We start from the raw sequence: 121,896 nt of genomic DNA, 5'->3' as shown, positions 1-121,896 counted from the left end.
AGAAGAAAGGAAACCAGCAAAAAAAAAGGGTTTGAGAAGGAGCCATCTGATACTGCGAATCCTAAAAATGTCCTTCGGTGAATCTTTTTGAGAAGTCCCTAGTCCAGGTGTCTGGCGCTCAGTAAAGGACTTCTGGGGTCAGAAGCAGCATTCTGTCATGGTTGGGCCTTTGTACCTAATTCCTTCAGTTCCTTAAGGACCAAACGACGACCTGAAACCTACACGGAGACTTCACTACCTGGGTAGGTAAAAATTAGCAAATCCTCCTTAAAGCAGATCAAGAACTTTTTCCTCTAGTGTCACCAAAGGAGCTGTGGATGTGAACGATCAGAGGTTACTGCAGAAACAACCAACAGGTATTAGGCAAGGATCCAAGCAGCTGGCGGACTGCGACTGGGTCCGAGGAAAGGAGAGCTTGCCCTGACAGGCAGGCACGCGCACGCCTAATAGGAAGGCCGGGAGCGCCTGGCGCTCCCCGCGCTCACCGCGCGTCACCCGACTCTACACCTCATTGCAGTCCCCTCCTTCTCCGGTGCCCGCATACTCTCTGGTCTTTCTGCCCTCCCAAACGCTCCCCTCAGCATCCCAGCCCTCCCTACGCGGTCACTACCCCTCTATTTACCCGCTCAGCCGGCGGGGCTGTGCGTCACAGGGGCGGGGCCAAAATGTAGCTCACGCCAGGCCCCGCCCCGCGCGCCTAAGGCCCCGCCCCCTCTGGCTGAAACGGAAAGGGCACTGCTTGTGCGGGGTCCGGAGTTTTCTCACTCAGCGGCATCATCCCACCGTCTCCGAGTCCTTGCCTTTTTCTGAGGCCATCTACTGCCACCTGAACGAACGCTGGGAGTCAAGGCCAGGCGTGCGGGGCGCCATGAACGGCCGCCGCCTGATGGGCGCGGCGGCGGCGGCGGCGGCGGCGGAGGGACTGGTCGGCTGAGGGCCTGTTCGGGGCCGAGGCATGTGGAGCCCCGGCGGGAGCTTGCTTCAGACTCTGCCCCGACTTCTGCAGCACGACACCCTTCCGGGCCACGCAGAACTGCCGCCCTGCTGGGCCCTGCCGCGGGCGGCGGGCGGGGACGACTCAGCGGACCGCCTTCCCCGCGGGGGCGGGGCGAGCGCGGCGGAGGCAGCGGCGGCAGCGGCCTCCAGAGCCTTGCTCGGAGCCTATCTGGGGCACCACGGTCAGCCTGCGGCCTCTGAGCTGCCGGCGCCGGGCGCGGCCTTGGCGGGCAGCCCCGGGAGCGGCAGCGGCGGCGGCGTGGTGGTCGGCGTGGCCGAGGTGAGAAACTGGCGCTGCTGCTGCCTCGGCAGCACCTGTTGGTGCCGGAGCCTGGTGCTGGTCTGCGTGCTGGCCGCGGTGTGCTTCGCTTCCCTGGCCCTGGTCCGCCGCTACCTGCAGCACCTCCTGCTCTGGGTGGAGAGCCTTGACTCCCTGCTGGGGGTCCTGCTCTTCGTGGTGGGCTTCATCGTGGTCTCGTTCCCCTGCGGCTGGGGGTACATCGTGCTCAACGTGGCTGCCGGCTACCTGTACGGCTTCGTGCTGGGCATGGGACTGATGGTGGTGGGCGTCCTCATCGGCACCTTTATCGCCCATGTGGTCTGCAAGCGGCTGCTCACCGCCTGGGTGACCGCCAGGATCCAAAGCAGCGAGAAGCTGAGCGCCGTTATTCGCGTCGTGGAGGGAGGAAGTGGCCTGAAAGTGGTAGCACTGGCCAGACTGACCCCCATACCTTTTGGGCTTCAGAATGCAGTGTTCTCGGTAAGTGGTGTCCCGCTGGTCCATCTCTCTCCAAGTCTGTTTTTGAGCGATCTTGTGACAGCCCTGGGAGGACGCTCCAACAGATAAATGCCAGCAGAGAAGTGACATTAACAACAGGAATTAAAATTACTTTCCGTCGTACCCTGAGAAATCTCAAACAAATAAAGCAAGTCTAAGTCCGGCCCTCAGTAGGAGATTTGGTAGAGAAAGAGCTACTCCTTTTTTGGCATATGAGTTTGATTAAAAATGAAGAGCCCTAGAGAGTGTGGGAGGGAGGCTCAAGAGGGAGGGAATATGGGGATATACGTATACATATAGCTGATTCACTTTGTTGTACAGCAGAAACTAACACAACATTGTAAAGCAATTATACTCCAATAAAGATATAAAAAGAAATGAAGAGCCCTTTTAACTATGAGGGGAGATGAGTGGAAATATCCATTTTAAACATTTGTCATCTGATTTCTGTAACAGCTTTGGCAACAGTCAGGGAGTAAAGGCTTCACATGCCTAGCTTTCTCTCTAACCTGCGTAAATGCATCCAGTGTTTTGACTCAAGTTTTTAACAACGTGGGGCTAAAGGAAGTGTTTGGGTGAACAGTGTAGAGGGTGGTTACAGACTCCATATTTTGGAGTTTCCTAAAATTTTTAATAGGCTTTTTTTTTTTTCATCAAGTAATTTGCTTTTACAGTGTAATGGGGGGAAGCCTCCTTTTTATCTTTTTTTGGAGGAACTTCATTTTGAAATCACTAGGTCGTAAGATAAAACAAAATAGGACAGATAACCTTTTTCCTAGTGAGAATATATTTGTCTTTTTACACACCTTCTATGCTCTTTTTGCCTTGTATTCATATGTTCTGCTTATTCAGTTTAGGTATTTCTAGTTAATGTACATCGCATTGTAACTGACTGAGGAATAGAAACACTGCGAAGTGAGGAAACCATCCCATTGGAAGAAAGGAATGCAGTATTTACAAACTTAGTGTCTTTGGAACAAATTATTAACACTATCTGCCCGTGCTTTCCACTTTTCTAAGGTGAAGGGGTTGAACTGGTTACTGAGTTCCTCAAATTCAATGATTCTAAAGTTCAAAGAGTTCATATAGAGATTCCCAGGAACTCAATCCTTCAGCTAGACCTAAAGAAAACTCTGTGTGAAGAAAGAGATTTAGCACTCAAATCCATAGGAATCAATGTATTTTATGTTATTCTGACACATTGTTTTGTCTCAAAAATAAATTGTTAGTCTCTAGAAACTTTCTCATTTTGTTTTATGTTAAGAATAATTCTAACCAACCTACCTCTCTGTGATGAAGTTAAGATTTTTCCTTTTTTCTTCTTTTCTTTTTAAATGCCTTTTGCAAATCTCATGTTGATTCTAACCAACAGCAGTAATGACTGTAGATTGAAGCTTGTGGAGGCATGGAAAGAGATAAGGAGTTTTCTGTACAGATAAAGTTTGGTGTTTACAGGCAGTTTGGTATGTTCTCTTCCTTAAATTTTTACCTTTTCACAACCTCCTATAAACATGAACTTTGACCCAACCTTGGATAATAATAGATCATGTATCCTAAGACTTTGAGAGTGGGAACTAAGGAACCTGAATAGTTTCATACCTTTAGTTTGCTTCCTCTCTAGTATAGTTTATTTCCATGTGCATTTTCTTGTCCACCTACCATGTGCCTACTATCCTAGGCTCTTTCCCACATATTATTTCTAATCTAAACTAACCCTGCAGAAGGTGATTATACATATTTTATAGACTATTGTCTAATAGTCTGAAACACAGGGCTGGTGCTCTGGAATTCTACTGTCCCCATAGAATCTGTTGACCTTGGTCAAGTTACTTATCCTCTCTGTGGTTCATTTTCTTATTTGCAAAATGGGGAAAGTAACGGTACCTACTTCATAGGATTATTGAGACAATTAGTAAAATAAATACATGCTACTGACCTTGGATTAACAAACATTCACATGTTGGCTTTTGTCATCATTACTGTTGTTATTACCCAGGGTCACCTAGGTAGAGTCAAACTTTGCACTATGGTTTGAAGATAGGGTCTCAACCCATGACTCTGTTTCTTCATTGTATATTTAATACCTAGTATAGTCCCAGGTATATAATGTGGACTCTATATATTTATTAATTAAAAATAAGTTAGGTTTTTTTAAAAGTAATCTCTTAAACATATTAAACACGTGATTAAGAAGTTATACTCCGTACTTGGAAATAATTTAAGGTAATTATGTAATTGAAACCAAACTTGACAAGGGGCAATTCTCAGTTGGCCTTGTGGGGTCAAGAGAAAAGAAGGAAAAAAAGAAAACTGGCCTCTTGAAATAGGTATTATTGGCACAGTTTTACTGAGGAAGAAATGGAGGCTCAAGCATCCAGGAACTTGTTCAGGATCACCCACCTACCAAGTGGTGGAGCTGAGTTATAAACCCCAGATCAGCTGAAAAAGTGCATGGTACTGTGTGAAATTCTCACTCTTGGCCATAAGCAGGGGGGTTGTGGAGCCATTGGATATAGTCTATTATATCTTGTTCATTTCTGTTATTAACTGTCTGCTTAGTAGCTCTTTCAACCAAAACTGTTTACTGAATTCACCCAGGGTATGTGAGTGAAAAGAAAACTTAGTTTAGGCTCATTTTTGTTTTAGCCTGACTTTCCCTTCTGCCTTCTAGAACTTCATTCTGCCTCTACCCTCTCTGCCTTCCTACCCCTCAGGCTACCCACAGCTGCCCCCTTTCCAGGCATATTTCTTTTGTTTTCTTCTTCCCTACCTATCTTTTAAATTATCCCTTTTCCCCGCTATTTCAGTTAAAACTCATCTTCAGTGTCCATGATTGATTGATCTTCAATCAATGCCCATGATTAAAGAAATTTATCTGGGCCTGCTTCAAAGAGGAAGTGAAGTATAGTGGTCATGAGGGGCACAGGCTTTGGAAATAAACAGTCCTTGATTAGTCTGTGCTGAGTTATGAGGCTTCAATAAGCTAATGCAGTGAAGGCATTGAGTATTTGCCTGGCACATACTCAATTCTCAAAAATTATTAACAATTATTATTCTTAGTGGTGGTGGTGTAGTGGTTTTTATATTTTAGAGCCAGGAGCTGATTGTAAAAGGTGAATGTATGGAAGAAGGAAAGGTGCTCTCTCTTGCTTCCTATCTATTCTTAACTTTATTTCTTTCCTTCTCCCACGTGTGCTAGAAAGGGATAAGCAAACTGACACTCCACTTTTGAAAAGCTTGAAATGGAAAATAAGTACATAACACTTCATTGTATCAATTCTTAGATTATAAGAAATATAATTTCCCAAGGACATATTTAAATTTTTTCCACTTTTAAAAATGCACTTATTGTTTCTGTTGGGAAATAGTTAACCCCTCCCCCCCGACCAGTGTTTTTTGATGTAATCTTGTATCTGTAGGTATTATTGTACATTAAGACAGATTTCTAGATGCGTAGTCTGTGTGTGTTTCTAGGTACTGTTCTTATCTGAGCACGTATCTAGGATGACTGTTTCTTACTGCTTCAGTCAGGATAGGCTAAATTATGCTACAGTAACAACCCCCAAACCTCAGTGGATTAAAAAGCAAAGGTTTATAAAAAATGCAACTTGAATTATTGTTTATGATGAAAGGGAGATAAATTTAATATATATTTTGAATTCATCTTTTATGATTTGGGCGACTATAATATATGCTTCCAGCATTTATAATACAATTAAGTTTTTTTATTAAATAGACTCTATATTGCATATGATGCCATATTTTTCTCATGACTTCTCATAAATATACGTTCTTTAAGTATAAAAAAAAAACAAAGGTTTGTTTACTTACTTGACACAGATCCAGGTTCAACTTGGTTTGGGGAAGGGGTGGGGAGTCTCTGCTTTATGTCGTTTTTACTTTGGGATCCAGGATGACAGAGCCACCATTTTTCACTTGGTTTATGTGACATGGTGAATTGCACACTGGTTTTTAAAGCTTTCACCTGGAAGTAATCTCACTTTTTACTGGCCTGAACAAGTTACATGGCTACAGCTAACTTCAAAGGGGCAGTGTGTGTGCCAGGAAGGAGAGAACTGGAGTGTTTGGTAGCAGTCTTCATGACTCTGGCACTTGACTTACAGATTCTGCCTCCCAGGCCCTTCAGTTCAGTCCACTGCCACTACCCTGGTTCAGGCATCTCAGCCTCCCATCTGGTCTCCTTGCTTCTTAAACAAAGATTTCTAATTTTTTCTCTCTCCAGAAAGATCTTTCTAGAATGCATATCCGATCTTGGTACTCCCTGCAGGGAAACTCTCAAGTGAGTTTTCTTCTCTCCTCAGGATAAACTCCCAACCCTCATCTTACTTCTATAGCCTCTCTCTTATCATTCCACAATTACTAAGTGCCCTTTGATGTGTTAACTTTTTTCATCCTCATTCTAAGAGATATACATGATCATTTCTGATTCAGACATAGCAAATCTTGTCTGTAGCCTCAGAATTTCAGGATTTCCTTTTTGTTGATAAAGTTGAAAACTGTAAACATTCATAAGAATAACATCCCATTCTGTATTGAGTAAGCATTAAAGCATTCTTGTAAAGTCTCCTATAAGATGCCCCCTTGGAGACATCTGAACTTCTACAGTTTAAAGTTACCACCAGTGAAATGTCAACTTTAATCCAAATATATTACACGATAATTGGTTGTTATGGGTAACACTATTCATATTGGTGCTTGCAACTTCCAAAGGGGTTTGATTTTGTTGTCGCTGTTGTTCCATAGGAGATCCTAAAAATAATTCTCTGTTTTCATTTCGGTCATAGAAAAACTTCTCAAACAGTTCCACATGGGAAATTTTCTTTCCATCATGGTTAAATCTTTGAAACCTCAAACAAAAACATAAAACATAGCATGGAAGATCCTCTTATTCATATGTTGTATACCACTTTACAGTATGCAGAGCAAATTTACATACATGATATTGCTTAATCATCACAACAGTCCTCTGAGGAGTTATTAGTGACTTATAGGCAGTTATATAGAGGACAAAATATCACACACTTGAAATTAGATTTAGTTCTAACATTTACTCTGACATCTTGAGCTACTCTTTTGAGCCATACTTTCTGTTGTAAAATGTGTTTACTAATACCTGCTACAAAGCTGCGGTAAAATATATAGCTTGCTCATTACTTACTATTTCCTTCTGTCTATCCTCTGCGTTCCAAAAAAAGGACATTGATACTCAAAGTTTTTTGTTTGTTTGTAATTTAACCGTTATTTATATTGTACTTAATAACTGCCAGGCACTGTTCTTCTAACATGTACACATTACTTATTTAAGACTCATATAAACCCTAATCCTCATCTTAAGCTAAGGTAGTTGAGGCAGAGTGATGAAATAACTATCCCAGGAACACACAGTTAGTAGTAGAGTCATGAACTTACCTAAGATTCTGTTGTTGATCTGAGAAGAGCTGGGTTGCTCAGAGATCTCCTTATTCCACTGATAGTTGCAGAGCACTTGCCCTAGGACCTCCCATGTGTCAGGCACTGGGCAAGGTTCTACACAGTTGAATTAGACATCATCCCATGAAAATGATTTGAAAAAATATCAGAAGAATAATGTTTTGTGCATGTGAGAATTACATGAAATTGGAATTTTAACATCCATAAATAGTGTTATTGGAATACAGCCATGCTCATTCATGTATGTTCAATTTGTGGCTCTTTTTAAGCTAAAACAGCAGGGTTAAGTAGTTGTGACAAAGACCCTATGGCCTGCAAAACCTAAGATATTTCCTACCTGGCACTTTGCAGAAAAAGTTTTCCTTAGAGCTACAGCAGTCACAGCCACCAGGCCTGAGCCCCTGCAACTGTAGGAAGAGGCCCTTAAGCGCTCATATATATCTTTTTACCTTTGTATTTAGCAAAACCCTTTTTTAAAAAAAAGACCATATGTGGATAAAAAGAAAAAAAAAAGAAAAAGAAAAGAAATGAGTAAATTTAAAAGTGCAAGGCCTGACCCATCATCCTGGCTCACTTCTCAGTGGAACCACTTTAGAGAATTTTATGTTACCTAACTGTTAGTTACTTTGGCTATTTTTATTAGCCCACAGTAGGTTAGAAGCAGCAACAGAAAGGTTCTTTATTTGTTTTGGGAGGGGCAGGGAGCTGTGAAACTGGTGTACTGACTAAAATAATGACAGCAAAATAAGATTAAAGACAAAGTTGAAGCAAATGTAACTAATGTATTTTCCTAGAGTTTGCCTTGAGTAATCAAGAAAAATATACATTACTTCTAGTAATTTAGTTCACAATCGAACTGAAATTTATTATAATTAAATAAAAGTATTTTATTGGCTAGTGACTGAAAGACCAGAAAAATGGTAAAATCTTAGCCTCATGGATTCTTTGGGGACCTTAGGTTCTGTCTCAGCTCCTGTGTGACTTTGTGAAGTCATTTAATGATCTGGCCTCCAGGTTTTGTTATTTGTAAAATGAGATAGGTTAGACAGGGTCTCAGAGTTTGCTCTTAAAAAGACAAATGTTCTGAGTAACTAGCATTACTTTTTATTTAACAGTTTTGTGATAGTATGTTTTATTAAAATGTTTTCTCATCTTCTTACATTCTTATTCTGTGTTATTATAGATATAATCATTCATTCATACACAGATGATGGGTCATGATACTTGTCACTGTACCAGTATATCTAATGATTATTTCTTCTTACTATTAAAGTATACTGATTCATTGCCAGTGGTACAGTTCAGATGGAATAGAAAGACAGAGGCACAGTCTGTGTTTTGAAGGAGCTTGGAGTCGTCAAGTCTTGAAGGTTGAGACATGATGACCAAGTTGAAAAATGTCATGCCACCTTAGCCCACATCCTTAGACCTCATAGTACCACTGAGTATAGCTGGCTATTACTTCCTCAAAACTGTGTTCTCCTGTTTGTGCCTCTTCAGTTATCTCACCAGCTTCTGTGATTTTCATGTGTCATATATGGGGTTAGAATTCACAAATCTGTATCTCTAGCCTGTTGTATCATAGTAACGAATACAGTATGTCTTATTACCCCTTCCTAGATAAAAAATTTTCTTTAGAGGCAGAGAGTCTTATTAAAACTTATTTTAACAGTATTTGCTTTTTCTGTCTATGAAATAAGTATTCATTGTAAAAACTTTGAAAAGTATAGTAAGTACAAAGAAGAAAAATCAGTGACATTTCAGTGTTTATTTTTCTAGTCTTTGCATTTGTTAATGCATGTGTTTTCATTATATAACATTGTGAGTGAATGTTATAAATGATTTTTGTGACTTTTTACTGAATGTAATGAACATTTTGGTCATTAAGTATACTACAAAATGACTTAAAATGACCACACAGTCAGCTGTGGTTTTCAATCTTTGTATCTTTATCCCTGCTTAGACCTGGGCCTTATGTGTAGAAGGCATTTGATAAATTTTTGTTGAATGAGTAGAAGTAATAAACCAATAGTTTGTCATAACTCTATATAAAGAAGATCTTTTTAACTTATGTTCCAGAAATTATATGCAGTAAGATATATATATATATTTCACCCCCCCGCCCCTGGGGAGGAGGTTCAATGTGTGTATTAATCAGATTCTCAAATGGATCAGTGACCCCTAAAATATTTAGGAACCGTTAAAAGCAGTTCCTAATTTAGGGATAGTGAACTAATGAAAAAATCTGTATATATGAAGATGGTTTCTGCATTGTAGACAGATTTATTGTCCTATCTCTGTCAGTAGAAGCCTCTACACTGATGCTCTCTCCACCTGTTAGAGTGGGGTTTCTCAGAGCCCTTGCCTTGGGTTTTTTTTTTTTTCCGGTAGCAAGACTTTTCTCAGTACATTCAGGGTTGCTGCCTGAACAGAGGGTCTTAACCTTGATATCACATTGACCTCAGAGGTTACTGGAAATGCTTTTAGTGTTCATTCAGTATTCACTCAACAAGTAACTGATAGGTACTACTCTGTGCCCACTGCTGTTCTAGATGCTAGAGATACAATAGCAATGAATAAAGCCATCCCAGATCCTTCAAGGTGCTTGCAGTCTAGTGGAGAAAACATTCTGGATATATCAAGGCTAATATTTTGCTGATAATGAATTAATTTCCATTTAATACATTATTTCTCTGAGGGGAAGGGGGAAAGCATGTTTAGTTTCTGAACAGCCAATTACAAGTGGATTTTGCATCCTGGCCTGTTTATAAACTGGTAACTATTATAAGTCTCCACATTTATAAACAAAATAATTTTAATGTTGATACAGTCTACATCCAATCAACATATATTTAGTATCTGATATATAGTAGGCATCATACTAAAGACTAGAGACACAATGAGGAACAAGACAGATGGGTCCCTTCCTTTACAAACTCATAGTCTGAGGAAGGGGTAAAGGGCAAACAGATGGTGAAACCTTCCGTTACTCTCTAGTGTGAAGGGACTTGGTGAGTAATAGTGTTCTGTCAGAGAACTTGAGAGCAGTTCTTAATGCAGACTTGGGAGCTTGGGATAGGTGTCCTAGAGAAATTGATGACTGAGTAGTGAAAGACAGTTTGGGACTTTGCCCAAGTAAAAGGAGTGGGAGGAAGGATATAAGTGTTCTTGCCAGAAGGAGCAATGTACAAAGGCCCAAAAAGAAAAGAGCAAGGAATGTTCCAAGAACAAGAGAATTTTAATGTGTCTGGAACATAGTGTGATGTGAAGCATGAGACATTCAGAGCCCAGGTCATGAAGCAGTTTGCATGTTGAAGAACCTGACCTTCATTCTGATGGCAGTAGGAAGGAGTTTAAGCAGGACTGGATTTGCCTTTTTAAAAGATTTCTGCAAAAGTTAGCATAGGTTGTGAGTGGAGGGTAGGTCTAGAGTATCAAGACTAGAGAGGGGGAGACTGAATAGGAATAGGGACGGACAATGGGTAGATTTCTAACATATGTAAAAGGTAGAATCCATAAGAGAGGGTAGATGATTGGATGTGAGAATGAGGGACGAATGAGTGTGTGACTGACTTCTGAAGTGTCTAGCTAGGGCAACTGAGATTGGGAACACTGAAAGAGGTATTTTGGGGAGGGAAGGGAATGGGCAGTTAATGTTTTTCCTTTAACCAGTTTTTAAAATTTCATGTTTCTGGAAGTGAAAACTAGTTGCCATTTGTTGACTATTTCTCCCTCTCTGTTTCTGAAATATTGATAGTAAGTATCAATATTTAGGATATATATTATAAAATATATAATTTATCAATAATATTTAGATGAAAAGAGCAAGTGTAGTCATTTTAACTTCTTTTGACCATTCCTTAAAAATTATTATAGGGATTCATGATTTTTTTCTGTATAATATTACTAAATATATATTTTAATTGGAATTTACTTTAATAGTAACTTTGTCAATAAGCAGCATTGCTTTTATATAAACTAAGAAACACACCTATACAGGAAGGTGTAATTTGCCAAAACTAATAGAGATTCACAAAGCTTTGGATAAAACTTGAGTTCTTCCATACACAGATCACCTTTATATTCTTCACTCGATCTGTGTCAAGATATTCTTTGTAAAAATGATAAACTTTCTTAGTGTGTTAAATTAAAGCCCGTAAAGCCGTTGTGTAAACAGCCGTAAATAGAGAAAGCAGAGGAGCTGGAGGCAGGGTTGCCAGGGGAGCTGTGCTTTGTGCCGTGCCTGAGAGGACAGCAGGCCTCAGGTTCAGTGAGCATCTGAGTGATCCATCTAAAGACAGAGGTTCTCTTATTGTCAGCTTCAAAAATATGTGTTCAGAGAAGAATCAGCTCTTGCTCTTCAGAATTAAGGGTTTCTTTCTCTTTTTTTTCCTTCAGATGGGCACGTCTTTGTTTTCAGGATCTATCTGGTATATGGTAAAGTAATATTCTACAGTAACCCCTACTGACCCAGACAAGTGAGTTACATCTCTAAGTAAATCACAGTACCTCTGAGAATAAGAATATGTATACTTTCATGGTGCTTCTAGAGGTTTAAAAGCATGGGAAGATGGCAATCAGGTAGCATTCACCATCCCTGGAACTCTCACTGGAGTATTTCAGATCACAGAATCTAACCAACAGGATAACACTGACATCCTAGGCTGAGATTTCTAGGAGTCTTTGAAGTAGGAAAACAGTCCTGAGCCAAGATCCCAGGGTATTGTAGTCAGGAATTCCAGTGGGAATATTCTAGGCTCACATTTAATGTCTTTTTGGAAAGTAGGACAAGGAGACATTTCTTTTTTTTTAAACAACTTTATTGGAGTATAATTGCTTTACAATGGTGTGTTAGTTTCTACTTTACAACAAAGTGAATCAGTTATACATATACATATGTTCCCATATCTCTTCCCTCTTCCATCTCCCTCCCTCCCACCCTCCCTAACCCACCCCTCTATGTGGTCACAAAGCACCGAGGTGATCTCCCTGTGCTATGCGGCTGCTTCCCACTAGCTATCCACCCTACGTTTAGTAGTGTATATATGTCCATACCTCTCTCTCGCTTTGTCACAGCTTACCCTTCCCCCTCCCCATATCCTCAAGTCCATGCTCTAGTAGGTCTCTGTCTTTATTCCCATCCTACCCCGAGGCTCTTCATGACTTTTTTTTTTTCCTTAGATTCCATATATATGTGTTAGCATACGGTATTTGTTTTTCTCCTGATTTACTTCACTCTGTATGACAGGCTCCATGTCCATCCACCTCACTACAAATAACTCAATTTCATTTCTTTTTATGGCTGAGTAATATTCCATTGTATATATGTGCCACATTTTCTTTATCCATTCATCCAATGATGGACACTTAGGTTGCTTCCATGTCCTGGCTATTGTAAATAGAGCTGCAATTAACATTTTGGTACATGTATCTTTTTGAATTGTGGTTTTCTCAGGGTATATGCCCAGTAGTGGGATTGCTGGGTCGTATGGTAGTTCTATTTGTAGTTTTTTAAGGAACCTCCATACTGTTCTCCATAGTGGCTGTATCAACTTACATTCCCACCAACAGTGCAAGAGTGTTCCCTTTTCTCCACACTCTCTCCAGCATTTATTGTTTCTAGATTTTTTGATGATGGCCATTCTGACCAGTGTGAGATGATATCTCATTGTAGTTTTGCTTGTTTGTTTGTTTGTTTTTTGCGGCACACAGGCCTCTCACTGTTGCGGCCTCTCCCGCTGTGGAGCACAGGCTCCGGACGCGCAGGCTTAGCGGCCATGGCTCACGGGCCCAGCCACTCCTCGGCATGTGGGATCTTCCCGGACCGGGGCACGAACCCATGTCCCCTGCATCGGCAGGCGGACTCTCAACCACTGCACCACCAGGGAAGCCCTGATTTGCATTTCTCTAATGATTAATGATGTTGAACATTCTTTCATGTGTTTGTTGGCAATCTGTATATCTTCTTTGGAGAAATGCCTGTTTAGGTCTTCTGCCCATTTTTGGATTGGGAGACATGTTTTTTAAAAAGTCGGTGGGTAAAGGCTTACCGGGGAAAGAAGGTTGGATGGGTCTCTTTGTGGGAAGAGGTATTCTAAATTAGTGTTGTTTGTCAAAGACTGGAACTAGATGCAGATTCTGAATAGGATCATGGCTCATAGGAAATGCCAGATTAGAATAATTTAGAACCTGTTTATCTTTAATACACTTAGTAATAGTTGAAAAACTGTATGTGTGTGTATTATTGTTTTGTTCTATTGGTTAAATTATTTGACACACCAGCAATACAGTTTACAATGATTACCTGAAATTAGTTTCTTTGCTTTATTTAGCTATGCAGCTTTTCAGAAAAGAACTGTATGTAAATAATAACACTTGATTTTTCTGTAGAATGAGGTTCGGTCATGAAATGTTTGATAAACTTTGATTTATGCTTTGGACAAGGGTCTTGTTAAAGAGTTAAGTGGCAGGGTTGTTTCAGATTTATGATATCTGTTCTTAAAGTAGCCGCTTGGATATTATTGATGTCATCCATAAATGTCAATTATGTGTTCTCTTTGGAGAAACTTCATTACATTTAAAGATTATGAACTGAAGCTTTGCATTCTGATATTTTGGAACTTAAATATTTATTTTAAAAATAACTTCCATAACATATAATGTCATTATTAACTGCAGTGTAATAATTTTTATGATTCATTTTTGTCATATTTATTTATTTTATACATTTGACATGTTTAGTTCTAAAGAAAGTTTTCCATTCCTGTAAGTGCTCCAGACTGATAGAGGAACCTTCCTAATACTTAGCCCCATTTATGTCATTCTTTGATTAGACTCCCCAGAGCTTTTCTACTGAATACAAACTCATTCTCCTTTAACCCAAGGCCTGTAACAAGTATCACCCTGAATACTTGCCCTGTCTTTATTTGACAGGATTCCCTTGCCCTATAAATAATCCAAACTGTACTGCTAACTTTACTAATACATCCTATATGTTACCTACCACATTGTCCTTATTCATTCTCTTCTTGGAACACCTTAACTTCCTCATCCCACCTATCTTTGCCTGCCAAACCCATATTAGCTTGTGGAGTTCATTTCAAATTCCTCTTATTCTACAATATTGACCTTTGGTCCCCCACTCCTACAGAGATTTTAATCCCTGTTTATTCTTTAATACTTTCTGTGTAGTTCTTCTCAAGGCTCCCTTTCTGCCTGTTTCTGAAGTAGTGTGTGTACTTGTCAGTGTGTAAATTCTTCAAGGTAAAAATTGTGTCGTACTGCCTCTTGCAGGCACCTACCAGAGCATCTTGCATAGAGCAGTCTTTGAGCCAGTAATTCTTTAGGTGAATCTTGAACAACCAGTCACTGCAGTATTCTTTCTAAACCAGCAGTGGTATATCTCCAATTAATCATCTATGAGTAGAGATAAATGTATCTTTATTGAAAACATGATTTACATAATTATTAGGTTAGATTGTAGTTATAGAGTAACCTGTAGCTGATTAAAATACCAGATCTTAAAATTAATAAAAATGAAATTTAATAAAATAGCCACTAGCTTTCTTATATAACAGTAATACCCAGATAAGGATGTGGAAAAGTTATTCTCAAAATTAATGGCAGTAGCAGCAACAACTATAACACAAAATGCTTAGAAATAAACTAATAAGAAATAACTGATACATGTGAATAAACCCACCAAACTTTAGTAAGAAATATGGAGGATTTTTAAGTAATTATAAAAACATTTCTTGATAAGAGGACTGAATATTCTGGAGATTGCATCTCTGTCCAGATTAACTTATAAATTTACCTTAATCCTAGTATAATATTTACTAAGTTTTTTGAGTGACAGAGTGATCCTAAAATGTATCTGTAAAAATGAATAGGTAAGAAGGTTATGCAAATTTTAAAAGAAGAGTAATAATAGGGGTTTGAAGGATGGGAAATTCCTCATATTAAACTGATAGGCTTTACAATAATTTGGTTTCAACACAAGGTTTAAGATATCAGTGGACAGTATTAGAGCCCCAAATAGACCCCTTTATATATAGTAACTTCATTTATAATAAAGTAAACATCATAAGTTGCTGGAGAAGTTATTGATTATTCAATAAATAATGCTAGGAAAATTGGCTACTGGGGAAAGGGAGGAATAAGGAATCCTCACCTTTAATTCAAATAAATTACAGAAGGAATAAGTGGTAAATATTAAAAAGGAAAATATAATAAGAAAAGAAAGATAGGCAGAAATTAACAATGGGCTCTGAAAAGATGTTCTAAAGCTAAAAGCAATGGGAAATCAGAGGAAACAATTAATAATATATATAAATAACATATGTATAAATTTAGAAACATTTGAATGTCAAAACATAAAATTAAAGAGACACTTTAAAGGAAAATATTTACCACATATAATGGACAAAAAGTTGCCCTTGCTATAAAAAGAATAAATCTCATGAATAAATAAGAAAACACTTAACATTTCAATGAACATTAGCAAATGTGAACAAATAAAGCCCTAAAGAAGTGCAAATAGAAAAATGTATATTTAAAACTAATGTAAATATAAATTAAAATAGTACAGATTAAACAATGATCAAACATTATTTTTACCCCTATCAAACTAAGAAAGATTGAAATTTAAAACTTAAATTTGGTAAGAGTATGATGAAATGGACACACATATACATTACTTACTGATAGGTATGTAAAACTGTGAACCTTTTGGGAAAACAGTTTTTACTGTTTGATCCAGTAATTCCATTCCGAATGATCTTTCCTAAAATAATGGAGTTGCATATTAGTCATTTCTTGCTGTGCAACAATCACTCCAAAACTGAATGGCTTAATAAACATTTATTATCTCACAGTTTCTGTGGGTTGGGAATTCCTGTACAGCATAGCTAGGTGCCTCTAATTCAGGTTCTCTCTCAGTACTACAATCAAGATGCCGACCAGAGGTGCAGCCATCTTACGGCTCCACTGGGGGAGAATCTGCTTCCAGGCTTACTCTGGTGGCTGTTGGCAGGTCTCAGGTATTTGCTAGCTGTTGGCTGAAGACATCAATTCCTTGGTACAGCAAGGACCTCTCCATAGAGCTGCTTACAACATGGTAACTTAACTTCTTGAGGGAGAGATGGAAATCCTGTTTTTTTTGTAACCTAATCTTGGAACTAATATCTCATCGCTTATGCTGTGCAGTCTGTTTGCTAGAAGAAAGCACTAGGTCCAGCCCACACTCCAGGGGAGAGGATCACACAAGGGCATGAATACTACGAGATGGATTTATTGGGAATATTTTAGACACTGTTCTACCACAGAGGTTAATATACAAAGGTTTTCACATAGGTTTAAAAAATTTATAATAGCAAAAAAAATACATAATCACATATACACAAAGAAAGAAAGAAACAATTTTAGATGTTCTGCAGCAAAAGAATGGTTAAATTGTGCTACATCCACACAGTGTTATTGGGTTGGCCAAAAAGTTCCTTTGGTTTTTAAGTAACAATAAAATATACATTTTTAATTTTCACTGAGAACTTTATTGAACAGCGTATTCACTGTTTTGTTCCACTACCTTCTGCCATTTTCAGGCAACTTCATAATTCCATCTTTCCAAAACTTTTTCTGAGCAAAGAACTGTTCCAGGTGCCTTTTACATTCTTCCAGGAAATTGAACTTTTTTCCATTAAGAGAATTTTTTAAAGACCTAAATAAATGGAAATCCGAAGGTACAGTGTCTGGTGAATATGGTGGGTGAATCAGAACTTCCCAGCCAAGCTGTAACAGTTTTTGCCTGGTCATCAAAGAAACATGCAGTCTTGTGTTATCCTGATGGAAGATTATGCGTTTTTTTGTTGACCAATTCTGGACGCTTTTCATCGAGTGCTGCTTTCAGTTGGTCTACTTGGGAGCAGTACTCGTTGGAATTAATCGTTTGGTTTTCCAGGAGCTTATAATAGAGGACTCCCTTCCAATCCCAACATATGCACAGCATGACCTTCTTTGGATGAAGACCAGCTTTTGGTGTGGTTGGTGTGGTTTTGCTTGCCTCACGATCGCTTCCATTCCATATTATTGTACAGTACCCACTTTTCATTGCCCATCACAATTTGTTTTAAAAGCAGAATGTTTTTGTTACGTTTAAGTAGAGAATCGCATGTGAAAATACCATCAAGAAGGGTTTTTTTTTCTGCTTAACTTACAAGGAACCCAAACATCAATGCGATTAACATAACCAAACTGGTGCAAATGATTTTCAACGCTTGATTTGTATATTTTGAGTATGCTGGCTATCTCCCTTGTGGTTTAACGTTGCTTGTTCTTAATTAATGTCTCGATTTGATCGCTATCAACTTACCTGGTCTACCTGACCGTGGAGCATCGTTCAGCAAGAAATCTCCAGCACGAAACTTTACAAACCACTGTTCAGTCACAGCACCTTCTCCATACACTGCATAAATTTTTTTTGCGTTTCAGTTGCGTTTTTACCTTTCCTGAAATAATAAAGCATAATATGCCGAAAGTGTTGCTTTTTTTCCTTCCATCTTTAATAATAAAATGGCTACACAAAAATTCAATTTTGATAAGTTATTTTTTAAATGCACACCGATATGACAGCTGTCACAATACAATCTAACAAAATTGTTTCGAATGAAGTTAAAGACACCTAAGTGCTACTAGAGCCATCTTATGGGAAAAAAAACGAATGAACCTTTTCGCCAACCCAATAGTGTAATTGTATAATAATAATAATTTCTACCTTTTTGAGTGTCAGTCATGTGCTAGGCATTTGTTAAGATATTTACAAATATTTCTGATCCTAACAACAACCATGTAAGGTAGTGGTTATTATCCTCATTTTACAAATGAAAAAAAAACTGATATTCAAAGACTCAGCCTTTAAGTGTCATTCTAGCGTTACCTGGCTTCAAAGCCCAGTGACCACATTGCCATTTAAGTATGCTTATGAAGAATATTTAAATGACATGAGGAAGACTTAAAACACTGTTTTGACAGAGTGATCTGTGTGTGCGCACATTTTATTTACGTGTAAGGCAAAAACAATAGTCACAAATGTTAGCTTTCAATGGCAGAATAATAGAATATTAAAATTTTTCTTTAAACTTTTATTTCATTATAACTCTTTTACATTCTGTATGTATTCCCTTTATAATCATTTTTAAAAACCAGAATGCTTTGAAAAGTAGTTCAGCTTCCTCTACTCCAAGGGAAAACTGCTAGCAAGACTTGTACCACAGTTTTATGTGAAGTTGAAATTTTATGTTGTAATGAATCATTCCATTTAATCTGCTCTTCTAGATTACCGATCTCTCCTTACCCAACTATCTGATGGCATCTTCGGTTGGACTGCTTCCTACCCAGCTCCTGAATTCTTATTTGGGTACCACCCTGAGGACCATGGAAGATGTCATTGCAGAACAAAGTGTTAGTGGATATTTTGTTTTTTGTTTACAGGTGAGTTTAAGGCCAAGGCTTGTCTTTTTTTGTTTGTTTCCTTTTTGTATGACATTACTGATTTAAATCTAAGAAATTTCACTGAAAATAATTTAAGAAGATTTTTTTTCCTTTTTACACCTTTTCTTGTTCTTTCAATACTACTTCATATTTTGACAACATTTACATTTTTAATTGTGTGGATATATGGAAATATATAGAACTGAATTGACACTTATTGAAAATTCTCTTAAACACAAAAAAAGGAATGACAAAAATAAGGTTCTTTTTGCAGTGATTATTTTCAAAGTCATGACTAAATCAAATATTCTATTTTGAGTTTGTATGAAGTGTTAATACTACATTTCTAAAGATAGTGAGATTTGGTGGGGTTGGGTTTTTATCTTAGTTACTTTACCTTCAAATTTTGAAGGTATTGAACTCTTCTACTGGTATTTTTTAGATTATTATACTGGCAATGTAAATTTCTTTCTAGTACAATTTGATGTGAACAAAAATTTTTTTAGAAAGTATTGCTTTATAAAAGGTATAGAAGTATTCCATTACAAGTTCAAATAATATTTGTATAATAGATTATTACTACCATGCAGATTATAGCATAGTTTGGGGTACATACAATTCAATATAAGAGGTTAATAAAACAGGAAAATCCTGCTATGTAGGCAGACTTATTCAGTGCCTTAAATTACATGCAGGAAGAGTTAAAAATTCATTTGCTTGTGATACATTTCATTCCTGAGATTTACCAAAATATAAAATCACCATAATTTTTGATGATTTAGTAAGATGGTGCTGATGATGGTCACTAACATTTATTGAATGCTTTATATGCCATATATTTAAGCTCATTTAATGCCTACCAAAACCTTAGTAGGCATATAATTTTATTATCTATTATCTCGAGCCAATTGTACATTCAGTGATGTCACACTGGTAGCTTGAAATTGGTCATGACGGAGGTATCTACAGTTATGGAAAATGGCAAGTGCTCTAAGTCAAGCTTCCCACCTCTGATCCCTAAGAGCTAGTTTACTAGCACACCACTGAATAATAATTTGTCTAATGTCAGAGCTGCAAGGGGTAGAATCAGAATTTGAACAAAGGCAGTTGGTTCTAGAGACCATGCTCATAACCAGCGGTCTACTGAGCAGATAATACTAGTGAGATAGCTGACTTAACTTACTGGTCCCTTGACTTGTAAGTTTTAATTTATACTGTTATTGAATATATGGTGTCACATTGCAAATTTACTGTTAGTGGTATTCTCAATTTATTGAGGTACTATATTGTATTAAAAATACTACGATAAATAAAGCCAGAGTTAATTTTCTTTGTGCTTATGCAGTACAAGTTTAGTAAACAAAGTAAGCCCAGGAATATTTACATTAAACTATAAATAAAGCTTGTCAGTGAAAGGGCTTGCTTTAACAAAAATTTTGTAATATTTTTGATACTCAGGAAGTCAGTTTTTATTTTTCTTTACTATTTTTTCTTCAGAGCTACATTTTTTTAAGATAACCTGCTATAGGTTTAGAGTTTTCATTACAGTTGGTTTATTTTTATTAATGTAGCCTGCCAATCACATACTAACTTTCTATGTGTTACGTAGTATCTATGTTAATAATTTATGTTTATAATCATCCCAAGGTACTCTAAGATTCTGATGTACACTACATTCTCAGATTGATTTTTTTAGTATATTTAAGCATATTTTATGTTTTTCAAGTTTCCTGAAAACAATTTGAAACATCTTTTTTTCTTGACATTGTAATTAGAATTCCTCATTATTAGTAGTTTTCAGAAGATATTCACTATTTGATACTTTATATTTCTATGCATCTTAGTAAATTACTCAACTATAATCAATGGAATGTAATAGAGCAAACTAGTTCATGCATTTGTCAGTGGTGTTTCTTAAAATATAGGATGTTCTTTTTTTCTAAGAGATTTCTTACCCCTTTGCTTGAATTGGCAAATTATTAAAGCTTAGGATACAAAACGGGGAAAAAGGTAAATGTTTCTTAGCCCAGACATTTACAAAAAACAACAACAAAAAAGTGAAGGCATGTTTATGCCTTGATTGGATATATTGATGATGTTACTTGTAATTTGTTTCAGGGAGGATTTAATGTAGCTTACAAAAGATATACAGGAGAATAAATAGAGAGGAGAAAGAAGTCATCTTGAAGGAGAAGATTAGCATAGGAAAAAAGGATGAAGCTTAGGTTAAAGTTAGCAGAGTAAATAACATGAGGTTCCTCATATTCACTAGAAATGAGCCACAAATTTGCCTCCCACTGTAGCCACCTAAATAGAGTCCTCAGTGTCTGTAAAATCAAAGAAATACCAAACAGATGTTCAGAGGAAGACACAACTATTTACTGTACTGAAATCCAACTTAGATTCCATGGTTTGTCAGTTCAGTTAATCTTTCCCATATATTTTTGTGTGTACTCATCAGCCAAAACCCCAATCCTAGATAAATGCAGGTTTTGATCTGCTTTGCACTTGCTCTTTTGGGGAGGTCATACAACCAAGCAAATTGGTGATATTTAATTCATGGTTGCAAATCTTCAGCTAGTTTCTCAACACTGCCCTATATTCTGTTTCCTTTGTCTTCCCGTTCCCCCATTTTCCTCAATGACTATTTCAGTCTTACCCTCACCCTCCTCACAGTTTTTTCCTCCTCTCCTGGCTTCCTTCTTCATTCTCAACAGATTACCTCTCTTGCTTAACAGAAAAATCAAAAGCCTTTAAATAGGAAACCCCTCAATTTCCAACTAAAAAACGTACTAACCATCTTATGTTCTGCTCATACCCTTGGCCTGCTTTTCAGTTGACAGTGGAAGAAATCACTTTCTGTATGCTTTCCTCTTTAAAGCTTGTCTTTCTACTTGTGTTTGATTCCTTTGTTTTTATTTTTGTTTTTTTTTTTATTCTTTTGTTTTAATAGGGAAACTTTTAAAAAAGTTTTTTGTTTTTTTGTTTTGTTTACTTCACTGGGCTGTTGGGAAGAGTCAGTACACATTGCCAGGCCCTGGGCTGCAGAATGCCATCTGGGGGAAAATCCCATGTAAAGATGTAGCCCATTCACCCTTTTTGGGATTAGAAAGACTTTTTCAGTGGTTCTAAACTTATTTTCTGTGGGCTCACCAAATTCTTCCCTCAAGCTGTCATCACTAACCTTCTCTAAATCAGATACACTTTCCAGTTCTCATCTTAGCAACCGAAGATTCTGTTGACTATGCCTTTTATTTATTTTTTTTTTACTTTTGTTTTTGAGTTTCTTTTTTTTTTTTTTACAACTTTATTGGAGTATAATTGCTTCACAATGGTGTGTTAGTTTCTGCTTTATAACAAACTGAATCAGTTATACATATACATCTGTTCCCATTTCCCTTCCCTCTTGCATCTCCCTCCCTCCCACCATCCCCATCCCACCCCTCCAGGCCGTCACAAAGCGCCAAGCTGATCTCCCTGTGCTCTGCGGCTGCTTCCCACTAGCTATCTACCTTACGTTTGGTACTGTATATATGTCCATGCCTCTCTCTCGCTTTGTCACAGCTTACTCTTCCCCCTCCCCGTATCCTCAAGTCCATTCTCAAGTAGGTCTGTGTCTTTATTCCTGTTTTACCCCTAGGTTCTTCATGACATTTTTTTTCTTAAATTCCATATATATGTGTTAGCATATGGTATTTGTCTTTCTCTTTCTGACTTACTTCACTCTGTATGACAGACTCTAGGTCTATCCACCTCATTACAAATAGCTCAGTTTCGTTTCTTTTTATGGCTGAGTAATATTCCATTCTATATATGTGCCACATCTTCTTTATCCATTCATCCGATGATGGACACTTAGGTTGTTTTCATCTCTGGGCTATTGCAAATAGAGCTGCAATGAACATTTTGGTACATGACTCTTTTTGAATTATAGTTTTCTCAGGGTATATGCCCAGTAGTGTGATTGCTGGGTCATATGGTAGTTCTATTTGTAGTTTTTTAAGGAACCTCCATACTGTTCTCCATAGTGGCTGTACCAAATCACATTCCCACCAGAAGTGCAAGAGTGTTACCTTTTCTCCACACCCTCTCCAGCATTTATTGTTTCTAGATTTTTTGATGATGGCCATTCTGACTGGTGTGAGATGATATCTCATTGTAGTTTTGATTTGCATTTCTCTAATGATTAATGATGTTGAGCATTATTTCATGTGTTTGTTGACAGTCTGTATATCTTCTTTGGAGAAATGCCTATTTAAGTCTTCTGCCCATTTTTGGATTGGGTTGTTTGTTTTTTTCATTATTGAGCTGCATGTGCTGCTTATAAATTTTGGAGATTAATCCTTTGTCAGTTGCTTCATTTGCAAATATTTTCTCCCATTCTGAGGGTTGTCTTTTGGTCTTGTTTATGGTTTCCTTTGCTGTGCAAAAGCTTTGAAGTTTCATTAGGTCCCATTTGTTTATCTTTGTTTTTATTTCCATTTCTCTAGGAGGCGGGTCCAAAAGGCTCTTGCTGTGACTTATGTCATAGAGTGTTCTACCTATGTTTTCCTCTAAGAGTTTGATAGTTTCTGGCCTTACATTTAGGTCTTTAATCCACTTTGAGCTTATGTTTGTGTATGGTGTTAGGGAATGATCTAATCTCATACTTTTACATGTCCCTGTCCAGTTTTCCCAGCACCACTTATTGAAGAGGCTGTCCTTTCTCCACTGTACATTCCTGCCTCCTTTATCAAAGATAAGTTGACCATATGTGCGTGGGTTTATCTCTGGGCTTTCTATCCTGTTCCATTGATCTATCTTTCTGTTTTTGTGCCAGTACCATACTGTCTTGATTACTGTAGCTTTGTAGTATAGTCTGAAGTCAGGGAGCCTGATTCCTCCAGCTCCATTTTTCGTTCTCAAGATTGCTTTGGCTATTCGGGGTCTTTTGTTTTTCTAAACAAATTTTGAAATTTTTTGTTCTAGTTCTGTGAAAACTGCCAGTGGTAGTTTGATAGGGATTGCATTGAATCTGTAGATTGCTTTGGGTAGTAGAGTCATTTTCACAATTTTGATTCTTCCAATCCAGGAGCATGGTATATCTCTCCATCTATTTGTATCATCTTTAATTTCTTTCATCAGTGTCTTATAATTTTCTGCATACAGGTCTTTTGTCTCCTTAGGTAGGTTTATTCCTAGATATTTTATTCTTTTTGTTGCAATGGTAAATGGGAGTGTTTTCTTGATTTCATTTTCAGATTTTTCATCATTAGTGTACAGGAATGCCAGAGATTTCTGTGCATTAATTTTGTATCCTGCTACTTTACCAAATTCATTGATTAGCTCTAGTAGTTTTCTGGTAGCATCTTTAGGATTCTCTATGTATAGTATCATGTCATCTGCAAACAGTGACAGCTTTACTTCTTCTTTTCCCATTTGGATTCCTTTTATTTCCTTTTCTTCTCTGATTGCTGTGGCTAAAACTTCCAAAACTAAGTTGAATAAGAGTGGTGAGCGTGGGCAGCCTTGTCTTGTTCCTGATCTTAGTGGAAATGGTTTCAGTTTTTCACCATTGAGGACGATGTTGGCTGTGGGTTTGTCATATATGGCCTTTATTATGTTGAGGAAAGTTCCCTCTATGCCTACTTTCTGCAGGGTTTTTATCATAAATGGATGTTGAATTTTTTCGAAAGCTTTCTCTGCATCTATTGAGATGATCATATGGTTTTTCTTCTTCAATTTGTTAATATGGTGTATCACATTGATTGATTTGTGTATATTGAAGAATCCTTGCATTCCTGGAATAAACCCCACTTGATCATGGTGTATGATCCTTTTAATGTGCTGTTGGATTCTGTTTGCTAGTATTTTGTTGAGGATTTTTGCATCTATGTTCATCAGTGATATTGGCCTGTAGTTTTCTTTCTTTGTGACATCCTTGCCTGGTTTTGGTATCAAGGTGATGGTGGCCTAGTAGAATGAGTTTGGGAGTGCTCCTCCCTCTGCTATATTTTGGAAGAGTTTGAGAAGGATAGGTGTTAGCTCTTCTCTAAATGTTTGATAGAATTCGCCTGTGAAGCCATCTGGTCCTGGGCTTTTGTTTGTTGGAAGATTTTTAATCACAGTTTCAATTTCAGTGCTTGTGATTGATCTCTTCATATTTTCTATTTCTTCCTGATTCAGTCTTGGCAGGTTGTGTATTTGTAAGAATTTGTCCATTTCTTCCAGGTTGTCCATTTTATTGGCATAGAGTTGCTTGTAGTAATCTCTCATGATCTTTTGTATTTCTGCAGTGTCAGTTGTTACTTCTCCTTTTTCATTTCTAATTCTATTGATTTGAGTCTTCTCCCTTTTTTTCTTGATGAGTCTGGCTAAGGGTTTATCAATTTTGTTTATCTTCTCAAAGAACCAGCTTTTAGTTTTATTGATCTTTGCTATCGTTTCCTTCATTTCTTTTTCATTTATTTCTGATCTGATCTTTATGGTTTCTTTCCTTCTGCTAACTTTGGGGATTTTTTGTTCTTCTTTCTCTAATTGCTTTAGGTGCCGGGTCAGATTGTTTACTCGAGATGTTTCCTGTTTCTTAAGGTGGGATTGTATTGCTGTAAACTTCCCCCTTAGAACTGCTTTTGCTGCGTCCCATAGGTTTTGGGTCGTCATGTCTCCATTGTCATTTGTTTCTAGATATTTTTTTATTTCCTCTTTGATTTCTTCAGTGATCACTTCGTTATCACAGGCCTCTTGGCATCGGCAGCAGCAGCCCCAGTGCCCCACGCCCGTCTCTGGGGTCTGCCCTTTTAGCCGCGACTCGCGGCCGTCTCTGGAGCTCTTTTAAGTAGCGCTCTTAATCCCCTCTCCTCGCGCACCAGGAAACAAAGCGACTATGCCTGTTAAAAACACCTTCTTCTCTTAGCTTCTTTGATACCACTCTCCTGATCTTTTTCGCTGTTTGCCTGGCTCATTTATCAGCACCTCCTTCTCTTTTCACCCCTAATTTGGTCTTCCTCAAGATTCTAGCCAGAGCTTTTTAGTCTCACTCTGAAAACTTCTTCTTGGTAAATCCAGTTACTGTGGTTGCTGCTGTTATGTTTATTGCAAGGACTCCCTAATACACATCTTCAGTTTAGCCTTCTTTCCATACCTTTAGACCCATTCACTCAATTGCTTTGGATATCTAATAGGCACCTCAAATTCAGCATGTCCTAAGCAGAACTTAGCATCTCATCCACACCCTCCCCCAATCAGTTAACATTTTTTTCATCTCTTTACGTTGTATCGCCATCCACATAGTATCAAACTTAGGGTGTTCAATAAGTATATCTTGTGTTTTTAAGAGAGCTCACATGTTAGAGAACAAAGACAAGATTGAAAGGCCTACGTTTAAAATAACTAATTTGGGGCTTCCCTGGTGGTGCAGTGGTTGGGAGTCCGCCTGCCGATGTGGGGGGCACTGGTTTGTGCCCCTGTCTGGGCGGATCCCGCGTGCTGCGGGGCAGCTGGGCCCGTGAGCTGTGGCCGCTGGGGCTCCGTGTCCAGAGCCTGTGCTCCACAGTGGGAGGGGCCACAGCAGTGAGAGGCCCGCGTACCACAAAAAAAATAATAACTAATTTGAAGGGAACCCTTTTACAGTGTTGGTGGGAATGTAAATTGGTAGAACCACTATGAAGAACAGTATGGAGTTTTCTTAAAAAACTTAAAATAGAACTACCATATTCTCTAGCAATCCCACTCCTGGGCATATATCCAGAGAAAACTGTAATCCAAAATGATACATGCACCCCAATGTTCATTGCAGTACTATTTACAATAGCCAAGACATCGAAGCAACCCAAATGTCCATCAACAGAGGGATGGATAAAAAAGATGTGGTACATATATACAATGAAATAACTACTCAGCCATAAAAAAGAATGAAATAATGCCATTTGCAGCAACATGGATGGACCTAGAGATTATCATACTAAGTGAGGTAAGTCAGACAGAGAAAGACAAATATCATATGATATCACTCATACGTGGAATCTGATTTTTAAAAAAGATACAAATGAACTTATTTACAAAACAGAAACAGACTTACAGACATCAAAAACAAATTTATGGTTACAAAAGGGAAAATGGCAAGGGAGGGATAAATCAGGAGCTTGGGGTGAACATACGTGCACTACTATATATAAGATAGATAACCAACAAGGACCTACTGTATAGCACAGGAAACTCTACTCAATATTCTGTGGTAGCCTATATCACCTATATGTGGTAGCCTATATGTGGTAGCCTGAATCACTTTGGTATACATCTAAAACTAACACAACATTGTAAATCAACTATATTCCAATAAAATTAAAATATTAAAAAAAGAAAATGTTTTAAATAAGGATGAATAAAATGAATATCTTTGTTTCCTATAACATAAAAAATAAAATAAAATAACTAATTTGCTTAGAATTGTATTAAGTAATGGGTATTCACTTAATGTACAGATTCCCTTGTGCAAGTTCCATATTCCCCCATCTACTCAACCTACCTTACTCCCAGTATCCTGCCCTTCCCCCTACCTCCCTCAACACTTGTATCTAGAATATTTCTCCCATAAAATTATAGGTAGGCTTAATTGAAACAGTGTTATATTTAAGGATCACTATCCTTAGAGCAGCCTTTGAAAGCTTGCTGGGACATTAAACAATATCTACTGAGAGTATTTGCTATGAACTCTAAAGAACCACTTTAAAATGAACTTTGGAATAAATACCATTTAAAAGATGTAGACTGCTTAGACATTCATTGTGCTGAATTGTATGTAGAATGTTTAAGCACAGAGGGACCACAACTTTTGGACAGTGGGAGAAGCCCATCTGGCTTAAAGGGACTTACCTGAAATCACAGCACTAGTGAGTGGCTAAAAGAAGACTAGAACCTGATTTTCAGTTTAATGCTTTTTCTAGTTATCCCTTTGACTGGTATTTTCCCCTCACCATGTTTCTTTGTTTTTGTTTTGAAAAGTATAGACAGTTTCATGTTCACAATCTCTAGTTAATTTCTTTTGAAGCTTCTTGGCATTTCAATTTTTTTAATTGTTTAAATTAATTAATTTATTTTTGGCTGCGTTGGGTCTTCATTGCTGTGCGCGGGCTTTCTCTAGTTGTGGCAAGCAGGGGCTACTCTTTGTTGCAGTGTGTGGGCTTCTCATATGGTGGCTTTTCTTGTTGTGGAGCATGCGCTCTAGGCACACAGGCTTCAGTAGTTGTGGCACGCGGACTCAGTAGCTGTGGCTCACAGGCTCTAGAGCACAGGCTCAGTAGTTGTGGCACACAGGCTTAGTTGCGCCATGGCAAGTAGGATCTTCCCAGACCAGGGCTTGAACCTGTGTCCCCTGCATTGGCAGGTGGATTCTTAACCACTGCGCCACCAGGGAAGTCCGGCATTTCATTTTTTAAAGTGTTTCTTAATATTTTTAATTTTGGCTGCACCAGGTAGGTCATTTGCAAATGGTAGTGCTTCTCTCTAAGTGGGCTTAAAAATACCTACGGACATTTATAATTCTGCACAGAAATAATACTACATTAATAAAGTTTAGCCAGCTTTACCTCTATTGTAGAAATTTTTTTTATTCCTTGAAGGAAGCTTTTTGGTACAAAGAGAGAAGCTTGACTTGTATCAAACAAACATCATTTAATATGGACTAAAAGGGATGTATAGTTGCCTTGTGTTAACTGGAAACCATATAATTGTTACCCTGTAGATTTTGGCCCTCCACACCCAGCAGCCAAAGGAAGAATAAATGACAACTGTGTGTAAACTATTTAAAACTTTTACCTAACGGTATTTGACAAGCATCCTGTTTGTAACATTTCTAAGACAAATATTTATTGGATATATTTCTCCCCTTTTTCCATGTAAAATATTGTTAACTGTAATATTTTATTTTTATTCACAGATTATTATAAGTATAGGCCTCATGTTTTATGTAGTTCATCGAGCTCAAGTGGAATTGAATGCAGCTATTGTAGCTTGCGAAATGGAACTGAAAACCTCTCTGGTTAAAGGCAATCAACCAAATATCAGTGGCTCTTCATTCTACAACAAGAGGACCCTAACATTTTCTGGAGGTGGAATCAATATTGTATGATTCTAATGAAATGTATGATTGTCAGAGCCTAGTGTGCGGTCCAAGGTCTAGCAGTCCCCTCGCTAGTGGGCAGATGCAAGTTCTAATTGTATTACAGCACAAAAAAAAAAAACAGAAACTGACTAGTTTTTAAATTGCACATTTTTTAAAAAGCAAGAATAATTTTCTGGATAGGTAAGTGTAAATGTAGATGCAATTTTGGCTGCAACTCTTTATCATGTATTATACCCAGAATGGCCTATAGGTCTGCACTTTAGTTTTTCTTCATTGTTTTCTTTATGGGTACTTATGAACAGAGAAATAATCAAATATTTTTTTGCTTAGTGTCTTTATTTATAAAGTCTATGAATAGTTGTAAGCATCTTTCCTACTTATAAAGATGAGTAAAAGTATGCAATTTTAAATGTATAATATTATTGGACATTCTTTGCTTTGGTAGTCTTTCAGAAAGGATAAACGGTGTTGTTGTTGTTTTTTTCTAATTGTTTTAGGTGGGACCACTTTGCTTTCCTTTTCCTTGCTAGTTAGAAAATAGACATGAACTTTTGTTTGAATGTATTTTTGTAAGAATCAATTATACCGATACACACAAGCTTAAATCCTACATTGTGGGACTGAAGTGCTCTTAAGATACCTTTTTTAGTTTCACTGTGTAATATGCAAAGCAAAAGGGAAATTATTTAAATGGGTGGTGGCTCAAATTAGAACTTGAGTTCTAATTTCATTACATTGGTTTTACCCTCCTTAGGTCTTCCATCAAAGGGCTGTCCTATTGCAGTCTTACTAAAACATTTTATTAAAATAAACTTCTTTTTCTTTTTATATTCATAATTAGGCTTTGAAATAAAGATGTTATTCCTTTAAAGTGGTGGGCTTACCATCATTAAAGATGTCACTCAGGTGGCCTTGTTTGATCAAAATGCCTTTCTAAAAAACCAAGCTTTAAAATCATATTTATAATTCCACTGAAGTACATATATATTTTTCCCATAGTCTTCATCTTTAAAACTATAAGTAATGTTAACTTAATGCCCAGATTTGTATTATTTGCCGTACTGTAGAGTAGGCTTATTTTGTTTGGTTTTTGGTACGTAATTTTCTCTAAGACTCAGGAATTCTGAAATGTGAAATTAAGTCTTGCAATTCTTTCTCTTGTAGAATGAATTGAGTGTATATATTCATAGCACTTATGTGTATAGAATATAATGATTTGGCAGTATGATTCATGTGACATATTATTCATCTATCACCTTACATTTTTAAAATAGCTTAATTGTGAACTTAATGATTCGTTTTTTTACAATGGAGATTATAGATATGAATGCAAATTTTCTAATAGGTATCTCTTTTTTAGCTATGAAGATGTCACCTTATCAGAGACCTCCCATTTGCCTTTTCATTAGGGTAAAATCTTTGCCCTGATTTACTAAAGTGCAAAAGAATTATTTGTAAGCAGATTATTTTAGTTTTATTCTAAAGATGCATTTGACCACTTTAATGTGTAATTTTTTTGCCCTGTTGCAGGTATAGTTGTTTTCCTCTCCTTCATAATGCCTAAGTTTGCTCACCTTTGAGTAACAGTGAAGTTCATATGTACATACCAAGAAGAACTCAGTGCAAATGATCTTATAGGCACCTGGGTCTATAGCATTCAATTGGCCTACAAATCCTTCCTTCTTTTATTGGTAGAAAAAAATATATAGTATTGGAATATCATTATTCTTTTTTGAATCCTAATTACTTATTTGGTTATCTTTAAAAATTATTTAGTTTAATTATCCCAATAAACAATATGTTTGATTTATTCTTTTCTGTCTAACTTGACAGTATTTCTCTTGTGCTTCTTGTTTGTGTTTAGTTTTTGGTAAAGAAATCAATAATTTAAGATCACTACTTTCATACACTTGTATTACACTTCATGTATTTTGAAGTGCATTTATTTAATTAGCATCTTGTAACTTGAATAATTTTGCCAAATGAATACCTTTTGGTAGTTTGTCATGAGTTCTTCCAACTGTTGCATTTTGCTTAGTACTTAAAATAAATATGTAACGGTAAAAGAGAAGTAATTTTTCTGTATTCTGCCAACATAATTTTATATAATAAAATCATCCATTTTTACTTAAAATAGTATGGATTTACTATTTCTAAAATACTAATCTAAAGCTGCTGTTTTCCTTTTGTTCATCATCTCTAGCCTCCACATAAACTACTGTCCCTTATAGTCATGCTATTTGATAGCTGTTTTTTTATATGAGCTGTCTATAAATTGTACAAAGCATTACCATGCCTTATTCACTCCATCTTTAACCCTGTATCCCAGATTTCTGGCAGCAACAAATTTCTACAGGATCCTTTTATGTTGCCCAAATATTGCATCCAGTTGTAGAGTATATATTTATAAGAGAAAATGTTTTGGATTTCTCAAATCATTTAAGTGCAGTATAAAGTTGCTTTATGCATATTTTTAAAAGCACACAATATACCTTATCTCAAATCTGATGAAAGATATGTTCTATTTTTCTATTTTTAATTTGTTGGGCCTTTTTCTTAGTTTTCCACATTTTCTGGTTTATTACTAATGATTTTGTTTACTCTTTGCCAAGTTCTGTCATGTAAATTATTTTTAAATAGCAGCACCTCTTTTAAAAAACACATAATAATTTACTTAGTGTTTTCATGTCCATTTTCATTTGATCATCTGATTTGTGAAATAACTTGAAATCTGTACTTTGGTTTGTGAAAATAATAGAACCAAATCTCTCTCATTAGAATGTGTATTTTGAGTTTATGTTCAGAAGTGACTTTGTGGGTTTGTTCAGAACCAACCATACTCTCCTTTTATGTACTTTGTAACCAACTGCAGACCTTTTAAGAAGACTTTCCCCTGATAGGATCAAGCCTATGACTATAAAACATTTCCCTCCCTGAGAAGCTATTAAGTTCAGTATCTACTCTTATTTACCATTGCTCTCAGGCTTCCCTGGTGGCACAGTGGTTGAGAGTCCGCTTGCCAATGCAGGGGACACGGGTTCATGCCCCGGTCCGGGAGGATCCCACATGCTGGGGAGCGACTAGGCCCGTGAGCCATGGCCGCTGAGCCTGCGCATCCGGAGCCTGTGCTCTGCAGCGGGAGAGGCCACAACAGTGAGGCTCGCGTACCGCAAAAAAAAAAAAAAAAAAAAAAAAAAAAAAAATCCATGCTTTGCCCTTACTCACCTATTTATTCATGATCTCTGCAGGTAGGGCCTAGGCACTGACTATTTTTTAAGAGCTCCAGGTACCTTGATACCCACTGAAGGTTGAAACCACTGAGAAAAGATTTTTCTCTTACGATGGAAGTGACTGAAGACTGTTTAAATACTGAGGAAAATGAACAATCTATAATTTATATAGCTTATTGATTATATGTTATAATTTATTGATATGAGATACCATTAGCTTATATCAGAAGATACTGATATTAGAGAATTAAATAGATCATTGACCTGGGGGTTAAGAGACATATGCACTTTATTTCTGACTGTCACCAATTTGCTATATAATTTTGTGCAAGTCAAAAAATATCTACACATGTATACAGTGTGGAGGCTATGATTCTGTACCTAAGGACCATTTCCTTCTCAATTTCATTTTATTTTTCATCTACTTCTTGAGCAGAATCATGGCTCTCTAGAGTAAGTATCTAATTTGTATCTACAGTTAAATATAGTTCCAATTCCAATTAATCTTAGGATGTTTCCTTAACTTTCCTTTTCTTCCATCTCTGAAATAAAAATTGCAAAATGTTCACAGGATGAAGCACATCCTAAGAACTGCATGGCTTAGAGGAAACTCATACTTCGTTTACTGCATTATCTTCTACTCTCAACATTCATACTCCAGGGAAATTTATTTTTAAATTAGTTTGTTCAATTTTGGAAAAACGTGTTTTAAAGCTGAAAGGAATTAAGATTCATCTAGTTTTGCATTCTCATGTTGAAAGAGAAGGACACAGGATCAGAGAAAGTTAGCAACGGAGCATCTTATTCCCCCATTCTGTGCCTGCTATACTAGTCTACTCTTTGGCAGATGGGAAGCCTACATAAGCAGTGACAGAAAAGCATCCAGCCTGTGTTGCCTTGGTGACATGGGAAGCTTCAGAAGCACCACAAAGCCCAGGGACCATCACCCTGATTAAGTGAAAGTTTTATTACATATCCACTTAAACTTGATATAATTTGATTAAGGCTGAATTTAAAACTCACTTTGAAAATATCAAGCCCTAGAAAATTGCATCTATAATAATAACAAATAATTATCAAAATAGTTTGAGGCAAATGGAAAAATATGTATTCCAGTCTCTTAGTTTTAAATATTTGTCATTGAGATCAAGAAAAAATGGATTTTAGGGCACTTAGGTTAGACAGTGTCACTCAGAAAAAATTTGTTATATGTAAAAATAGTTATAATTCCCATGAAGCAAAAGAAGCAAAATCTTTTCTCAAAATACATAGAAATTTACAAAAAGTAATTAAAAGGAAAAGGAAGGTAGCAGTTCTTAGGTAGCAGTTGCAAGCGTTATCGTATCTCCTGGATGTAGAAGTAGGGCATCAGTTGAGTTATAAGATCATTTCAGCTCCAGCATTAGTCTCAAGCTTAAGAAATGATAGTGAAAGTTCTAAGTATGCATATGGTTATAAAATGCTTTCAAGGTTAAATATGTGCACTAAACACTCAGGAGTAGATGTCAACTGAGCTTATAATCAGACTTAGCTTATGGACTTTTTGTACTTATTGATTTGATAGACAAAATTAGAACTAAAATAGGATTTATTCAAACTGAAAGAAACAATTTTAGTTGTAATACTACAGAAAAGTTGAAATTTTATAGAAACTACTTTGACAAATCATTTAACTTAAAGTTCTGATTTATTTAAATGAGTTAACTCTGCAGAGAGGAAAGTGAACAGTAGTTGGCTTCTGATTCAATTTTTGTACTGTATCCCCCCCCCCCCCCAAATAAGTTAAATGCAAAGCACTTATCCCATAACAGACATTTAAGAAAGGTAAATTCCTTCCCTCACTGCTCCCCATTTTTTCAGTGACAGACTTAATTACCATTTCTGCAGGGGACACTGTATAGAGGCTCCATGGGCAAAAGGGAGGCCCTAATAGTCTCACTGAGATATGAGACCAAATAATTTAAAATTATGTCTCTGTTGGGTATCAGAGTTACTCTTGGCTCATCAGTTAAGAATAAGCCTATTTAGGTGCAGCTTTTAGTACCATTTAGTATCACATAAGTACACTAAATTTCTTGCCTTGTTACTCCTGACAGATGAGCTGAAAACTCTTCATGTTGATTTAACTCAAAGTAAAAGTCAAAATTGATAAAGCATTTTAAAATTTTATAATCAAATTAGAAACACCTCTCTCATTTTGACTTACCCTTTCATATCATCATTCAAAATTAAAAAAAAAATAAATAGAATGGTGTACTATTTTTCTTACAGGGATTATAATATATTTAAACTTTTAGCTGTTCTGTTAGCTGGGAATGAGTGAGCGGGACTGTACTATTCTTGTAACATGAAAGAGGCAGTTCATCCCATTGTTAAATCACACATTGAATTCTCTCAAATTATCATGTCAAGTTAGTCTTCTTACAATAATTATTCCAAAGCATTGTTCTTGATTTTTATTTTAATAAACTGATGCATGGATCATCTGCAATAATAAAAGTGTGAAAATGTCCAGGAAAGTTAAAAAAAAAAAAAAGTAACAAAAGAAGACTTTCTGTGCAAAAATTTCATATGTAAAGTCATTGAAATCAGAAGAAATAGTTAGATTAATGGAACAGAAGAGAAAGTGTAGAATCAGACCCATGTATACATAAGAATATATTATGTAAAGAAGGTGATATCAATAAATAGCATTGTGAAAACAAGCTATCTTTTGAAAAAATTAAGGTGAATTAAAGATTTAAAGTGGAAAAAAAAAGAATTACAAGGTGCTACCCTCAGAATTAATGAACAAGGATAAATTTTAAATTTCTAAAAATAATTCAAGCCTAATTCCACCTCCATAAAATTTAATTTTTTCAACTATTATCCTACACATATTGTTTAATGCAGAAATGTATGTTCATTATGTTTTACATTCCATTTTATTTAATGTTGCATGATTTGTCTTAAATCTATTTAGTATTTTTAGTTATTTTAATGAAATCTTATCTTTTTAACAGGTATATATAATTCACAACTAACAATTTAGTGTAAAGATTTTTGGATTTTTTCTCTATAAATATGTATCTAAATATGTTTGTATGCATTTATCTCACTGACAAAAATGGAGACATACTATACATACTATCGCAATCCTTAATTTTTTTTCTCTATTCAATATGTTTTAGAAATGACATAAACTTTAGAATCAAATTCTCTCATTTTGAAGTTCAAAACAAAAAGACCTTCTGTGGTTTTATTTGGAAACCAAATTGTAAAGAAATCATTCTTTTCTAAATTAATTTCTAGGCTGCATTTAAATTTTTTTCTACTTTATCTATTTTAAAGAATATACTATTCCAAATTATTTTTATTTTTATCTGAGATTCTACTTATTTTGATTGATTAATTTTTGCCACTTTTATGTTTTGTTATTTTACTTTATAATTTAAAAATTTATACTTCTCCCTTTTCCTTTTTCCATTATGGTGTTACTTGTATGATGTGCACTCTATTTACATTAATATTTTAATAATGTTTGAAAGTAAATATCCTACTTTTAACACTTTATAAATGAGTTAAAGCAATTCACAGTCATAATACTGCAATTATCAATTTATAACTATCTAATCAAGCATCCTATATTTTTGTTTCTTTTTAAGGAGAGAAAAATAATTTTACGCTCTTTAATGATGTTTTCTGTTCCCTCATTCTTCATCATTAATTAAATGGGAAAGTCTTTTTGTTAGTTTTAACTAATGTTTCAGTATTCATAATAAGTAGTAATATCACATCCCTTACCTTTCTAGAGTATTCATAATTACTCTTGTTCTGTCAGTAATTACACCAATTTTTAGTTATAGTAAAGTTTTTTACTCATCTCTAAACTACATAATACTTATTCTAAATACTGAACTGCCTCTGTTGGGACCTCTTTATCCCTGTCCACAGGTTGTCTTGAGTTTTCTAGAGATCTTTACAGGAAACATATACTTGGGTAATAAATATTGCAGGTCTAAAAATGTTTTTAGGTACTTTTATACACAGATGATAGCTAGATTAAACAGACTAATCTTTGACTACATACTTTTAGTTTTTAATTCAACTTTTTTTTATTTTGAGATAATTGTAAATTCAATTCACATGCAGTTGTAAGAAATAAGAGATCTTGTGTACTCTTTACCAATTTCCCCAATGGTAACATCTTGTGAAACTAAAGCTCAATATCACAACCAAGATTTTGACACTGATATAGTCAAGAAACAACATTTCCATCACAAGAAAGGAAATTTCTTTCCTTTTATAGCCACAGCATGCTGTTCTTTTATAGCCACATTCATTTCCCTCCTCCCACCTCCTCCTTTATCCCTGGTAACGAATAATCTGTTCTTCATTTCTATAATTTTGTCATTTCAAGAATGTTATGAAAATGGAATCATACAGGATGTAAACTTTGGGGACTGGCTTTTTTCACCAGTATAATTCTCTGGAGATAAATCCAGGATGTTGGATGTATCAATCATTTCTTCTATGTTATTTTTTCTAAAAGTTTTATAGGTTTATAGTTAAAGTCAGTGATTCATCCTTGACACTGAAAATTTTCCCAGGACATGTTTGATCTTGGTTTCTGTTTGTTGGTTTTCTTCTTTACTTCCTCCCCGACTCAAATCATATTTCTTAATATATTGAAAGGCATCTTCAGTTTACAGTTATACCCCTTATTAGTGATTCTGGGTTTTTTTTTGTGTGTGAATTCTTTACTTAGCACTTCTGTTATTCAAAAATTTGTGTCTGTATCTTTTCTTTTCACTGGTGCATATCCTGCTCTTAAAACAGCACCTGCCACATGGTAGGTGCTATATAATTAACTGTTAAAGGATTAAATAAATATCTTTAATGTTTCTCAGCTTATCTGTCATTTTCTTTCTCTGTTATTTTCCCCTCATATTTTGTATTTCTTCCTTAAGTTTATATACTATTTCACTAAATTCAATTTTGGATTGTTTGTTTGTTTATTTTTGGTTTTGTTTTGTTTTGTTTTTAAAGGTACAGATTTTTTTTTAACATCTTTATTGGAGTATAATTGCTTTACAATGGTGTGTTCATTTCTGCTTTATAACAAAGTGAATCAGCTATACATATACATGTATCCCCATATCTCCTCCCTCTTGTGTCTCCCTCCCACCCTCCCTAGCGCATCCCTCTAGGTGGTCACAAAGCACTGAGCTGATCTCCCTGTGCTGTGCAGCTGTTTCCCACTAGCTATCTATTTTACATCGGTAGTATATATAAGTCCATGCCACTCTTTCACTTCTTGATTGGACTATTCCAATGATGATAATAACTTGTTTCAAAGACCTGGTGTTTATAAAATATTTTGAGATGGAGTGCAACAGTGTCCCAGAGGAAAGCCTGGGGTTGCTCAAGGAAGGAGCACAAAGTCTAGTGGTGACCTAATGAGGTCATGAGATTGGTTTTATACATGAGGAATAAATAAACACACTGTGTATAATGGAAGTCATGTTTCTCACTGTGATAGGAAGGAGCTACAAATATGGAAAGCAGGAATGTTAGAATGAACTTTTTGGCATTGGATTAGAATTTCAGTCTTGATTTTCTAAACAGAAATAGAGATATATAAATATATATTTATATATAAGTATGTATGTGTACACATATGTTATATATGCATATAGATTTTTTTTTCTATCTCTGTTCACTGAGATGGTCTGGGAGCAGTGGCACTCCAATAATAATGAGAACACCTAGTACCCAGATCTTGGTTTCAAAATGCCATTCTCTGCTAAAAGGAACCAGTGCTCCTTGGACAAATGGTTAATCCTAGCTGGGACAAATGGCTAATCCTAGGTTTGTTTGTTTTTTTTTGTTGTTGTTGTTGTTTTCACCAGGCAAGGGCAGCTGTGTTCTTCCTTCTCAGACACTTTCTCACCCAGCCTGACCATGACCCAGCCTCGTTCCCACCCCCCTTTTTCCCTCCTTTGGTCTCGCTCTTTTTGTGAACAGAGCAGAACAATGTGGTCCTGGAGCTGTTTTTTTGTGGTGAAGAGAAGGAAGTGCTCGAAGAATGATAGGACACCTCAAAACAAGCAAACAAACAAAACAAAAGAATCAGGAGCCAGCCTGAAAGGACCCCTGGTGGCCAAATCTGGAACAATTTGAGCACCAGTGTAAATAAAGATAAAAACAAGTCATAGCCCATTAATGAAATAAGAGTATATGAGTCAATACTGAAAAAAAATTAGTAAAGAAATGGGAAAAATTTTTTAGAGAAAGTAGAGAAAAGCTCTACTTTATAGCAGAATGCCAACTAATAAATCTAGAAGTTATTGTGGAAATAAAAAATCACCATTCAGCAACTACCATACTTGTGGTGGAGAAATCTGGCTGGTACCACCTTTAACCAAGTGCATATCACCAGAAATCGTATCATCAAAATTGTATACTACCTATATGGTGGCCATGGAAGTGCCCTGCTGAGAAAACATACCTTGGAGAGAAAAGCTGCTGACACTTCCAGCCACTATCCCTATGAATGCTGAGGTCCGCTTCTCTTAGTCTACTGCCAGCCAATCACTGAGCATGGTGGGGATACTTAAGCCTGTCCATTCCTGCCTGATGTGGGATTCCTCTAACAAGAAACATTTTCTTGGGGACACCCCATCAGTCTGTCTTGAGATTTTCTCAGAAATGCACTAGAGTGTGAGTTCTCACCTCCTTCTCACCTTTCTCAGGTGTTTGTCCCAAATATTGGTCTAAAGACCCTCTCTCTGCCAATTTCTGCTTCTCCTTTATTCTTCACAGGCATTTCTCCCAATAAGTCTCTTTTGTGTTTAATTCAACTTGGCATCTTTTTCTTGGAAGACAATCCAATATGAGGCAATGAGGGGAAAAAAAGCATCACTTCTGTTATATTTATGCCAAACAATGCATAATCTGAATCTCTTTATGAGACAAACCCACACTGAGGCATCTTGTACAAAATAATTGACCTGTAATCCTCAAAAGTATTAAGAGTATGAAAATAAAAGACTGAAAAACTTTTCCAGGTTAAAAAAGTCTAAAGACACAATACAACTAAAATGTAACATGTGATCCTGGATTGAATCTCTTAGTCACAAAGTCATTATCAAGATAATCGGGGCTTCCCTGGTGGCGCAGTGGTTGAGAGTCCACCTGCCGATGCAGGGGACGCGGGTTCATGCCCCGGCCTAGGAGGATCCCACATGCCGCAGAGCGGCTGGGCCCATGGGCCATGGCCGCTGAGCCTTCGTGTCTGGAGCCTGTGCTCCGCAACGGGAGAGGCCACAGCAGTGAGAGGCCCGCGTACCACAAAAAAAAAGATAATCGGAAAACTTGAACTGGTTCTTTGTATTAGATGGTAAAAACGTCTTGATGGCAGGAGAAGAGATACTCACTGAAGAATTTAGGGGCTATGAATGCATCATCATATCTGAAACTGAGTTCAGGAAGACCTTTGTCTTTGCCCTATACCTGAAAATTTCCTGTAAATTTGGAATTCTCATTTTTCAAAAAGTAAATCTGGTGGTATGTGGAGTATGGATTAGAAGAGGCCAAGAAGTAAAGTCTCCAGACTTTCACAGGTACCCAGATGAGAAAGAGTGGGCCAGCAGATTTGGCAAGCAACAATATATTCAAGGTAGATTTAAGTGATAGAATTAATGACTCATTAATAAATTGGATATGGGGGCGGTTAAAAAAAGGGGTTTTTTTCTTTGTTTCTTTGTTTGTTTTTGGCTGCACCAGACAGCTTGTGAGATCTTAGTTCCCCAACCAGGGACTGAACCCAGTCCCACGGCAGTGAAAGCATCGAGTCCTAACCACTGGACCACCAGGGAATTCCAAAAGAGGTTATTAAAAATAAATTTTTGTTTCTGGCTTTAGCAACTGAGTGGAGGCTAGCCATTCAATGTAGCAAGGAAGATGGAGGGGTTAACAGGCTTGGGAAGAAATTCATGAGTTCTGTTTTAGACATGTTATAATTAAGAATCCTATAATTATTAGGCAATTGGTTATATGGGTCTAGAACTTAGAGTAGAAGTTTGGGGCAGAGATGTAAATTTAGGAGTTATTAGCATATAAAAGCCATTGAGATGAATGAGATCACCTGCAGAGAAAGAGTAGACATTGAAGAAAGAAAGTCCATAAATTAAACCTGGATGATCTCCAACATTTACATATCAGTTAAAGGAGGAAAGCAGCTAAGTAGACCAATTCTGATGGAACCTATTTAAATAATTGCTCATCTGTCCCATACTTCTAAAATGCAAAGTAGATAGGATCTGCATATTTATCCAAGAAGAAGGCATGCCAGATTGCTAGGTTTTTCAGCTCCTCTCTCTCTATGGTAATTTTCCCTTAGGCTATGTGGACTGACCATTCCTTCCTTCCAGCATTATCCTCCATTGCAATAGTAGCTGAAAACAGATGAGCTCTAAATCTGGTTTTAACTTTGCACATGCAATAATAGGCTCATTCCTTATAAGAACTTGGGAATTATTGTTTCTCCTGGGGCTCATTTATAAGCTTCCTAGCGTTAACAAACAGGTAACTATTTGCCTTATTACATATATAAGAGAGAGAAAACTACTCTCACTTTCAATTCACTAGCAGTATAATCATCAAAGGGGATCGTAAATGAAAGTTTTCTTAAGAAATACAATTAGCTTGAGACTACTTAATTATTCTTTCACAAAATTTTAACTCTGTCTCTGAAAGATACAAAACATATGTGGATTGATTTTATATATTTTACATTTGCTATTACACAAATTCAATAAAAATAGCTGGCATTTTTATTTTTAAAGATAGGTCATGGGCTTTTTGGGTACCCCAGTAACTGGTGAATGGGAAAGAAAAACAAAATTAAGTAGCCATTAAAACAGTTCTTCCTAGGAGCAGGATAAAATGGATGATCCTGATGACATTTTGGCAGGGGGATTTCTCAGAAGATGTCACAGATATTCATAGTGACTCCAAGGAAGATATCTGGTCCAGTGTTCATAGGACATGTACTTTGTACACCCTTACAAAATTGTATCAAGAGAGATATTTAGAAAGCTGATGTTGAAAGACTTGAAGAATCTTACTTGATCTGTAAATTTAATAGAAAGAGTTCTATCTCAGCTCTTCCATTCACCTGTGAAAGACTTCACTAAATGGAGTTTGGCCCTGACATTTCCCTCAGTTCGTGTTTTCTGTCCTTCTCATGTTTATGAACAAGCATAGCTAGAGTTCTTGGCTCTAACCCTCCAAAATTTTAATAGTAAAATCAGTAGTAGTAGCGTACTGAGTTACTTGAATGGTATTTGCCATTGCACCGAGTAAACGAAGGGGCCAGCTGGAGAAAATCTCTCTTCCTTGTCACTAGCCTGTACACAACTGCTTTTCTTCCCTTTCCTAGAATAGACCAGGGACCCTGATTAGGGCTCAGCTGAAGCAGAAATACAGAAACCAGATGTTTCATGGAGTCTTAGTCATAGGTACTAATGTATATTTAATTAGTTTACTTCAACATGCGCATTCTCTCAGAGGCACTTGTCTTATTCCCTGTTTTGTTCATCACTGTATTGCCAACACCTAGAATAGTGCTTGGCATCAAGTAGATACATTACAAACATTTGTTGGCTTACTGAATACTAAAATGAATATGACGTTGTGTAGATGGAATATGACTTGCTTACTTCACTGTATTTAATAAATATACAAAAATGTTGACTCTAGGGAATTCCCTGGTGGTCCAGTGGTTAGGACTCTGCACTTTTACTGCTGAGGGCCTGTGTTCAATCCCTGGTCAGGGAACTAAGATCCCGCAAGCCGCGCGATGTGGCCCCCAAAAATTGTTGACTGCAAATAATTTTTCAATTTTCATATTTGATATAAATGCTAGGGAATATAACTTAATACTCAAAATTATACTATACCAGGGCTCGTTCCTTTTCTGCATTATTGAAAACAGGAACATTTAATTTTTTTGTGAATTTAATAGAAACTTTCTGAATACTTTTATAAATTCACTGAGGGATATTGTAGAGCTCAGTGTAATAAGTACAGTCATTAAGGTTTAGAAATTCGTTTCTTTCTTTACTTTCAGTAATTCAATGTTTATTTTCTTAAATCTTTTATCAATACCTTAGAAATTTTCATAAAAATGAGGTAATTTATTGATTAATTGATTAACCCTTTGATATTTGTATAGGAAGTATTTTTCCCAATTTATTTTCATTTTATTTTTCTTAGAGTTTTATAGATATCTATAATAGCCTGATATAGATATAAGTTGTTATATGTAAGCCTCATGGTAACCACAAAGTAAAAACCTACAGAAAGTACACAAAAGGTAAAGACACAGGAATATAAGCATACCACTACAAAAAGTCATCAAATCACAAAGGAAGAGAGCAAGAGAGGAAGAAAGGAACAGAGAAGAACTACAAAAACAGCAAGAAAACAATTAACAAAATGGCAATAAGCACATACCTAGGAATAATTACTTTAAATATAAATGGACTAAATTCTCCAATCAGAAGACATAGGGTGGCTGAATAGATTAAAAAAACAAGACCTATCTACATGCTGCCTACAAGAGACACACTTTAGCTGTAAGGATATACACAAACTGAAAGTGAAGGGATGGAAAAAGATATTCATTGCAAATGGATACCAAAAGAAAGCTGGAGTATTTATACTTATATCAGACAAAATAGACTTTAGAACAAAGACTAAGAGACAAAAATAATAATAGACAAAAAGGGATATGATAAAGGGGCTAATCCAAAGAGAGGATATAACATTTAAAATATTTATGCACCCAACATAGGAGCATCTCAATATATAAATATTAACACACCCAAAGGGAGAAATAGACAGCAATACAATAATAGTAGGAGAGTTTAATACCCCACTATGCCAATTGATAGATCATTGAGACAAAAAAAAAATCAATAAGGAAACATCTGCCTTAAATGACATGTTAGACCAGTTGGGCTTAACAGATATTTACAAAAGGTACCATCCAAAAGCAATGGATACACCTTCTTCTCAAGTGTACACAGAACATTTTCTAAGATACATCATGTGTTAGGCCACAAAACAAGTCTTAATAAATGTAATGGGATTGAAATCGTATCAAGCATTGTTTCTAACCAACAGTAGAAATGAGAAATTAATTACACAAAGAAAACTGGAGAATAAACATGCTATGGAATAACAAATAGGTCAAAGAAGAAGTCAAAAGAGAAATCAAAAAATACTTTGAGACAAATAAAAGTGGAAGTGTAACATACAAAAATTTATGGGATGCAGTAAAAGCAGATTGAAGAGGGATGTTCATAGAGATAAACACCTACCTCAAGAAACAAGAAAAATCTTAAATAAACAACTTAACTTTACAGCTTAAGTAAGTAGAAAAAGAAGAACAAACAAAGCCCAAAGTTAGAAGGAAGAAAATAACAGCGATTAGTGCAGAAATAAATGAAAGAGACTAAAAAGACAATAGTAAAGACCAATAAAACTAAGAGCTGGTTCTTGGAAAAAAGTTAACAAAATTGACAAACATTTAGCTAGAGTCAACAACAGCAAAAAAAAGATTCAAATAAAAAAAAGATTCAAATAAATAAAAATCAAAAGTGAAAAAGGAGATATTATAACTGATACCACAGAAGTACAGAGGATAATGAGACCAATATGAACAAATATATGCCAAAAAACTGGACAACCTAGAAAAAATTGATAAATCCCTAGAAACATACAACCCACCAAAACCAAATTATGATGAAATAGAAAATCTAAACAGACCAATAACTAACAAGGAGATTGAATCAGTAATTTAAAACTTCCCAAAAAACAAAAGTCAAGAACCATATGGCTTCCTGGTGAAATTTCACCAATATTCAAAGAAGAATTAATACCAATTCTCCTCAAACTCTTCCAAAAAATAGAATAGTGGGGAACTCTTCCAAATACATTTTACAAGGCCAGTACAACCTGATACCAAAACCAGATGAGTTTGCCATACACACACACACACAAAGAGAAAATTACAAGCCATTCCTAATGAATATATATGCAAAAATTCTCAGCAAAATATCAGCAAATCAAATTTAACAACACATTAAATGGATCATACACCATGATCAAATGGGATTATTCCCCAGATGCAAGAATGGTTCAACATCTGCAAATCAGTGTGATACACCACTTTACACCATTAATAAAGTGAAGGATAAAAATGATATGATAATCTCAATAGATGCAGAAAAATAATTTGACAAAATTCAACACACATGTATGATTAAAAACTCTCAACAAAACATGTATAGAAGAAACATACCTCAGTATAATAAAAGCTGAAAGCTTTTCCTCTAAGATTAGGAACAAGACAAGATGTCCACTCCCACTACTTTTATTTAACATAGCATTGAAAGCCCTAGCCAGAGGAATTAGGCAAGAAAAAGAAGTAAAATGAATTCAAATTGGAAAGGAAGAAGAAACTTTCAGATGACATATTATATACAGAAAACCCTAAAGAGTCCATCAAAACGCTATTAGAACTAATAAAGAAATTCAGTAAAGTTGCAGGATACAAAATCAATATACAAAAATATGCTGTGTATGCTTATTAGTGTATGAGCCATCATAATGAGAAATTAATAATCCCATTTACAATTGCATCAAAAAGAACAAAATACCTAGGAGTAAAGTTAATCAAGGAGGTGAAATACCTGTATATTAAAAACTAAAAGACATTATTGAAAGAAATTGAAGAAGACACAAATAAATACAAAGATATTCCATGTTCATAGGCTAGAGAAATTAGTTTTGTTAAAATATCCATACTATCCAAAGAAATATACAGATTCAGTATAATTCTTATCAAAATTCCAATGGTATTTTTCATAGAAAGAGAACAAACAATCCTAAAATTATATGGAACCACAAAAAACCTAAAGAGCCAAAGCAGTCTTGAGAAAGAATAAAGCTGAAAGCATCACACTTCCAGATTTCAAACTATATTATGAAACTATAGTAATTAAAACAATATAATTTTTGGAATAAAAACAGACACATAGATCAAAGGAACAGACTATAGAGCCTTTACAACAAAGGAACCAAGAATACACATTGGGCAAGGAGCAGTCTCTTCAAAAGATAGTGTTGGGAAAATTGGACAGCCACATGAAAAAGAATGAAACTGGACAACTATCTTACACCATACACAAAAATTAACTCAAAATGGATTAAAGGCTTGAACATAAGACCTGAAACAATAAAACTCCTAGAAGAAAACATAGTCAGTAAGCTCCTTGACATGGGTCTTGGCAATGATTCTTTTGTATCTGACGCCAAAAGTAAAGCAAAAAAGCAAAAATAAACAATTGGGAATACACCAAATTAAAAAGTTTCTGCACAGCAAAGGAAAATATCAACAAAATGAAAAGTAAACCTACTGAATGGGAGAAAATAATTGTAAATCATATATCTGATAAGGGGCTAATATCCAAAATATACAAAGAACTCACACAACTCAACAGCAAAAAACAATCCAATTTAAAAAATGGGAAGAACACCTGAATAGACATTTTTCCAAAAAAGACATACAGATGGCCAAAAGGTACATGAAAGATACTCGTCATCATTAATCATCAAGAAACTGCAAATCAAAACTACAAAGAGGGCTTCCCTGGTGGCACAGTGGTTGAGAGTCCGCCTGCCGATGCAGGGGACACGGGTTCGTGCTCCAGTCCGGGGAGAACCCACATGCCGGGGACCGGCTAGGCCCGTGAGCCGTGGCTGCTGAGCCTGCACGTCCGGAGCTTGTGCTCTGCAACGGGAAGGCCACAACAGTGAGAGGCCCACGTACCACAAAAAAAAAAAAAAAAAAAAAACAATGAGATGCCACCTCGCACATTTCAGAATGGCTATTATCAGAAAAAATAAGAAATAACAATTGTTGGCAAGGATGTGAAGAAAAGGGAACTCTTATGTACAGTGGTGGGAATGTAAACTGGTGAAACCACTATGAGAAATGGTATGGAGGTCCCTCAAGTAATTAAAAACAGAACTAGCATATGATCTTGCAATTCCACTTCTGGGTATTTATCCAAAGGGGACGAAAACACTACCTTAAAAAGATATATACATGTCCATGTTCACTGCAGCATTATTTACAATAGCCAAGATATGGAAACAGCCTAAGTGTCCATCGATGGTGAGTAGGTGAAGAAATTGTGGTATATATCTACAATGGAATATTATTCAGCCATAAAAATAATGCAACGTTGCCATTTGCAACAACATGGATGGATCTTGACAGCATTATGCTAAGTGAAATAAGTCAGGCAGGGAAACACAAATACCACATGATCTCTCTTAGATGTGGAATCTTAAAAAAAAAAAATGCTCATAGATACAGAGAACAGACTGGTGGTTGCAAGAGGCCATGGGTGGATGAATTGTTTTTGTTTTGTTATTTTAGTTTAAATAAATCTAATTTAAATTTTTTAAAGAATTACAAACAGTATTAATTAGCAATAATAATTTTTAAAAGAAAATGAAAATAGGCAAATCAGAACAGATTTGTTTACAACTAAAGACATGTCTCAAGGAAAAAAAATGGTGACGTTTGCCAGTGAAGCCATCTGGTCCTGGGGTTTTCTGTGTAGGGAGTTTTGGGGCTTTTTTTTTTTTTTATGTAAGAAAATAATAGATACCACAGAAATTTTACCCAGTATCTCCCAGTGGTAGCATCTTGCATAAGTATAGTACAGTATCAAAACTAGGGATATCACAACTATTGCTACAGTCAAAATATACTACAGTTCTATCAACACAAGGATCCCTCATTTTCCTTTTTCATAGCAACACCCACTTCTCTCTGGTCCCCACCCCCTACTTAATCCTGGCAACTATTAATCTGGTCTTCATTACTATAATTTTGTCATTTCTTTTTTTTTTTTTTTTTTTTTTTTGCCGTGCCACACGCCACGTGAGATCATTTTTCCCTGACCAGGGATCAAACACACGCCCCCTGCAGTGTTTCAAAAATGTTATATAACTCATGGCATTCTGCATGGCACCCAACTTCAGGAAAGCCTGAGATGCCATCCTTGTGGGGAAACACAAGTAAGGCCGGATCCAGGGCTCAAACCAAAGCCTCAGGCAGGGGGTCCACAGCCCTCTTTCTGAACCCCCCAAAACTCTTATGCCCTAGACTCTCAGGAGGCCTGCCATGCAGAATGCCATGAGTTAGAAGCTGGGGGAAGGAGGGCTTAGAGATGCTTGAGGGACGTCCTTAACCTACGTGAAATGTTGGAAGTTGAGGTAAAAAATATGGCTTTAATATCTTCATGGAAAACTGCATTATTTCAATCCTGAATGTGGTTCAGTTCCCTTACTGACTTATTATTATATTAAACAAGTTTATTTAGCAGTGATTGTAAAATGAAAGTAATTAACATGCAATGTTTTTTTGTGGTGAGACTAAGGGGAAACAGGTGTTCAGCCTAGAAAAACATTTCTCTTTGGATTTCCTGTGAAGTCAGTGTGTCTTGGGTTTAACTTTGAAACAAATTAAAAATTTTAAAAAGTTAAAAAAAAAGTTATATAAATGAAGCCATACAATATGTAATCTTTTGGCAATGGCTCTATTTCACTCAGAATAATTCTCCAGAGATTCACGCAGACTGTAAATAATTTGAAAAGAATTCAATCTAGTAATGAAGAAAGTGTAAATGAAGATGATTATGATACTATTTTGTTAAACTGCCAAAGCTTAAAAAACAAACACACAAACATCCAACATATGTAACACTGCAGGGAAATATATACTTTCATGAAAAACAACTAAGATAGCTAACATTGATTGAATGCCTATTACTCAGGCAAGGTTCTAAGTATTTTTCTGTTTTAATTTACTAATTCTTACACAACGCTATGAAGTAAGTGCTACTATTATCTCCATTGTATATATGAGCAAACCAAACACTGAGAGGTTAATTTGCCCAAGGTCATAGAACTAGTAAAGGTCAGAGCCATGACTCAACATTTATTTCCTAGTTATTTTCAAAAAACAGATAAGCATTATTGTAACATCAAAAATTCATCTGCTCACAATTAAAAATCATTTGCTCTCCTAAGGTAGTGACCAAGTGTTCTGGCATCATAATTATTTCAATGCTTCACTTTATCTCCTATGTCCTACAGTGCTAAGCACCAGAGCAACAAATAAAAATTGGTATTATTATCTCTAATACAAATAATAACCAAGTTATTTCTATATTTATAATTTTTAAAATTTTTTTCTTTTTGATTGTGTCCAAAAGCTCTGAAATCATGATTATCAATACTTAATTTAATAAAATGCTATAACAGTAAAGTGTATTAACATTTTACTCGGTGTTATTTCCCAAGTTCTAAAATATCTGAGGCATCTACAAAAAAATGAAATTTATTTCTTAAAAGGGGGAATTTATTTTAGACATACAGACACAGATATTTAGAAATGAAGGGGAAAGAAATCAATTACCCTGAAAATATCATCACCTAAAATAGTGTTTTAAAACTGTAAGCATTCTTTGTGGAATCAGAAATCCACATTAACTCAATGGGTTGCAAACAATCAAAACTATTGTGTTTATCTAAATGATTTCTGAGTGTATATAAGTGAAACATAGTAATAATTTATATAGATTATGTTAATCATTTAAATAGTGTACGCGGGCCTCTCACTGCCGTGGCCTCTCCCGTTGTGGAGCACAGGCTCCAGACGCGCAGGCCCAGCAGCCATGGCCCACGGGCCCAGCCGCTCCACAGCATGTGGGATCCTCCCAGACCGGGGCACGAACCCGTGTCCCCTGCATCGGCAGGTGGACTCTCAACCACTGCTCCACCAGGGAAGCCCTGTCTGTCTACCTTTGTAATAAAAAGCTATTTACCATTTTTTCCTCTGATATTTGTTCCACTCTAAAAGTGCTGTTACCGTTTTTCAATTTTAAAGCTATACTTTATAAATATATGTACATATATAATCATCGGAAAAAGAATATTACATAATTATCTTAACATTACTCAGTTAAAAATAAACTATTTTTCTAAACTTTAAACTACCATTTTATGATTACTGTGGCTCGTTGCCTTTAAGTTGTGATTAAAATTACAGCAAAGCACTTATGCTTTCAGGCAAAAGTGTTGTATATATGATCAGCTTATCATTATACATGTAACTGCGAAGGTATATAGACAATCTACCCAATATTAACACACCAAAACCAAAACAATACAAATAAAAAGTAGTCACTGAAATGTCTGTGAGCCAGAGCACATTTGCATGTGAAATCCCTTACTTCAGATACACAGACTTATTCTTGTCACTAGAAATAATAACAATAAATGTATCTTTCTTTTGACCCCTGTGCCATTATAAATCAAGGTTGAAAATGTGTTCATCTTGGATTTTCTTCTTTTTTATGCTTCTTGAGAGTATAAAATACTATCCCATACAAAATTATTGTGTAATTTTGTAAAGAGATTCCTTTGTAGCAAATTCTCCATAGGTGAAAATGTAGAGAACTCAAAATAACTCTCAACAGATTTCAGATATTAATTATATGTTCTAGCGGGAAAAAAGTACCCATTAAATTTGCCTTCCTGCCATGGAACATATGAATTGGCTAAATGAGATGCTAATGACATGAATGAGATAGAATCTCTGAGAATTAAATTCTATTTAATATTTAAGTATTAACTCTCCTTTCATATTAACAACTATTCGGTTTGATTCACATATTTTGGCTCTTTTCAAGGTAAGTAAAATTACTTCTTGACTTCATGAAATTCACATTCAATTTTATAAAGTTTTCAGGTAATAATACTTATGCAAAACCCATATTATCTTAGGTTCTTAATGGTCAAAATAAGTAATTTAAATGATATTTTCTTTAATGTAGAAAATAGTTTCATTTCTGAAATGGTACTCTGTGTTTAAAATACTGTAAATTACATCATGTTTGCCCACTGAATTCTATTGTATATCTAGAATTATTCTTTGGGAAAATGTAAGCCACAATCTGGTTTAGATGTGATATGGCTCTTAAGGGCAGAGCATGAAGATTTTGATGGTTATAATGTAGCACTAGCTCTAGTGACCCATTCATCTCATGGGAAGTTTGTGTACCTCTTTACTCCATATGATCTGGCTTACTCATATTTGGATAGTACCAAAGTTTGAGTACAAGGTAACAGCTAACTTTTTTTGAGCTCCTACTGTGTATTAGACATAATTCCAAGCACTTTCAGGGATGATCTAACTCTGTTGGGTAGAATTGATTAGCCCCCTTTACAAGCGAGGAAACTGAAAGTCAGAGAGCTCTCATGGCTAAGAAGGGCTTGAGAACACAGTTTGATTTCAGAGATGAGTTTAGGACCACTATGCTATGCTGCCTTCCCATTTTCAAGACTAGAGCTTCTTAATCATGAATGGGTGACAAATATGTTCAGATATGGGCCCTCTCAGCCCTTGGGGTTGACGGACAGGACCTGGAGCCCAGAACCCTGGTCTGTTCCCACGTCTGTGAGCAGCTTCATTTAGTTACACCAGTGCGGTACACAAAGATGATTTTCTACGTGTGCCATAGTGTGAAAAAGTTTGACAAGCATGCTGCCTTAGAGCAAGGAAAACATTTAGAGATAAATATATTAACTGTGTTCCTAATTTGTAACTGACATTAAATTTTCAGAGTCAGCAATCTTCTGACAAGGGATAATTTATATACCTTATATAATTCTACTTTATGTTGCTTTGCTAATAATTTCCTCCACTGATATTTTGTTATGCTCCATATTAATTCTTAACTGGCAACATTTATCCTGACTAGAATTACCATGAATTCTTTTTTTTTTCAATTCCAGAAATTATCACTTTATTATACAAAAAAACTAAACATTTACAAAGGAAAATCAAAAAAAGTTGCATTTTTAGACCTCATTGGGAAAGTTACACAAGAGTCTGATGAACAAACAATATCATAAAACGTCTCCGTACCATGTCAGTACCATCCAGAGAAATCCAATCAACCATTATACCATAGGTTAAAGTGTTCAGTACCTGAAAGTCAACCCAGTGCCCTCTTGGTTTATCATTTGTCTATAACAGTGTAAAACTCTAGCATCTTTGCAAAACATGGAATTGTTGTCTATGAACTTTATAGGAATAAAATTTTGTTAAAGGAAATAAAATAGTACAAAGATGACATGGTTCTGCTCCCAATCAATACTAACATGCATTAAGTTATAACAGTCAGTCCAAGCAACATTTTAATAATTTTAGAAATGTGACTATAGTGTGCTGATATTTCAAGCAGTCTTGCTCTGGCATAGTTTTATTTTACATATATCCAAGTCATGTTATTGCATATACACATCAAGAAACTACTCCAGTTATCACATCTCAAAGGTAGTGCCTATTTTTTAGGCCGAAATTTTCCTTTGGCTTCTTGCTCACAACAAGGGGCATAGGCAGCCATTCTTTCCAAGAGTTTACTACATTCAAGGAAGTCTGGACTCCTAGCTTGTTGTTTTCCTCATGGAATGATGAGCAGTATTGAGGATTTGAACTGATAAATAGTATCTCTGAACATTTCAGACACTAGCTACACTTTTGATTTCTGTGCTTCTACAAGACTGTATGACCCTTTCATGTTAGCTTTTCTAGCAAAGTAAATAATCATTCCAATGGCAGGTATTATTAAGGAGGATGCACAATAGAGCACAAGAAGTTCAGGAGAATAATAGTCCTTGTTACTTTCTCTTCTTTTAACATCAAGTGTTATGCTTGTTAATTGCAAACCAACTTCATTTTTAGATTCACATTCATATACTCCCGCATCCTCTAACTGGGCCCTGTGGATGGTATATGGACCATCTGTAGACTTAGGCTTAGACTCTGCTTTTTTCTTCAGGATTATCCAAGATTGGGGAACATTTCCACACGTACAGGAGATAATGACAGTGTCTCCTTCCTTGACATTCTCAGAAGGAAAAGCTGTTAAGTTGTATATCTTTTGGAACAACTTGGATAATTAATTTGACTTCTTTTCTGCTTATTCCAACCTGGTTAATGCCTTCACAGACATAAATACCAGAATCTCCCATTTTTGTAGACATTAAGGTGAGAGTGATATTCTCAGAAAGAGGCTGTAGATCCCCATTACTTATCAGCCTGCTCCACAGGATTTTCGAAGCTGGAAGGCCATCGCTAGAGCATGTCATATTCACAGATCTACCTTCCTCCAGGATGGAGGAGGGGCTGACCAAGAGGGTTGTATTGCCGAGAGCAACATTAACATATAGTACCTGTGGTGGGAAGCAGCCGCAGAGCACAGGGAGATCAGCTCGGTGCTTTGTGACCGCCGGGAGGGGTGGGATGGGGAGGGTGGGAGGGAGGGAGATGCATGAGGGAAGGGATGTGGGAACAGATGTATATGTATGACTGATTCACTTTGTTATAAAGCAGAAACTAATAAAAAAAAATTCAACCCAAAAAAAAAAAAAAAAACCAAACAAAAAAAACATATAGTACCTGTGTACTCTGCCTTTGTTTAGGTTCAAATTCCATTTCATCAATAGGTAACTTAGCCAGACAAACAAGAACTTTTCCAGTATCTTCAGTGGTGGGGATGAAGATCATTTCCAATCTCTTGGTCTCTAGGGATTTCTTACTTACATCTTCCAAAAAGATTTTATTTTTCATAATACTCTCCCCTTTAAGTAATTCAATCTCCAGCCGGTCAAAAGGATACACATCAGGAACCTTGCAGCTTACAGTGACCAGGTTTCCACTCACTAACAGACGACTCATCTCAATTTCTGGATCTCTAGGGAAGGAGTAGAGCTCCACCTAGATTCCCTTTTCCAGTTTCTTATGCCCACATGTCATGGTGCACAGGTAAAAATGTTCGTTCTCAAATCTCACAGGGCTCAGGGTCAACGTGGATTTGGACCCCTTGCTCCTCACCTTCCCATTCAGAGGGCTGTCCATCTGGGTGCTCCAAGAGAAAGTTGGGGACTCGCAACCCATGGCATCACAGGTCAATACAACTGAGTCGCCAATCTGAGCAGCAATCTGGGATCCAAGTGAGATCTCTACAGTAAACATTTTCTCTTGAACAATTAATTTTTCCTCTTTTCTGTCTTTCCCAACCAGGTTAACTCCTTCACACACATAAATTCCAGAATCTTCCATCCTCATAGCAATTAAAGTGAGAGTTGCATTCTCAGAAAGGAGCTGTAGATTCCCATTGTCTAATTTCTTGCTCCAGAAAAATCTGTGGAGCTGGTAGACCTTCACTGGTACATGTCATCGTCACAGAGTCACCTTCTTGCAGGCTTGTGAAGGGATTCACAGATATAACTGTGTCCTTGGGTGAGACATAGACTTGCAGTTTTTTGTAGTCCCCCTGTACTTGGGGTTGAGAATCAATTTCATAATATGTACTGTAGCTTGACAAACAAGAGCTTTCCCAATATCCTCATCAACAGGAGTGAAGGTTACTTCCAAACTCTTCATTTCCTGGGACCTCATTTCTGAAGGCCCCAGAAAGTTCTGTGTCTTCACAGAACGGTTGCCCTTCAGTAATTCTATCTCCAGCTTTTCAAATGAGTAAACAGCAGGGACCAAACATGTGACTGTGACTGGCTTCCCAACTTCCAGGGAGCCACTCAAATGAATCTCTGGGTCCTTAAGGAAAGAGTAGATCTCCACTGGGATTCCTTCTTTCAGTTTCTGAGACTCACAAATCACTGTGCACAAGTAATAGTGTTCATTCCCCAGACTAACAGGATCCATGGTCAGCATGGATTCTGCCCCCTCATTTCTCACCTTCCCATTCAGCGGACTGTCTATCTGAGTTCTCCAGGAGAACAATGGGGATTCGTAGCCTGTTGTGCTTTAAGTCACTGAGATGGAGTCACCAATCTGAGCAATAATTTTGGATTCAGGGAAGATGTTGATTTTAAAAGCTTGAGCTGCTAGTATTGGAGGGTCTCCTGCTGAGGTGGGGGGTGGCTGTGGCTTACCACGGGGACAAGGACACTGGCAGCAGAAGCTCTGGGAACTACTCCTTGGTGTGAGCCCTCCCAGAGTTCGCCATTAGCCCCACCAAAGAGCCGGGGAGGCTCCAGTGCTGGGTTGCATCAGGCCAAACAACCACCATGAATTCTTGAAATCATTAAAATGGGATTTTAATTATTCTTGATAAATTATTTTTTACTGTTCATATGGACTGCCTACTTCTCAATCAGAATTGGCAAATATTTTGGCTTGAATGCTGGAGTACCACAAAGCACATGAGGGTGAATACAGTATTGATAAATAAGGGAATGCTTTCTTCTTTTCTTTTTTTTTTTTTTTTCTTTAAAGATGAGGGGGCAGGCTCCCCAAATCCAAGGAGAAGAGTTGCTCAGGGACTTCGAGGTCCAGCCTTTTTTTCTTGCCCCTGAAGATTTCTACTGTGGTCCCCCCACGCTTCCGCAGCCCCAGGCTCGGCTCCATGCCACTTCCTACACCTCAGCCACAGTTCACCTTGGCCCGCCACTGACGTGGGCCCAGCTCCTGGGAATGCTTTCTAAAGAAGTGATGCTTGAAAGTTAAGAAAAAAAAAATATGGAGAGTCTGCTTCTGTTTTGTAAATAAGTTCATTTGTATCATTTCTTTTTAGATTCTGCATATAAGTGGTATCATATGATATTTCTCTTTATCTGTCTGATTTACTTCACTCTGTATGACAGACTCTAGGTCCATCCACCTCACTGCAAATAACTCAGTTTCATTTCTTTTTATGGGTGAGTAATATTCCATTGTATTTATGAACAACATTTTCTTTATGCATTCCTCTGTTGATGGACATTTAGGTTGCTTCCATGTCTTGGCTGTTGTAAACAGTGCTGCAATGAACACTGGGATGCATGTATCCTTTCAGACCATGTTTTTCTCTGGATATATGTCCAGACTTAGAGAATGACTTATGGTTACCAGGGGGGAAGGATGGAGGGAAGGGATAGTTAGGGAATGTGGGATTGACATGTACACATTGCTGTATTTAAAATGGGTAACCAACAAGGGTCTACTGTGTAACACAGGGAACTGTGCTCAATATTATGTAACAACCTAAATGGGAAAAGAATTTGAAAAAGAACTGATACATGTATATGTATAACTGAATCACTTTGCTGTACACCTGAAACTATCACAACATTGTTAATGAACTATACTCCAATATAAAATAAAAAGTTAAAAAATAATGGAGAGAATAGGAGTGCTGTCTTAATGAGGAAATTGAGCTGTTTAGAAGCCCTTGTACAGCACTGAAGTGAATTTTGAGACTTCACATCGCTTCAATACCAGGATAAAATTAAGACAGAATAGTTTAGAATCCCTGGACACCTTAGAAACCGCACAGGGAAACCCAACTGGCAATCCCAACTGTCTTAAGTCAAAGTGTAGTGATGCATAAACACTTGCTCTCAAGTGTTTTCACTGTTTAAAATGATTTGTTCACAACGCATTAACCATGGAAGCTCATCTGGAAGTGTGGTTTGTGGTTTTCCAGGTTTTACCTCGATAAAAGTTTTCAGGTAAAAATAAATATTGCAGGTGAGTCAAAAAGGAAAAAAAAATAATAATTTCCTCTTGGTTGCAATAGACAGAGAATGATTGCCCAATTACACATGTTCGTTCTGGTTTAGAACTTTGATGGGGGCCATCCTTGGAATTTGGACAGTTTGCCATCTGGTCTGAGTATGTGATTACACATAAGATACCAGGGAAGGGGAAGGAAAGGTGACTCCAAGGTTGTAAGCCTCACTGATTCAGTAACAATTGGCCATTGTCAAGGAAAGTATTACCAAGAAGAGGAGCTGGTTGGGTGTGTTTGGGGTGGAGAGGATGATGAATTCTTTGAAGAACATGTAGATCTGAAGGAATGAGGAGGAAATCCAAGTGGAGGTTTCATGAAAGCAATTGAAAATGCTTGCCTGGAGTTGTGTGGAGAGATTAGGACTGACGGTTTGTGTTGGAAGTCATCTATTCATAGCCTTAGGAGTGAAAGCGATCTTCTCTCCAAGGAAGAAAGGAAAAAGATAAACTAAAGGGCACATTGCATGGATAACCACCTTCACAAGGGGAGAAAGGCGGAAACAAAGGAGACAGGCCACACTGGCCTCTGTGGTGTCCTTGAACCCACCAAGCATAGCCCCCTGAGAACTTGCTCCTTCCATCCTCAGCCTGGAATGCTCTTCCCACAGAGGCAGAGGTGCTTCCTTTGTGCGCCTATAATACTCTAAATGTTTCTGATGCTACATTCACCACAGATTATGACTTCTGTTTGAGTTGTCTCACCTGATACATAATAAATATTCAGTGAATGAATGGGAGAAGTGGAATGAGAAGAGGTTGCGTTCAGGGCCACATTTCAGAAATCAAGATCTTGGAGTTCTCATAAGTTGGTCAGACAATATGTTATTTCAAGGAAAATATAATCCAGTGCTCATTGTGTGCCAGGCATTCCTGGAACAAAAGCCAGATGTTTTGGGACTTCCCTGGTGGCGCAGTGGTTAAGAATACACCTGCCAATGCAGGGGACACAGGTTTGATCCCTGGTCCGGGAAGATCCCACAAGCCACGGAGCAACTAACCCTGTATGCCACAACTACTGAGCCCGTGTGCTGCAACTACTGAAGCCCACGGGCCTAGAGCCCGTGCTCCACAAGAAAAGCCACTTCAATGAGAAGCCCACACACCGCAACGAAGAGTAGCCCCCGCTTGCTGCAACTAGAGAAAGCCCACGAGCAGCAATGAAGACCCAATGCAGCCATAAATAAATAAATAAAAGCCAGATATTTTAAAGTAGCCTCAAGACAACTCTCTCCATTTCTTGGCTCTGGTTTTCTAAGTACCAGCCTCATCTTCAGGCAGGTTTTTTTTTAAGTGGCAGCAAAGTCAACACTCACTCCTTCAAAACGATTCTGTCTCTGCTGGAGTCATTTGCCTACCTTTGTGAAACTACGGAAGTTTGGGCCCCTGATGGATTACCCAGGCCAGAGGGGGGACAGTTTTGAGAGCAGAGTATGATATGAGGGCAAAATCAAAAAGTAACAAGTCCATTCTTGAAATCATAAAAGAGGCCATCTAGTGGCATTGTGATCTGAAACAACAGTAGGGAACAGAAGGGGAAAGAATAAATTCACTCTCCCCCTCCTCCATCTTATTGCAAAATTACACTGTACTGTCAGAGACAAAGATGGATGCTGTTCCCTGAGACTGCCTCTGCTGTGTGTTTAAAGTTCTGTAGATGAAGGAGAGTTGAAAAAGCATCACCTGAGAATAAAGCCACTTGTTAGTGTTAGAACACTGAGCTTTGATTTTTTATTTATTTAAATCTTGCCTTTGGTATGATATGAAAATATAAATCTAATATAAAAGTTTTATATAAACTTTAAAAAGTTCTCTAAAGTCCCATATATATAATGTTGTAGGTATATCATGAGCTTTGTAAATAGACCCAGGTTCAAAGCCTCCTATACCATTTACTATTTGTGTGAAGCCTAGACGTATGAATTAAGCTTTTGTGTTTCATTCTCTTTGGTATTTACCTTAAGGGTTAACTAAGAGAGTGCATGAAAAGCATTTAGCACATTGTCCAGTGCAATAGTCAATACTGGTAGGTATTATTGGCATTATTGCTGTGGCTTAAGAATTTCATTATTATGGTAAATAAAATATGCATAAAACATACCATTTTAACCATATGCAGCTAAGTGGCATAAAGTACATTCACATCATTGTACAACCATTACCAATATCCATCTCCAGAATTTTTTCTTCTTCCCGAACTGTAACTCTGTATCCATTAAACAATAATTCCCCATCTCTCCTCTCCCCCCAGACTCTGATAACTACCAAACTTTCTGTCTCTCTGAGTTTGTCTATTCTAGGTTCCTCATGTAAGTGGAATCAGACAAGATTTCTCCTATTGTGTCTGGCTTAATTAAGATTTTTTTTTAAATAACAAAAGCTAAATCCGGACTTTTTAGTCATTGATTCCTAGGGTTCCTGTACTACATAGGCCCCAATAGATGAGCCTAAATTCCACCATCTTGGTGATAGTATCTACTAACTATAGGCACAATCTTAGTAGGTGAGAAATAGTCTCTACAGTGCAGGCTTTAGATACCCAATCTATTTCCACAGCATCACAGAAGCAGAGTTTTTTTAGTATCTATAGAATCTGAAAATATTTCTGAAAGATAGCTCAAGTGCTTGGGTGCTTTAACTGTGGATAAGGATAAAAGTTTTCACAGCTTTTTAGTAATCAGCCTCAGGACCCCTGTCCCAAAGTGACTGTAAATTGTGCAATCAGTAGGCAAAATAGATGACAACGAGGCATAAAACTTTATTATTAAACAATGATATAAACCTAAATAAGATTGTTCAGAAAAAAACTCTATTTAAAAATTTTCTCTCACAACCTGTTTCTTTTTATCATATTATGAGCTTAATGAGTTATTTCCCTGCCTGGCAAATCTGCATTCCTTCAGTTTTGCATTTCCTGGACAAAAAGCAAGAACTGTTCAGCCTGTAACCATCAAGTACCAAGCAAGTTGCTTCTGTAGCAACAAATCACCCACATGAAGTCTCAGTGTTTTTATCTCTTTACTTCACTGACTTTTCAATGCAAATTTGGCTATTATCAGTCAAGTGGAAGATCCTAAAACTGCTGCTTAAAAATCTGGGAGCAGACTCTTTCTCCATAGCTCAGCTCCTTTGAGCCTGGTCTCTCTAATGTCCCTGACCCATATTATGATAATCATCACTACAAACAACATATGCCACCACTGACTGTAATTTCTATTTTCTTTGTATAATCTTGGGCAAGCAATTTATAATCTCTGAACCTTAGGGTTTAATCTATAAAATACGCAAAGACAGTTTGTGAAAATGCCTAGCATGGCATGTGGCATGTGATAAGGCACACAGGCAAATATTAGATTTAGGAAAGAACCGTGTGTATGTTGTACTTTTCCAGCCCTCTTTCTCCTTGAGACTATTTCTCATTTCTCTCCTAACAACCGTCTCACAGCTTCTTGCTCTAGTATTTAGGAACTGAAATTATCACCTCATTTGCCCTTCCACTAGCAAGACCTGTCCTAGCATAAGCTAAGACTGCCTTAATCATTGCCCTTCCCACTTAATTATGTTTATCTCTTCCACATCCTGGGCCCTCAGGACTCTGCCTGCTGCTTTGCAGAAAGCAAGTTTGATAGCCTGCTATTTCTAGTTTTTTTTTTTTTTTTTTTTTTTTTTTTGCGTTACGCGGGCTTCTCACTGCTGTGGCCTCTCCCATTGCGGAGCACAGGCTCCTGGATGCGCAGGCTCAGCGGCCATGGCGCACGGACCCAGCCGCTCCGCGGCATGTGGGATCTTCCCAGACCGGGGCACGAACCCGCATCCCCTGCATCGGCAGGCGGACTCTCAACCACTGCGCCACCAGGGAAGCCCTCTAGTTTTTAATCTAAACGAAATGGCCTTGATTCAGACAGACATTTGAAAGTACACTGTGATAATAAGAAAAACAAAATTCTGTAAGAACAAAAGCTTAAAAAGTGTTTATATTTTATGTTAACCCTGGGCTTTTTGTCAGAAAAGGTGATGCTCTGTTCATTGTATACTTCTATTTCTTTGAACAATTATGCTAGTATTTATTGAGTGCTTACTACAGCCCAGGCACTGTGTTAAACACCTCACATATATTATTTCATTATTTCATTTAATCCATCCAGCAATCCTAGTAGGTAGGTGTCACTCATACCCATGTTATAGATAAGGAAACAAAGGCTTAGAAAGGTTAAGTATCTTGCCTAATTTCACACAGAGCTGGATCAAAACCAGGCTGACCCAAGAACCCATGGTCTGTCCACCACACCAGGGTTTTCAGTGGTGTGTTCAAATGCAGGTCCTCAGTCCAGAAAAGACAGTACTGTTATTTTAAACTAGGAAGCCTCTGGAGGGCTTTAAATGATGGTCCTTTTTACCGCATATTTTTTTTCCCTCTTACCTTCTTTATTTTTCTCTTATCGAGGTCCTTAGGTTTAATTTTTAATACTAAAATCTATCTGTTCTCTTGCAGTAAGAAACATAAGGCTTCGAGAGCGTCATACAACTTTACAAGTTTGAAATTCCTGTGGCAACATAAGATACTGAATCCATTCAAGAGTAAATGGTGACCTCAGTGATTCTCGTGGTTGGAATTTTTCTTTTGTAATCAAAATAGTATGAACACGATTAATTTTCTGGGAAAGTGTGCCTGAAATTAAGAATCCCCACACAATATTTTATTTCTTCAAGTAAGAATTTGTGTATATGAAAAAAAAATCAGAACTCAGAAGATTTTATGTGGGTTATAACAGTTGTCTCCAGAGTGGGTCTTCCAAGTCCCTTGGGAAGGTTCTATTTCTTCTATTAGAATTTTGATTTCTAATTTTTTTCTGCTTATTATTTTTTAATTTCTATTTTTATATATACTTTATAATGTATATATTTAATACAAAATATATTATATATAATTTCTTTGAAATTATGTACTATTATGTACATAACATATGCTATATATATATTCACATGTATTTTTATTCTATATATTCAAGTATTTTTGTTCATACATATATAAAGTATGTGCTGAAAACATTTTATTTATGAAATGAGTCTTCAAAATTTTAAGCTCCCAGCAATTCTAAAATATAATAAGCATTTATTTTTTTGTAATCTAAACAATCAGAATTTTTTAAAAAGATACAGTATTTTCATGAGAAGGAGCTAAATCATAAATAAATGCCCCATGATAAAGTTAAAAGGCCATTTGCAGGATATACCATGTTCATCTAAAGTACAGTGATGATTAAAAGCTGTAACAATGTTCTTGGGGCTTTGGAAAATTCTTAATTATCCTCTAGCTTAAATTGTCTTGTGTCTAGTCTAAAAGTAAAATTATATAGAGCCAGTCATTGGTAAGTGATTTTTTTCAAGTTAATTTCTGATACTTTCAGTGGCTCCATTATCCCTGATGTGACATACAAGATTTTTTAGTATCCTGATGGTGTCCAATCCTATCTCATTGCTCAACACTACTCTCCTCAAGTCTATGCTAAATTCACTTCTCTTTAACAATTCTCTTGCCTTTGGGCACTTGCAGAATCCATTCCCTAAGACAGAAAAACCCTTCCCTTCTCTTTGCCTGGCTACCCTCTTCCCATCCTTTCAGCCTCAGTTAAACTATGTTTCTTTTAAATTCATATTAGTTGCCCCCTCTATGTATTCAAGGGCATCCTATACTCTCCTCTTCTTTAACATTTATCACATTGCATGTTTAGATGCCTGTCTTCCAACCTAAATTTGTAATACTCACCTCACACTTCTGGCAGTTTGGACTATTTGGATCCAAGTCTAGGTGGAGAAATAATGGCACATGATTGAAGGTTTCCAACTTGAGTGATACAGAAGTTTCTCCGGCCCTTAAGTGGCACTGCATACCCTCTCTGGCCAGTTGGTTTATACCTTGTGGACTGTTTATTATATGCTTTGATATCTTCACTTAAATCATTCCCTCACTCTTCTTTTCTTCTTGTCCTCTCTTCTTTTGTTTATTAGACTGACAGGTTAGCCCTGCTAATATTTCTGATTTTCCTCCATATACCTACTGTCTATAGGAAATTAACCTTGCTCATCTAGGCAGTGTCAAAACTTAGGCACTGATCCAGAATGGCCAGTCAAGAAATGCTGTTGAGCAGAGGCAAGAGAATGCACTAGCAGCATGGGGAAGGACCAAGATGACTTTAGAGGAGACCAGATTTAGTAGATATTTGACCCTTGATCAACAATCAGTCTTTTAATGCAAATTTTTCCTACTTTGGGGAAAAAGAGGTAGGCTTTTCTTCCTCAGCTCCTAATCTTTTTTTTTTTTTTTAATCACAAAATGCATTTTCTCTATCTTTACATCCACTTGACTCTAGGGCAAGGGTAGTTTCTAATTATGCTGTCAGCAAAATTATATTTGATTATGAAGGCAAAAACATTGCTAAATTATTTGAAATTCTATTTCATTTACATTCTAATTCAAATTTGATCTTCCTTGATTTTGTTTGATTGCAATAGATTGTGTATTATAGTCATTCATCAGCCATTTGCCTGGATCATGAACTCAGATTTATATTGTTTGTATTAGTTGATTTGGAAAGTGCTTTCAGTTTTCATTGTGTTATTTATTTGTGGATCTGAATTGTAGATTTGAGTGTCCAAAGTTTTCTTTTAGATTTTGATAAACAGGCAAAATTATTTTAACTAGCTGTAAGTGAAAGTGTGAAACTTTTGTTTAAGGATATTATTTGCATTTTAATGGTGGAATACATGATGAAGTAAACATCCTAAGGTTCACATTATTAAAGTTATCACAGTAATTGTCAATAATTAATTCTAATTAAAAGTAGAAATGATTCATCGGGAGACCATGTATATGTAGAATCACATTCTGTTAATAATCATAGATTAAGAATAGGCTGAGTTGGACTTAAACATAATGACATCTGGCTTGAGGAATGAGTCCACATAAGTGACTTTTTAAAAGTTGAACTAGTTACTTAAAAATTTAAAAATATATACATCCTTAGAAATATTTTTTTCACGTTGCAAGATGTAGAGAATACAGAAAACCAGATAAACAAAAAGAACATAATTACCCAAAGTCCAACTACCCAGAGACAACTATTGGTAATATTGTGTGTACAAAACAAGCTTTAAAAAGTGTACAAATAGTGTATACAGCATACTTATTTGTGCAAAATGATAGAAAAAGGCAACTTCTCAGTTCCTGGTTGTTGTTTTTGTTTTTTTGATAGTACACTTCCTAGTTTTTAATACAGAAATCTTATAGAGAAAATAATATATACATATCTCAACACTTTTTAATAGAGAAAAATAACATATTTACATCACCCAAACTCAGTACAATTTTAACAAAACAATGCTTGGGAAAGCCTCAAGCTATATTGCAGACACAATTGGTAGGTTAAGAATCAAATGTACACGTTTTGGGATGCTCACAAGTGTCAACAAAAGTCATCTGCTTCTCTGAAGTCAGTGCCTGAAGATGCCCTAGTCAGGCATACAAAGCAAAGGTTTGTTAGTAAGTCTATTATTGGTGATTAGTAGGTGATGTTTTAAGCAATTTTTATCCTAATATGATAGTGTGTTACATATATAAACATTTTACTGTGGTTTATATATGATTTAGGAAATTGGGTGTCTGCGGGTTGACATGACACAAGATGCATTAGAATGATAAAAATAGGCATTCTCTTGCAGATTTTCAGGACTGTATTATTAATGTTAATAACACATTACCATTAATGTACAGGCATTAACATTAACTATACAGGTGTGTGAGATACCTGTATATGTAATTGTGCATACATAAACAATTCTGGAAGCATATACCAAAAACTGGTATCACTGACTGTCTCTGGGAAGGGGACTATGTCACTGGGACAGGAATGCCAATTTTGAACCATATGCATATGTTAGCTATCAAAAATGAAATTATATAAGTACAATCAAATATAATGTGAAAAATATACTCATGCCTTTGAATATGACTAGTTTTATCTATTTTCAGTAAAAGCAAACACGATTTAAGACTATGATTCATAGTCTCTATCCGTATTAAATGTGCAATGATTTACTAGGGGCTACTGAGATATGAGGAGATGTTCATATCTATAGTAGACTTAGACTGGTGGTCTTGAAATTCTAGTCAGGTATCCAGTGGCCCCTTTAAGGAGCTACTGGGCAAGAGTGGATATCTCTCATTAAGGAGCACTCTGGGGAAAGAAAGAGAGAGAGAAAGTGAGGGAAGGAGAGAAAGAAAAAAACAGGAAGAAGAAGAGAAGAAAAAAATTGCCCTGAGCACTTCTCACTTTTCTGTTTCTTTTTGCTGGCTGTTATCTGATTCGCAATCCATTGCTCTCAACTACAGTCGGCCCTCCAAATCCCAGGTTCTGCCTCCCTGGATTCAACCAACTGCAGATTGAAAACATTCAGGAAAAAGAAAAGTTCAAGAAAGTTCCAAAAAAAGCAAAACATGAATTTACTGTGTGCCAGCAACTATTTACACAGCATTTACATTGTATTTAAATTATTTACACAGCATTTACATATTAGGTATTAGTATTAGGTACTATAAGTAATCTAGAGATAATTTAAAGTACATGGGAGACTGTGAATAAGTTATATGCAAGTGCTACGTAAACTGTCATACAAAAGGGACTTGAGCATCTTTGGATTTTGGTATTGGGAGTCTTGGAACCCATCCCCCATGGATACAGAGGGACAACTGTACAACTTTTGTTATCTCCACTGATCAGCTCCAAGTGTTTTTTTTTCCTTCCAGTTTTATTGATATAATTAACATACAGCACTGTTAAAGTGTACAGCATAATAATTTGACTTATATACATCATGATTACCACAATAAGTTTAGTAAACACCTATCATCTCATAGAGACACAAAATAAAAAGAAAAAAACTTTTTTCCTAGAGATGAGAACTCAGGACTTATTCTCAACAACTTTCATGTATTACATACAGCAGTGTTAATTAATCATGTTGAACATTATATCCCCAGTACTTATTTATCTTATAACTGGAAGTTTGTACCTTTTGACCACCTCCATTCAGTTCTCCCTTCCCCCGCCTCTGGTAACCACAAAACTGATCTCTTATTCCATAAGTTTATTTTTTATTATTATTATTATTATTATTATTGGCTGTACCGCACAGCTTGTGGGATCTTAGTTCCCCGACCAGGGATTGAACCCTGATCCTTGGCAGTGAAAGCACCAAGTCCTAACCACTGGATCACCAGGGAATTCCCAAGTTTGTTTATTTTTTGGTGTAGAATTGACCTACAACACTATGTTAGTTCCTGGCGCACAACATGACAATTCAATATTTCCATACATTACAAAATGATCATCATGGTAAGTCTAGTCACCATCTGTTATTATACAAAGATATTACATTATTATTGACTATATTCTCCATGTTGTACATTTCACCTTGTGACTCATTTATTTTGTAACTGGAAGTTTATACCTCTCAATCTTCCTCAACTATTTCTTTCCTCTCCCCACTCCACTCCTCTCTGGCAACCACCTCTTTGTTCTCTGTATCTATGAGTCTGTTTGTTTTGTTATGTTTGTTCATTTGTTTTTTCTAGATTCCACAGTAAGTGAAATCATATGGTATTTGTCTTTCTCTATCTGACTTACCTCACTTAGCATAATACCCCCTAGGTCCATCCATGTTGTGACACATGACAAGATTTCGTTCTGTTTTCATGACTGGGTAATATTTCATTACCCAGTCATGAAAATACACACACACACCCCACATCCTCTTTATCCATTCATCTATGGATGGGCACTTAGGCTGCTTCCATATTTTGACGATTGTAAATAATGCTGCAATGAACACAGGGGTGCATATATCTTTTCCAACTAAGTTTTGTTTTCTTTGGATAAATACCGAGGAGTGGAATTACTGGATCATCTGGTGGTTCTATTTTTTATTTTTTATTTTTTTTTTAATTTTTGGATGTGTTGGGTCTTAGTTGCGGCACAGAGGATCTTCGTTGAGGCATGCGGGATATTTTGTTGTGGTGCGTGGGCTCTTCATTGCAACGTGCAGGTTTTCTCTCTCCAGTTGTGGCACGTGGGCCCCAGGGTGTGTGGGCTCTGTAGTTTGCAAGCACGCAGGCTCTCTAGTTGAGGTGCGTGAGCTCAGTAGTTGTGGCACATGGGCTTAGTTGTCTTGCGGCATGTGGGATTAGTTCCCTGACCAGGGATCGAACCCACGTCCCCTGCACTGTAAGGTGGATTCTTTACCACTGGACCACCAGGGAAGTCCCTATTTTTAATTTTTTGAGGATCCTCCATACTGGTTTCCATAGTGGCTGCACCAATTTACATTCCTACCAACAGTGCACAAGAGTTCCCTTTTGTCCATCCAGGTATTTCTTAATGATCTCCCAGGTGCTACCTGAGCAAACAAATGAAATCCTGCCTGTAGGAGCAAAAATAAAACTTCTTTCCTGTTCAATGATTTTTGGAAGTATCCTGTTTAATCCTAGCTCTGGATTTGTCTAGCTCCAGCTCAGTATAGGGACGCTGTTGGGTCATGAGGGAAACTCAGAGTCCCTGCACATCTGCAGATTTTTGGAGGCATGTGTTCTAATTGCTCTGACTTATGTCAGAAGTCCAAAGTCAGGCTTCTATTCTCATGTGTATTAATCTCAAGATACAGGATCTTCCCATTTAGGAAAAGAATAATTAATGAAATGATTCCTGGCCACCTTTCAGCCTGCTCATCCTTATGCCAAACCTTCATCCTCCAAATGTTTCCAAAAAAGCCTATTTGAACTCATTTTTGCTTTTATGACACCCTCCTTAGCTTTGTTAATCAGGCATCCACTCTGCCACATACCATATGTACTGGCTTATTATGGAAGTCTAGTCCTGGCTGAAATAAACTGCATGGTTTGTGGCCATTGAGGGTGGGTATGAACTAGTTTTCATATCAGCTACCTGATAAATCTGGTAACCTGATAAATCATGGCATCTATCATAGTCATGCTATTCAGGTTTATCAAGGCTTCATGTCACTTCCCCTTGAGGACTCATGACAGTCAAAAGCTGATTACTTTAACATCATTTATTTCCAAACCACCAACAGCTCTTCAAATGACAGAAAGTTATCAGGAGTCTTTCAACAGCCAGCCTGACACTCTGTCCTATAAGCTTTATCTGGCTTTCCTAAGAACATTGTCTCTTAAGCAATTCTTCACTCTATAATTTTTAAGCCACTCAACACAGGCTGTACCAAACCAGCTTGCTCCAAATCCTCAGTTGACTTCAGCTGAACACCCTGTTATTATTACTGAGAATAGCTTCCCTTATTGTCATCCTGTCAAGGAAGTACCAGGTGCATGTGTTACACTTAGGCAATGACACAGTCCTCTTATCACCCACACAAGCACCCTAATGCAGCCTAAGTTCCTATAAGATACCTCTATCAGTCTGCTTTATCTTCCGCATTACAGTTCTGTCTGCTTCCTCATTTCTGCCTCACATCAGTTTGTATATCTCATGACTTTTCAAGCGAAAAATTTAAACTTTTAATGGTATGCAAAGTTCTGTGCTTGCAAACAATCCTTACTCTTTAGGAACTTATATTTAGAAGGATACAGGAGACATATGCCTTAATTACTGTGACGCCAATCAGCTGATTGTGTGATGTATCAGGAGTCCAGGCAAACCACAATAGAAGTTCAGAGGAAGAGATCTCTGTCTGGGGCGGCAGAAGCCTTCATGGTGGAGACAGCATCTGAGCTAAGATGTGAAGGCTGGCTAGGGTTTTAAACCACAACTAAAATGGAAGAGTTGACATTCCAGGAAGAAGAAAATTCAAGTAAATGGAAGATCTGAAATTATATGTTTAGAAAACAATCAGCAGCCCATTTCTGGCTGAAAAACAGAGTACATAAAAGCAGGATTGGAGCAATGTTTTAGAGATGAATTTGATACTGAAATGCAGAGTCAGAAGGATGGAAAAATAGTTAAAAGATTATTGAAACAGTAGTAAAGCTCTCTTAGAAACAGGATTGTAAAATAACTGAGTGCTGTAAGGAATTATAAAATAAGTTATGTGATGAATACTACAAAAAAATAGTATCAATGTATGACAACCAGTTAGCTATTGTAGACCTAATGGATGACTTAGAAAGAAAAGGAATGATAACACACTCCTTTTTTGTATGCTATGCAGCATCTATCATTTTCCTTTGCATATAGTAGGTGTTCTATAAATATGGATTCATATGCTCTATTTTTAATATCTGATTTCAACATTCAGGATATTTCTTGGTAAGCTAGTCTCAATTTTGTTGCAGCTAATTTAAAATGCTTGATTTATAACTACTAGAAATGGAAGTGCACTACAATACTATTGCTATATTATCATTGAAATTCTTTGGTAATTTATTATAAGTTTCACAGGGTATACCACCATAAATTTTAATCCTTATATTTTATCTGCAAGAGTAATACATACTTGTAACAAATTCACAGAATATAAGAGCATATGAAATAAAGCAAATTCCAACGTCCCTGGAAACCTGGCAGATAACAACACGAGTCAAGTCTGACACAGAGGGCACATACCTTTTAAAGGGGGCAGCGTTTATCCAGCTCAAGCCAACTGTTGCCAGGCAGGAATATGGGTCCTGGGTTTCCAAATCTTCTTATTTTAAGAGAGCTGGAAGTCCAGGTTTTCTCATGAATTCTTTTGATTTTTAAAACATTCTCTCTCTGTAAAACATACATCTGCTAGTTGAATCAAGCTGGCAGGTCACCAGTTTGCAGTCTCTGATATGAAGTAAAAAAGTGAAAGTCTTTATGCTCTAGCCTCATTTCATAAAGATGTGCATTGCTGACAATTTGATGTACTATGATATGATGATTATGTCTATTAGTCTATAAGTTGGCTTTTGAAATTAACAGTAGATTGAGGACATTTTATTTGCCAGCCTATGGAGATGCTCTTCTACTTCATCTCTTCCATCTTCTTCTCTGGGCTCAGTTTTTCATTGTTGGAATTACATAATTAAATTACCTATTTGTACCACTTAAGGGAAATTTATATTATTTCCCTTTTTAAAAGTTACCATTGGTAACAGATGGACAGCCTTACAGAGGTATCATTCTTCTCTTGTGCTAACATGGATTCTGTGATGTGGTGTTGCTGGGTGAGTGAAAAGGCACGTGCATTTGAGATTTTTTTTTTTTATTAGTTTCTGCTTTATAACAAAGTGAATCAGTCATACATATACATCTGTTCCCACATCCCTTCCCTCATGCATCTCCCTCCCTCCCACCCTCCCCATCCCACCCCTCCCGGCGGTCACAAAGCACCGAGCTGATCTCCCTGTGCTCTGCGGCTGCTTCCCACTATCTATCTACCTTACGTTTGGTAGTGTATATATGTCCATGCCTCTCTTTCCCTTTGTCACAGCTTACCCTTCCCCCTCCCCATATCCTCAAGTCCATTCTCAAGTAGGTCTGTGTCTTTATTCCCGTTTTACCCCTAGGTTCTTCATGACATTTTTTTTTTAATTCCATATATATGTGTTAGCATACGGTATTTGTCTTTCTCTTTCTGACTTACTTCACTCTGTATGACAGACTCTAGGTCTATCCACCTCATTACAAATAGCTCAGTTTCGTTTCTTTTTATGGCTGAGTAATATTCCATTGTATATATGTGCCACATCTTCTTTATCCATTCATCCAATGATGGACACTTAGGTTGTTTCCAGCTCCGGGCTATTGTGAATAGAGCTGCAATGAACATTTTGGTACATGTCTCTTTTTGAATTATGGTTTTCTCAGGGTATATGCCTAGTAGTGGGATTGCTGGGTCATATGGTAGTTCTATTTTTAGTTTTTTAAGGAACCTCCATACTGTTCTCCATAGTGGCTGTACCAATTCACATTCCCACCAGCAGTGCAAGAGTGTTCCCTTTTCTCCACACCCTCTCCAGCATTTATTGTTTCTAGATTTCTTGATGATGGCCATTCTGACTGGTGTGAGATGATATCTCATTGTAGTTTTGATTTGCATTTCTCTAATGATTAATGATGTTGAGCATTCTTTCATGTGTTTGTTGGCAGTCTGTATATCTTCTTTGGAGAAATGCCTATTTAAGTCTTCTGCCCATTTTTGGATTGGGTTGTTTGTTTTTTTGTTATTGAGCTGCATGAGCTGTTTATAAATTTTGGAGATTAATCCTTTGTCAGTTGCTTCATTTGCAAATAATCTCTCCCATTCTGAGGGTTGTCTTTTGGTCTTGTTTATGGTTTCCTGTGCTGTGCAAAAGCTTTGAAGTTTCATTAGGTCAATGAATTTGGTAAAGTAGCAGGATACAAAATTAATGCACAGAAATCTCTGGCATTCCTGTACACTAATGATGAAAAATCTGAAAATGAAATCAAGAAAACACTCCCATTTACCATTGCAACAAAAGAATAAAATATCTAGGAATAAACCTACCTAAGGAGACAAAAGACCTGTATGCAGAAAATTATAAGACACTGATGAAAGAAATTAAAGATGATACAAATAGATGGAGAGATATACCATGCTCCTGGATTGGAAGAATCAATATTGTGAAAATGACTCTACTACCCAAAGCAATCTACAGATTCAATGCAATCCCTATCAAACTACCACTGGCATTTTTCACAGAACTAGAACAAAAAATTTCAAAATTTGTTTGGAAAAACAAAAGACCCCGAATAGCCAAAGCAATCTTGAGAACGAAAAACGGAGCTGGAGGAATCAGGCTCCCTGACTTCAGACTATACTACAAAGCTACAGTAATCAAGACAGTGTGGTACTGGCATAAAAACAGAAAGATAGATCAGTGGATCAGGATAGAAAGCCCAGAGATAAACCCACGCACATATGGTCAACTTATCTTTGATAAAGGAGGCAGGAATGTACAGTGGAGAAAGGACAGCCTCTTCAATAAGTGGTGCTGGGAAAACTGGACAGGGACATGTAAAAGTATGAGATTAGATCATTCCCTAACACCATACACAAAAATAAGCTCAAAATGGATTAAAGACCTAAATGTAAGGCCAGAAACTATCAAACTCTTAGAGGAAAACATAGGTAGAACACTCTATGACATAAATCACAGCAAGATCCTTTTGGACCCGCCTCCTAGAGAAATGGAAATAAAAACAAAGATAAACAAATGGGACCTAATGAAACTTCAAAGCTTTTGCACAGCATTTGAGATTTTAATAGATATTTCCAAATAGTGCTCCAAAAAGATACCTGGAGTGTTAGAGAGTGCTAGATTTCTCATCTCTTGTAAATACCAGACAGAATCTTAGACATTTTTCTCAGCCTGATTAGAAATGTTGTATTTGATTATTTTTTACTGGTGAGATCAAGTACCTTTCTCTACACTAATTGGTCATTTGTAGTCTTCAATAAATTTCTTGCTCATAGTTTTTGCTCATTTGTCTACTCATGTTGTTTGCCTTGGTTACTGATTTGCAGCTTAGTATTTTCTCCCATCCTGTTTGCTCTTGGCTATAGTTCATGTAGTTTACCTTTGCACTTTCTGCCTTTCACTGTATGGAAATGTTAATTTTTTATATAATCAGATAAGATCAGCACATCACCAAATATTTCCTATGTGGCTTCTGAGTTCTAGGTCATACTTGGAAATGCCATTTTCTCTTCAAGATTATAAAAGTATTCACCCACATTTTCTTGTACAGTAATATATATATATATATATAATATACATAATATGCTTATATACATATTAAATACTACTATATTGAATTTAGATATTTAATCCATAAGAAATTTATTTTTCTAAATGGTTGGGGTAGGGATCTACCTGGTTTCCTTCAAATGGTCCAACTGTCCAAATATCATTTGTTTGGGTAACGGGACCAGCTGTTTTTAAGTGCCACCTTTGTTATATATGATTTCCCACATGAGTTTGTTTTTGTTCTCTCTATGCTACTAATATAGCATTTTGCTCTGTGCTACTAATGTATTTATCTATTCTAGTACCAGTACCAGATTTTTAAATGTCTATAGCATTATACTACATTCTTATATACGTAGGAAGCTCCTTTTTAAAAAAATGTCTTGACTATGCTGAAGTATTACTCTCCAGCTAAACATCATTTGACAGTGACTTTTCTGATTCGGTAATATATCATGTATTACTATTAATCCAAGACTTCTACGATGTTAGTTGAAAAAGTTTGAGTTTATTCCTAGATATTTTATAATCGGGGTTGTTGGTGAATGAGTTTTTGCTTTTTTTTTTAATATAACTCAGTACTTGGATACAGTTGTCATATAAGAAATCTATTGTTATTTATAGTATCTTTGGGGGGACCATCTTATCTAACTTAACTATTTCTAAGCAAATGATTTTAGTCCCCTGTCCTGTAGGATGTTGAGGAGAAAATGATAAGTGAGTTGAGCTGCCACAGAAGGGCGCTGAGATTTTGGCAGCCTAGTATGTGTTTCTAAAACTCTGGAAACTCTCAGGACTAGGTAGTGTTGATAATACACATTCTAAAGGAAATTAACTACTAGTTGAAAATAAATTAAGATGTTAGCATTGCATTCCAAAATAGACAGTGGTATTCAAGTTAAAGTTCTGAAGAAAACTGTTATGAATGATTATGCTCAGAGGCATTTGTCTGAAATGTTTGCACAATGGTTCAGCACTTTATTAAGGTAAAATTTTAAAAACTGATCACCAACTTGAGTCCATAAGCATATGTTTTATAAATGGACTTACACTGAAAGGTAAAAAACATCAAGTTCTTTTATAAGTGAATCTGACAAATATTTCCTGTAGCAATACCAACCATTTAAATTTTACAGAGCTTTGTAGTTTACCTGCAATCATTTAATCCTCAGAAAAATTCTATGAGATGGAAAACAAGGCTCTAGTGTTATCCTCACTTTCTCAATGAAGAAACTGAGGTGTAATGAGGTTAAATGAGTTGTCCAAATTTATATAACTCTTAAGTGGTAAAGTCAGGGTTTAGATGCAGATCCCCTGAAGCTTATATCAATATGCATTGCAATCCACACTGCTGCTTCCAAAAAGATCCAGCATATTGTAAAATGACATATGAAATATCCTGATTATCTTGTCTTTGATCCTTGATTACATGGCTGTGCAATCACACATGCAATCTGTGTGACCCCTATCTGACATTAACATTGCATGGGTACACCAAATTCTGCAAGTCTGAATACTGCCTTTCTGCCATGGCCAATGAAAGATTTCATTAAAGCCCTGCAATGTTTTTTTGATATCCATATTGACTTCATGCTAAGCAATTGTATTTTATATAATAATCAATTGCAACATAATTCCAAAAGAAGTTTTTTAGTATTTACAATCCTAAATTCAATGAGCTCTCTACTCTGCCATTGGCATGACAACTTGATGTTCACAAGGATTTGACATGTTTGAGTTTTAGAATCTAGAATATTTTAAAAAGCATTTCTGAACTTTCCATAACAAATTTTTTCTTCAAATTGTGAGGCTGTAGAACTCCTTGTATATTATTTTTCCTATGTCAAATGCCCTCTTCCCTGGTAGAGAAAGGCTGTGAGAAACAGGATGGAATATTAATGGATTAAATCTCAATGAATGTCCTACTGATGGCTGGGGAGCATACTTTTAAAAATTTAGTTAATTATACACTGAAACTTTCCCAAAAAATTGAGATTTGTTATGATTCTTACTTCTAAAACCCTCACTTCCTCTCTTTTCCATCCCTTTCCTGCCCCACCCTTGTCATATTACTTTTTCCTCAAATTCACCATATCACCAGGGACTAACACATTTATTCTAAGCCATCTCTATACAACAAAGTGCTGGATAACAGGTATGAAAAAAAAGAGCCTTTCAAATATTTCTAGTTGAGGAATAATACAGATAAAAGAATATCTTAAGGATTAACTTCTGAGTTCTATTTTGTGTTGGCTCCTGTCAAGCTTCCATAATTTGAACTTTGAATAAAAATACATATGACTTAAAAATTAGTAATCAAAATGAAGTAAAAATTACCTTTCTGGGGCTTCCCTGGTGGCGCAGTTGTTGAGAGTCCGCCTGCCTATGCAGGGGACACGGGTTTGTGCCCCGGTCTGGGAGGATCCCACATGCTGCAGAGCGGCTGGGCCCGTGAGCCATGGCCGCTGAGCCTGCATGTCCAGAGCCTGTGCTCCGCAACGGGAGAGGCCACAACAGTGAGAAGCCCGCGTACCGCAAAAAAAAAAAGAGTACCTTTCTGTGAAACTCTCAGAAAGTTGTACTTAAACAAGAAGTCAGTATATCATATACTGTATTCAACACTTTTTTCAGATTACATGCCAGGGTTTAACAGAGCAAACTGTCAATCCAAATTATAGCTAGATGAAAAACCTCTCTCTAAACCAGTGACTGTAGTGAAGACAAGGAATATCACATAAAAATGGTTTCTCTTAAATAAAAAAGCCTATATACATAGTGTTCTAACCAAAGCAATCCTTGTTTCATGCTTACAACTGAACTCCTTATAAAATGGAGATATGTTGTCATGGCATTATATATGTAGCACCTCAGGGAAAATAATGTCAATGTAATAAACATGTAGAAATACATAAAACATTCACAAGTCTTTCCATATAATATTCTAGCATATGTTTAATAATTTTCTCACTTATTTCTATGAGTTGTTTACTGTTTACTTGGCTAAAGAGTAAGATATTACCATAACGAGACAGAATAGTATATTCCCTAAACAGAAAATTCTCTAAAGGTTTAGTTTCTTAGCATAACTTTTTGCCTGCTAATAAATGTTTAACAAGAACGCTCAGGTTGCTTGAGTGCAAGTGATATTAGTTATGTACCAAAAAAGTTTTAATTAAATATTAATTTTGATGTGAAGACATACCCCCTATATTCTCCACCAATAAAATAGGGCAAGTAGCCTCTGCAACAGTTAGAATTTTTCTTTATTTTAGAGAAGAGGAAGTTGCTCAAAATAATAATTCCTGAAATACATTGGCATTTGCTATGTGCAGGAACTATGCTAACAATCTAACAGGATAGAAAATGGGTACTTACACCCATTTTTCAGCTAAGAAACCTGAAGTTGTGAAAGTCACTTGTTATAAATGGTAGGGACAGGATTCAGTCCAGGTCTACTTAAATTTAAAACCTGAAGCTTCAACTAGACATACAGCTACAGAAGAGCACAGGGAATATCTGGCTTCCCTTGAACATATTCTTCAAAAGAATATGTTTTCTTCTTTTTAAGAAGAAAATTAGAACATTATGTTGATACAATGGTTATGATTACAATAGTGGCAGCAGCGTGAAAATAACAATGTCAGATTCTGGCAACAACCCTGCTTTAAATCACTACACTATAGTACTTTCCAGGACACTGAGTACTTCATGAGGACTTTTTTTTTTTTTTCTGTTTTATCTATTCACCCATTGCCTGATTATTTGTTATTTCCTGGTTACCTTGTCTTCTAGCTTTAGAAAAGACCTAGAAGTCAGACGTCATTTTTTAAAAAAACTTCTCGGAGAGGAAATATGTGGTCCTCCTAGAATTCCTGGAAGGACTGAATTATCTTTCTTCTCCCACAATAATAATACTGTCTTCTTATGAAGAAAATGTCAGGAGGTCATAACATAGTTACTTTTCCTGATAGTGGTGGTAACTGCACCTAGATGTAGTCCTACTCTTTCACGTGCCCTAGTGACATATATTTTTAGGACATCTGGTAAGATTCAGTAGGTTAGAGAAGCTTACAAACAATCTTGGGGTATTGAGTTACAGCTTCAATGAAAAGAGCATGAATGTATCCACTGAATCATCACTACTAGAAAAAGACTTCAGAATCTCTCATAGTTAGACTTTGATTCATTAGGTTTTCAATAGCAAAGACTTTCTGTACACAAGTAGACAATAGACAGCTTGGTCAAGAAGTAAATATGATCCTGGACTTCACAAAGTTTGCTTATGACATTGGACAATGCTATTGTCTATCCAATGAAATGTTCCAGGCCTGAATCTGTGTTGGGACAGGTTGTTTGCAACTAAAATATTTATCCCACATCATCAGGTCTATTATGGGTTGAACTATGTCCCCTACAAATTTATATGTTGAAGATCTAACCTCCAGTAACCTCAGAAATGTGACCTTATTTAGAAACAGTCATTGCACATGTAATTAATTAAGATAAAATGAGGTCATATTGCAGTAAGGTGGGCTTCTAAGCCAACACGAACTCGTGTCCTTGTAAAAAGGGGAAATTTGGACACAGAGACATGCACACAAGGGTAATACCACGTGAACATGAAGACAGATGGAGGTGATACATCAAGAAATGCCAGATTTCCTGCAAACCACCAGAAGCTAGAAGAGACATGTGAAGATTATCCCTCACAGCCTTCATAAGAAATCAGTCCTGTCAATATCCTTGATATCAGACTTCTGACAATAAATTTGTTTGAGCAGCCTAGTTTGTGGTGCTTTATGACAGCCCTAGCAAACTAATACATGGTCCTTCAAGAAAGATCTTCATTGATTTAGGATGAAATATATGTCTCTATGCCTTCAGAGGGTTGATATGAAAAATGTTCTGTTTAAATAATCCTTTATATTTTATAAAGCTATTGTTAAGATAGCCACACACTATGACAAAGACTATTATAATAAATTCCCATGTGGATTTAGTTGCAAGAAAAGTTTTGCCTTAGTATGCTTTTTATGTTTTCCTTTTTAATAGTGCCTCAATGTGCTTCTCTTCTTACTCTAGCACCCAGAAAGCTTGGAACCAATTGTATTGCCCCAAAACTGAACACGTGTATCTGAAAACATCTACTCCTGAAATGAAAACATTTGCAAAACATCCTTTAGATGTTTTCTCTTGTTGTATCCTTACTTGTCTCATCTGAATGTAATTCGTAAGTAGTTTCAAAGCCTTTCAGAAAAGAAAAATCAATTTTTTAAAAAAATGATAGTACACGCCCTCTAGAAGTTAGTCATAATTTGCGATAGTGTCAGAAAAATTAGAATTACTAGCTGGAGAACAGCGTTTGGGTAGTCGAGTACTGAATAGCTATTAATTCGGAAAAAAGTGTTGGGGTGGGGGGGGGTATGGGCACGGAACCATCCCTTTGAGATCCAGGAAAACTCTTATACAAGAGAAAGCATCAAAGACACAAAGAATTTTCCCATATGGTGTTTTATCAGTTCATCAATAACATTACTTTCTGTGATTGGTTCATGATGTCTAGAAAAGGCTCACCTTTTTGTGTGTAAAAACTGAAACAAGCAGAGATAGTATATTAGTGTCCTAGGAAGAAACAAAAACAGTTAAGAGGAGGACTGATGGTGGCAAAAGCCTAAGCAGGGAAGTTGAATGATAATTGTGGCAGCAGAGCTGCAAGTAAGCAGGCGTCTTGATGTCAAAATGAAGCGAGTCAATGAGTCAATACCAAATATCAATGAGGTCTGAGTCTGGTGATACAAACTGCAGCTTGCATCCCTGCACTGAAGCCCATTAAGCCAAAGACACAAGAAGTCCAGAAATACAGAGCATCGACAGTGATGCCACAGAACATGTGTGCAGAGAGCATAGCATGAAATTCAAGAATTCACCTGAACTTTAGTAATTCTCCAGATGATGCACAGCAATGTGCCAGGGCACATCAACCAACATATCCAAGCAGCTGGCAAAGTAGGTTGATGTTTACAGTCACTGCATGCAGCTCACAATGTTCATAAGCTGTGTCACAGCTCTATATCATACGCCCTCTCCCTCAGCTACTACTGCATCTGTACCTAGGGCTCCATGAGCAGCCATGAGTTCCAGGCACTCAGATAATTTATGATCTCATGTCATGTTCACAATAACAGTATGAAATAGATTTTTTTAAAAAAATCTTGCTCTAAGGTAAGGAAACAGAGGATCCGAAAAGTTAAGTAATTTGTTCAAGGTAACCCAGCTAATGAATGGCAAAGTGGTATTCAAACTTAGGTCTGTTGGAATTTCCAGTGTTCCTACCCAGCCTTTCCAAAGAATCATTGCTATTGTTAACTCAATCATTGTCACTGCCCAGTTCGGAAATCTCCAGATCAATATTGTTATTTTTCTTCTTTAGGAGAGTATTTCTGGCTTTTCACAAAATGTCTTGCCCCCTTTACAGCCATCCTTGTCATTTCATTAATGTCACTTATTCTTTCCCTCCATAGTGCTGTTGATGTATCTCTGGATACAAGGTCTTTTAGGAGAGGGTGGATAATCGTGTCTACTTGGAATCAGCTGTAAGTATGCCTTCTGATTTCTTCTCAGCATCTCAGAATGATTGATTTTGTCCCTGGTGTGACCCAGTTGTCTTGCCCCTTTACAGAGCTGGAGATCTGGAGTCAAAGCAATTTAAGGTCTGAATTTGCTCTATGGAGAAATTTCAACAGCTCTAGGCTCACACAATGGACAATGACAAGAGGGTCTTACCATCTGTGGGGCATATGGATCTGGCCACCACACTATGCCTTCTTTCTTTTAGCTTACATTATAGTATTTAAGTCAAGCAACTTAAATTGACACTCATTGTAGTAGCCTGAATAATGACCAGTTATGTCCGTTTCCTAATCCCTGAGACTGTGAACGTTACCTTATACAGTAAAAGGGACTTTGCAGTTATGATTAAGGATTTTGACATAGATTATCCTGGATTATCTGGGTGGGTCATAAATATTATTACAACTGTCTTTAAAAGAGACAGAGGGAGATCTGACTGCAAAGGATCAGGTGATGTGATGGATCTGATGATGCTATGAAGCTCTAGCAATACAGAAGACAAGGGATTCTTCCACCCAGAGCTTCCAAAAGGGAGTACAGTCCTGTTTACATGTTGACTTTAGCCCAGTGAAACCAAATTTCAGACTTCTGACTTCCAGAATTCTAAGTAAATGTATGTTGTTTTAAGAACCAAGTGTGTGTTAATTCATTATAGCAACCATAGGAAACCAATGAACACATATTTTTAAACTTAAATGGAATGGGCCCCAAATATTAACGTGTTTCCATCTTCTTTATCAATGTTTTTCAGAAAATAACTCCCTTAGAGATTCCACTCAGTTTTACTAATAAGGGGCTGGAAGCTCAGTAATGCAACTTCAAAAAAATATGCAACCCTTCTTTGCAAGAAATGTATTAATTAATGTGGGCCACAAACTCTGCCTTTTAATATTCTTTGTTCAGTTGGCATAATACAGCTGGGGGTCCTATGTTTAAAAGAAAGAGTAGGAAGAGTTCTTCAGTGTCCTTGACTATGCCCCCTCCTCCCCCCACTTACCTTTTAGTGCTGAGGGTCAGGCTGCAGAATGCAAATTTATTTTGTAGATTAGATCTTATTTCTTGTACACCAGGTCTGTGTAGCTGCTTATTTCTAGTATCTGGGTGAAATAAGTCTAGAAAATGCCAAATAGCCCTATGCAAAGGTGAAAGAAATGAAAAATTATCAAAGAATGTCAAATAAATATGCACACTTATTATAGTTATTTTTGTGTTTACCATGTAAAACCGTTAGAATATTACTATCCTTTCTGTGGCTCATAGGAATTTATATTTATAACTTTTTATTCTAAATAGATGACATGAAAGACCTTTGGATTTAGCTACTTTCCTTTTCAAATTTCACTCTCAAGAAAGTGAAGCTAATGATCATGAATTGGCACAGTGTATATTTTAGACAGATTCTTAGGCTCATGACCCAGTTCTGCTACTGCTCAGATTTCTGACTCCTGCCTGGAGCTCATCCAAAAGCACCTGAAAGCCACTTTTTACTTAACCATGGTGATTTCAGGGTCCCATGGATCTGGTTCATCTCAGCAAGGCTAATAATTCATTGAACAACATACCCAGGAAAAGAAAACTGAAAGATGTTTTCTGGCTTTATTTAAAATGACTTAGAGCAAGATGCTATTTTGTTCTTTGTGGCAAGTGTTCCTGTTTTAAACACACAGTACTCCAGTAAGTCTTCCAATTTTGACCAGGAGTTGCTTTGTGTAATTCAGAAATTACTGATTGAAAATCCTTTAAATCCTTTAAAGTTTTTTCCTCAATATTTCAAATAGGTGATGATTTACTGTTATCTAAAGCTTTCTAATAGGAACATTTTGATTTAAATGGGATTGTGGGGGCTTCCCTGGTGGCGCAGTGGTTGAGAGTCCACCTGCCGATGCAGGGGACACGGGTTCGTGCCCCGGTCCGGGAAGATCCCACATGCCACGGAGTGGCTGGGCCCGTGAGCCATGGCTGCTGAGCCTGCGCGTCCGGAGCCTGTGCTCCACAACGGAAGAGGCCACAGCAGTGACAGGCCCGTGTACCGCCAAAAAAAAGGGGGGGGGGGATTTTGGTCATATTTGAAACTATCAGTTAAAAATCACTGGACTTCCCTGGCTGTCCAGTGGTTAAGACTCTGTGCTTCCAATGCAGGGGGGATGGGTTTGATCCCTGGTTGAGGAACTAAGATCCCGCATGTCACACAGCGTGGCCCAAAAAAAAAAAAAAAAAAAAAAAAAATCACTTCTTTATAGTTCTTAACCAATTGGGTGCTGTTTTTCTTGCACAAATTGAGAAACAATTATTGACCTTAGAGAGGAAACTGCATGTCCTGGGTTGGTGATGAGTCCTTTTCATAATTCGTTGTACATATTCCAAATCTCGGTGAAAATCTAGAAATACTATGGAGCAAAAGACAAGAGGCTTACCTAGTGGGCAGAGAAGTTGGGCAAACTTAGGTTACGGGGCAAATGCTTGGGCTAGAAACATCTGGGAACAATTAGGGAAAGAAACTGAAAAAACAAAAGAAAGAAGGAGGATAGAAGCACAAGGTCGTAAGAGGCAAGAGGGCTCAAGGGAGGTTAAACTGTAACAGAGGAAAGGGACGTTCATGAACTTAGAAAAGGGAAAAGTGGGACTAAGTGTTAATTTGTTAAATTTGGAAATGGAAATTGAGGGATGTCAGATGGCATCTATTGTTTCAGTGAGTAAGATAGGAGACTAGAGTTCAAAGAGGGGAAATGTTCAGGATAATACTTGTGAATATGATAGAAAGTCAATTAATGACTGAAAAAATTGTTGAGTGGAATGAAGGCTGGGGTGAGACTGCATATCTTACAAGTCTGTAACAGAACAATCAGCTAGGCTATGCTTTGCAAATTCAGGTACCCTTGGGTCTATCAGCTGTGTGCCTAGAATAAACAAAGCTGTAGGAATAACAGAACATCTTCCTCTAGTATCAGTTTTACTTGAAACATTTGAATGAAATTTTAAGTGCTTAACTGAATGTTTTAAAACTATTTTAATATAGACAGAATGAAAATCAGGGTAAATTTTTTAAGATAAATGAGAAACTTCAATCAAATTAAGTGCTTGTGGTAAGGTGCTCTTGATTATAACCCCCAACACTCTCAGGACTGCTACATGTATCTGTTCATTTTCTTCTACCCTTGGAGGAATGCCTACAGAAAAGTTTCAGATGCTAGGGAGCTGTAGACAATGTAAGCAGGAGCAGAGAAAGCAAGACAGCTGATTTCTCCCTGGGATTGGCAAGGGCTGGAGGCCAATGAGGTGAGGAATTATAAGGTGCTTGTGCAAGGCATTAAAGGTGGCCTTTTACTCCATAGGATAAAGTGATTCTCCCAATCTGTCTGACATAGATATTATATTTACCTGTTTTACAGATTTGGAAACTAAACATCAGAGTGGTAAACCATTTGCCTAAGACACATAGTTGATAAGTAACAAGGGAACTGAGTGTGGTCAGAAAGGCTCTGATGGCTTAGGAGACCAAGAGGCAACAGAGGGACTACAGGTCTTGATGACGGTAAAGGCAGGGTCAGCAGGGGACAGGGCCTAGGCAAGGGAGAAAGACATCAAAGGGAGGCACTGTATTTATTGGTTGTTTGAAACCAAAATGTCATGGTTTAGATTTAACAAAACTCCGTAAGCACCATTCAAAAAAATCAAATCAGCCTTATACCTCCCACCAGCTATTTAGAGTGGTTGTTCCTCTGCCTCATTTTTCTTTCCCGGAGGACAGAAACTGCAATAAGACTGAAATTTCCTTCTGTTATGCAACAACCACAAAATAAGAAAATGGAGTAAACTACATTGGATTAGTAAGCAGTGAAGTTTTTCTCCACACCATGTATTTGGGGAAAAGCACAATCTCTAGCAAATTGTATCTTCTTGCTTCTCCTTAATAACATACATACAGTATGCCAAAGATTTGGGACCTATGAGAGCTTCTGTTCCTCCCAGTTACACATCATTGTGTTGCCTGTGGTCAGGCTCCCTCATTACTTTAAAATACTTTTTCCACATTAAGAGCAAGCTTTTCAATCTCTTGGGGATTTCAAATTATTATTTTTGTTACTGTTCATTTAATATGTATTTCTTGAGCACAAGCTGCATTTTAAACATTGTGCTATTTTGGGGGCAGAGGGCAGTGGAGGGAGGCACCAAGAGACTTGTTTACAACCCAGGACTCATCTTTAACTGCTACCTAATTTACCTACAAATCAGACTTAAACCTGTTTTCTAATAGATGGAAATCCTAAATTATCAATAGTAAGGTCAAATAAAGAAGGAGCTTGCAGTAGGCCTGGTTGGTCCATTTTGGAACCTGGTGTTTCCAGAGAAGCAGGATTCCGGAGAGTTAAGAGTCAGGCAGAGGACTTGGGGGACTAGGTATGAGGTAAAATCATTGTGTGCAGCAGAGCTGGAAGGTCGCAATAAAATTCCCACAAATTAGGGAGGTTAAAGATGCACTTGGTGTGCTGTAAAATGCATTCATGAGCTGTGCACCAGACAGGTGAGAATAAGCCAGGGCAGCTCCATCCTTACCCATGATTCCCTTCCTCAGTTCAACCCATCAGCAGTAGCAGTTACAGATTAAGAATAGCAACAGCATCTCTATGTTGGCTAATCCTACTCCAGGGAGGCCACTATGTCTATATACGTTAAATGACTTTACCAAAAAATGTCCGTTTGAAATGATGGACAGGAAATGAAATTTCCTGGCAAAGGAAGTGGTGAATGCTGATTAGAAGACACTGTCTTTCATGAACTCGGTAGAGTAGACTTCTCTATTAAAAACAAGAAGCAATCTTATTGCTTTGTCTGGGAACCAATATTTCCAGATTCTTTTGATATATTTGTCTAAACAGTGGAGGCTGAGTGGAGAAATGTTACTGATTTTCAGATTAGACAAGTTAATTGTTATTACAGAATCGACTAACTTAACAAGTGTGTATCTGAGTTGACCAGAAGTACCTCACCTCATGCAAATCAGTTTCCCAATTAAAAGAATTTCTGAGATCACATCATTTTGTTTAAGGTAAATGGACTAGCTTTTAATGTAAAATACCAAAATCATAATTAAGACTAAGAAATATGAATGATCCATAATGTAGTTTGAAAGCCAAGTAGGTAAAAATCCGAAAATTTAATCATTCAAGAGCAGTAATGCAGAAATGTCATGAAGAACATAAATATCGAATTCACAAAATACCATCTGACAGACATTTCAGGTGAATGGTAGCAGTGTGGGTCCAATAACAAGAACAAGAAACAATTATAAAATCTAGGGGGCTCTCCAGTCCTTTCCATTAGACATTTACATGACAAGTCTGAAGATGTCTTAATAGGAAGTTTGGAGATTTTATCAGAATGACTTTTTCCTTCACAGACTCTAAGAAATGAGACGTGTATACCATTGGTGCAGATACTGAGATTAAATATCCTCCATAGGATTGTGCAACATTCATTAAACATTCTGGTGTGCAAACTATGTTCTAAGTATAGGGATAACTCTGAAAAATCTACTTAAGCTATTTTTTAATCTTTAAGTGGAAAAATGAGGTGTGGGGAGAGAGGCAGTGTGAAAACAGCACTAAGAGGGATACACTGGGAACATACTGGAAAATCAAAAGGGTTTCTGAAAACTTGGGCAAATTTAATAACTATGCTTAGGAGAGGCAATTTAGAAATCACGACTATAGGAGCCCCTGTATTGTGTGCGGTGCCATCGCATGAGCAAGGATGGTGTGAAAAGGGACATCCTAGGCTGCCACCATGGCTGACCTGGGTGGATAACGGAGGATCAGTAAATATTTCTTACAAATCTTCCTATTAGATTGCCAGTTGTGGTAACATATTTGTAATTTTTGAAAAGCAATTAGGTCAGGAAAAGGTTTTCTAGAGTTTCTGAAGGTTTTGGGGTTGAGGATGAGTGCTACCATGTCCAGGATGGGGGCTCTGAAGCCCAGCCCTCTCCCCTCCCAGCCTTGTGTCAGCACTGGTGGTTTTGGTGAAGATTAAAGGAGAAGCACATACAGAGCATCTGCATTCTACCTGGTACAAATAAGAGCTATCCTGATCACCTACATATTTTTCATCATCACTCATAAAATGCTAGGATATATATGAGACGAATGGTGAAAACTTAACATTTAAACAAAGAATTTAAAATGAAGAGGAGAGTTACAAAAACAACAAGATCAGATTGAGCAGCCAACTCTCAAGAGCCAGGTTCCAGTGAAGAGTACACATGCCAAGGGAAAGGGCTCCCAGCCTTGCCTGTCAGCAGGCAAGTTCGGGGGAGAGTAGACTAGAGCACATTTCTCAAAGGGTGCCCACCACATTCACCTGAGATGTTCTGTTGGAAAGGTGGACGTCTTCAAGTCACTTCCCAGGCACCCCAACTCAGGAGTGCAACAAAGCACAAATGGGAAAGGAGCCACTGTCAGCAGGGGCAACTCATGGGAATGTCAGGACTCACTTGTTGCTCTCAAACTACTCAGCTTCGCAGACCTCTGAGTTTTCCTGAACTACTCTGTTGCTCTGGTAGTATGAGAACACGTTTCCCAAGGGAAAGGCCTTGTGGAGGGATTGCTTCTTCTCCATGACATGGAGATCTCCTGTCCATCTTCGCCCTGTGGGAGAAGGCTGTGGCAGAGGCCCCTGGCCTGGGGGTTCAGTGCCTGGGAAACCTACTCAAGCCCATGCCAGGGGGGTCTGGCAGGCAGTCCCTACCTCATTGACGTGCAGGGCCACAAGCTCAGTGGAACCACTGTTGGCAGTTGGCACCACCTTCATGAAGCTCACTTTCCTGGGGTCCTACTCCTTTAAGAGGTAAAGTGCTGCTGCTGAACCCTTCTCAAGGCCAGCTCCATGGTCCCCAATGGGGAGGCTGCTGGGGCTGCAGCTCTCGGGACATGTTCTGGAACATGTTCTGGGCTCTAGGTGTTGGTTTGGTCATTCCCCAGTCTGTCACTGGGCCAAGGGACAGCACCTCACCATGCCTCTGGTCCAGCTTATATCATAAAAGCTGGGGTCACAAATAATGCCCAGAGCTCTGCTGATGACATGAACTCAAACAGGAAGAACAATACCTGGCATGAGGTTTGCTCTCAATCCACATGAGCCCTGTCACAGGCCACCTGGCCTGCTGCCTCTTCCCCCCAACACATCACTATTCTTCCTTATGTCCTTAAGTAATGACAGACAATGAGACTTGAGGATTGTTCTTAACTCAGCTAAGGGGCTTGGCATGTTCTGTTTTCTCCACCTGGAACAGTCAAACAACTGGCTTCAGGCCTTTGCTCAAAGGTCGCCTTCTCAGGAAGCTGCCCCTGGATGCTCCATCTAAACTTCCCTCACAACCTTCCTATCCTTGTCCTGATTTTCTCTCTTTAGCATTGACTGCTGACTATAAGTTCTATCTTCCCAACTAACACCATAAAAGCCATGGGTTTGTCTGTTTTGTTCACTGCTATTTCCCAAACACCTAAGATATGGAGGCACTGAATGGAGTTCAATTAGTGCTCCCTCAATCCCGTGAGATGCATCCATCCCACCCTCTGCCGCCATGGATGTTTGCGGGATGGGGGTGGGAGGGGAGGCACAGCCCTGATCCTGAGAAACAAGGCCCTGCCCCTCTGAGAGTTCATGGGCCACCAAAGCAAGCAGAAAATAATGAAAATAGACAAATTTATAAACTCTGATAACCTATGAAAGGAAAGTGCAAAGCACTACATCGGGCCAGCCCCACGGCAGGCCCTTTGCAGAATAATCACAATGGTACCCTGATGTAGGTGTTACAGTTCTCACTAAGGACCCCGGCTAAGATCCCTGATGCAAACCCAGATCTTCCTGTCCTAACCTCACAGCTGATTAGCTCTTCTTTGTTCTTCATCCTTCGAGAGAAGGTTAACAGTTATACTTTTTAGTTGCAGGCCAACAGGCAGCGCCCCCCCCCCAACAACTCCCCTGCATTCTTTTGTCCCTCGCTGGGGTCTTTCATTGTACTGACTTGAAGCCACCAAGCCCAGAAGTTTGAGCTCCTCCCCAGGGATAAGGCTTGTTGGGATAAGGGAGATTTCACTCTCTCGGAAGAGAAAGAGGATTCAGTCCACTTTTGAGGGGGTGAGGGATTCCTGTCTTTCTGCAGCCCCTGGTGCTGTTTCCTTTCCCTCTTCTTTCAGCAAACACATGCCTGGGATCTGATGGGAGGCTGACTAAAGGCTGAACTCAGTGCCCATGGCTCCAAACCTGCTGGTGTCATCTAAGGCAGACCCAGAGGGCCTGATATCAACTGCTGACCCAAGGTAGCTCTCACTCATCCATATTTCAGGGCTAAGGGTCACATGCACTATCTTGCTGTTGTATCCTGATGGCAGTCTTAACTAAATCACTCTCGTCTTGCAGAAAAGGCATGAAGACTCCAAGCAGTTAAGTCACTTGCTCACAAATAGCTCTTGCTCCTCCTAAACGCTGCCTTAACTGCATTTCAAACTAGCTTTGGTCCACACAGAGTGGGGGAATGAAAGGGTGAGCCTCTGAGCATTGTACAGTAGGACTAATGCTCAGTTCTCAAACCAAGTTTCATAGATAGGGAAACCTACCCTGCAGGTCTAGCCTCACAATTTGAAAAGCAAGATAGGAGATAAGACTACAAAGACAGGGCCGCTTCCAGGAAAAACCGAGTACCCGCTAACATGGGACCTATAATTAACAAATCCTATCAAACAGCAACATATACCGGGCCCAGCGCTAAACTATCGAATCTAAATGACCACACCAGGAGGGAATTCCAGAGAAGGTAAGTAACCGAAGCCAGGGTGGCACATTAAGTCAGCAGTGGGGTCGGGATTTAGCCAGCCCAAAAGGGTGGAGAGCGCCGCTGGAGACCTAGGCCCAGAAAATGAGAGGCCCAGGCAGGGTTGGGAACAGGACACAGCGCAGTGGCAAAGCCCGACCTTGCTGGGTATTGGGCTCGTGCGCAAGCACTTACCCGGGTGCAGGTGAGCGCGCACTGCGCGTGCTCGTACCAATGCGCCGAGAGAACGGTGAGTGAGAGCGCGAGGCACATGGTGGCGAGCACGAGCAACGTGGCCTCGGGGACCTACGTCCAGCTGCCAGCCCCAGCAACCAGCGGCCGCGGCGCCCAGCCAGACCAGGTAGAGCAGCCCCTCGAATGGCAGCACCGTGAGGCGCCGCAGCGGCGCCAGCCACCGGGTCGGCCACAGGGCGGCGACCAACTCACTGTGAATGCAGGTCCAGCGGCAAGGAGCGCGCGCGGCCAAGAGGGTACGCGGTTGCAACCTGGGCTTGGGCTGCTCGACGGGGTGGGCCAGGCCTAGCAAGGCCGAGCCCCTCAAGACAGGCCGCTGCCCCCGGGCCCAGCCAACACCACCCCCGCCATCCTTCCCAGAGCCGCGCTGGTTTCCGCAGAGGCACCGCCTCACTTCTGACGTTTTACTTCCGCTAAGCCTTGGGCGCCACCAGAGAATCGCGGAATCAGAACAGCCAGGGACACGTAGTGGGCTGGATCCGGAAGTGGCTGCTCGGGGCGACGCCATGACAGGTTGCTGCCGGAAAAAGAGGCTGGGCGCCGCCATGACAGAAAGGGCTTGAAAGGGCTAAAGGCGGCCCGTCTACCCTGCCACGCCGGACTGAGACCGGAAAAAACGAGGCAAGCCCGGGCGCCGTGACAACCTGAACCGGAAAAGGCGAGTCCTCCTCCGAGACTACACGGCACCGGCCTGTCTGGTTCACGAAGGACGGAACTTGTACACTTCGGAGGCAGGGCCTGTCGGGGAAAAGCCGGTGTTCAGGGGGCGGGGCTTGTGCCTCCTGCCGAAAGCCTCCGCCTTCAGGGTCCTGGGGAGGGCTCAGGACTGGCAGGCTTAAAAAGCTAACACAGGACACAGCCACACATGACAAGAGCCATCATGCAATAGATAATAATTACTCACAAAATTACTACTTTAACATAAAATATGAAAAGTCGGTTTATTTGAAATGATGTATTTTGTGTATTATTTACTTTCCTGTTACAAAAATGCTATTGTTTGAACAAAACCAAAATAGTATTGTACTAATAGTGGCAATGGTACAGTATTTAATATTGTACTACTAGTAGAAAAAGGTATATCAATATGTTTATAGTGTTTATGCCCTCTGATACAGAATTTATATGAGCTATATTTTCACCTGTTTATTGGATATTGAATTTTCTATTACATTGCATGTTCTTAAGATTCTTAAAATACATATGTGTAAGACTTTGCAAAAGGAGAATGTAAATGCAATAGGACTTGGATAATATTCTATATTTAATAAAATAGCGATGATGTTTCCTTCTTTCCTATTACACAATAGGATATTTTTACTCTTTCACTCTTCTTTTCCAATTATGCTTATATGAACAGACTGCGACCTTTAGAACATCCTTCTCCTTTATGTAGTTATAAAACTAAGGCAAAGATGACATCATTTTGACTTGCTCTTATCAAGTTCACAATTCTTGATTCTTGGTGTCATTCCAATGTGATGACATCAAGCTAAATATCCTCTCAACTAAAGCCTTTCTTTACTTACTAACAACAACAAGCTTTTTGACTTGTAGGACTTTGTTTCTAGTTCTCCAACGCAGGTTTGTTTTGTAGACCAGCTTATTTATCAAGCCTTTGCATCTATAAATTCATCATATGCTGCTATCGGTGTCCAAAATGTTTGTAGATTTTTGAACACTCAGAAGCACATGGGATATCAACATACATTAAACCTCCCTTTCTTGGGGAGAATGGTTTTAAAGCATAGAGGTAATTTGAAGTTGTGAAATCAGAGTTGGATTCCAAATAATTACATTTTTAGGAAAAAAACTGAGAATGTTTTGTTTAGTTTGACTACCCTTTCCTGTTGACATTTTGAACTCTAACGCAGGCTTATTTCAAAAAATGAGTAATTTTTTGCCATATGAATTTTTGTCACAACCTACACAGCGTTCAACAATTTAGGGGCAGTTAGTTCATCCTTGTCCTGTGCTTTTGGTGTCATATGCAAGCAATTGCTACCAAGACCAATGTCAAGGAGCTGTTCTGTTTTCTTCTAGGGTTTTTACAGTTTCAGGTCTTATGTTCAAGTCCTTAATCCATTTCAAGTTAATTTTTGTGAGTGGTATAAGTTAGAAGTTCAATTTCATTCTTTTGCTTTTGGTATTCAGTTTTCCCAACACCATTTGTTGAAGAGACTACCTTTCCCCATTGGGTATTCTTAGCTCTCATGTCAAATATTAGTTGACCATATATGCATGGGATTTTTTCTGGGTGCTGGTGGCCTTATGGAATGAGGAAGAATACCCTCTGCTTCTGTCTTCTGAAAGAGTCGTAGATGTAATAATTGGTATACTTTCTTCCTTATAGGTTTGGTAGATTTTACCAGTGAACTTGTCTGGGTCTGGTGCTTTCTGTTTTGGAAGGTTGTTCATTATTGATTCAATTTCTGTAATAGATAAATGCCCATTCAGATTGTCTGTTTCTTCTTGTGTGAGTCTTGGCAGATTATGTCTTTCAAGGAATTGGTTCATTTCATTCAGCTTATCAAATTTGTGGGCATAGAGTTGTTCATAGCATTCCTCTGTTATCCTTGTAATGTCTATGAGATCTGTAGTGATGTTTCCTCTCTCACTTCTGATGTTAGTAATTTATGTCCTCTTTCTTTTTTATCAGTTAGCTGGCTAGAAGCTTATCAATTTTATTGATCTTTTGCAAAGAACCAGCTTTTGGTTTTGTTAATCTTCTTTATTGATTTCCTGTTTTCAACTTCATTGATTTTTGCTCTAATTGTTATTTCTGCTTACTTTGGATTTATTTTGCTGTTCTTTTTCTAGTTTCCTAAGGTGGAAACTTAGGTTACTGATTTTAGATCTTTCTTCTTTTCTAATATATACATTTATATATAAAATTTTTCTCCAAGCACTACTTTTGCTGCATTGTAACAATTTTGATACCTTGTTTTTTTTTTTCATTTTCTTCTAGTTCAAAATATTGGGTTGGTCAAAAAGTTCATTTGATTAATGAATATGTTGTTCAATAAAATTCTTGGTGAAAATGAAAAATGGGTCTTTTACATTTACTTAAAACTTAATGAACTTTTTGGCTAACTCAATATTTTAAAATTTCTCTTGAGATTTCTTCTCTGACCCATACATCCTTTAGAAGTGTGTTGTTTAATCTCTGTGTTTTGGGATTTTTCAGTTATCTCTATGTTATTGATTTCTAATTTAATTCCATTTTGGTCTGAGAGAAGACAATATGTGATTTCTATTTTTATAAATTTTTAAGGTGTGTTTTTTGGCCCCAAATGTAGTCTGTTTTGTTGAAATGGTCCCTGTGAGCTTTAGAAGAATTGTAATCAGCTGTTGTTGGATGGAGTAATCTATACATATCTATTATAACCAGTTGACTGGATATGCATCTCTTCCAACTGGCTCTTCCTGAGTTATATCTTTTTTTAAAAAACTGGTAACCTAGTAAGTAAACTTTTTCTGAATTCTGTGAGCTGCTCTAGAAAATTAATTGAACCTGAGGGGGAAGTTGGAGAAACCTCTGATTTATAGCCTGTAGGTCAGAAGTACAGGTAACAACCTGGAATTGTAATTGACCTCTGAAGTGAGTGGGAGAAATCATGTGAGACTGAGCTCTTAACCTGTGAGATCTGATGTTGTCTCCAGGTAGATAGCATCAGAATTGAGTTAATTGCTTGGTTTTGTTGGAAAAGCAAAAAACAAAAAAAAAAATAAAAAAACACATACCAGAGTGTCTGACATTAGTTGGGGGGAAATTCTAGTCATTAACGTTTCAAATGTTTCTTCTGGTCCTTTTTCTCTTCTCCTTCTGATATTCTTATTATATGTAAACTACATTTTTTGCATTTGTCCCACTGTACTTGGATATCTGTGGTTTTTTTGTTTATTTTTGTTTTTATTCTCTTTGTATTTTATTTTTGGAGATTTCTATTGAGATATCTTCAAGCTCTGAGATTCTTTCCTCAGCCATGTCCCATCTACTAATAAGCTCATCAAAGGCATTCTTCAATTCTGTTACAGTGTTTCTGATCTTGTGAAAGAATTTTAATCTAAAATAGAACCAGAGGATATAAAATGGAGAATCTCACACATGTGCCCTCAGGAAGATAAAACTTAAGGACTAAGAGACAGGTTTCCCATAAATGCCTGCTTTACAGAAAACTGATAGTGTCAGAATTTTCTCAGATGATGGGGATTGATCAAAGTTGTCTTATACCAATTTTGGAAAGTTTTGCTGGAGACATGAATAGGTGATAACCCAGGTTGTGTTGATCTCACAAAGTGGGCTGAATTGAGCTTGGTTTCTGTGACTGGACTGATTTTGTCAGCTCAGGAAGTTTTCATGGCTAGTATCTATTCTTTATCTTAACGGACTCTAACTGAACTTTCTCTTCTTTACATTCCCTTTGCATAAATACAACTTACTCCAAGCCCTCAGTGGGCTCACCTGTAGCTTGCTACAGTTTGCTTGCCCTGACTTGCAATTCCTCTAACCCTGCACAAACTCATCTTTTTGAGCTTACCTCAGTTTATATCTTTATTGTCAACAAACTCTAACATTTCTATTTTGTTATTTCTTAGGATTTTCATCTCACTGTTTTCACTGCCCATCTGTTCTTGCATGCCATCTACTTTATCCATTGAAGCCCTTAGTATGTTAATTATAGTTGTTTTAAATTCCTGGTCTGATAATTTCAACATCCCTGTCATGTTTGGTTTTGATGCTTGCTCTGTCTCTTGAAATTATGTTTTATGCCTTTTGGTATGCCTTGTAATTTTTTCTTGATAGCCAAGCATGAGGTACTGTGTTAAAAAAAACAACAAACAAACAAACAAAAAAAACCTACTGTAATTAGGCCTTTAGTCATGTGTGGTGAGGTTTCAGGAGCAGGGAAGCAATTTATAGTCTTATAAATACGTCTCAGTCTTTTAGTGGGCCTGTGCATCTAGGCTCTCCCTTAAGTGGGAGAGAATGGCTAGAATTGACTGGAATTAGTATTTCCCTTTCCTCAGGTCAGGTAGGCTCTGATAATACCCCAGCAGGTTAGGCTTTGGTTAACTAGTTTCCTCTGAGGACAGGCCTTGTTAAGAATAGTGCTATGTATGACATTTACCAAAATGTTTCCTTTTTGGAGGGGGATGGGGAAGAGGACAGAGTAAGAGGATGTAGAATTTACTTCCTCCCACAGAAACATCAAAAATACATCTACATGTGGGACAATTCTCAAAGAAAACTAACTGGAAGCTGGCAAAAGATCTATACAACCAAAGCCTCAAGAAGGATCTCCACATACTGGGTAGGATGGGGGAAAAAAGCCATCACATCAGGACCAGCACCCCTGGGAGGGATCTGTAAGGAAGAGAAGGCCCACAGATGAACACTCAACCTGCGGAGTCCCCTTACCTGCTGAGAAATCTGCTGATACTGATTAGCCTAGACTCTACTCATGAGGAGTGTGCATGTGCTGGCTTGCTAACTATCAGGGCAGAGAAAGACTTGCACTGGCAGCCACTGCCTCACTGCACTTCCCAATCCAAAGGGGTTAATGCCCCAGCCCTGCTTACTCCACACCACAGCCTGACATGAGAACAGGACAAAGATTTGGGCTAGCTGTGCAGAAACACAGGTGGGGGAGCCTGGGGTGTTATTTTTGCAAAACTACAGAGACCCCTGTCAGTGAGTGCACAGGGGTGGCAGGTAAAACCGGGCAGACATATTCAGCACGCACACCAGGCAGTGCCACAAGAACGGCAGCAGCTAAGTGTTAAATCTCAGGGTAGACTGTCCCTGGGAAAGGATCTATCTATGCAGAGACAGACTGGAGGTTCTGGGGTGTGATCCAGGTGAAGCTGCAGAGCCCATTATTAGTGTGTGCACAGAGGCGGCAGCTGTAGCCACAGAGTCCATTGTCAGCAAGTGCACAGTGGTGACAGGTTCAGCTGTGGCAGACATTGTCAGTGTGTACACCAGGTGGTGCCACATGAATGCTCAGGGCCTAGGTGCTGAATCTCATGTGATCAGGCCCTGGGCAGGAGTATGTGGTGATACATTTCCTGGAGGAAGCGGCCCAGCTCTACCCACTCCACCCCACAGCTTAGCACCAGGTCTGGGGTGGACAGGTCCTGGGAGAGTTCTGCCATAGAGGCAGCCCAGGTCCCAGGCAGAAGAACAGCCAACTAGATTCCTGCAGCCACAATGCCCTGATCCCCAGGCCCAGCCTGCTACATGCCACAACCTTGCACTAGATCTGGAATGGACACAATGGAGAAAGCGACACAACCTTGAAATGCTTCTGTGCAGAACCACAGACACCTACACAGGCAGTGCATAGGTTCACTGTGCCTTGACATGCCTCACTTGCTTCAGCAATCACATTCTTTGGGGCAGGGCATGCAGTTAAGGGAGATGGAGCCTGATAGAACCTGGCCCTAAGGGCCACTATTCCATCAACTGGGGATCAGACCCACATCAACAGTCTGATGACAGCCACAGAGTGAAGAGAAGGCCCCACCACACATCCAGCACAGACTCTGGACCCCCCAAAAAAGTCACATTCCCTTTCAATGGGATAACGACCAGCACACTCTGAGGAAAGACATGGCTGGCATCCATACCAAAATCAGCCTTCCCACCTAAAATATTTGATGCACAGTTTACACAGGAACACTCCTACATAAAATCACCACTTCAAGACCACAGTAGATAACTGTTTCTCCTAAATTTATAGAGACAGAGAAAGTTAAGTAAAATGATAAGGCAGAGGCACTATTCCCAAATAAAAGTACAAGAGAAATCTTCTGAAAGAACAAACCTCAGTCTACTAGACCTTGAGTTCAAAAAGGAGGTAATAAAAATGATGAAAGAATGGACATAGAAATGCAGATAACTGTAACAAGGACCAGAAACTATAAAGATGATCCAAGCAAAATTTGACAATTCAAGTTCCAAGGTAAAAGTAAATCTAGAACCAATGAATAACAGACTAGTGACCCAGAAGAACAAGTAAGTGATATGGAATATAGAATAATAGAAATCACCCAATCAGAACAGCAGACAGAAAGACAAATGAAAAAACTTTTCAGGCCAGAAGGGAGTGGCATGATATATTCAAAGTCCTGAGAGGGAAAAACCTGCAACCTAGGATACTCAACCCAGAAATATTATCATTTAGAATAGGATAGATAAAGGATTTCTCAGATAAACAAAAACTAAAAGAATTCACCAATACTAAACCTACCCTAGAAGAAATGTTGAGGGATCTTCTGTAAAAGAAGCAAGAATCTATAGGAAAGGGGAAAATCCCAATAGGAAAGGCAAATATATAGTAAGTATTGAAGATCATTTAAACAAGCAAGTATGTTGATTAAAAAAATAAACAAAAAATGTAAAAGCAACCATAACTGCAATAAGCAGTAAAGGAATAAGCATGAAATGTAAAATATGACATCAAAATTACAAAATGTCGTGGAGGAGAGTATAAAAATGTAGATTTTTAAGAACGTTTTTGAACTTGTAGCACTATCAGTTTAAAGAATGTAGCTATAGTTATGGATCAAAATACTTGAACTCCATGGTAACCACAAATCAAAAACCTATAGTAGGTACACAAAAACCAAAAGCAAATTAACTCAAGCATACTACAAAAGAAAATCATCAGACCACAAAAGGAAAAACAAAAAGAAGAAGAAACGAACAAAGAAGAACTAGAAAGACAACTGGAAAGCAAGGTTTAAAATGGCAATGAGTACATACATACCAATAATTACTTTAAATGTCAATGGACTAACTGATCCAATCAAAAGACACAGACTGGCAAATTGGGTAAAAAAACAAGAACCTACAATATGCTGCCAATAAAAGACTCACTTCAGGATGAAAGACACACACAAACTGAAAGTGATAGGAAGGAAAAAGATGTTTCATGAAAATGGAAACATTAACAGTGGAGGTAGCAATACTCAGACAAAATGGACTTTTAAACAAGGGCTATAAAGAAAGACAAAGAAGGACATTATATAATGATAAAGGGGTCAATACAACAAGAGAATAGTAAAAAAAAGGGGGTGGGGGATTTCCCTGGAGGTCCAGTGGTTAATACTTTGCCTTCCAATGCAGGGGGTGCTAGTTGAATCCCTGGTCAGGGAGCTAAGATCCTACATGCTTCACAGCCAAAAAACCAAAACAAAGAAGCAATATTGAACCAAATTCAATAAAAACTTCTAAAATGGTTCACATCAAAAAAAACAGGATATTACAATTGTTAACATATGTACCTTATATAGGAGCATCTAAATGTATAAAACAAATGCTAACAGACATAAAAGGAGAAATTGACAAGAATACAGTGATAGCAGGAGACTTTAACTCTCCATTGACATCAAAGGACAGATCATCCAGGCAGAAAATCAATAAGGCAACAAAGGTCCTAACTGACACCATAGGCCAGTTGGACTTAATTGATATCTACAGGACACTACACCAAAAGAACAAGAATACACATTTTTTTTCAGGTGCACATGGAAGATTCTCTAGGATAGACCTCATACTAGGTCACAAAACAAGCCCCAACAAATTTAAGAGCATAGAAATTATTTCAAGCATCTTTTCCAACCACAAGGGTCTGAAACTAGAAATCAACACAGAAAGAAAAATGGGAAAAGAAATAAAACATGGAGACTAAAAAACAGGCTACAAATAAATAAATAAATATATAAAACAGGTCAGTAATGAAATCAAAGAAGAAATCAGAAAATACCCCAAGACAAATGGAAATAAAAATAAAACCATGCAGTTTTAAGAGGGAGGTTCATAGAAATACAGGTCTTCCTAAAGAAATAAGAAAAATCTCAAATAAATAACTTAATCCACCACCTAAAATAACTAGAAAAAGAAAAACAAAACCCAAAGTCAGCAGAAAGAAGGAAATAATAAAGATCAGAGAGAAATTTTTAAAAATAGAAATAAAAAATAATAGAATATCAATAAAACCAAGAGCTGGTTTTTGAAAAAATAAATAAAATCTATAAACCTCTAGCCAAGCTCACCAAGAAGAAAAGCAAAAGGACCCAAATAATCAAAATAATAAATGAAAGAGGAGAAATAACAAAACTGATACTGCAGAAATACAAAAAAATCATAAGAGATTACTATGAACAGTTACAGGGCAACAATTTGGACAACATAGAAGAAATGGAAAAGTTTCTAGAAACATACAGCCTTCCAAGACTGAGTCAAGAAGAAACAGATAATTTGAACAATGAAATAGAACCTGTAATAAACTCTCAGCAAACAAAAGTCCAGGGCTGGACAACTTCAATGGGGAATTCTACCAAACATACAAAGAAGAAATTTTATCTATACTTCTCAAGCTATTCAAAGAAGTTGAAGATGCAGGAACACTCCCAAATTCAATCTATGAGGCCAGCATCACCCTGATACCAAAACCAGAAAAAGACCCTACAAAAAAAAGGAAAATTACAGACCAGTATCTTCGATGAATATAGATGTAAGAATTCTTAACAAAATATTAGCAAACTGAATCCAACAATACATTAAAAGGATGCATGATCAAGTTGGATTTATTCCAGAGCTGCAAGGGTGGTTCAACATTTGCAAATCAATCAATGTGATACACCACATTAACAAAAGGAAGGACAAAAACCACATGATCCACTCAATAGGTGCAGAAAAAGCATTTGACAAAATTCAACATTCATTTGTGATAAAACTCTTATTGAAATGGGTATAGGAGGAACATATCTCAATATAATAAAGGCCATTTACAACAAACCCACAGCCAACAACTCTCACCACTTCTATTCAACATAATATTGGAAGTCCTACCCACAGCAATCAAACAAGAAAAAAATAATCAAAAGATATCCAAATTGGATGGGAAGAGGTAAAACTGCCACTATTTTCAGATGATCTGATACTCTATATAGAGAACCCTAAAGTCTCCACATAAAACTTTTAGAACTAATAAATTAATTCAGCAAGATTGCATGATACAAGATTAGTATACAGAAATCTGTTGTGTTTCTATACACTAAAAATGAAATATCACAAAGAGAGAAAGTAAAAAAGAAAATGGCTTTTAAAACTGCATGGAAGGGGCTTCCCTGGTGGCACAGTGGTTAAGAATCTGCCTGCCAATGCAGGGGACATGGGTTCAAGCCCTGGTCCAGGAAGATCCCACATGCTATGGAGCAAATAAACCCATGTGCCATAACTACTGAGCCTGTGCTCTAGAGCCCATGAGCCACAACTACTGAGCCCACATGCCACAACTACTGAAGCCCACACACCTAGAGCCCATGCTCCGCAACAAGCTCCAGCAATGAGAGCCCGCACACCACAACGAAGAGTAGCCCCTGCTTACCACAACTAGAGAAAGCCCACATGCAGCAATGAAGACCCAATGCAGTCAAAAACAAATAAATTAAAAACAAACAAACAGTGTGGAAAATAATACAATACCTATGTAACTTAACCAAGGAGGTGAAAGGCCTATACACTGAAAACTATAAAACACTGATGAAAGAAATTGAAGATAATTCAAAAAGAAATAGAAAGATATCCTGTGCTCTTGGGCTGAAAACTTAATATTACTAAAATCACCATACTACCCAAAGCAATCTACAGATTTGATACAATCCCTATCAAAATACCCATGATATTTTTCACAGAACAAGAATAATACTAAAATTTGTGTGGAGCCACAAAATACCCCAAATTGCCAAAGCAATCCTGAGAAAAGAAAAGAACAAAGCTGGAGGTATAACCCTCCCAGACTTCAGACTATACTACAAATTCTACATTAATCAAAACAGCATGGTATTTAGCACAAAAACAGACACACAATGGAACAGAGCTCAGAAATAAACCCACACACCTATGGTCAATTAATCTAAGACAAAGGAGTCAAGAATTTACAATGGAGAAAAGACAGTTTCTTCAATAAGTGGTGCTAAGAAAACAGATACATGTAAAACAATGAGATTATCATGTACAAAATAAATAAAAAATAAACTCAAAATGGTTTAAAGACCTAAATATAAGACATGAAAACAAAATCTCCTAGAGCAGAACATAGGCAAAACACTCTCTGGTGTAAATCATAGCAATAATTTCTTGGATCAGTCCCCAATCAAAAGAAATAAAAGCAAAAAGAAACACAACAGATTTCTGTATATTATCTTGTATCCTGCAACCTTGCTGAATTCATTTATTAGTTTTAATTAAACTTGAAAGCTTTTGCACAGCAAAGGAAAGCATAAAGAAAACAAAAAGACAACACATGAACTGGGAGAAAATATTTGCAAGTGATGTGACCAACAATGGATTAATATCCAAATTATACAAACAGCTCATACAACTCAGGATCACTGAAAACAAATAATGCAATCAAAACATGGGCAGAAGACTTGAATAGATATTTTTCTAAAGAAGACATGCAGATGGCTAATGAGAACATGAAAAGATGCTCAACATTGCTAATTATTGGAGAAATGCAAATCAAAACCACAATGTGGTATCACCTCACACTGATCAGAATGGCTGTCATCAAAAAGAACACAAATGACAAATGTTGGAGAGAATAAGAAAAGCTACCCTCTTACACTTTTGGTGGGAATGTAAATTTGTACAGCCACTATGGAAAACAGTATGGAGGTTCCTTAAAAGCCTAAGAATAGAAGTACTATATGGTCCCGCAATCCACTTCTGAGTATACATCCAGAAAAAAATGAAAACAGTAATTTGAAAAGATACATGCTTGGGGCTTCCCTGGTGGCGCAGTGGTTGAGAGTCCGCCTGCCGATGCAGGGGATGCGGGTTCGTGCCCCGGTCCGGGAAGATCCCACATGCCGCGGAGCGGCTGGCCGTGTGAGCCATGGCCGCTGAGCCTGTGCGTCTGGAGCCTGTGCTCTGCAACGGGAGAGGCCACAACAGTGAGAGGCCCACGTACAGCAAAAAAAAACAAAAAAAAAACAAAAAAAAAAACAAACAAAAAAAAAAAGATACATGCTTCTCCAAGACATGGAAGCAACCCAAGTGCCCATCAACAGATAACTGGATTAAGAAAATGTGGTATATTTATACAATAGAATATTACTGGGCCATAAAAAAGAATGAAATGCTGCCATTTGCAGCAGCGTGTATGGACATGGAGAATATGCTTATGAAATATGCCAGAGAAAAACAAATACTCTATGACATCACTTATATGTAAAATCTAAATGAATACAAATGAATATATGTACAAACCAGAAACAGACTCACAGACATAGGAAAGAAACTTGTGGTTACCAAAGGGGAGAGGGAGGTGGGAGGGACAAATTAGGGGTATTGGATTAACAGATACAAACTACTATATATAAAATAGATCAGCAATAAGGATTTACTGTATAGCACAATTATACCAATTATCTTGTACTAACCTGTAATGGAATATAATCTCCAAAATACTGAATTACTGTGCTGTACACCTGAAACTAACACAATATTGTAAAGCCAATTACTTTAATAAAAAATAATGAGTTGGGTTTATAATGGGGAATCAAGTTAGTGAATGTAGAGCCTCAAAACAATTTAGTCAAAACCACAATGGATCCCACTTCAACATCCATTAGAATGGCTACTATTAAAAACAAAACAAAACAAAACAAACAAAAAGCCCAGAAAATAACAAGTGTTGTGAGGACATGGTGAGCCCTTGTGCACTGTTGGTGGGAATGTCAAATGGTGCAGCAACTGTGGAGAGTATGGCAGTTCCTCAAAAAATTAAATATAGTATTACCATATGATCCAGCAATTCCATTTCTGGGTATATGACCCAAAAGAAGTGAAAGCAAGGACTCAAATAGATACTTAAGCACCCATGTTTTTAGCAGCATTATTCACAATAGCCACAATGTGGAAACAATTCAAGTGTCCACTGGCAGATGAGTAGATTAACAAAATGTGACATATATTACATACAATGGATTATTATTCAGCCCTGAAGAGGAAAGAGATTTGGATACATGTTACAATGTCAATGTACCTTGAAGACATTAGGCTAAATGAAATAAGCCAGATACAAAGGGAAAAATACAATTATGTGAGGTACTTAAAGTAGTCAAATTCATAGAGACAGAAAGTAGAATGGTGTTTGCCAGGGGATACGGGAGGAGGGAATGGAAAGTTAGTGTTTAATGGACACAAAGTTTCAGTTTTGGAAGATGAAAACGTTCTGGAGATGGAAGGTGGTGACGACTGTAAAAGATGTGAATGTACTTAATGCCAATAAGTGATACATTTTAAAATTATTAAAATGATAAAGTTTGAAAAATGTTTCCTTTTCCCGTTTCCCTGCCAGAAGCACAAGGAGATTTTTTTTTTTTCTGATATTTACTACGAGTGCTTGGTTGAGCTCCTGGAAGTAAATTGCAAAAAATTGTGGGGGCTCCCGTATGACTGTGTCCCACTGGAGTTTTTAATTGTCAGACTTGTCCACACTGAGCCTCCAGCAATTTGTCAATTATAATTCAGGTTTTCCTATCTTGGCACTGATTCTTTCAAAGTTTCTGCTCTTGAGTCTTTGCTCTGATAAGCTGTCACTCCCTGTAATTGCCTGATTTGCTCTCCAATATTGGGGCAGCAGTTTGCCTTGTGTCCTCACCTCTTTTACAGATCCTAGAAGAGTTGATGATGTTTCAGTATGTTCAGCATTTTACATGTTAGGACAGAGTGATGACTTCCAAGTTTCTTACATGCAGAAACCAGAAAATCAACTTTTAAAAAATGTCAGCTTTATTAAGGTATAATCCATATACAATACAATTTGCCCATTCAAAGTGTACAATTCAGTGGATTTTGGTATATTCATAGATGTGTGCAACCATCACCACTTAGTGTGATGTTTTCAAGGCTCACATATGTTGTAGCATGTATCAATGCTTCATTCCTTTTTATGAATAATATTCCATTGTATGGATGGACCACATTTTGCTTATCCTTTTATTAGCTGATTAACATTTGGGCTGTTTTCACCTCTTTCCTATTATGAATGATAATTGTCCTTAGCTTTGGCTGTAGGCAGACGCAGGATACCCACTCAGAGCCTCCCTGTTTGGGAGGGACCTAGAAAAATTTTCGTGTGATATGGGGCTGTTGATGAGCCAAGAATGCTCTTCATGAGTTTCTTTCTTTAAAAAGCTTTCTGGGAGATTCTCTGCATGTTCAGGCCCCATGTGGGACTACAGCCAGGCCTGGGACTCCCTTCCCAGGCTTTCTTGCATTACCTGGGCCAGTCTCAGCCTCCAGTGAGAAACTTAGAAAAATTTGGAGAGAAGCTTATCCAGCAATTGGGCCCCTGGATTACCACTAAGCCCAGATCACCCTCTCAGGTTGTCACAGGCTGGCCTGCACTAGTTGCTGCTACTGGAGGTTGATTTAGATATATTTTGAGGTGGCTCCTTTGACTACCAGTGTCCATGTGGGACTGCAGCTGTGCCCAGGAGACTTCTCTATGATGCTCTGAGTGTGACTACATGTTCATTTTCATAATTAGAATTGGATTCATCTTCATTTGTTCTAATTGGATGTTAGTTTTTCTTTCTTTTTTTTAAAAAAATATTTATTTATTTATTTATTTATTTATTTATTTATTTATTATTTTTGGCTATGTTGGATCTTTGTTTCTGTGTGCCAGCTTTCTCTAGTTGTGGTGAGCAGGGGCTACTCTTCATTGTGTTGTGCAGACTTATTTCAGTGGCGTCTCTTGTTGCGGAGCATGAGCTTTAGGTGCACAGGCTTCAGTAGTTGTGACACATGAGCTCAGTAGTTGTGGCACACAGGCTTAGTTGTTCCATCGCATGTGGGATCTTCCCGGACCAGGGCTTGAACCCATGTCACCTGCATTGGCAGGCAGATTCTTAACCACTGCGCCACCACAGAAGTCCTGATGTTAGTTTTTCATGATTGTGTGACCCTAATTTCCTTTTCACAAACAATATACTGTTTCATCTTCATTTGTTCTAAGTCTCTAAGTCAAAATAAGATATTAGTTTTGTGAGCCCTTTATAACTTTACAAGCATATGTGATGGTTAATTTCATGTGTCAATATGGCTAGGCTATGGTACCTAGATATTTGGTCAAAAACTAGTTTAGATGTTACTGTGGAAGTATTTTTAGATGTGATTAACATTTAAACCGGTAGACTATGAGTAAAACAGATTATCCTCCATTATGTGTTTGGGTGTCATCTGATCAGTTGAAGGACTTAGAAAAAAGACTGAACTCCCACAAGGAAGAAGGAATTCTGTCTCCAGACTGCCTTTGGACTCAAGCTGCAGCATAAACTCTTCTTCCCTCGGTCGCCAGCCTGCTGACCTGCCATGCAAAGTTTGTACTTGTCAGCCTTCGCAATCATTTAAGCCAATTTCTAAATATCAGTCAATCTTTCTGTCTCTTTCTCTCTCCATTACATAGATGATGATGATGATGATAGATAGATAGATAGGTAGATAGATATGGGTCTATCTATCTATACATATTATACCCTAGTGTTTTTCTTTCTCTAGTGAAGTCTAATACAGCACATTTTCTCAAATAACACATTGATTCTTCTTCATTTCTTCTAAATTGAAATAACATGGTATTTTTATTGCACTATGTGATTCTGAGCTCATTTCAGTATTGTTTAACTGCATTGTGATTTGCTCTAACTTGAAAGGAGACCTTTGTTTGGAGAGCACTGTATAACTTGGCACATTTTCACAAATAATGCCTTGGTTCATCTTCAGGTGCTTAACTGTCAAGTGAGGCATTACTCCTCAGAATATGACTGAGGTAGTGTCTGCAAATTCTACTGGAATAAAGGGTGTGTTTTTGGTTTGATTTCTTTTACCACTGACAGCATTCAAGCTCCCCTCTTCCCCTCCACCTCACACAGGTGCTTGCTGATCAGATAAACTGGTATTGTTTAATGGGCATATTATTGTACTTTGCCAGGCACCCTGTAATGGGCTGAATGGTGCTCCCCCATTAAGAGATATGTCCAAGTCCTAATCCCTGGAATGTGAATATGACCTTATTTGGAAAAGGGATCTTTGCAGATGTAATTAACACAAGAATCTTGGATGACATTATCTTGGATTTAAAGTGGGCCCTAAATCTAATGACAATTATTAAGGGCATCCAGAGGAGAGAAGAGGATGAGGCTATGTAAAGATGGAGGCAGAGTGTTGCAGCCACAAGCCAAGGAATGCCAGCGAACACCAAAAGCTTGAAGAAACAAGAAAGAATTTCCCCCAGAACCTGAGTAGGGAGCACAGCCCTGCTGACAACTTGATTTCAGACTTCTGGCCTCTAGAACTGTGAAAGAATAAATTTTTGTTCTTTTAAGCCACCTAAATTTATGTTACTTTGGATTTCAGTCACAATGGATGGGAAGCCCTAACTAGCCCTGATTTGGACCATTTTGACCCAGACAGCACTACAAGAGTTCTAATTGCAGGGCTGCATGACTCCCTTTGACTGGTTCAGCAGCCACCATTAAAGAGGTACTAAATGGCTGAGAAATGCTACCTGTTTGTGGGGTGTACACCAACACCCAGGGCTTTTCATTTCAAGGCAACAAACACTACTACTGAGGTTATCCCAGATTTTTAGAATTTTTAAGGCTACCTCCTTCCCCACTACCACAGTAATATTGTTGGGTCCAGTTGCTGGAAGTGTCCCTGAAAACATTTTCAAGTTTCTCCAATGGCTCTGAGAGACCACACCAGGCTTGGCTGCAGTAACCTCCCCATGGGCTCCAGGCCACAGGTTGGGCATCCTCTTGGGGATTGGTGGCAGTTATGTTCCATCTTGGGGCTTTCAAGACAATCAATGCCCTTTAATAGATGTCTCTGATGGATGCCCTCTGATCAAAGCCTCTGATTGATAACCTCTGATCAATGTCTCCGATGGATGCCCTCTAGTTTATGCCTCTCCTGGGCAGGGCCCCAGAGTAGATGGACATTGGGGCTGCTCTTCCTGCTATGCCTGAGGGCCCCATGAACCCCCCTCCCATCACCCTGTTCCCACTTCTGTCCTCTCTGACTTGGCTTAGGTGACTGAGAGTCATCCCTGATCCTTTGTGTCTATTCTGCTGGGCCCTCCCTGCTGTGGGAGGATCACCACATTGTTGCCAGTACTGCCCTTCAACACCCAGGCAGCTCCAGGCTTCCATCAGGTACCCCCCACCCAGAATCTTTCTTGCTCTCAGGGTCCCACCAGATCTCACTGTGTGGCATGTGAAAGGAGGGGCTTGCCTTGGCAAATGACAGCAGGATCTTGAGAGTGTGTCCCACTGTGAACGGGGCTGAGGAGAGCATCACAGTGTTGCTGTCAGTCCAGACCCTGGACAGTCCTGTTGGGCAGAGGCCAGGATGCTCTCTGGCTTAGAGTTCTGATGCTTCTCAGAGTGAATGTTTGCACCCAAAATGCCCAAGGAAGGCATGTGTCCTATTTATTGTTGCCCATGACATTCCTGCAGCTTTCATATAAGGCGATCCCTTAAGCCTGCATTAAGTGTGAGGGGCATTGGCCCAGCTTGATGGATGCAGCAATTCAATGCTAGATGCCAGGAATTGCCCAACCTCCCTTCCCCTCGCCCTCATCCAACCCCTCCTCCAGAAGAGGGACATAGAAACATTTGGGGGTGGGCATGCCCCCTACTACTAGGCCCCATGTCTGACTGTGCCTGGGGCTAGAGACACCCTCCTGCACCTTTCCAGGAGGTGCTCCCAATGACATAACCAGGACCCATGGGGAACAAAGGCTTAGCTCTGGGCACTCTTCCTGGGACTCCCTGGCTAGAGTGACTCTAGAGGATATGGAAATAAATAAAGACAACCCAAGTGAGAACAATAGAAGCTACTTATTCAGAGCTTGCTAGAGCAAGAGGGTCAGCCACTACCACTTCCCTTGGCAGAGATGCAAAGGCAGGCAGGGGAGAGGGAGAGCTTTATGGTGGAGAAAAGGAAGCTCAAGTGTGCCCATTGGAGGCTGTTGGCATGAGGAAATCGGGGCAGCCGATGAGAAGCAGGTACCCTATGTGATTAGTTAGGGGAGCACATTTGGCTTTTGGGAGGCAAAAATTATAGAAACTACAGTCAGAAACCAAATCTTGACTCTCTTGGCCAGTTGCTGCAGAGTTTGTGGGTCAGAGATCCATTGTTATGTATGGTTTGGTCTTTGTCCTTTTATATAGTCCATCTCCCAAGGATGATTTGAAAACGTTTGGGGAGGCACATCAATAATCAAGACCTGCATGGGACTACAGTCAGACACAGTGTCTTCTCCCCAGACCTCTGTGACTTGTTGTTTGGTCCCCACGATGGAAGGGGGTTGAAAGACATTTTGGGGAGGCAAATATGATGAATGATGCTCATGTGGGACTCTGGTTGGGCACAGGACACCTCTCTGAATGGCTCTGGATAGTTGCTTCCCCTGGATGGAGACTGAGAAAAAATGGGGGGAGGCCTATTCAACAACTGGTTCCCAAATAGGATGCTGCCAGGCTAAGGGTGTCTTCCCAGGGCATCCTACCCATTCCAGACCACTGCCCTTCTTCAAGAGAGGGACTTGGAAAATTTTTAAATTTTTTTAAATTTATCTCTCTGTTTTTTATTTTTAATAACAATAAAATACACATAACATAAAATTTACCATCTTAATAATTTTAAAGCATACAGTTCAGTAGTGTTAAGTACACTCACATTGTTGTGCAAAAGATCTTTTATCATCCCAAACAGAAACTCTGTACCCATTAAACAACTCCCTATTTTCCTCTCCCTCCAGCCCTGGCAGTCACTAGTCTACTTTCTGTCTCTATGGATTTACCTATTTCTGACATTTCATATAAATGGAATTATACACTATGTAGCCTTTTGAGTTTGGCTTCTTTCACTCAGCATAATGTCTTCAAGGTTCATCCATGTTATAGTATCTGTCAGAATTTCATTCCTTTTAAATATACATATATATATATAAAGATATTTATTATAAGGAATATGCTCACATAATTGCTGACAATCCCAAAATCTGCAGTTGGCAATTTGGAGATCCAGGAGAGACAGTGGTGTAATTTCAGTCTGAATGCTAACAGGGGAGACTGAGGAAGAGCTGATGTTTCAGTCCAAAGTCAGGAAAAAAGCCTATGTCCCAGCTCAAAGGCAGTCAGGCTGGAGAAGTTCCCTCTTGCTTATAGAGGATCAGACTTCTTGTTCTATTCAGGCCTTCAACTGCTTGGATGAGGCCCGCCCATGTTAGGAAGGGAAATCTGTCTTACCTTTGTCTACAGACACACCAGAATAATGTTGACCAAATGTCTGGACACCCTGTGGCACAGTTGAGTTGACATATAAATTTAACTATCACACCAGACTTACATAATAGTGCAATTGGTTGAACTGGAAACCTATTAAACATGACTAGGATTTTACCAGTGGAGGAAACGTAGGCATTGCATAAGGATAAAGTCTGTTGGGAATCTGTGTCAGTACAACATTGTAATATGAAACAGGACTCTGCCCATGAGAGACTTGGAATCCAAAATTAACTGAGACTTGACTTGTGATTTATACCCCAATCCATGGCAACATGTAATCAGTGCACAGACTGATTTTGTTAAGAAGGCTGAGAAGATACTACTGTAATTTAACTGATTTATTTTGTAAGGAACTTAGACTACATATACTGTAAATTCATTCTGGTCTAATACTGGTATAATTAGTCAGATAAATTTGATTTTACTGTCATACTGATATCAGTGATCAAATTTATTAGGAAAATGAATTAAAACCCCCACAAGCTGTTCTTCTGATGAAAGCTGATTGGCTAAAGAAAGAACAAATTTTATTAATAATCAATTAACTGTTTCAGTCTATTGATATTTTTCATAAAGTTCATGCTTAATGGTGGAAGGAGGTAAAATATTTTTCAAGCTTGTACATAGTTATGAATAAGTCTGTATTGGAGTATTTGGTAAACTGAAAGATTTCTTTAAGTCAATATCTATCCCTCATTGGAAGATACAAATAATTAGTATTTTGATGTGTATCTTTCTATTTCTTTTGTTGTATAAATGTTGAATGTTGCAGAAGGAAGAATAATGATGAGTGGTTTGTAATTTAAAATGCTTGATCTTTAGGTCAGAGGTTTCGACCATGTAAGTTCAGTTCTCAGTTGCTCTATTTCAACACTGTGCTTATGTCTGAGACACAATTGTCATGATGCTTACTCTTGGATAAACCCGAATGAAATATAGCTAACTAGTGATTGATATAGATCTGTGCTAAGGTCTGCAAAATATGAGGGGGCAATCTTAGCAGTTTATCAGCATTAGTTTTAGAAAATGTGTGAGATTGAAGGTTTGCACCTGGTTTCAGTTATGTTCTTTGGCTTCTACTGTTGAGATTGGCCAGGCAACCTGCTTTTGGCTGTATGATCAGAAGGACATTAAAAAAATCTTCCTCAGATGAGACTGTGACTCCATTGAGACCAAGATGTTCCACACAATCTTGGTGATTGATGATCTGAAGATGATGTGTGCTCTGTGAGACTGAGAAAGGACCCTAGGACTTATGACGGGAAGTCTCAGGCTTCTCTGATGTTGGCCTGTGCCTTATTTTTCCTGCTGTACCACATACTGTCTTCAAGGGTCATCCATGCTTTAGCATGTGTCAGAATTTCATTACTTTTTAAGGCTGAATAATATTCCATTGTATGGATATACCATATTTTGTTAATCAATTCATCTATCATTGGGTTATTTCAAGTTTTTGGTTATTGTAAACAATTTTGCTCTGAATATTGGAGTAAAGATATCTCTTTGAAACCCTGCATTTAATTATTTTGGTTATATACAGAAGGGGAATTGCTGGATTATATGATAATTCTGTTTTTGATTTTTTGAGAAACTGCCAGACTCTTTTCTATAGTGACTACATCTTTTTTCCTTCCTATCAGCAGTGAATGGAGATTCCAATTTCTCTACATCCTCATCAACACCTGTTATTTTCTGAATTTTTTTTTTGACTCCTGCCTGTCAGGAGTTTACTGGCTGCCTTTATGTGGCTCCTCCAGAGCTCTGGGCCTCCCTGGAATGGAATTGAATCAGGACATAGTGACTGAGGTAGAGTTCCAGGAGGCTGGCAGCAATGGCAGGGCCATTCTGCTGCACCCAATGTGGCTAGGGAAATCATTTACCATATATTTATTTATAGATAGGGGATGGAGGCTACTGCCACTGTTCAGGTAGCAACCTAAGTATAGTTTAGGAAGGTTAACTGGCATATGGAAGACTCTCCACTGGTTAGATTGTCGCAGGCAAACAGGAGTATGATGTGTGGGGCTGGGTCATCTGGTGAGCTTCCTCAAAATGTTTCCAAGTCCTTCTCTGAAGGACTGGACTGGTCCCTCCCTGCCTGGGCCTGGAGTGGGACACATGGGGATCCAGGTTCTCCTAGCACTCTATATGAAGAGTAGGCCAGATGGCCCATAGGATTTTGGGTCTCTCATGGTGATGGGGCTGTTACAGGTCCCAGTGGCCAGGCTAAAGTTACAGAAAGTCAGCCTATAAGGTAGATATTCCACGCTGACTGAGGTATGTGTGTGTGTGTGTGTGTGTGTGTGTGTGTGTGTATGTGAAATTTCTGATCTGGAAGACCAGATTGGGCCACCAGAATGGTGTTGACATGTTGATCTTTGGTTATGCTGAATGATGGGCTAGAGATAGTCCACCACCCAAGACCGCTCCTGCTTGAATTGTACATGTATTGGGTCTCTTCTCTCCACATGTCCAGAACTTAGTGCTACTTCTGATCTATGGCACCTAAGAGTGGCAGAGGTGGTGGTATGGGTTCTTTACCCAACAAGGGATAAGAATCTGAAAATCATCAAGGTCAAGGTTAATCCAAGGTCGTGTTCAAGGTGATGTTCAAGGCCAAACTCAAGCTTCAAGTCAAAATTTCAGGCAGTGATAGAAATTGTGAGGATGTTAGTCAAGGACATTATATGATGTGCAAAAGATCAAGGTCAGGGTCAATTTATGAGTCAGTGATAGAAATAAACATTTGATTATGGTCAATGCCAGGATTTGATCTGGTACAGAGTCAGTATAAAAGTCCAGGTCAAGGTACCATAATCACTCTGTAGTAAAAATTGTCAGGATACAGGGTATGGGTCTGAGAAGAGTCAAGGTCAAGGTCGGGTCCAGATTACGTTCAAGGAAAAGGACAAGGTCGACATTTAAGTGAAGGACAAATTGTAAGGGATGGGACATAGGTGAAAAGAGTCAAGGTTGAGTTCACAATCGTGTCACAATGTCAAGCCAAGGTCAAATTATCAGTCAGAAAAAAGATCATTAGAGACAGGTTATGTTAGACAAGGATTTTTTTTTGACATCTTCATTGGAGTATAATTGCTTTACAATTGTGTGTTAGTTTCTACTTTATAACAAAGTGAATCAGCTATACATATATACATATATATATATATATATATATATATATATATATATATATATATATATATATATGTATATGTATCCCCATATCTCTCTAGGTGGTCACAAAGCACCAAGCTGATCGCCCTGTGCTATGTGGCTGCTTCCAACTTGCTATCGGTTTTATATTTGGTAGTGTATATATGTCCAAGATTATGTCAAGCTCAAAGTCAACAACAAGATTAAGGTCAAATTCTCTGTCACTATTAGATATGGTGAGGATAACGTTTCTGCAGAGATGATGGTTCTGAAAAAAGTGAAGGTCAAATTTAGGCTATGGTCAATTTCAGTGTCACAAAAGCCAAAATTAAGGTCATAGTGATCTCGGATGGCCTTGGCCCGCAGAGGCTTGAACAGGATTTCGGTTTCCGGCCAGAAACTGAGGTTAGGGCCGTGCAGTGAGAGCACTGAATCCTAACCACTAGACGACTAGGGACCAGTGGCCAGTCACAAGCCCCTTGCCTTCGGCTTTGTGGAAAAGAATTCCCACAAAGACAGAAAATAGTCAAACAAGTAAAGTGTTTATTAGGAGGAAAAATAGTATGTGTGGATAGACAGACAGGCAGACTCAGAGAGAGAGTCACACCCTTGTGGTAGATTGAATCACTTATATGGGGCATTTCTTCCAGGTTTCCTTTGGCCAATAATTTTGCTTTGCCTGGTTCCGAGTCCATATTTGCTATATCTCAGGATCCTCTCCTGTGTACATGCGTATTTCTTAGTCAAGATGTATTCCAGTGAAGCGGCCTATGGGTAGGTTGACATCACCTACTATGGGGTGGCGCCCCCTCCCTTTTGACCTTCAAAGGAGGCTTTCTGTGCATGTGTAATTGGGAAGGTCTCCTTGACCTCAAGAATGAGAAATATGTGGTCTCTATCTTTTATCTGGGCAGGGCTCAGCCTCTCCTATTATCCTGCTATTATTATCTTCATCTTGGACTGTCTGTCCACGGGGAACAAACTCCATCTGTTCAGCCTGGGGTCCATCTGTCTCCTGCTTTGATAGTAACAGGCAGTAATAGAAAGGATCAGGACAATAGATAAGGATAGGATTTGTATAAAATAAGGGTCAAGGTAAAGTTAAAGGTCAAGGTCATTATTAAGATTGAGGCCAAATTAAAATTATTATTCATAGAAAATGCCAGGATGATAGTCAGGGATAGACTAGAAAACTGTAATGATAAAGGTCAAGAACAATGCCAGGTCAAATTCACATTCAAGTTCAAATTGAAGTTCAAGTTTTCAGTCAGGGGTAGAAATGAACATTGAGAATAATGAAGGACAGACTCATGAATGAGTCAGACTCAATATAAAAATCAAAGTTAAGGTCAAATTAAAATGATCATTCAGTGATAGAGAAGGCCATGATAATAGGGACAGGATATGGGTCTGCAAGTGGTCAAGGTCAAGGTGAGCTCAAGGTCAAAATCAAAGCCTGGGTCAGGTAGTCAGTGTTAGAGATATCAGGAGATAGTCTGATATAGGATATTGGTCTGAAAAGGTCAAGGTCAAGGAAAGGTGAAGGTAAAGATGAAGAGAAATCAAATTATCAATCAGTGAGAAGAATGTCAGGAAGATAGGCAGGAACATGTTATGGGTTATACCTTTGTCTATTCAGCCTGATATCATAGACTATCACAAACAACATAAATTTATTTCTCACAGTTCTAGAGACTGGAAGTCCAAGATCAGGGCACCATGATTGGGTTCTGGTGAGAATACTCTTCCAGATTGCAGACTTCTTGTTGTATCCTCACATGCTGGAAGGGGTAAGGGAGCTCTCTTGGGCCTCTTTTATAAGGGTATTAATCTCACTCATAAGGGCTCTGCCCTCATGAACTAATCACCTCCCAAAGTTCCCACATTCTAATACCATACCTTTGGGTATTAAGATTTCAACATATGAGTTTGGGAGGGAGGATACCAACATTTGGACCATAGCAGGAAACAAGGGTCTTTTTCAAGTTCAAGATTATATTATACAAGGTCAAATACCCAATCAATGAAATAAATGTTCAGGATGATATTCTTATAGTTCTAAAAAGGGTCAAGATCTGAGGCTGGTCACACAAAATGTAAGATCAACTTCAAGGTCAAGGTCAAGTTATATTATCAGTCTATGGAGAAGATGATCAGGATTACAGAATAAAAGTTTAAGAAAAGAAAATATACGAATGAAGGGTCAAAAGGAAAATGAAGTTCAATACAAAGGTAAAAATCATGGTTAAGTTCAAATTTTCAGTTAGAGATAGACAATGACAGGATTTGTTCAGGATCAAGTTCAAGATATAGATCATGTACAAAATCCAGCCATAGTCAACATCAAGGCCAAATTATCCATCAATGATAGAAAATGTTATGAAGATAGACAAGGACAGGATATAGGATAACAGATTCAAGTTCAAGGTGAGGTGATAGTCAATTTTAGGTAAATTAAAGTCATAGTAAAGCTCAGGTCAAGTTCAAAGTGGATTTCAGTGATAGAAATTGATAGGATGATAATCAAGGTTGGAATATATTGTGAATCAGTGTCAAGGTCAACTTCAAGGACAAAGAATATGGACAAAATAAGGAGATGTCAAGAACACGGCAAGGTTCAAATAACCAGTTTGTAATAGAAAAGCAAAAGGACAGAACAGAGATTAAAAAATGGTCAGTGTCAAGCTTAAAAGTAAAAATCAAGATCAAATTATCAGTCGGTAAGGAACAAGGTAAGAGAGAAAGTACCACACGTGATCTGCATCTGAAAAAGTTCAAGGTCACCTTTAAGGTTAAGGTCAAGGTCAAAGTATCAAGTTCAGGCAGGACACGTTCCCATTAAGAAAGGGTCATTGAGAGTATTTAGATTCACAGGGTCAAGTTAAAAGTCAAATTCAAGTTCAAGGTAAAGTTCATGGTCCAAAACAACCCCACAGATATATGAGGTTAAGGTCATGGTCAAATTGTAAGTCAGTGATAGAAAAGATCAGATAATTGAAACAGAGTATGTGTCTGAGAAGTAACATTATGAGTCAGTTAAAGCTCAATTTCGAGGACAATATCACAGTTAAAATCAAGGTCAAAATTTGAGGGTTAGGGTTAAGATAAAAATTTAAAGTTAAAGTGAGGTCCAAGGTTGGGGGTCACATAAGGCTAAAGTTAGATTTAGGGTTATGGTTTGCGGCAAATGTTAAGGTTGGGGTAAGGATTGGGGGCAGGGGCAGGATATAGTGTTGGGGTTAGGTCTGGGTTTTGTACATGTTCATGTTTGTATTCATGTTGGTATCTGCTGTTGGATTTTAATTCAGGCTCAGGCTTGGACTGGAACATGGACGAGTGTATAACATGCAGTACAGAATGGGAAACACACTGTTTCACACAATAACACAATGCTGATTCATTCATGCAACTAGCATTCTTAATACTTTTTTTACACATTTCCTTAGAGTGTGTATAACATGTGGCATAGAGTGCTGAACACAGTGTATCACTGAAATAACAGTGTCCTCACTTATTCCGGCAATGTGACTTTAGAGAGTACATAACATAAACCACATAGAGGTAAATGCAGTGTTTCACTTAAATAACACTTCACTTTCCTGATACATCTTTTACACATGTCTCCTTACAAATTGTATAACTTGCAGCACAGTAGAGTCTTTCAGTAACAAAACACTACCCTGATTCATTCACACAATGAGCTCTTTGGAAACAACTTTTAATCTGGTGTCTTTAGAGAGTGTAAAATGTACAGCACAGTATAATGTGAACACAGTATTTCACTGAAAGAACACTTATCCTCATTCTTTCAGATGACTACAACTCATAGAAACATCTTTCATAGCTCTGCCTCTACAGAGCATGTAATATGCAGCACAGTGTTTCACAGGAATAAGACTATGCTGATTCATGAAGTCAACCATCACTTTTTTTTTCATTTATTTATTTATTTGTTTTGGGCTGCATTGGGTCTTTGTTGCTGTGCATGGGCTTTCTCTATCTGCAGCAAGTGGGGGCTACTCTTCATTGCAGTGCACAGGCTTCTCATTGCGGTGGCTTCTCTTGTTGTGGAGCATGGGCTCTAGGCATGTGGGCTTCAGTAGTTGTGGCACATGGGCCCAGTAGTTGTGGCTCATAGGTTATAGAGCTCAGGCTTAGTAGTTGTGGCACACAGACTTAGTTGTTCTGTGGCATGTGAGATCTTCCTGGACCAGGGCTCAAACCTGTGTCCCCTACAATGGCAGGCGTGTTCTTAACCACTGTGCCACCAGGGAAGTCCCAACCATCACTTTTAGAGTGTATAACATGCGGCAGAAACTGAGGAATACACTGTTTCACAGAAATAACACTATTCCCATTCATTTGTACAACTAGTAGTCTTAGAAGTGTCGTTAAGACTGTCTTTAGAGTGTGTACTACAAGCAGCACAGACTTGTGAAAACTGACTTTCACAGGAAAACAAAGTATTTTGATTCTTTTATACAGTTAACATCTTTACAAAGATCTTTTGGGGTCCAAATTATGGGATGAAAGTCCCTTGACACCCAGACTTTATCATACAGTTTCCTCCTATACTCTAGTCCCCAGAAAAATAAGACCCATGGGACCTCAGGACCATTGGACCCACTCTTAGACATTGCTTTTGAGAAACAGGGAGGCCAGGTGGAAAGGAGAAAAACAAAGACATCACACACATGCATACACACACACACACACACACACACACACACACACACACACACTCCCTAGGGGACAATAGGTCCTCCAGCCAGGGCCTGGTAGTGAGGGAAGCAGAAAATGTCCCTGGAGGTCTTTGCTGCCAGTATTGGAGCCTCCAACTAAAGGCCAGCCTCAGGGAAGAACTCTATTTTCCTGGCCTAGCTCATGTGCAAGCACACTGGGGGGGACCTGGGCTCACCACTAGGAAAAGTTCTCTTCTACTTTCTGCTGGGGAGGTGTGAGGGAGAGAACACCTGTGAGCAGAGTCCTGGTCAGGGTAGGTAGATTTGGGGTATGGAAGACATCGGGAAGGCTGAGCTGGAGACCCCTGGTTGCATTGGTGGCTCTGGGTGGGTAGGTTAAATTAGGCCTGGGAAGAAGAGGTATTGGGTATGTAGAGGTCCAGGAGGCCCCAAGCCTGGGAAATCTTGGGGTGCCCGGCCAAGGACCCAAATGACAACAGTGATACCAACCTAAATACTTCCGGAACCTCTGCTCTCAGAAGTTAAGTGGGGTCAAGCACCTCCAGGATACTGGGTACTGTAGGCCTTTGCCCTATTGATAGTCTAAAATTATCTGGATCACCTGTCTTACTAGTCTATTATGATCCAGGAAATATTTTCCCTTGTTGCTTCTTTCCATATCTAGAGTTTCACCACTGCAATTATTCTAGGTAGAGTTATATAGATTATCAACTCTCTTGTCTCCTTTTCACCTACTAAGTGAAACCCAAAGTTCTCCCCAGTCACACTGCCAGCCAGCCAAGCTTTGCACTTTATCATCTAGTAATACCAAACTCTTTGAAGTTCCCCACAAACATCATATAGTTTGTGTCTTTGTGCCTGTTCTCATGCTGTCCCCTCTACCTGAAACTCCTTCCCCACCTAACTCTAGTTCATCCTTCAAAGTTCAGTTAAATTATCATTTCCTTAGAAATCCTTCCCTGTATCCCAGAGTTGGGGTCAGTGCCTCTCCATTAAAATCCCACATCACTGTTTATATTTTTATTACAGCACTCACCATTTGATGTTGGAATGATCTATTTTTATATATCCTTAAATGATTATGTTTTTACTGCATGTTACAGAAAATCCAACTTAGACTGGATTATATTGGTTCACATAAATGAAAAGACGTACACAGGCTCCAGGTATAGTTTGATCCAGAGGTTCATAGGATCATTGGGCTTCACTTTTCTGTTTCTCTTGACCCCATCTTCCTGGTTTTTCCTTCAGACTAATCCCTCATGGTATCAGAATGATTGACACAGCTCCTAGTACAAGTTTCACCACTGATATCCAGATTGAAAGAAAGAACTTCTCTTCCCCTCATGAAGACAAAAGCTCTGAGCTTTCTTGGATTGAATCAGTGAAAAACTGGTGCCATCCCTAAACCAATCATGAGTACAAAGGAGATAGGAATGTGATAACTGGCTGAGACTCCAAGACTTGAAAGTTCAGGTCCTTGTAGGAAGGGGGAAGGATAAAGGATACTTTGGAGGTCACCAACGATATCCACTCTACTTTCCAATTAGACCAAGTTCCTTATGGTCATACACCCCCTCTCATATTCATCTTTAGGTTCCCAGCATGTAGCAGAGTGCTTGATACATGCAGACTAGATGATGAATACCCACTTGCTTAGCTGAAGGGAAATGAGCCTGCCTGAAACTTAAAACACATGTATAACCATGCCCACCTTTGTGCATGCTCCCTACTATAGCTCTGCAGATTCCTCTTCCATGCTGGCTGCCTCATCAAGCTACTTCTCACCCTTCCCCCATATGAATTCTTCTGCCTAAAGTGGGTTCCCACTTCCCTTATCCTGGATTATTTTTTTCTCAATCAAAGTTCAGCTTAAACCCCACTCACACCCACCCCAATCCCAAAAGGATCTCCTTGTTTAGAGGCTCGCTGGGGCTTCCCTTACAAGTTGAAGAAGATTCTGTGATAAGTTCACAAACATATCACTAGAAATGATGGAAACATCAAAAGAGAATGGTTTGTCAGTCAGTCCTTTTTTATTACGTATTCTCAGAAGGCAGCTGCTATATATCTTTTGATTATTCCTTCAGAAGAAAGAGGATAACAGAGTAGAAAGAGACTAGACTTTGAAAACAAGTCAGAGTCAAATCTGGTCCCATCACTTCTTAACTCTGTGAAATGCAAGGCAAGTGATTTAACCGCTCTGAGCTCAGCTCCCTCCTGTGTAAAGTGAGGGATAATACTACTCACCTCCCAGGATCATAATAAGCGTTAAATAAGATGAGATATGTAACACGGCTGGGACAGTAGGTATCATTTTCCCCTTCTCCCTTAGCATCCAGAGTGTATTATTGTTATGCCTAGTATTTTAAGTTCTGTAATAACAATCTACAGGGGATCCAGGCAATTAAAGCAGCTCACTGTTACTGGAGAAGCTCTTCTGAAAGCTTCTCTGGCCTCACAGTGTCTAAGAGCAGAAACTTCAGAGACCTTAGAAGTCTTTGGTAACCTGTGCAGTTCCCCACAAAGGAAATTGTCTTCCTTCTTTGGCATGCCCTGGGTTTGTTTTCCTGGTGAAGCAGAAGATAAACAGCTTGCCATCTGTGGTCACTCTGAAGATCCAGATAAAATGGGTATGAAAGTCAGAAATGCTGTGGAATCTAAGGGGTTTCAAGTGTTCTTGGGGTGCTTTGAACTTTGGCCACTGCTTCCTCACATGCGGCCTCCCTGATATAAAACTCAGCTTCATCTCTTGTTTCTAAAAATAAAACTTACCAAAAATGTGAAGCAGGGAAGAGCAGCTGTTCGTAGACCTCAAACAACTTCTGACCTATCATTGGACATCCCCGTTTATAAAATCTCATGCCAGGCTATTATCTGGTTATTTCTTCAGAACGTTATACCTCCTCTTGGCTCCTTTCTATATATTTTCTTTTCTCCTGAGTTTTTGCTACACTTTTCTTTGGGGAACAAAGCAGAATTTCTCTCACTATGTCCTTCAGGGCAACTTATCACCAACTTTTGTAGTTTTAACTACTAGTCTCCTACCTGGTAGAGCTCATCAAAAATTTTTATGAAACAAGGATTGTTCCCTCCGTCAGAGGAATTCTAATGCCAGCTATCAATAATCATTATGAATAATACATTCACCTTATGTATAAGTGTGAATGGATGTTTCTCCTGCAAAATGTACAGACAGGGCCACCCCATGGAAAGGACTGCAAATGTTCTCAAATCCCAAATCTCGGTGATTAAAAACAAAATTCAATAGCTTCATTTGATACCTGAATGGGAGGAAGGCAGATATTTTATGTGTTCCTTGCCAATGGATTTCAAACAGGGGGAAAAAATGGTAGCTCTTAGAGACAATGTTTTTAACTGTATACTATTGAGTTTCTTAGGGGGAGCCAATGAAAGAAAATCATTGTCCAATATGCTGTTCTCTCTCTCTCTCCCTGCAGAATTCTTTCTCTTGGTAAATACGACTGCCAAATGTTCAGCTCTTTAAAGGTTTACCCCTCTCCATTTTCATGTGAAGCACAACCAGAAACAAAAACTTCAGGTCATCTTTCAGGGACACAAGCCTTCAAAGCTTCAAACTGTGGGCATGTGTACAGGTTACTAAGCTAGAAAAACATGGCACATATCTTTAGGACTTTTAAGTAAAGTTGCATTCCTTCATAAAATAGAATGTATGTCCATTGTCTAGAAAGTCTGAAATATATAGGTAAGAAAAAGAAGAAAATAAAAGTCATGTCCCATTTCAGCACCCAGAAATAACCACTGTTAATATTTCACTGCAAATGCTATTGAACTTTCAGGCATATATGTACATCTGGATATAGAGTTTTTACAAAAATGAATCAGACTTAGGGCTTGCAGGTTTTCTTTCTGGACCTCAGCTGCAAAGGTTTAACTGTACTACTTGATTCGTGGCATATCATTTTTTTCCGCTCTTTCAAAGGACGCTTGTGGGGTTTTCTTCTTTTTTTTTTAAATTAAATTTTCTATCCCCAACCACTTAGGCAAAAACTGCAGTGTGTTTGACATATAATTAATATATACTATTATTTTGAGTGTGAATGTTTGTAATTCATACAAATAATATAGTGTTATAAACTCCATAGATTCTTTTTTTCATTTAACACAGTTTTGGAATCTATCCATGTATTCCAAGAAAATTTTGTTCTCTTAATAGAGAGAGGAATCAAATCCAGTCCTGCACCACCCTACTTTTTTTTTTAATGTCTTTATTGGAGTATAATTGCTTTACAATTGTTGGTTTCTACTGTATAACAAAGTGGATCAGCTATATGTATACATATATCCCCATATCCCCTCCCACTTACACCTCCCTCCCACCCTCCCTATGCCACCCCTCTAGGGGTCACAAAGCACCGAGCTGATCTCCCTGTGCTATGCAGCTGCTTCCTACTAGCTATCTATTTTACATTTGGTAGTGTATATATGTCAATGCTACTCTCTCACTTTGTCCCAGCTACCCTCCCCCACTCCATGTCCTCAAGTCCACCCTCAATCTCTACGTCTTTATTCCTGTCCTGCCCCTAGATTCATCAGAACCATTTTTCTTTTTAGATTCCATATATATATATATTAGCATATGGTATCTGTTTTTCTCTTTCTGACTCACTTCACTCTGTATGACAGATTCGATGTCCACCCACCTCAATACAAATAACTCAGTTTTGTTTCTTTTTATGGCAGAGTAATATTCCATTGCATATATGTGCCACATCTTCTTTATCCATTCATCTGTCAATGGACACTTAGGTTGTTTCCATGTCCTGATTATTGTAAATAGAACTGAAATGAATATTGTGGTACATGTCTCTTCCTGAATTAAGGTTTTCTCAGGGTATATGTCTAGTAGTGGGATTGCTGAGACATATGGTAGCTCTATTTTTAGTTTTCTAAGGAACCTTCATATTGTTCTCCATAGTGACTGTATCAATTTATATCCCCACCAACAGTGCAAGAGGGTTCCCTTTTCTCAACACCCTCTCCAGCATTTATTGTTTGTAGATTTTTTTTAGCATCTTTATTGGAGTATAATTGCTTTACAACAGTGTGTTAGTTTCTGCTGTATAACAAAGTAAATCAGCTATACATACATATATATCCCCATATCTCCTCCCTCTTGCATCTCCCTCCCACCCTCATGATGGCCATTCTGACTGGTGTGAGGTGATACCTCATTGTGCTTTTGATTTGCATTTCTCTAATGTTTAGTGATGTTGAGCATACTTTCACGTGTTTGTTGGCAATCTGTATATTTCTTTGGAGAAATGTCTATTTAGGTCTTGTGCCCATTTTGGGACTGGGTTGTTTGTTTTTTTGATACTGAGCTGCATGAGCTGCTTGTATATTCGGGGGATTAATCCTTTGTCAGTTGCTTCATTAGCAAATATTTTCGCTGATTCTGAGGGTCGTCTTTTCATCTTTTTTATGGTTTCCTTTGCTGTGCAAAAGCTTTGAAGTTTCATTAGGTCCCATTTGTTTATCTTTGTTTTTATTTCTATTACTCTAGGAGGTGGATCAAAAAGGATCTTGCTATGATTTATGTCATAGAGTGTTCTGACCATGTTTTCCTCTAAGAGTTTTACAGTGTCTGACCTTACATTTAGGTCTTTTATCCATTTTGAGTTTATTTTTGTGTATGGTGTTAAAAAGAGTTCTAATTTCATTCTTTTACATGTAACTGTCCAGTTTTTCCAGCACCACTCATTGAAGAGGCTGTCTTTTTTCCATTGTATATTCTTGCCTCCTTTATCAAAGACAAGGTGACCATATGTGTGTGGGTTTATCTCTGGGCTTTCTATCCTGTTCCATTGATCTATATGTCTGTTTTTGTGCCAGTACCATATTACCTTGACTACTGTAGCTTTGTAGTATTGTCTGAAGTCAGGGAGCCTTATTCCTCCAGCTCTGTTTTTGTTACTCAAGATTTCTTTGGTCATTCAGGGTGTTTTGTGTTTCCATACAAATTGTAAAAAAATTTGTTCTAGTTCTGTGAAAAATGCCATTGGTATTTGATAGGGATTTCATTGAATCTGTGGATTGCTTTGGGTAGTAGAGTCATTTTCACAATGTTGATTCTTCCAATCTCAGAACATGGTATATCTCTCCATCTGTTTGTATCGTTTTTTTATTTCTTTCATCAGCATCTTATAGTTTATGGAGTACAGGTATTTTGTCTCCTTAGGTAGGCTTATTCCTAGGTATTTTATTCTTTTTGTTACAATGGTAAATGGGAGTGTTTCCTTAATTTCTATTTCAGACTTTTCATCATTACTGTATGAGAATGCAAGAGGTTGCTGTGCATTAATTTTGTATCATTCTACTTTATCAAATTCATTGAATAGTTCTAGTAGTTTTCTGGTAGCATCTTTAGGATTCTGTATGTATTGTATCATGTCATCTGCAAACAGTGACAGCTTTATTTCTTCTTTTCCGATTTGGATTCCTTTTTATTTATTTTTCTTCTTTGATGGCTGTGTTTGAAACTTCCAAAACTGTGTTGAATAATATTGGTGAGAGTGAGCAACCTTTTCTTGTTCCTGATCTTAGAGGGGATGGTTTCAGTTTTTCACCATTGAGAATGATGTTGGTTGTGGGTTTGTCACATATGGCCTTTATTATGTTGACGTAGGCTCCCTCTATGACTAGTTTCTGGAGAATTTTTATCATAAATTGGTGTTGAATTTTGTCAAAAGATTTTTCAGCATCTATTGAGATTATCATAAGGTTTTTATCCTTCAGTTTGTTAATATGGTATATCACATTGAATGATTTGTATATATTGAAGAATCCTTGCATTCCTGGGATAAACCTCACCTGATCAAGGTGTATGATCCTTTTAATGGGCTGTTGGATTCTGTTTGCTAGTATTTTGTTGAGGATTTTTGCATCTATGTTCATCAGTGATATTGGCCCGTAGTTTTCTTTTTTGTGTGAGATCTTTGTGTGGTTTGGTATCAGGGTGATAGTGGCTTTGTAGAATGAGTTTGGGAGTATTCCCCCCTCTGCTCTATTTGGCAAGAGTTTGAGAAGGATAGGTGTCAGCTCTTCTCTAAATGTTTGATAGGATTCACCTGTGAAGACATCTGGTCCTGGGCTTTTGTTCACTGGAAGATTTTAAATCACAGTTTCAATTTCAGTGCTTGTGATTGATCTGTTCATATTTTCTATTTCTTCCTGGTTCAGTCTTGGAAGGCTGTACTTTTCTAAGAATTTGTGCATTTCTTCCAGGTTGTCCATTTTATTGAGATATGTTTGCTTGTAGTAGTCTCTCATGATCCTTTGTATTCAATGTCAGTTGTTAATTCTTTTTTCATTTCTAATACTGTTGATTTAAGTCTTCTCCCTTTTTTTTCCTGATGAGTCTGGTGAACGGTTTATCATTTTTTTTATCTTTTCAAAGAATCAGCC

At 38.0% G+C, this 121,896-nt stretch overlaps 1 protein-coding gene and 1 pseudogene across 3 annotated transcripts; one reads left to right on the top strand and one right to left on the bottom strand.

Annotated features, from left to right (window-relative positions):
• Positions 1-955: 955 nt before the first annotated feature.
• Positions 956-28,820, top strand: TMEM64 (transmembrane protein 64; the record flags this gene model as incomplete). Of its 2 annotated transcripts, XM_079722190.1 has the most annotated exons (3): positions 956-1,756; positions 18,557-18,712; positions 28,629-28,820. In XM_079722190.1, the coding sequence occupies 3 exons, from the start codon at positions 956-958 to the stop codon at positions 28,818-28,820; spliced, it is 1,149 nt and encodes a 382-aa protein (XP_079578316.1). The 2 variants fall into 2 exon arrangements, with proteins under 2 accessions (XP_079578316.1, XP_079578317.1); XM_079722191.1 differs by lacking the exon at positions 18,557-18,712.
• A 22,891-nt stretch (positions 28,821-51,711) lies between these two features.
• On the bottom strand, positions 51,712-61,641 carry LOC307065333 (vascular cell adhesion protein 1-like; annotated as a pseudogene). The gene is made up of 3 exons: positions 61,519-61,641; positions 52,641-54,131; positions 51,712-52,414 (listed from the first exon to the last, which is right to left on the bottom strand). The product of its transcript is annotated as a vascular cell adhesion protein 1-like (transcript).
• Positions 61,642-121,896: the final 60,255 nt, after the last annotated feature.

Source organism: Hyperoodon ampullatus (genome assembly GCF_949752795.1).
Source record: "Hyperoodon ampullatus genome assembly, chromosome: 17".
Lineage (NCBI taxonomy): Eukaryota > Metazoa > Chordata > Mammalia > Artiodactyla > Ziphiidae > Hyperoodon > Hyperoodon ampullatus.
Note: the sequence above shows the minus strand (reverse complement) of the source record. Positions and strands in the feature narration are given on the sequence as shown.